The sequence below is a fragment of the Lactuca saligna genome, chromosome 4 (genome assembly GCF_052625555.1).
Source record: "Lactuca saligna cultivar CGN05327 chromosome 4, ASM5262555v1, whole genome shotgun sequence".
Classification (NCBI taxonomy): domain Eukaryota; kingdom Viridiplantae; phylum Streptophyta; class Magnoliopsida; order Asterales; family Asteraceae; genus Lactuca; species Lactuca saligna.
Genome location: NC_136420.1, coordinates 99,577,934 through 99,722,112, shown reverse-complemented (window position 1 = coordinate 99,722,112; position 144,179 = coordinate 99,577,934). Strand labels below are relative to the sequence as shown.

The 144,179-nt window shown below is 34.2% G+C and overlaps 5 protein-coding genes, 1 long non-coding RNA gene and 2 pseudogenes across 7 annotated transcripts; 5 read left to right on the top strand and 3 right to left on the bottom strand.

Moving 5' to 3' along the window:
• The first annotated feature begins 68,330 nt into the window (after positions 1–68,330).
• Positions 68,331–71,526, top strand: LOC145042468 (serine/threonine-protein kinase 52-like). The gene is made up of 6 exons (XM_078990898.1): positions 68,331–68,805; positions 69,452–69,573; positions 69,667–69,863; positions 70,026–70,200; positions 70,332–70,466; positions 71,122–71,526. The coding sequence occupies exons 1-6, from the start codon at positions 68,481–68,483 to the stop codon at positions 71,326–71,328; spliced, it is 1,161 nt and encodes a 386-aa protein (XP_078847024.1). The 5' UTR covers positions 68,331–68,480; the 3' UTR covers positions 71,329–71,526.
• Positions 71,527–71,884: 358 nt separating this feature from the next.
• Positions 71,885–73,696, top strand: LOC145039975 (putative protein phosphatase 2C 23 pseudogene; annotated as a pseudogene).
• An 18,211-nt stretch (positions 73,697–91,907) lies between these two features.
• On the bottom strand, positions 91,908–93,948 carry LOC145038717 (bidirectional sugar transporter SWEET5-like). The gene is made up of 6 exons (XM_078986987.1): positions 93,717–93,948; positions 93,323–93,359; positions 92,908–93,124; positions 92,642–92,803; positions 92,415–92,534; positions 91,908–92,300 (listed from the first exon to the last, which is right to left on the bottom strand). The coding sequence occupies exons 1-6, from the start codon at positions 93,754–93,756 to the stop codon at positions 92,178–92,180; spliced, it is 699 nt and encodes a 232-aa protein (XP_078843113.1). The 5' UTR covers positions 93,757–93,948; the 3' UTR covers positions 91,908–92,177.
• An 8,056-nt stretch (positions 93,949–102,004) lies between these two features.
• On the top strand, positions 102,005–102,693 carry LOC145039974 (uncharacterized; annotated as a pseudogene).
• A 4,662-nt stretch (positions 102,694–107,355) lies between these two features.
• Positions 107,356–109,330, bottom strand: TAFII21 (TATA binding protein associated factor 21kDa subunit). The gene is made up of 3 exons (XM_078990897.1): positions 109,193–109,330; positions 108,206–108,482; positions 107,356–107,783 (listed from the first exon to the last, which is right to left on the bottom strand). Exons 2-3 carry the CDS (start codon positions 108,461–108,463, stop codon positions 107,505–107,507), a joined length of 537 nt encoding a protein of 178 aa, XP_078847023.1. The 5' UTR covers positions 108,464–108,482; positions 109,193–109,330; the 3' UTR covers positions 107,356–107,504.
• Positions 109,331–110,995: 1,665 nt separating this feature from the next.
• On the top strand, positions 110,996–113,061 carry LOC145042466 (uncharacterized). Of its 2 annotated transcripts, XR_013680664.1 has the most exons (4): positions 110,996–111,272; positions 111,902–112,047; positions 112,140–112,258; positions 112,988–113,061. It is a non-coding gene; the product is annotated as an uncharacterized LOC145042466 (long non-coding RNA). The 2 variants fall into 2 exon arrangements; XR_013680663.1 differs by lacking the exon at positions 112,988–113,061 and having other exon boundaries at positions 110,997–111,272; positions 112,140–112,575.
• An 11,458-nt stretch (positions 113,062–124,519) lies between these two features.
• LOC145039973 (RING-H2 finger protein ATL14-like) lies at positions 124,520–124,948 on the top strand. The gene has a single exon (XM_078987967.1). The coding sequence runs from the start codon at positions 124,520–124,522 to the stop codon at positions 124,946–124,948; it is 429 nt and encodes a 142-aa protein (XP_078844093.1).
• An 8,375-nt stretch (positions 124,949–133,323) lies between these two features.
• LOC145042465 (protein DSS1 HOMOLOG ON CHROMOSOME V-like) lies at positions 133,324–134,385 on the bottom strand. Its single transcript, XM_078990896.1, has 3 exons — positions 134,284–134,385; positions 134,009–134,126; positions 133,324–133,674 (listed from the first exon to the last, which is right to left on the bottom strand). The coding sequence occupies exons 2-3, from the start codon at positions 134,103–134,105 to the stop codon at positions 133,544–133,546; spliced, it is 228 nt and encodes a 75-aa protein (XP_078847022.1). The 5' UTR covers positions 134,106–134,126; positions 134,284–134,385; the 3' UTR covers positions 133,324–133,543.
• Positions 134,386–144,179: the final 9,794 nt, after the last annotated feature.

The window sequence follows — 144,179 nt, the reverse complement described above, 5'->3', positions numbered from 1 at the left end:
CATTGGACCTACTCGATGAGTTGGAGGACCCAAACTCGACGAGTAGGAGCTGAAAGATGAAACCCTAATTTTTTACGGTTTGCACCCTATTTAAGGGGCCTTAAGCCCTCACCTTCAGTCCCTTACCACCTCTTTACAGCCAGAAGAAACCCTAATCATAATTTTACTCCATTTTGTGTGTTAAGGAGCTTCGAAATTGGTGTTTGAGAAGAAGGCTTGAAGTTTAAGGAACTTGGAGCAAAGAAAGGCTTGTGAATCTGACTCTACCTTATCTTGGCATCATTTTGAAGGTAACAAGTCGTTACCCTGACTTCTCTCTAGCTAGATCTACCCATGCTTAAGTTTAGGGCCATTTTTAGCATATATGTGAGCCATTTCGGGGTATTAGCCATGAACTGAAGTTGCAACTTCAGGTCTGGACTAATCTAGGTCTCAAACCCATAAAACTATCAACTTTATCTTGAATGAACCTCTCACCATGACCTAAACCTCATTCTAGACTTGGTTTTTAGTGTTCTATGCCTTTAAGACCTTGTATACACGTAAAGTTTGCAACTTTACGTGAAGTTTGTGCCTTAGGAAGCTGGATCTACAATTTGGAGCTTTAGGGTAGCTTAAAAACATCTTACTGGAAAATAGACTAAAGGGACTTGATGAGTTACATGGTCAACTTGGTGAGTGTGATGAAGATTAGTCGTTGTTGGTTTCTACATGAACTCAACGAGTCAGTTAGAGTTTTGCCGACTTTTGGACATGCATGGACTCAACGAGTTTCCTGTAAACCCGACGAGTCAACTAGGGTTTTCATGATTTATCGAGTTCTGGAAGAACTCGACGAATCAGTGACATGCACTCGATGTGTTGGGTCAACAAGGACCGTTGACCTTGAACGTTGACTTTGACTTTGACCAAGGGTTGAGCAGTTTGACTTATGGGTGTATTTTAGTAAATTGGAAATTTTTGGAAGTGGTTCTATGGTGAATATAGGTGGTGGAGTTCGCGACTATGATTTGAGAGTTTGATCTTATCATTATAGTTCGACATTTATGAGGTGAGTTTTCCTCACTATACTCAAGGGTCGATGGCACCAAGGCCGATCCTTTTGGATTGTTATCCTGATATGTTATGCTAGTATGATGTGTTAGATCAGTATACTAGTAGATAGATTGATGTAATACTGTTATGATCTGTTAGATCGATGTGCTAGTAGATAGGATGTTATTATGCTATTATGATCTTTAAGATCGGTTTGTCTGTCTATAGACTGTTATGTGATTATCTAATATATTTACACATGTTTAATTGGTGGTTGAGGCTTATCTGCTTTGTGCGAAAGTCAATAGACATGGGCATTCCAACCCGATGGTTGTGGGCTATGAGTATTCGATCCCGAGGATGGTTGGACTTGTAGTATGTGGGCATTCCAACCCGATGGTTGTCAGCCTAGGGTATTCCATCCTGAGGATGTATGTTGGTATTCCAACCCGATGGTTGAGGGCCTAGGGTATTCCAACCCGATGGTTGACTGGACCCATAATATGTTGTTCGTGATTATATGTATATTGTTGTGTGTATGGGTATTTTGGGGGAACTCACTAAGCTTTAGGGTTACATTTTCAGTTTTGGTTTCAGGTACTTCGGATGATCACAGAAAGGAAAAGACGTGATTGTACAGCTCCTCACATTTTTATGACTTTGTTTCTGGGATACTCTGATATGGAACAATTTTGAAAACAAGTTTTTAATAAATATGGGTTTTTGAAGGTTTTAAAAGTTTTAAATTGGCCTGATTTTTATGGATGTTACAGAATCGATCAGACTTTCTGGAAGTTTGGAAAGGTGTGGAACTTAGGGAAGTTTCACATCCTAGCCGGGAAGAGAGATGACCCTAGTGGCCATTTAGATTGAGTTTGTGTAAGTGGGAGATCGGGAAACTTCCAATTACTGTTTGAAGTCTTCTTTATTATGCCTAGCAGGCTTGTTGGTGAGTCTAGGTTGAGGGCTTCAAAATTCGAAGTATGACCCGAACATCTGATTTGATGCAGTTGGATGCATGTTTCGGCTCAGGATGAGTGGGGATGTGATGGTTTGGGTATGGTAAGGTGATGGATGGTAACCATGGTTGGGTTGAAGTGTTGTAAGATTGCAATGGGATCGTAGCATTCACAAGTTCGAGGTAGACTATCGTTGGAGATGGTTGTGAGCATAAAAAGGGGAATCAGTTCCTGCCTTGGGCACGCCAGTTAGGATTTTCGAGGAGTATTTCTTTGTTTTAGGTTGAGGACCATTGGGGTCCAAGGCGGAGTTGGGCCTGGATAGCTCTTGATGGGTGGGACCCATAAGCGAGGCCCCTCCATGGTATAGTTGGGTGGGACCTGTGGGCGAGGCCCGTATGAATATGACGATACCGGTAGGACCCAGTAAAAGCCATTGGGTTAAGGTTTTGGATCTTGAGTGGCAAGATTAAGTAGATGGTCAGTGTGTGATGCAAAGGGGTTTATAGGTTGGGTAGCATTCTTTTTTTGGACTCTTAGAAATCTGGTGGTTGGACCAGGTGTGAGACTGGTAGTCTCCGGGATGGTTTAAGGAGCTTTATATCTCGGTTTAGTGAGGGGTTGTCATGAATCAAAACGTTCCTGGTGAAATGAAAGTGCATATTTGTGGGTCTTGGGTTATGAGTTATCTATTGAGTTGGTTTTTGGTTGAGATCTCGAGTTGGGAATCGCAGGTGTTTATGTACAGGTTATCCTTTTTAGTAGGGTAAGAATCGGGGGTATCTATATGTTGAGGGCATCAAGCAAGGGGTTCAAGGGTAAGGAATGGATCTAGTTTTGATTATAGATCAAGCCTATATGATTGTGTCTTGGATTGGTTGTATTCATGAAGGGCATTAAGATAAGTCAAGGCGGTATTATTGAATTGGATATCGTGTGTGGAGTCGCTTGTAAATCGGAGAATATGTTAGGTCACTTGCAGGTCGGTTAAATAATCTTAGAGTAAAAGATTTGACACTGTTGTGCAGCTCTCGTTTGAGTCTAACCGTTGCAGGGGTGAGTCCTCTACTCAAATGATTATCTGAGCCTTCTGTCAAGTATGAGTCTTCCAGAACAATATTAGTCAGTGATTTTGTATACATTAGAAGCATCAAGTCATTCAAGGGTTGGAAGCATTATGTTTAAGTCTGGAATTCAATGAGGTTTTGGCCTGGTAGTGGTACAGTATGGGCGGACTGTCGCGGAGTCAGACGAATTCAATATTTCATATTTCAGGTAAAGTAGGGTTGCTTTTCTGCTTGGGATTTTGGACTCGTTTTCTTCGGGTTATAAAGTTCTATTTGGATTGGGTTTGATTGCCTTGGGAAGCCCTTTGTATAGTTAAGGTTGTTATTGTGTCCCTCGGGCTATCTGGGTTGCCAGGGATGGGAAGGAATGATTTCGAGGACGATATCAAATTTAAGTGGGGGAGAGTTGTAACACTCAGTTTCGAATCACTTCATCATTCGGGGACGTGACCCGATCATCAGTTATCATAAGGATTAGGTGTTGGATTAGGTGTCTAATCTCATTACTATAATTGTTGTGTATTTGAATTGATAGTAACATAGTCCTTTTAGGTTGCCTTCATACTAGCAATTAGACATGGTGACCTATTGAGAAAGAGGAAAATTTTATTATTTGCAATATTAAATTAATATATAAAATGATTTATTAATGTATTATGAAAATAATATATTAATTAGAAATCATATTATTTAATTAATATTTACTCATAAATTAATTTGGAATTAATTTTGAGATTAAAGGATTTAATTAAAGTACAGGGGCTATTTAGAAATTTATTGATAGGTTTGAAATTAGGCTCTTGGACCTACCTAAAGAGGCTTGGATGAAAACTTCTAGGGAGGCCCTATAATTTTCGCCCAAGGCCTAAGGGATAGAAGTCCTTGGGCTGCTTAGGTCTTAAGTTAAGGAATTAGGGTTTCCTTCTTAAAACCCTAGCTTTGGTTGTAAGCAACCAACAACTATATAAATGGCATAACCCACTTGATTTCGGCCATGCTCTCTAACCCTAAGTATAGCTGAAATTTTGAAGTATCTTCCTCCTTCTCATATCATCCTCATGATTAGTGTATTTTTGAGCCATTAGAGGTGTTACACTTGTGATACTTGCTCTCAAGTCCAAGATCTTCGAGGATTTCATTATTATTACAATATTACAATCAATGTATGTATCCTAACCGTAGTTTATTGTTAATTTTGAAAATTATAGATGCCTCCTAGGGTTTCTTCTTTTGTGTTTAATGCTTGCATGTCTAATAGTGAAAACATAGATCCTACAAATTAGGGTTGCATGCACACATATGGACTGTTTGTTATGCTCAAAACCCATCAGTGATATCAGAGCCTAGGATTGTTTTCTATTGAATTTGATGCAACTGGTTGAACTTGAAAATTAGGGTTTGTGGAAATTAAACCCTTAGGACTTGTATTTTCGCAAATTAGGGTTTCGTAACCCTTGTTTTCAAAAATTAGCAAATGGGTTTTAATGCTTTCCTTTGGCCTACAACTTTTCGAAATTTAGGGTTTCCTAACCGTAAGGGTTTTCGAATTTAGGCAAGGATTGAAATCCTTACCTTCCCACAAGAAAAGGATAATTTCAAGAATTAAGGGATTAGGTAGGCTGATATTTTTGGTAATTATCTTCTTAATTGGTTAACTAGATAATTATAGGATTTTATAATTATCCCTCCCATTTTTTTCCCGAAATTTAGGAGATTGGGATTAGGTTAAATTGTTTTGATTAATTTAATCGATAATCCCCAAATGATTTAATAAATTAATTGAAGGTTAATTGATAGATAATTAGTAAATCAAAGTTTTTGAATTTTAAAATTTAAATTAAAATTGTTTTTAATTCTTTCAATTTTAAAAAGATTTAAAAACTCTAGTATTTTTGAAATGTTTAAAATACACCCTTATACTATATGCAAAATTAAAAGTTTAATAGTTACTATATGTATAAGACAAGTCAGTCGAACCGCTAGTACGTCTCATTCACGAAGCCGATCTTTAAGGGGGTATAAGGAAACTGCCTATAAAATGGTAGTTGAATGGTTGTCCATTATCACCCACCACTTCCTTGATTGGTGGAGGGTCGTTAGCCGAACGAGTTTGATAGGACACTTAATTCTCATTAATAACTATAATGGAATAAATAAAGTAACTAAATGTTTTTATTAAATTCTCAATATTTGTTACTTTAGGAAAATGTGAATTTGATGCTAATCCTCATTGACCGTACCAAAGATCACAGGAGTTTGCTCAAGAATGCAACACATAATCTCAGATGAAATGAACTCCCTCGTCTGATCATCCAATTGCCCAGCTCCAGAACCTAAGCCCTCACTCTCCCCTGCACCAGAACTGCCAACCGGTTTGCCTCGCAGAGTCACCATATTAATATAGACCATAAAAACCATTAAAATACGCATCAAAATATATCGAGGGATCACAAACTCTACAAGCTTCCGGGTTTCATCGCAGATCTCCTTGCCTTGAGTACGGATCCTTTGCTTCCTTGCCTTGAGTATGGGCCACAACCACCTTCCACATCTATATGTACATTCCTCAATGATTGCCTTGAATTCGTAAATTTCCTCTAACTAGCTCACGAATACAATTACATATCACCAAACCAGATAATTCTTTGAATGAGAGGTCTCACACTACAACAGTAGGACTAAAAAAAGAGTTGTGCAATAGAGTTAAAACCTAACCTTCTAAAATTATTTAGTCTCTGCAATATGTAACTTAACATATTTGCTTACTAGTTAGTTGATGTTAGAAGCAATTCCTAAAAAGCATAAAGCAAGCAGCACTCGAGCATCGAGTAATCAGAACCAAGACAAACCTAATCAGGCCATCCTATCACTGATTAATCAGTACTAGCATGCAAGTCTACACGCTCATATAACAGGCATAAAAAGGCATATTTACTAGCATTCTATCATGCAATTATTGAGCATATCCTTAGCCGTAATTAGCATGCGATTCACATATTCACAAATCAAATCACATCAGATAACATGTGTGAGCATTTTAAGAAAACATACTTGAGCTTAGTGAATTGCATGAACCACACCCTTTCTTGTATTAGAAAACCATTTTTCTTTAAAAACATTTCTTTTTGAATTTTTTTTACCAAATCCTCAGTTTGAGGTCAAATACACCCAAGAGTATGTCTGAATCCCTCCAACCAAGGTCTGATACCAACTTGCAACGTTCCAAGAATAAGACCCACAAATTTCATTTTTAATTTAAATAAAACAGTGACTCAAAACATTTTCATACAACCAAGATAAACCAAAGTATGTCACTACATCATATCATATTAGAGTAAATCACAAAATGCAGAATAAGGTGGTGGCATCCCGAGCTCTTCCCCTTCGAACCAGAAGTGCCTGAAACATAAACTTAAAACCGTAAGCACAAAGTTTAGTGAGTTCCCCAAAATACCACATACCATACAAAATTAAACACATCTGTCCCATTCAGCCGACATCAAGTCCCACTCGGTCAGCATCAAGCTTAGTGAACTCTTCCCCTTCGCCCGACATCAAGTCCCACTCGGCCTCGGGGCCCACCCGACATCGAGCCCCGCTCAGGTTACAAATCTATCATTCATTAGGCCCCGCCTGACATTAGGCCGTGCCCGATACACATATACACATACAAACATATAATCATGCTAACACATACGATGAACAGAAATTCAATGCCATAAAATACAGTAATCATGCCTCACCCAACATCGAGCCCCACTCGATATACATAGCAACATATAATACATGCAAGAGTCACACAAACATATAGCATCCTAACATAATAGTTACAGGTCGACATGGGTTCCTTTGACCCGCTAAACTCAGTGAGGAAAGTCACCTCAGATTGCTGGATCTCACAGATAAACCTCTGGCTGCTAGCCCACTAAAATCCTCTTGCTATTAAACACAAAATAACTTCCGATTAAAAATTGGATCCCAAATCACACCAAGAGTTTAAACTAGGGTAAAAGTCCTTTTTACCCTTTACCTAACTTGGCCCAAGGCCAAGGCTCAAACCAACTGTCCAAAAGGACCAAATTCCAAAATAATCCCCCAAAGCCCAATATGGCCCAATTTTCCAAATTAGGACCAAATCCTTTCATGGGACTTCAAGCAAGATAGTCTAATAAAATATAATCAACCTAAAAATATAATTATAATGGCCCAATAAATCCCTAGATTCATATGGTCCAACATGGGCCCAATACCATAAAGCCCAAAAATCTGAAACCCACTGTTGAGTTGGTAGGGCGTACTCAGCTTGTACACTTAACGTACATGCTCTGGGGCTTGTACGTGCATTTTACCAGATTGTACACCCATCATACTCCCCAGTTGGCCAACTTCCATCATTAAGCTCTCATCCAGTTAAAACTTCAACCCAACTCTCAGATATGACTTCCTTAAGTTGGTTTATCACGCAAAGTTGGCAACTTTACGTGCATGCACGACTTAATGGGGTTCTATAGCCCAAAAGAACTTGGCAAAGGGTGAACACCTCAAACTTGCATTTTTATGGAAAAAGGGACCAAAAGAACCTAAGATCTACCATCAATCACTTCTGGAGTGAACCAAGAAGCTCAACAATCACTCCATGGACTCAAAAAGCACAAAAGGGAACATAACTAGATCTAACATCATGCATTCGCAAAATGGGATCTTTTTACCTCAAAAGGTTAGCAAATGATGAACTAATCTTGGATCCTCAAGCTCTAACACCCTTTATGGCTCAAAACTCTCAAGAACTCACTTAGGTTTTGATTTCTTGAAAATGAGGGGGGGGGGGGGGGGATGGAGGTTGTCTAAACATGACTAAATGAGGCTATCATAAGGATTAAAAAGGGTTAAATACCCTAGCAATTAGGGTTTTATTAACGACATGTATGCCGTGCGTACCCAATGTACGCCCAATGTATGTGAACCAAAGGCGCGATTAACTTTGGGATAGTACGGTAAGCGTACCATGCTGTACGCCCCATATAATAGCTTAAGGACCAAACTTGCAAAATTTTTAGAAAAAGAGGATAAATAAGAAACTTACCAAATTCAAGTGTTACAATAACTGTTAGATTAGGTATCTAATCCATTAACTATAATTGGTATAAACTTGAATTGATGGTGACACAGTCCTTTTGGGTTGCCCTCAAACCTAACAATTGGACAGGATGGTTTTGGAGAGAGAGTTAATTTATTATTTGAATAATTAATTGGAATACATAATTTGTTAACATATTATAAGAATAATATATTGATTATAAATAATAATATTTAATTAATAGTTAATCAAAATTTAATTGGATTAATAAAAAGTGCAGGGTTGTTTGGTTATTTATTGAAAGTAGAGGAAAAGAGTCAATGAACCTCATTGGATGAGGTGGATGAAAATCAACTGGGGAAACCGAAGGAATTCTCCTCCAAGCTCTTGAATAATTAAGGGAATAGGTTGCTTGGTCACGAAGTAAAGAGATTAGAGTTTCCTCCTTGAACCCTAGCTTTGGCACCAAGTTACCTCAACTATATAAAGGGCCATAACCCCTCATAATTTCAGCACACCTTCCTTTAGAAAGTCTTGGCTGAAATTTGCCTCACATCTCCATATTCCTTAGCTGCTAGTCTTGGGTGTGAACCATCAGAGGTACGATACTTATGCTTCTTGCTGCCAAAAGTTTTGAAGAAGGAATTCAAGGTTTTTTCTATAACAATCTTCAAGGTAAGTCTTCATTCTTATGAATTAATTTTTCCATAGGAAAACTATTGTAGATAGATAGTTCATAGTATGTTGCTATACATGAAAGACATATATCTTATTAGGTTGCATGTGCCCGAATCATTTAATTATTTAAATGTTTTTCTGCTTAGTGCATTGATTTCGTAACCTCCATATCCCATCAATGGTATCACAGCCTATGGATTTTTTTTTCATGTATTTGCACATTGGCGAAACGAAAAAGAAACTTGGTTTTGTTTTTTCATAGCTCACAACATGAGCAAAGAGGCTCACGACGTGAGCTCGGTCTAGATCCAAAAATCTGGAACTTATCTACATAATATTCTTTTATGTGATAATTACCTGCTATATTTTTCCTCCAAATTTGATTTTGTTGTATCTATGATGATAAAATAAAAGCCTATAAGTTCGAAGATAAGTCTTTGACTTGATTAATAATTTTGTTAATTAATATGACTGATTTTCAATTATATAAATAATTGCTTTGGATGTTAATTTAACTTAATGATTAATGTCAAATGTTAATTTGATTATTTAGTTTATCTTTATGGATCATGCTGTTAATTTAATTAAGTGATTAAATAAAATATAATTAATAAATCCATAAAATGGTTTAAATTTAATAAAATTAAAAGTTTAATTTATTAAAAGATTAAACCCTTGCTATGTTAAATGTTTTAAAATACACCTTATACTATGTATATATAATTAATACTTTAATTTATATTATATGTATAGGAAAAGTTAGTCAAATCGCTAGTACGCATCAAACGAAACCATGTTATAAAGAGGGTGTGCAATAAACAATTTTCCACAGCATGAAGCCCAACTAGAATACATCTTGATATATGAATCATAAAACTAGTTAGATGATTACCTCTTTATGTAGCTTGTGTTACTTGGCCTTTAAGAACTTAGAACCTCAAGTGTGATGTCTCAAATGGTTCACAACACACCACCAACAATTAGAGAACTTGAGAGAGAGGTTAGAGGCAATCAAGAATCGGTTATAGTATCTCTAAGATGACTAGTGTCACAGTCTAGGCCAAGGGGTTACATGTATATAGTGAAGAATTCCAAGGGTTATGTATAAACCCTAATTCTTACACTTGGGATTGTAATGGACTACCACTATATGGATACTTACATAAGCTTAGCCTATCACTAATCAATCATGGATTAGTAGCCCAACCTATATATATATATATATATATATATATATATATATATATATATATATATATATATATATATTATTGATTTACACAATCAACCCCTATAAATTTAATTAGTCTCTTTTGATCACTAAATTAATTCCAGATTAATTCTTGATCAATACTAATTAAATAATATGATTCCTCAATTAATATATTATACTTATAATATATTAATAAATCATAAATAACCTCTTTCTTAAACATCCATCCTATCAGATTGTTCTGGTGAATGCAACCCAAAATGGACCATGCTACTCTCGAGTCAAGTAGATACCAATTATAGTTATGGGCTTAGATACCAAATCCAATAATCTCCCACTTGGATAAGTCTAATAACTATAACTGCAAGTACGACTTAAAACCCGACTAGCAATTGTAGCTCTTAAAAGCCGCTGTCGAACTTTGACGTGCCATTTTAAATAAGGGATAATATAATCCTCTGTTCTTCAAGATATATTACAGACAAATACATGGACTTAGTCATAATTATTGTCCAACAGTTTGATTCCTTATTTCTCCAATTTATTTGACATAGAACTTAATTGAACACATCAATTGAGTCCTGACCAGGCCCATCACATAAGTCAAAACAAAATCATCGAGGGGCCCAAGATATCACTTTTAATCCTCTAAGGATTAAAAGGAACTAATAAAATTTCACTTATATGCTTGTACTAACTACTCGTTAAATCATACACAATAACATGTTTTATAACATCAAGTTACTAATGTGTTTTCGCACTATCAATGTACAACCAACTCATAGTCAACAACTCATACATCTCTGTTTTTAAGACTATATGTTATTATCGTCTCATAATCGCTCGTGATAAATTCCATAAAGTGATTCATGTGAGTGTGGGTTTAATCCAATACTCAGACCTTATGGGCACTCATCAATGTTGTTGCAAACTATTGATATGTCTAAACACTTTAGACAATCTATAATCCAAATTCATGATAGTCTTTCCTTAATACCTACTTCCAAAGTACGATCGACAGTGGATAGTTTGAATAATGTTATTATTCTGGAATTCAAAACATGAAAAAATGAAACAATAGTAAACAATTGACACAAGATAGTAATTTTACTCATAAATAAAACTCCTTTTATTTAATCATCAAATTTCAATTACATGTTATCTATTACAAGTTTCTAAACAACTATCTAATCATTAAAACTCGTATCATCCTTCAGCCCAATGCTCCACACATGCAGCAAGTGCTTAACCCTACTCAGTCCATGCGTAAGGGGATCTACTAGCTTCTCCTCTGATGATATCCTCTTTGCTATGAGGAGTCCTTCTTCTATCCGATGTCTTATGAAGTGATATTTTCTATCGATGTGTCTAGATTTGCCATGATCCATTGGTTCCTTGGCAAAGGCAATCATACTCCCGTTATCAAAAAAAAATCTCCATAGGCTCCTTTATAGCTGGTACAACTCCAAGGTCTCCGATGAAGTTCATCAGCCATATCGCCACCTTCGATGCTTCGCTTGCTGCTATGTAATATGATTCACACGTTGAATAAGCTACAGACTCCTGTTTGGAAGTTTTCCAAGTTATTGTTCCTCCATTTAGGGTAAATCCCCAGCCCGAATGAGAGTGGAAATTATCTCCGACGGTCTGAAAGTTGGTGTCGCTATACCCAGTCACTCTCAAGTCATCACTGCCACCGAGGGTAAGGACCCAATCCTTAGTCCTCTGCAGGTACTTAAGAATGTTCTTTACTGCAGTCCAGTGAGCTTTACCAGGATTCCCTTGATATCTACTGACCATGCTCAAAGCAAAGGCCACATCAGGGCGGGTACAAGTCAAAGCATACATGATCGAGTCAACTGCGGCAGCATATGGTACTTGACTCATCTTTGCTATCTCGGCCTCTGTACTCAGACTCTGGGTCTTAGTCAGCTTGGTATTGCTTTGGATAGGTAAGTTACCTTTCTTGGAATTCTCCATGTTGAACCATTTCAACACCTTATCCAAGTAGGTACTTTGACTAAGTCTAGTTAGTCTTTTACTCTTATTTCTAAATGTCCTTATCCCTAGAATATAGGCAGCTTCCCCAAGGTCCTTCATAGAGAAACACTTCCCAAGCCAGGAATTAACTTTCTACAAGGTTGGAATGTCATTTCCTATGAAAAGTATGTCATCGAAATACAACACCAGAAAGCTAACTATACTCCCACTAGCTTTGACATATACACAACATGTTGGATTAGGTGTCTAAGCCCATAACTATAATTAGTATGTACTTGACCCGATTTCGCATGGTCCATTTGGGTTGCATGGCATCAGAACAATTGGATATACAAAATGAGAAAAAGGATACTTATGGTTTGTATTAATATATTATAAGTTCTAATATATTAATATGAAATCATATTGTTTAATTAGTATTAATCAAGAATTAATTTAGAATTAATTTAGTGATCTAAAGGAACTAATTAAATATGGACTCTTATAATATAGGATGGGCCAAATTCATGTAGGTTGGGCTAAGCTTTCATGGATAGTCCAGGGTGTGTTTAACCCATGGATCCTATGGAAATGAAAGGTCATGGGTATTAGGGTTTACATGAATGTAACCCTAATCCTCCACACTATATAAAAAGGTTTTTGGTTCATGAAATGGGGGCTAAGTGCTAGGCACTAGTGTGAGTACATATTGATGGAAAAACCGGTTTCATAAGTGTGAACTTAATTATCCTTATTCTCAAGTTATTCCAAGTTGTTTTTTGGTGTTGTGTGATTCCATTTGAGGTGCAACACCTAGGGCACTAAGCTCTTAAAGGTTCAAGACTTCAAGCCTCATCAAAAGGTATGTCATCTAACTAGGCTTTGTAGTATAGTTGCTTCATATTATGCTAGTTAGGATTAAAACCTTGGAATATTAAATATTTGCATGTATAATAGAGAAAACATAGATCCAAGGTTTATAGGGTTGCATGTACGCCATATGAGTGTTAGAATGCTCAAAACCCTTCAGTGGTATCAGAGCCTAGGCTTGTTTTCATTTATACTTGATGCAAATTGCTGAAAATCGAAGTTTGTATGTTGTCTGGACAGCTGACTCGCCGATTCTATTAACGGACTCGACGAGTCCATGCCTAAATTCATCCAACCCGTCGAGTTGGTTCATGCACTCGATGAGTTGGACCCCCTGACAACATATCTTCGAGTTTTAAGGCTGGAATTGGTCTTGAATCATTACCTTAAACTATTTTGGACTTATAAAACCTGCTTTTTTATGTGGTAATGGTTATGGTAAACCAATTTCAAGGTTATTATCAAAATTTAAAGTTGTATGTGTGTTTATGAAATTCTTGAAATTGTTGATTTCATTTTTCATACACTTATGAGTTTTGGTAGATCATAGGAATTATTTGCAAATAGTGTGTTAGTTAATTCTTGATCTAAATGTTTTTAATGGAGTTCACAATTTGTCCTCAAGTTATGGATTACCAAAATTCATTTCTTTTAAAGATCCATTAAAATGCATAGGTTACACAATTGAAGAGTCTTTTGTCTTATGAACTCCATAACTTGTCCTCAAGTTATGGATGTTCAAGAGTCTCATAATTAAAAGTTTTTAAAACCTTAATCAAACTCATAAGTTATGAAAATCCAAAAGTTTTTTGAATAGTTCAAAACTTGCCCTCAAGTTTTGGAATTTGTAAAGTTTCCCCTCATGAATACTTTAATTCCAAGTTAAACCCTTAGAATTTTAAAAGTAAAAATTCAACCCTTGTACTTTATAGAATTATAAGTTAATAATATATATACATGTATAAGAGTAAGTCAGTTTTACCGTTAGTAGGCCTCATTCACGAAGTCGGTCTATAACGAGGGGGGGGGTATAAGGTTACTGCCTATAAAATGGTAGTTTAATGGGTATGCACTCTCATCCACCACTTCCTTGACTGGTGGAGAGTTTTTAGCTGAATGGGTAGGACAAGGACTATAATTCTCTCTTCATTATAAGTATAATGATAAATATAAAGTAACTAAACCTTTTATGAATTCCCAATCTTAGTTACCTTAGGAAAATTTGAATTTGGTGCTAACCCATGAAATTACACATTGCACTTTGCTTAAGTCGGTAGTGGAGCACGTGTGGTTAATCGACATACTAGCTTGGATATAACAAGGTAGGAAAATGGTAACTTAATGTTTATCATAGGATCGGTGGAGCGCGTGTGGTTAACCGACACATCTATTAAGGGTACCAAGTATATTTGCATGGTTATTCACACCTTGTTTGTGATCCTCGGCATCCCAGTCACAAACTTGAGAGGGCACAATCGAGATTTAAACATGCCATTGAAAAGTTCAATAAATCTCAAAATAATCTAGGAGTTTCAAAACGAATTAAAACCTAATTCCTATTTCATTTTTCATGGTGGAAATTGGTGAATCGTCATTCACCTACCTTCAAATATTTTGTAGCTTGGATTACAACATCCCTCTTTCAAGTTATAAAATATTGTGTTGGGTCCTAGCCTTAATATTTCAAATTGGGTGTTATATTATGGACTTGAATCAACTAACTTGAATTTCTCCTATTGTAGATGTTTGGTTCAAACAATTATGATCTTCCCAAATCTCTTGGAACAAGCTTCCCTAATGAAGATGATGGAAATCATACTTCTCTTCCTCCGCCTCCTCCATTTATTCTCCTTGACCCACAAGCTTGAAGACTTGAAAAGTTCAAGGTCACTCAAGCCCTACTTGCAATGAAACATAAAGATAGAATACTTGTATGTACTCAGGTCTTAGAAATGAAGTCACACATTGACATGTTGAGAATGTTGGGTGTCGTTGTTCCAAGGAAGTTGGCTATTAACTAGGTTCTTCAGTCACTTCTTGAGTCGTATAGTGAGTTCATTAAGAACTACTATGTGACGGATCATGGCATGACCCTTATTGATCTTACCTATTAGCTTGTTGTTGTTGAATCAGAAATGATTTGGCGGATTGGAAAAGTAAATTTGGGTGGAAGATCTATTTCTCAAACTTCCATGGGCACTAACAATAGTAACATTGGAAGTCCAGAAAAACTTTCTCTTCCCAATGGAAAGGGATCGACCTTAGTCAACTCGGTTGACCAAAAGGAAAAGGGAAATGATATGTATGTGATAGCCCCGTGTACCATTCCCAAAGAGTCTATATGTTTTCCTTGTCAAGAGAAGGGGCATTGGTTGCGAAGCTGCCCTAACTACCTGAAAGATCTGAGAGAAGGAAGAATCAAAAAGTTTGACTCTGAATCAGGTATCTAACTTTGTTAAGTTCCTAACTGATTATTCTTAATACATGATGTGACTAGGTTGCATTTTGTGTGGCGGGATCAAGCAAAGGGAAGGAAACTCAAAAGAAGAGTATGTTGAATTTGATCATGAAGATGGATTTCAATCACATGGTTCGAAGATCGGATTTTTGAGCTACTACTTAGGAGATATGATAGATTGATAGGAAATATGTAATAGCATAGTTTTCATTTAAAGTTGCATTATAAGGAAAAGTTTTTTCCACATTTTATAAATAAATAAAATTTTGTTTTATTTTATATCTCCTTGAAATGGCATTTATGAAAAATTGATGTTTGTATGTTTCTATCAATATTGGAAATATGAATTTGATTCTTTCATTTGTGGTAGTGTCTAAATTTACCAAATAAAGGAAATATTCTCATCATCCAAGTTTCAATTGGATCGAACCTTGGAATCATGCAAGTTATATTGTATGATGAATGAGAATTTTAATCTTTGGAAAATAAGGCTAATTCCTTGTTCACATGTATATGTGAGTCAAGTGAAGGACTAAGGGATCGAGTAAACTTTTTGTGCACTGATCAAAGTCCACCACAAAAGATCGATAAGACTATTCATCATGATTTACCAAATTTTAGTAAATATGGTTATACTTACAAGCTTAAGTATAATTCTGAAACATTGGAAAAGTTTAATCTATGGCTGAACGAATGAGAAGAATCAAATTTGGCAGAAAAATAAAAGTTTCTCAAATCTGAAAAGATGGGAGAGTACTTTAGTATCATGTTTTATGATCATCTTAATGATTATGAGACCATATCACAATTCTTCCTCTAAGGACATCTTAGTGCATTCTTATGACTACGAAGAGGAGTCATGAATTGTTGAAGTGGTTAAATCAAGAATATGAGTCATACTTCGTTCCAAAACAAGTCTTAGAACCCCAAGATTGTAATTTGAGTGACACATCTTAAATAAGGTTTATAACGCTTGTCAAATGTAAGAGTGACACATCTTAAAGAAGGTTTATAACACTTGTCAAATGTGTTCTACTCTTGTATATTTGAAATTAGTAAGTTGTGATGTTTTGGATAAAACAAAGAGCAACTAAGGCTAATTATGTGAAGTGTTTGTCTTGGTAAGAATCTGCACTATCTCTTGAATAGTTTTTGTCAATGCATGGTACTTGGAAAGAGAGTCTTATATGTCAAGAGGACAGTGGGAGTCTAAAAGATCCTGAAAAAGTTTCAAGAACTAATCAAGAATAAATCAGGTAGCTTATCACTGGCGCACGACTTGAGGTTTTTAACCTACCGTGTTGGCATATTCTTATTTCTGTGCCCATTTTTGTTAAAGTTGACTATGCATCTGAGTTCTACAAGTTCTCAATTGTTTACATAACATCCTGGAAGCAATGTTAGGACCTTGTGCTGCCTGGTGGCAAGAATTTAAGATTGAGCAAGTTCAGTCCATATGAGTTTCGATTTGTCACTAACCACTTCTTGTGGTTTTGACAAATTCACATGGATAGGAACACATACACCATAAAATCTAAGTGTCATAAGGTTTCTCTCCGATTCATGAAAATGATGGTGAGGAAACTCTTTCATTGAGTAGATTTGAAGTAGATAGCAATTGTGATATTTGCATTCTCAAAGTCGTTAGTGGAGCGAGTGTGGTTAACCGACACACTAACATGGACTTTTGAAAAATGGCGAAGTCTAAATATTTGAGACTATGATTACGACATCCCTATTCATAGTTCTAAAATTGTTTAGACACACATGCGAGCTATCTAAAGAAAGGTGTATAATTTCGATAAAGTCTTATCAAAGCATCTTGTATCAGAAATCTGAACTTTGGTAAGAAAGTCAATAAAGTATTGATTTCTAGAAGTCTAGCTAATTTCTGGATACATGTCAAAGCTAGTGGGAGCATAAGTGTTATGCTAATAATCATCATGTTAGTGGGAGCATGATAATTATGATAAGTGTTTCAAGTTAGCAATGTTAATTATAGAAAAAAAAAGTTTCAATTAGGAAAAGTTGTTTTGCTATAATTAATGGAGATGAAATTATACTTCATTTCAACTCTCAAAGCTTAGATTGAGATTTTAATCATCTTTATTCAAGGAAATTATACTTCATAGGGAGAGGAATTATACTTCATTTCCTTAAGTTGAGCCATTCCAACATAAAATTCATATATATATATATATATATATATATATATATATATATATATATATATATATGTGTGTGTGTGTGTGTGTGTGTGAATTTTATGTTGGAATGGCTCAGCTTAAGGAAATTCTATATATATTGTGTTCTCAAAATTCGATTATGATTACAACATCCTTCTTCATAGTCGAATTATGAAAACATGGTAAATAAAAAATATTGTAGCAAAAGACTGGTCTAGAATCATGTCTTTATGTGAGACATCATGAATCGTGTCCCATATGCTTTGGGTATATGATCAATTACAAGTGCTATAATATTTATCCTTTCTAAATTTTCCATATGCCTAGGGCATTAAGAGGGGAAAAAGTCTAGAATTGGATATGACTAAAATGATTAAGTAATTGTCGAGGATAATCTAAGGTTTACCAAAGATTGGTTGCCCATGGATAGTTGGAAGTATAGTCTAAATTTTTGAAGGACCATATTGACATATTATGAAAAGAGGCAACTCTTGTTCAGAAGTGGTTTTCAAAATGGGAATATGGAGATGTCTCCATATGTGGAAGTTATTCAATCTGTGTAAGATTAGAAAACTTAATGCAAGAAAGATGTTCAAAGTAATGTAATTTGAATATGAGACTTCGTTTCCATGGAGTTGATCTCCATTGGAATACTCTGTAATGTCTGTTGACAAGTCTTTGTGACTTTGTGCATAATCATTACAAGAGGATCAGTGCATATAAGTTTAAAATCTAACATATTTCGATATATGGCAGGAATTTGTATTCTTACATTCACGGTAAGGATTTGGGATTGTGAAATGAGAATCATTGGAATTATGTTCAATCGATCTATTCCACAAAGTAATGATCATAGACAAACATAGTGTGCATACTTGGTGTATGGCATGGCTATTGTTTGGATAAACATAGTGTGCATGCTTAGAGCATGGCATGACTGTTGTTTTGATTCAAGTATAAATTTGATTATTTGAAACATTATACAATAAATAATGTGTAATCAGTATGGTGATAAGTAAAAAATGTTTTATTTATATTCATAAGCTCTAAGACCATATTGGATTCGATTATTCTTGTGTTTAACTTTGCATGTTTTGACTTCCAGAATAACTAGGTCATTCTTCCCGAATGACTAAGTTATTCAAACCATCCACAGTCGATAATATGTTGGAAGTAGGTATTAAGGCAACACTGTCATGAAGTTGGCTTGTAGATGTCTAAGGTGTCGAACATAGTGAGAGTTGTTACAACATTCATGAGTGCTCATAAGTTCTGAGTATTGGATTAAACCCACGCTCATTTAAATCACTTCATGGATTTTATCATGAGTGATCATCAAACGATAATATCTTATATTCTTCAAACCTAGAGATATGAGTTGTTAACTATGAGTTGGTTATACATTGAATATACGAAAACTCATTGGTAACTCGATGCTATAAAATGTGTCATTATGTATGATTCAACAAGTAGTAGAACAAGCATATGAGTCAAAGTTTATCCATTCCTTTTACCCTTGGAGGGATAAAAGCAATATCTATGGGCCCCTCGATGATTTAGTGATGACACCACTATGTGCTTGGCCAAGCCTGGACTGATTTGATTTGTTCAATTAGTGGGTCGTCATAAATCGGAAATCGAGAAACAACAAATGGACAGAGAGAAGGATTATAATCCATGTCTCAGTCCATATGATATCTAGAATGGAGGAATATATGATCCCTTATCTAATGGATAAGTCGTTTGACTAGGTCAGAGTTTGGTAGCGGCTTTAAGAGCTACGATTGCTAGTCGGGATCTTGGAGTCATACACAATAATAGTTTTAGACTTATCCAAGTGGGGGACTGTTCGATTAGGTGTCTAAACCCATAACTATAACTGGTATGTACTTGACCCGATTTGGCATGGTCCATTTGGGTTGCATGGCATCGGAACAATTGGATAGACAAAATGAGAAAAAGGATACTTATGATTTGTATTAATATATTATAAGTTCTAATACATTAATATGAAATCATATTGTTTAATTAGTATTGATCAAGAATTAATTTATAATTAATTTAGTGATCTAAAGGAACAAATTAAATATGTACTCTTATATATATATATATATATATATATATATATATATATATATATATATATATATATATATATATATATATATATATATATATATATATAGGATGGGCCAAATTCATTTAGGTTGGGCTAAGCTTTCATGGATACTCCATGGAGTGTTTAACCCATGGATCTTATGGAAATGAAAGGTCATTGGTATTAGGGTTTACATGAATGTAACCCTAATCCTCCACACTATATAAAGAGTTCTATGGTTCATGAAATGGGGGCTAAGTGCTAGGCACTAGTGTGAGTACACATTGAGGGCAAAATCGATTTCATAAGTGTGAACCTAAGTATCCTTTATCTCAAGTTATTCCAAGTTGTTTTTGGTGTTGTGTGATTCCATTTGAGGTGTAACACTTGGGGCACTAAGCTCTTAAAGGTTCAACACTTCAAGCTTCATCAAAAGGTATGTCATCTAACTAGGCTTTGTAGTATAGTTGTTTCATATTATGCTAGTTAGGATTAAAACCTTGGAATATTAAATATTTTTCATGTATAATAGAGAAAACATAGATACAAGGTTTATAGGGTTACATGTACACCATAGGAGTGTTAGAATGCTCAAAACCTTTCACATGACTCATCCTCTCTTCTTGAAAATCCAAACTCTCTGACTTTCTCATTGAAACAAAGATTCCATCTGTGAGATGCTTGTTTCAATCCATAAATGGATTTCTCAAGCTTACACACTCTATTGGGGGTACTTTGCACTGACAAAACACTCTAGCTGACACATGTAAACATCTTCAACCAACTTCCAATCAAGGAAAGCGGTTTTGACATCCATTTTCCATATTTCATAATCATGAAATGCAGCTATGGCAAGAATAACCCTTACAGCTTTAATCTTCGCTACTGGAGAGAAGGTCTCATCATAGTCAACTCCATGAGTTTTAGAAAATCCCTTCGAAACCAATCACGCCTTATATGTGTGTACTTTCTCACAAATGTCAGTCTTTTTCTTGAAGATCCATTTGCACCCAACAGTCTTACGACCTGGTACATTGTCAACCAATTTCCAAACTTAATTGTCATACATGGACTGAATCTCGCTGTCCATGGCCTCTTTCCATTTTGCAGACTCTGGGACTACTATGTCTTCCTTGTAGTTGTTAGGTTCAGCAATGATACTCTACGCTTTGCCTGTGAATGTGGAAAACAATCCAAAGCAAGTCATCCTATGGTGATTGATTCTTCAATTTCTGAACCTCTAGAGCTCTTACATATTGATATATGCGGTCCATCTACCGTAGCCAGTCTCCACTACAAGAAATACATATTGGTTATAGTTGATGACTTCACTCGTTTCACATGGGTCTTTTTCTTCAGACTTAAGTCTGAGACACCGCAGATCCTGATCAATTTCATCAAGGAGATTAAACTGAAGATCAAATTACCAGTTTGACACATCCAAAGTGATAATGGAACCGAGTTCACTAATCATATCCTGAACAGTTACTTGGTTTCAAAGGGTATCAATCACAATTTCTCAGCTCCTTACACACCGCAAAAAAATGGAGTAGTAGAGCGAAGGAATCACACTCTAGTGGAAGCAGCCAGATCTATACTCAACTTTGCAAACCTTCCTCTCTACTTTTGGTCCAAGGCAGTGGCAACAACATAATTTGTCCAAAATCGAAGCATCGTTTGTAAGCATCTCAACAAAACTCCGTATGAGGGCCTTAACAAACGTAAACCAAATGTCAGATTCTTTCACATATTTGGGTGTAAATGTTTTGTGATCAAGAACAAGGATCATCTGAACAAGTTTGCACCAAAGTTAGATGAAGGCATTTTCCTTGGCTACTTAACAAAAAAGTAGCCTATAGGGTTCTTATAAGACGCACAAGACTAATAGTCGAAAGCTTCAACGTCAAATTCGATGACTATTACCACTACTAGAAAAACAGCCTTTTACGACGCTCATTGCTCGTCGTAAAAGGCTCAGACGACGCGCAAATGCGCGTCAAGGAAGGCCCTGTCATAAAGAGAGACGACGCGCTTTTACGACGCTCATTTACGACGCGCAATTACGACGCGCGTTTACGACACACAATGCGTATCAAGGAAGGCCCTGTCATAAAGGAAGACGACACGCATTCGCGTGTCGTAACCTTACGACGCGCGTGTTAATGACACGCAATGCGTATCAAGAAAGCCCCTGTCAAGAAAGGCCATGTCATAAATGAAGATGACACACATTTTTGCGTATCGTAAATTTAAATGTTTAAAAAAATAAATTTATATATTTATTAATTTTTAAATTAAATTTGCATTTAATTTCTCATAATAGAAATAAAACACCATATACAAAAAATACAATCCATTGCACAAAAATTAATGTCATACAAGATACAAAATAAAATACAATAAATAAGTAAGATAATTCATTGCATCAAATGTCAAATACAAGTAATCATCGGTAACTATATAACCTAATACTACATTGCTATTAAGGGAAATCATCATAACTCACTGAAGGTCTTGGAACAATGTTCTCATCATCAACTCTTACACCAACCTTGCTTTAGTAGATGACTTTCACACAGTCAATATTGAAATAGATGCTGCCCGGGCCACCATAGATGATGCCCGAACATTCCGAGTTCAAACTTCCACTGTTTGCTTCATCTCTGCTAACCTCTTTCTGCTTCAAGAACACAAAAGAAAATGAAACCATGAAAATATCACATGAAATTTAATACCCTCATAAAATGATATTAGGATTAAGGGAGTTGAAGGTACTTGTATTCTTTGAGGAAACAACTATCATCAAGATCATCTTCTAAATCTTTGAGTTCTTCTGTCTTTTTATCGATCTGAGATTTGGTTTTAGGTTTGGAATCTTCATCTTCTGTAGGAGTGAAGGGATCGGGTTTGAAGGCAGAGGGTTTAGGAGGTAAGTTCCTGAGTTTTCTTTGAATATCATCCCATTGAGTTGATACTCCTTCAACATCTTTGTAGACAAAGTGAAGATCAGCTTTATCACTTGGCTCCCAAGATCTCTACATGCATAAGGAATAATGGGTATTAAGACTTAAGAGATTACATGATAAAAGTTATAGAATCTGAATTACAATATAGATCATACCTTCATATATCTTTCCTGCCCATCAAAAGCCATTTGTAGTTTCAGCTGACTTTTGGTAGATGCTAGGATTTAAAAAAAAAAAAGCAATTAAGTTAGCTTTATCAAATTTAATACATGAATTTGGTAACTTTTTAAGGAAATTGATAAAATAGTAAGAACATGTATCTCCAAAGAGCCAAAACCTCCTTCAGAACCAAGAATGTTGATTAGCTCTTCAAATCCTCCCATGATTGACTCAACGAGCGACTCAACATATAAAACTGCATCTCGACCAATTCTAGTTAACTGCATCAACCAATCAATATTCAGTAAATTTCCCTTCAAAATATAAAATAAAATTTACATATAAAATTTAGAGTAAGTTACACTTTCGGCCCCTGTTCCAAGTAAAGTTGGGAACAAGAACCAAAAATGTTACAAGCCTTCATTTCCAGTAGACCATTCCCTTCAGATAACAAGCCTTCTTTTCCAGTAGACACTGTTGCTTTCTCCAAATGTCTTATGTTAATTGAAGATCGTGCAGAAGTAACAATCATTAAAATTGATAACCAATCTTTACATAATTCCTGTTTATGTAATTTTTTTATACATTATATACATGAGTATAAATATAAATAAATAAAACAAAACTATGTCACATATTTGAATGGATTAAAATTAAAGATTATACTTACTGATAAATCACATGTAATTGTAGAGATATTTCCACCCTGTGGTTTTGGAATATTTTCAAGATGGTCAATTTTTTTTTGGAAAAGCCCTATTAGAGTGGTGTCCAGGTCAAGAGCATGATATTAACTGCATTGTCAACTGTCATTCCAGGTATAACCTTCATCAACACTTGCACAACATATTCCCTCTTGTTGTAGTTGTCATTGTGTAGCATCACTCTATATGGTGGTGCCATTTTCCTTGATTTCCTAAAAAAACAAAAAAAAGGTAAATCGACCTAATCTTTTACTATATGCATTTCAAACTTCATTGAAAGTGATACAATACCTCAAGTCAAACTCAGACTCTCTTCCAGGAGTTGTTTTCTCTATTACTGGCTTATCTAACACCCCGGCACCGTTTTCCAGCCTTGGAGGCGCCATTGTCATAACTGTGATCCATTTTGTGCTTTGTTTATGAAGCAGGTATTTGTCCCCTGTGTATGGTAGAGTAATCCGTTTATGACAATTATTTCTTAGAGCAAAGTAACAATTCTGATAAACAATAAATAAAAAAACATCACAAAGTAAAACATCCAACCTTCTTATTTTGATACTTAGTAAGTTGCAATGATTAAATTTTCAAACTTACATGGTATCAAGGATATCATTCATAGGATTTAAACAATCATGGTTCCCAAGATTGGAATTCACACTGGTATCACACTTAGATTCTATAACCTCAGTTTGACCACTGTCAGAATTATTGACCAACAGATCAGAAGTAGGACAGGATTCTGCTGATATCTGCAAGAAAAAAAGTTAAAGTTATTGTTAGATTCTCAAAGCCACCAATCTATAATCATCAATATACAATCACAAAGTTGATTATGTGACAACCTTTTCCATAGAATCAGGAGAAGACTGCCCCTGCTTATCTACAATGAAAGATTTATAATTTGGCTACCCTTAAAATCCTTTCCCTTCTCCACTTTTTCCTCTTTTTTCCTAGAATCCACACTCTCTTTCCCATTATGCCCCTGCTTATCTACAATGAAAGATTTATTATTTGCAGCAACAAACTCGTGTTTCTTTTGATGATTCTAATGGCTAACACTCCCCCTATTCCAATTCCCCCTATGACTTCTGTTATTCCAACCTTTATTACCCTTATTAACACTATTATAGCTTCCTCTTTTGTTATTCCCTCCATTATAATTACTACCTTTGCTTCCAGAAACATTGGGATGAATATCACCTGTACCATACCCCCTTCACAGTAGCAGTCCCTGCATTTCCAGCTTTTTTTGTGACCATAGTGAACCCCTCACCATCTTTATCAATCACATCTTGAATATCACTCTTGACAACCTACCATTATTCCAGCAGTAACAACTATGGCTGGATAATTCTAAGCTTTTACCTATTCAAAATAGACACCCATCAGTAATTAACTTCAACATTTTCATTTGATGATCTGTCAGATGGATTTATGTCAGTTAAACTAAAACAAGATACATTGGCACTCACATTATCAACTGGTGAATATGATTTCATGTAAAAGTAGAACTCTTCTTTCCGAGGATCACCCCATTCCTACAATAGAGCAAGTCATTCACATTTAGAAAGAAACATACTAATATTATCATAGCATCCTGCTTTGAGTTTCCAAAACAAAAAAATATTATATATAAATCACCTCCCATTCTGCAGTTGTAAGAGGAATAGTTGGACCAAGCATTGTAGTCACAACATCTACAAATGGTACTCCAGCTATAGTAGCCTTAAATAAATCAGGTCTCATGTTCACAACAGCACCAATAAGCAACCCCCTGCACTTCTTCCATTAATGGATAACTTTTCTTTCGTACAATATTTCTTTTGGTCTGAGAAGTTTGAGTTCCACCTATGTCGTTGGGTGATTGAAGACGATGAGGCTGCGTTTTCTTCTTAGAGAGAGGGAGGGCAAGAAAGTAAACACAAACCTCACAGATTAGAGAGGTTATCGAAACCAGTAAGGGGAACACCAATGAAAAATCCAACGAATTATTGAGAGAAAAACTGATTTTTGTTTGTTTAAAAGCTAGCGAAGTATCAAGAAATTTCCAATCCAGGAGAATTCAGAAAGCAGATAGATAGGTACCTGATTTGACTAGAAGCGCAACTGGACTAGGGTTTGTAAATTTAAGGAGTCGTTGTAGATGGAGTAGGGTAGAGGTGAAGAGGAGTTCAAAACTTACTAAAAGCTGCTGATGGAGTCACTGGATTATCGAAAAGCACACCATCCACAGAGAATCGGCCATTATCCACAAAATACAGATACGCTTCTACAGGGACATAACTGTATTTATATGCAACTTGCACATCATTCATGAAATCTTAACCAAATACTTGTAAACCCTCTTTGTTGGCATCCAAGATCAATGACGTAGATGGTTGTAAATAGAAGTCATTGTCCACATGCCATATGTATGATTTAGGAACTAAAACACCAGAAACAAATGTATTGATAAATGTCAGATTTTTTAAAAGTGAACCATATGTTTAATTGGTTGAGGGCTTAGTCTTGTTCACTTCTAGAAATCTGAAAATTAGTTTTTCGAGTAACACACAAGTTGACAGCCTGGACAATGATCATTTTTAAAACAGTTTGAAAGCTGAGAACTAGAAAAGAAGGGTACTGGTGTTAATGTATCTCAAGAAAATAAGGTTAAAAGTGGAAGAGTTTTGGAAATATTTGGGTTCTTGTGTGCAGAAGGGTCTGTTTTGTGTGTTTTTCTTTTGTCTTGAATAACAAACAGATTTCTGGGGAAGTGAGTGTAGTTAGGAAAGCGCTTGAATTTCAATTGAAAAACTTTAAGTTTATTATATCAAGTATCAACTTACATTGAAGAAATGGATTGTAGGTCCCAGATGAGCAGATATGTGCTCCCCAAGATGCAGTTCTTCGTGTACAGACAAGGATATTTTGGGCTGCACCTGAGACCAAGCCAGTTACAGCAAAAGTCATTGTGACATCAAAAGTAATTAAGATGCAGCACTTGGAGCATTAACATCATTTTAGTACCTGCACATTGAAACCAAACAAGAAGACATTAAACAAGGAGAAAGAAAGAGAAAAGGGATCCCTTCAGAAATTTATCACTAAAACCTATTTGAAAAATTCTAGAGAAAGAGATAACCCACCTTAAGACACCATCAACAGGTTCAACAAGAGGCTCCCAAGCTTCAAGTTTATCATTATATGATCTGGCGGCCAATGAGAAGCAAACAGTGGCATTGAGGTAATCAAGCCTGCTATGGAGACTAAATCCAATATTGCTCAATGATATGTTAGATAATGGTTTCATCTGCAATTCCAAACATATAAAAAAATTCAGATCCTAGTTATCAATGCGGAGGATAACACTAAACCATTTATAAATATCCAGGGGGAGCCTGAGGCAGCCACAAAGATATACTTTCAACGCCTTTATGTTTCTTTATTTACCCGAAAAGTTGAAAACGAACAGGAGCTTTAAAAGGCTCATCATCTTCAAGAAGAGTATTATCCACACGTTAAAATGACAATCCAGGAGAACTTCTGCAAATTAAAGAAAAATTCAATAGAATACTCGAGACCTAGGTATGGTAGCATTTATTGAATTGGGAATTTCACATACATGTCACCAGAGTTACTTGTGATGCAGTCCCTTAGCGCACATGTAGATACCAAAGAAGCATGTATACAGAAGGCGGAGGATGGTGAAGGTTGTGTCATTCGTGATTGTAGCTGAACAGTCTCTAATCTTCTTCAAATAGATTTTGGTGCAAGACTGGATCAGCTGCTGATGCAATCGTACACGAATCGACAAAATCAAGCAATTGAATCAAAAAATGAAGTTGTTTATTCGACATTAGTTTTCATCCCCCAAACAGAGGAGGAAATTGAGATAATCAATGGGTTCGAGCCGCCGTTAGTGGTGGTGGAGTTTCTGTTTAGCCGCTGTCGCTATAGAGATGTAGCAAGGTACGAGGTGAGATCTAGGGTTCGAGCATGAGAAAAAACTGTTATAGGATCGTTGGTGATTGGATTTCATTGGAGGGTGGAGATGCAGAAGAGAGAACACGCAGTAGAGAAAGGGGGAAGTTCTTCACAAAAGCCCTAGCTCTGATTGGATTCTGGCATCGACGAGGCCTTTGACGCTGGTTTTTGTTTGGTCGAAAGCTTTGAGCTCCGATTGTCAATCGTAGCTTGAGCCCGCTCAAGAAATGGTGGCAGCCATTTTTGTGAAGATGATCGTGTTATATATGCGAAGGTATTCTCTAGAAAGGTGAGTGAGCATCCTTGCAATTGTGGCCCTATGAACGTAAAGTGTTTGATTTCTTGTGAGAAATGAAGCGATAGAGATCGATCTATGGAGGATGTGGGTCGTTCTTTGAGGGATGAAAAACCCTAGTTTCTTAGACTTTTTGAGTATGGGGTTTTCTAAATTTTAGATTCCCGCGAGGTATTAAGGATGGGACACGATGTTTGATGAGATCGATATGGAGGTCAGGAGTGGCGGGGAAGCGAATCAGAGAGGAGAGAGAATGAGGGAGAGGGGAGAAGACGAAAGATAGAAAGAAGGTAGAAGATGAATTTTCAAAATTTTGGGGATTTCGTTTCCCACCTCTACTAAGCGCGCGTTTTCATTAAAATTATAAAGTGACAAATATAGACGACACGCCTATAAAATAAAGCGCCCTCCGTGTTTTTAATTTCTTTTCGTGAGACACTAATTTAAGGGCACTCAGTAATACGCGACCTAAATTCTTAAATTTTTTGAAGATATGACTCTTTTTTAATGTCGCTCTCTAATGCGTAACATAAATCAAAGAGCGTCGTGTTTTGCGCGTCGTAAAAGGCTGTTTTTCTAGTAGTGTACGTCCACATCACTGCTCCATCAAATGAAACAAAAGCAATTCTGGAAAGTGATATCCCATCCTCTTCGGGTCCCCTTACCATAGTTGAAATAAACTATGATGATATTTTTGACCCAGTAGAGACAACTCAACTACCCGAAGTTCTCTTGTCTCCGGAAGCTCAACGGTAACATGTCGAAGTCTCTGGTCCTACTCTATCCGATGAAGTGTAACTCAATACTTCCACTTTACCAAATGAAGGTGAAAGTTCCACTCCAGATCAGGTGACAACCATCGAGGTTCTAGTACTTGAGGAAGTAGCTCCGGTCCTTCCCCGCAGAGGATCTCCCCCTTCGAACGTATCCTCAGACTCAGACGATGACAACATAGTGACCATTGACACAAAAACTGATCCAAGGGTTATCACTCTTTCAATAATCCAGGGGGAATCATCTCAGGTTCAAGGGGAACTCCCATCCGCAATCCAGGGGGAACCTCTCTCAATTGCTCAAGAAAATGCTTATCCAACTCACATAGTTCAAGACAATACTACGGGCTACTCTCAAGTCCAGGAGGAACTGCAATCTCCAACCGAAGAGCCCTATGATATAGAAGACATTCCCTCCATCGTAGCCACTGATCATCTGCAACCTCATTTTCATGTATGAACAAAAGATCACCCACCGGGTCAAATTATTGGAAACCTCTCTGTAGATATCCAAACTCGATCCTCAAAATATTTATCTGACCACTATCACTATGCAACGTTCATGTCCTCGGTTGAGCCACAAACCATCAAAGAAGCCTTAATGGAACCTGACTGGATATCCGCAGTGCAATAGGAACAAGTAGAAATTAAAAGAAACAAAGTCTGGCAACTCGTTCCAAAGCCAAAAGGTCACACTATTGTTGGTACAAGATGGGTGTACAATAATAAATTGGATGAATCCAGTGCCGTCGTTAGAAACAAAGCGAGACTAGTCGCTAAGGGGTATAGTCAACTTGAAGGTGTTGATTATGATGAAACATACGCCCTTGTAGCCAGGATAGAATCCATATGCATCTTCTTAGTGTATGTAGCTCACAAGAACATCAAATGGATGTAAAGAGTGGCTTCCTAAATGGTGAATTGAAAGAGGAGGTTTATCTTCAACAACCTTCGGGCTTCAAATGTCTTGAATTCCTAGATCACTGTTACAAGCTTGAGAAAGCAGTTTATGGTCTAAATCAAGCTCCAAGGGCTTGGTACGATACTCTCTTAGAAATTCTTGTCTCGTCCGAATACAAAAGAGGAGTAATTAATCCCACTTTATTTAGAAAAGCGAACGGTAATCACCTTATGCTTGTACAAATATATATGGATGATATCATCTTCGAATCAACATATCAGAAAATAGTGGATGATTTTGCAAAGCTCATGACCAACAAATTCCAAATGAGCATGAATAGAGAGATCAACTTCTTTCTAGGACTTCAAGTAAAACAAGTTCCGCAAGGAATATTCATCCTTCAGGACAAATACACCTCTGAACTACTAAAGAAATACTCAATGGACAACTGTTCCTCTGCCAAGGTTCCTATGGCCTTCTGTCACAACTGGCACTTTTGCTAAGAGTTTCTATTCTCATGAAACCATCAACTATAGTAAGGCTTGTAGTCTAAGTGAATGCTATACCCTCTCCTCGTTCAAATACCTCTTATAGGTTCAACTAGGGGTTGGAAACCATAGGAATTCCGGTTCAAGTTCTTGTGGGGGAGAATACAAGTAAAGGTGTAGATCCATCATTATGTGTATGTTTTGTGGGGGAGAATACAAGTAAAGGTGAGCTTCATACCCCTTTATTTTCGGTTTTTATAAGTTTTTGTGGGGGAGAATACAAGTAAAGGTGTAGATCCATCATTATGTGTATGTTTTGGTTGATTTCTATGCTTATATGTATGTTTTGTATGATTTTGATGCTAGATCTAGTTATGAATTGCTAAAAACCGAGATATATCTTATACTAGCATGAAATATACTACTACATACAAAGTATACCAAGAAAAATAGCTAAGTGGCTTAACAATACATACTTTGGGCTAAAAACTCATTTTCTTTGACATAAATGTTAAAAATACAAAGTTAAAGGGCCCAAAATGAAATATTTCGAAATATGATGGGTGAGATGAGTCAAAACAGATTCCATAATGTATTTTCTGAAAATATACTCTTTTGGAAGATCAAAAACATAAATTTCAAGCTTAATGGGCTAAAAATGACAATTTCGGCCCAATAGGGCCCATTATGCGAAATTTTCTGTTTTGGAGGGCCAAAACTGTGTTTTCCTGTAAAACAGTGGACTATTAGTGTTACATGTACTTTTCAAAGGTTTAAAACGCTTTTCAAATTTAAAAAGGACCAAAGTTGCAAAATTTTTCCAAATTGGGCCAAAAATGTAAAAATTGCGAAAAAGAGGGGTTATAACCGAGAAAACTGCAATTTCAGGGACTTAAACTGTTTTAAATGAAAAATATGCTGAAAAATATTAATTTCAATAATTTTTGGTGTTAAAATGTCAAGAAAAATGGTTTAAGGACTAAACCGGAAATTATTTTACCTAAAGGGGTGAAAAAGTAAATTTACAAAATTAAGAGGGGTTGTAAACAGAAAATTTTCAAGGGTAATTCAATACACTCGTTGTGAACAAAGATTGACACTACGACTCTCGATAAATTACAATACACAATATCACCAACAATCGTTATCAAACGAATTGATTCGGTCTCGAATCAATAACAAATCCAAAACTACTAACACTATAACGCTCAATACACATATGAAACTCTTGGAACTCTTTACTCTCGTGGAATTTCTCAATACGTCGACGTACACTCCTTAGGCCCAAAAGTTGCAAATCATGCTTGTCGAGCCTAGCTAGCCCGATGACATGATCTTTAGGCCCAAAGGACACTTGCTTACATGTAGTTGAGTCTAATGCGACTCGACCGCGTGTAAAAAGGACTTTCAATGGCAAACATGCTGTTGGTCCCCAAGGGTCCTTCAGTGCTGCTAGTAAAGTCGGTAACTCACGATTGCGGGTTGGGCTTCGGGCCCTTCGCAATTGCAATGGTCTTGAACGACGCAGGGAAATACCGAGGGTTTCGCACCTTCATTATCTTCCGTTTTTCTGAATGTATCATGAGGAAACTTGTCATGGTCCTAAACAGGCCAACCTACTACTGACTGATCATCAGCAAGTTCAGCCAGTTCAGGTGAGTTTCCCTTTGTGTGAATGGGTCTAAGGCCACAATGTCGGCCCATGTAGTTATGAGTAGAAGACCTGAGGGTTAGCCCTAGGCACAGTATGCTAGTATTGTTTGCAGTACGAGGTCCAGTAATAGCGAGCGGGTGCCCAAGGAATTGTTTATATATGATAGTTTATACTTGTTGTCTGTGTGATACATGTATGTACCTGGTAGGGAGGTGAGTGTGGGCGAGGTCCCGTATCTCACCAATAGCAGAGTGTGGATGGGGTTCCATATCTCACTAATAGCAGATTAGGGGCGAGGCCCGAATTAGAACAGGAGTGAGAGTGGGCTAGGCCCGTACCTCACTACTATTAGGAGCATGGATGGGGTTCCATGACTCCTCAGTAGCAGGACATGGGCGAGGCCTTAGGACAGAACCAGTTGCAGGTGTTAGTTATGTGTTATGAAATGTTTATGTGTTATTATTTGTTGACGGGCGAGGCCCTGTGACAGGTAAGGCCTAAGTAAAACAGATCTGTATTCGAGCGAGGCTCGAAGCCAGGCGGGGCCTGGAGCGGCGGGGCCGTTGTAGCGGGCGAGGCCCGAGGTAGGGGCGAGGCCCAAGATAGGGGGCGTAGCCCAGTATGTGCAGTATGTGGTTATGCATGGTATGTGGTAGGGTGGGGAACTCACTAAGCTTCGTGCTTACGGTTTTCAGTTTTGGTTTCAGGTACTTCCGGTAGCGGAGGAGAGAGCTCGGGGTGATCGCATGGCACACACCATAGATTAGACAGCCTGGGAATGTTTTGGAATGATGATGTTACTTTAAATACTGATTTATTAAAGAAATTTTTGGTCTTAAATTTTGGGTCGTTACACTATGGCTTATCTATTGCCCAATTTTCCAAATTGGGCCCAAACCCTCATATGGGCCTTACCCTAAAGCCCATATAAATATTCTAGTCCATATGATTATTCTTGGATGGCCCATTGATGGCCCAATCATCAAAGCCCAACTTAAGGCTCTAGTGAAATTAGGTTTTTCACATAAAATGACGATTAGGGTTAAGTGTTTCTCACTTAACCCATTAATGACTTAATCCATTAAGTCCATCACTCTACTAGATAAATCATATGGTGTCATTGGGTGTAATTTACAATTCCATTCCAATAGCCAAAATGTGGGTCCCAATAAGTCCAAGGCCCATATATCCAAAATTAGGGTTTCCAACCCAATTGGCCCAAAACTAAATCTTTAGATCAATTAGGGCTTCATTAGGCCTACTAAGGTCTCATAAGGCCCATTAGGATTTCATAAGGCGGACACCACCCACTACAACCTCGGGTAGTGGTAGACAACGACGGCTCACGGTGGTGGTTACGAGTTTCTTTTATTATTCTTGAATTGTTACAATATTACAAAGCAAAGCCCAAATAACACACATACACACACTAACATAATCACACATACAGCCACCCTAGTGTGGCCGGCGATGACACATGGTGGTAGCCACCACCTCATGGGGGTGGTGGTGGTTTTTCATAGATTTTTCGGCATATAATCGCTCCTACAGCCACTTACAAGCAAAACACACACATACAAACATTATATCATACTCACAGCCACCCATACACGGCGGCTAAGGGTGGCAGAAAAGAAACTAGTGGTGGCAGCCATCATGGTTGGCAGCCATGGTGGGTTTTCTCGGGTTTTCCGGCCAATTAGCAGACACACACGCAAATCCAAAGATCACCGCGACCCACCTCCATGTGAACGTACACCCACTGTTGGTCCCTCCCTATGGTGGTGAATCTCGACTGGAACAATTGAAAGTGAGTTGTACTAGCGGTGGCGGCGGCGGCTTGCTACTGTGGGACGAGCTCGGAAGCGAAGGTGGTCGGAACGGCACCGACAATGGTCGAGTATGATTGTGAGCGACGACAGAATAGAAGAACGAGGAGGAGGATGGTAGAAAAGATGGCGACGGACACACCCGATAGTCTCGTCGTTGACTGCCCTTCGTCGGAAGATGACGTTGCTACGCTCGGTGGCTCGACTGGTCGGAAAAACTAGCAAAACAGGTGGTGGCGCCTGAGATTTCAAAGGTGATGGCGGCTGCAATACTTAGGGTTAGGGTTTGCTACTTCATTAAAACGAGAGGGAGGGTAGCGGGTTCAGCTCTAGTATCCTCATTCAAACTTAATTCCATTTTTTCCAATTTTGGTCCCTCCCCACAATGTCTTTTTCAAAACAACTCCACAATTTACCCTTTTAACCCCCGCCTCTAAGAACTAAGAACGCTTTCATAATAAGTCTTAATAATTACCATGCAACCCTTGTCTTCAAAAATCCTTTCAAATAAAACCCATATTTTACTACACAACCCTCAACCTTTAAAATCCTTTACAAATAAATCTGGAAATTACATTTTAATCCCTAAACTCTCAATTATAACTTTTAATTCCCAAAACCAATGCCTAGCTAAAGTATTCCGCATTCAGGGCTACTATTCATATTAATTTTTATCTATTTATTTATTTAACAAACGGGATGTTACATAAAAGGGTTGTGAATAGCTTGTCTGGCTTCACTTTCCGATTTTTTTTTCTTTGAATAAAAATAACACAAGCTTCGACAGTGAGAAATTAAGCCTCCATTTTTGTAGATTTGCTAGGTTCCTTTGGTTGTTCCTTTTAACCAGAAAAATGGGGAAGAAGACATAGAAATCATGATTTTGCAGTTTTGATCCTTCGATTTTAGCCTTATGACAAATTGGATGCCAACTTACAATTTCTTTTACAATATAAAATTCCAGAATTAGCACAAAACCCCTTGAAAACCTTATTGTAACTTTTTTTTAATTACATATGAAATGTTTATGTTTTAAAAAATATAATTTATTTGACATTAATTGTTTGTGTTTTAAAACATTAATTTATTTAATATTAATTGTTTCTATTTAAAAAAAATATAATTTAATTAATTTTGAAAAAGATAAAAAAATGGAGTGTTATGAGTATCAACACTCCTTATAAAATATTAAAATTTAGATGCTAAGACAAAAATGATGACATGACAGACAAAAAAATGATATGACAATGTGTTAGGAGTATTATCACTCCCTCTAGCCTTATCATTTGTGTAGATCAGAACGAGACCGGAAAAAAAAAACTGTCAAAACTGGTGTTATACCATATCAGCGTCGACAAGATATAAAAAAATATTAGACGACCAATTTTGTGCACCTATAGTAAGCTTACTCACAAGATGAAACCTATCTATCAATGTCCAACAATGGGTCAACTCTTATTATTAGTATTGTTACTTTTTTTGGAATATTCTTAAAAATAGCAAATGAGTTTTAGGGATTAAAGATAATAAACAAGTTTTGTTCAATATAGCAAAATGACCAAGTTAGAAAGACTATTTTGAAGTCAATTTATTTATTTTGTATCTATTTGATATCATAGAAAAGTATATTTTCGGACAAAAATATACATTTCAAAGTAGATATTTAAGACGAAAATAATTGATATTTCAGAGTTATCCTTCAAATTTACAATTTGTTTGTGGAATTTTGTAATTATTAGTTTTCTTTATTCTGTATCTTAAATGCACAATGCACATGCTTAATCCATGGAGTGCAACGAAAATGTTTTGATGCATTCATTATCAATACCTTTTGGGTTGTTTGGAAATTTAGACATACTCTCATATTTGGAACAACTAGTGTTCTGTTTTTAATATATATATATATATATATATATATATATATATATATATATATATATATATATTTTTAAACAGTAAATCTAACCTACTCCTAAACTACACCTTAAATCCACCTATGTCCATGACGGGACTTGAACCCTCAACCTCAAGTAGGGAGGGCAACACCGGATACCGCTGGGCTACAAACTCTTTGGTTGTTTTTAATATATTAAAACAATATATTCAGCCATTTAACAAAAAAAAAGTGTTATCTTTGATGATTTCATGTCTCCTTCATTTTTTAGGTTAGTAATAAATCGTAAGAACCATAGTTTGAGCTAGGTCCGCTGACTACTAGTATGTACACCTTCCTAGCTATTTAATAAAATCTGTTAAAAATAATCGCGCTTCCTAGGGTTGTCAAATCGAGCAGTCGTGTCGTGTTTCTGTTTGACACGATAATGTTTTGTATAACACGAATACTACACGACATGATGTCGTGTTTTTTTTCATTAACACGAAAACGAACAAATTAAAACACGACATGACACAACAAAGATAATATTACATAACTATTAGTGTATTTCATTCATATTTAAAGATATATAACACGATAAAAGCGACAAATACGAAAAACCCGACAACCACATGCTTAACCGTGTCAATCATGTCGATTTTTAACACGAACACGACACAACATGGCATCGTGTTTTTTAATCTTGACACGAACACGACACGAACACAAATTCGAATTTTGATTTCGTCCAGATTTCGTTTCGTTTCGTATATTTTTGTCGTGTCGTGTCATAAATTGACACCCCTAACGCTTCCGATCCAAGGCTCAAATGATGTTGCTATTTTTGGTTTCTAAAATCCGATGAAATAAACATTTTGAAGTCTCTATGATAACGTTTTTGTTTGAAGTCTCCACGCAAATATTAGAAATTTGAAGGTATATAATAAAATGTTGAGTTCCAAATCCAAAATGAAACACGATTTGATCGTCTAAGTAATTTTTTTTGGGTGCTATCTGAAATTCTTAAAATTCATGCATCACTATTACTATTATTATTATTAACTTTTTTTCTTTATTAAAATAATTATATCTTCTATTTTCTAATTTGGCCTCTATCAATAACCATAAGAACCCAAGTCCCATGTTGACCCAAATTACACTATTAAGATAATGACATTTTAATGGTTATCCACCATAGATTAAATTACTAAAAGTGTTTTTAAACATCATTCTTTCCCCCAAAAAAAATACATTAATATTGCCTTTCTTAGTAATAAAAAAACCATTACTACTAATGAAATAGAGTACCTTTATTTACTTTAATGTTTTGTATTTTATTAACCGGGTTTGATACTCCGGATATTATTCATTATCCGGTTTAAATGATTCAAGTAGTTAGACTTTAGAAACACCACAATATTATCCTCTTTGTATTTTTGGTAAGTTATAATATTTTTGAATTATTAATATTCCAAAATCATTGAGTATAGAAAATAGAAAGAGTTAGCTTAATCAACTAGTAGCAATTCGAGAAAATGATTGGGAGCAAGTGTGGGTCACGGCACATGTTAGCGTATAGGCAAACCCATGTGCCCACATGAGTGTACGAAGTACTAAATTGAAAGGGGTTAAGATGAACAATGCTCTCTCTCTCTCTCTCTCTCTCTCTCTCTCTCTCTCTCTCTCTCTCTCTCTCTCTCTCTCTCTCTCTCTCTCTCTCTCTCTCTCTCTCTCTCTCTCTCTCTCTATATATATATATATATATATATATATATATATATATATATATATATATATATATATATATATATATATATATAATTTCAAAGGAATTCAATTTTGCAATCATTTTTAAAGCGGATTCGATTCAGTTGACTAGAGGTAAACGAAAGATTTTTGATGCGAAGATGTTAGGGGTGTGTATGGAACGGTTTGGTTTGATTATTGGTAAAAACAAACCATAACCATTACAATTGGTTAATTATTTCGATAATCATTGGGTAATGGTTAATACTGGTTTTGGTTAATGGTTTTATTTGGTTAATTGTTAGGGTAGATTATACCAATCGTCCATCGTGCATATGCCAGAAAGCATGTTTAGTCCCTATTTTCAAAAATTAACTTGGACAGTCCGTGGTTGTTATTCCGTTTAAGCTCCCCATACGCCTTGCATGCAGGGGCATTTTCGTCTTTTCAGGGTTGGTGTACCTTCTTAACACCATTGCACCTTAAAAGCATATACAACACTGCCTCCATCCCTTACTCTGCTCTTGTCTCCTCCGTCTCCCTTTACGAACAAGTTCTTCCGACTTGATAACAATGATCGATATTAAATGCAAATGTGGATCCACTACACTGATTCCCACATCTTATAGCAAAAGAAACCCTTAGAAACTCTATTATTCTTGTACAGTAAAAGTAAGGGTAATGATTTTAATCTTCTCTAATTTTGTTATTCATTTTCTCTAATTTTTCCCTAATTCTTGATCTTCTTTAATTGGTTTAGGGACCATTATGCAAGTTCATAGGATGGGTGAATGATTATGATCAAAACTATGATTGTATTGAGTTTAGGTTGAAACTTGAAGGCAAATTAAAGTTTTACCTAGATATTAGGTTTTGTTTTAATCCTTATATATAAAGTGTAGGTGTAGTAATGAAGTTCTTAGTCTTTTGTTACGTGTATTTTGTATTGCTATTTGTATTATGAAAAAAACTTCAATTCAAGTTACAATATGTTGTGTGATCATAATGTGGTGTTCAAATTTAATGAAAATGTGGTATTTATGATCCAAAATAGCAACATATGCAATATATCATTCAACACATGTAGTATCCAATATAGTAACAAAGTTTTAACATAAGGGTCAAAGTTTTAAGGTAAGAGACAGAACTTAAAATATCCAAGATGACCATTTACCATTAATACAAACATCCAAAATAGCAACATAGTGTTAAGGCATATAGATAGTTATCCTACATAGCAACAAAGTATCAAAATACAAAGCATAAAAACAAAATAATAAGACAATCAATGCCTAACAAAAACATAGTTATCCTTCATGATCATAATACCAAATTACAAATTCTCAAATCATGGGCCTTTTTCCCTTCTTCCCAACTCCTTTTTTGACACTACTACTGCTACCTGCTGTACCTTGACATGTACCTTCTCCTACACTCTTGTTAACTCCTCTACTGCCACCTTCTGCACCTTGTCTTATTATATTCCCTGTTGCACCTTGTCCTGTTCCATTCCCAGTCTGTGATTATCTATTACAAGTCCTTCCATTATGCCCCACATTTTCGTATTTTTTGCATGTTACTTATTTCCATTTTGTGGACACTCCATCATCTTCAGGTACAAATTTTTTTTTTGGTCTGTCAATAGGGACACGATACTTTAGTGGTATCAGCTTAGTAGGACATATGCTTTTTTCCTACAAAAACCTCCCATTAATAGGTTCAACTTTCAAGACATACATTTCTTCCAAGTCTTGAGCCAATATGTAAGGTGAACCCATGTCTCAGGTATTCCAACATTCTAATTATTAAGCCTCATATCCCATATAAATGTTGTACTATGTTTGCAGGGTATGCCTGTCAGTTCCTACTTGTTACATGAACAATTTTGTTGTTCCATATTAAACACGCACTAATTAGTACCTTGACATGTAACCTGGTACTTTCCATTACCACAGAACACTACCTTGCACTCTATTACCTTTTCATTAATTTTTTGAAGGTTCTTGGTGGCTGTAAGAGTTAATGGGCCATTAGCTTTGTCAAATTCTTTTTGGACCATGACAAGTTTCCTCATGATATATTCCCTAATAAACTCTAAGCAACTGATAATTAGCTTATCACGACCCTTCACTATCTTCTTATTCAAACTCTCACACATATTATTCAATAAAGAATCACAATGTGCCCTCCTTAAATAAACATGATTGTATTAGATTATATTTAAAAATTATAAACTTATCAACAAAATATTATATACCTGAGAAGTTGGATCTAGATTAGTGCTTAGATGGAATAGTCTTAAGCCAGTCATATGCTTTACTGTTAAGTTTCTTTAGTTCTTCCATAAAATTTTTGAATTGTGATATGGTGGTACATGTTGCACATTTCCAAAGACAATCCTTTAATCCTTTTCCCCGTTATTTATGTTTCATGTTCTTATGAAGATGCCTTAGACAATATCTATGCTCTGTTGTTGGGAAAAGTTTTTCAAGTGCAGGCAATAACCCCTAAATCATCATAAAAGTGAGGTTGCTTATTGAATTGTAAAACATTAAAGTGAAAGTGAATGGAGAACTGGATTTACCTTTTGTCTGTCTGATATGAAAGTGAAGTTAGAGTTTGCATACAAACCAAGATCATCTCCCAAGTTAGTTAAAAACCTGGTCCATGAATTAAAGTTCTTTGCTTTAACAATTGTGTATGCTAAAGGGTACGTGCAATTGTTCCAATCTAAACCCTAAAATAATCCTATCACACATAGTAATAAGCAAACAATTTACTATTGTCAAAATGAACTACGAAAATATGATTATGCACTTACCACTGCTGTTAGAATCATACCATGGTATGGACCCTTCATGAGTGCACCATCAAGCCCTAGTAAATCTCTTTTCCCTACTGCAAATCCACTTTTTAGTGGACCAAGACAAATGTATACCCGTTCAAACACCATGCTCTCAGATGCATAACATGGTTCACTTTGCACTTTAAGTTTGACTGTGGTGTTTGGATTTCTAGTATGCACCTCCTGTAAGTAGTCTCTTAGACACGAGTATTAAGAAACAAAATCTCCCTTAATTGATTCTTGTAACACTCATAAAATTTTGAGAAATTAAAATTTTTTACATAATCTGGAAACCATCATTTATTACATATTGTTTCCAAAATTGGTTTCACATCAGAGTTTTTTCCTAGAAATCATAACTTAAAACACGAGGAGGTGCACGATCAAGCTTTCGCCTTTTCGCGATCATTTGAAGTACCTGAAACATAACCAAAAACTGTAAGCCCAGAGCTTAGTGAGTCTTCCGCAAAATACCACCACATAAATATAACCAACAACAACATGCACATATGAGTCTTCAGCCTGATTGGATCGCCTCGTATGGCCTTCAGCTTATCTGGACCACTCCCGAGCCTTCAGCATGATTGGACCGCCTCGCAGGGCCTTCAACCTATCCAGACCACTCACCAGGACTTCAGCCTGACTGGACTGCCTCACAGGCCTGTAGTCTATCTGTGCCTCCCTGGGTTTGTTGGCCTTCAACACAAAGCAAGACCGCCTCAACCCAACCACTCACACACATGTCAACATATACATAACTCATAAGCATATAATCAATCAATATGCAAGCACATATCATACAGATCAATAAGCATAACATCATCCTATCTACCATGATACCAATATAACAGATCGTAATAGCATAATAACATCCTACGATAACCAAGATAACAATCCAAAAGGGGCGACATTGGTGCCTTCGACCCATAAGTACAGTGAGGAAAACTCACCTCACAGGCACCATTGACTTATAAGATCCAACTCTCAAATCTCAGCTCCTGACTCGAATTCTTGCAACCAACACCATCTCTATCAAAACCCCGAAATACCCAAAATGCCCTCAAAGCCAAACTTGGTCAACCATGGTCAAAGTCAATGGTCAAGGTCAACAGTCCATGTTGACCCAACTCATCGAGTGCACCTATCCACTCATCGAGTTCCTTTAGTACTCGGAAAGTTGGGAAAACCTTAGCCAACTTGTCGAGTTGGCTGGACAACTCGTCGAGTTTTCCCCCTACTATACATATTCGGATGATTCTTCGATTCCAGTGACTCTAAGGCTCAGATATGAACTACAAATGTGTCTTAAAAGATAACGCTTCCAACTTTATCCTTTGGGACTACCCCAAATTCTCAAAAGCTCTTATCCAAGGCTTGAAAACTCAAAGGCTTAACCATTAAGCCCCAAACCCTAGAGATCTAGAACCCATCCTTTCCAGAAGAGGTCATAAACTTAAAAATGTCCCAAAGATTGATTCTTTATATACATGCATGTCCAATGCATGTCTTGAAGCCAAATGGGCCAAAAAAGGGAAATATGCCCTGAAATCCATGCATGACATCAAAGCTTGACAAAAAGCCAGATCTAACCCACTATGCGACCATCTTGCCCTGGAGATTCATAAAGTTGCAAACTTTATGAAGTCCATGCATGCAACTGATGGGTTTTACACACAAGAAATTTCCTATGTGCTAATGCAAACCCTAATGCTTGGATCTAGATTTCTCTCTTATACATGCATTGTATCCAAGACTTACAAACCCTAATCTAGCATACATATTTCAAAAATATCAATATATACTAGATCTAGATGTTTACCTCTTTAAAAATCTTAGATCTTCTTCTTCTTGGAGCTTAGAGTCACAAGTGTAACTCCTCTAATGGATTACAAACACCACACAAGCAAGAAGGCAATATGAGAGAGGGGGAGATGCTAAAAATCAGCCCCTAGGGTTTCCTTGGAATCAAGTGGCTGAAAATTGCATGTAGGGGTCTCTATTTATACTGTAGGCTGCTAGGGTTTCTGTTAAAACCCTAATGGATAGCTTAATTACCAAGTAGCCCATGGAACCTTCTGGAATAAGGCCTATGGACAAAATTATGATGGACTTTCATCATAATTTTGTTCACCCTTTAATCCATTAGGTTTCCTAGCCCAAAAACCAACTATCACGCATTTGACAGTTTAAGCCTCTATATTTAATTAATCTCTTTTGGCCACCAAATTAATTCCTAATTAATTTATGACTAATATTAATTAAATAATATGATTTCACTTTTAATATATTAATCATATAACATATTAATAAATCATAATTTCCTCTCTCTCCATAAATTACCTTGTCAAGTTGCTTTGGTGAAGGCAACCCAAAATGACCACGCACAACCAGATCAAGTTTATACCAAATATAGTTTCAGGCTTAGACACTAATCCAACAATCTCCCACTTGGATAAGTCTGATAACTGTATCTCACATATGACTATAGGATCCAGTTAACAATCGTAGCTCTTATACGTTGTTGTCAAATCTAATCAAAATCATGTCCTTTAGATAAGGGATCGTATAATCCTCTGTTCTAGATATCATGCTGACAATCACATGGAACATAGTCAAACTTATTGTTTAACACATCAACTTCCTCCTGAACGGGCCCGATACATAAGTCAAACCAAATCATCAAGTGGCTAGATATCGCTTTTATCCTCTTAAATAAAAGAAACAGATAAACTTCGACTCATATACTCTTATTATTCACTAGCTAAATCATACACAACAATACGTTTTATAACATCAAGTTACTGATGCGTTTACGCATTATCAATGAACAACTAACCAACAAATAATAACCATATCTCTAGGTTTAAAGATTATGTGATATTATCATCTTGCGATCACTCGTGACAAATTCCATGAAGTGATACCAACAAGCGCGGGTTTATTCCAATGCTCAAATCACAATTCATAAGCACTCATGATCTTTGCAACAAACCTTTGTGATGCCTAAAACCTTTTAGACAATCTACAAACAAATTCATGACAGTCTTCTTTCATATCTACTTCCAACATATGAGCAATTGTGGACTGTTTGAATAATCTTATAATTCAGGAAGTCAAAACATGCAAAATTGAAACAATAGATAAATAATCAACACAAGATAGTAGCTTTACTCATAAACAATACACCTTTATTTATTCATCAAATGTCAAGTACAAATTATCTATTACACGTTTCTTATATATAATCTAAACTTATATCGTCCTCCAGTGTGACATCCCTAAAATCTCAGCCAGAAAAGACCGATTTTCATTTATGTTTTTAAAATAATTTCAGAGTAAATCCTTTTGATTTGAAAGAGTTGCGGAATTTGTTCCCAAAAACAAAACATGATAAAACAATGTTTACTAAAGCATTTCATAAAAGAAATGTATTTTCATTATATAATCAAAACTCGGGGTGTCATGTTCCGATACAGACCAATAAATATAAACGATAACATTACAAGTCAGTCAACAAATATGTACATATACAGACTTGTAAACAAAACAACTTGATGGTTCATCCATCTTACGCCCTTGCGCCACTTCCTGTAATACAAATAAAACTGAGTGGGTCAGGCTTGGGAGCCTGGTGAGCATATAGGGTTTTCAACCCACAATAAATAATTAAATTAATTATTATCAACCAACAATAACCCAATTACCCATTCCCGTTATTCTCACTTTATGTCCCTAAAATAACTAACACAAGGGACCTAGTCTACGAAATATTTCATCGGGGTGACAACACATGCTTCGGGGGTTCTTCAGCAATATAAGTCAAATAAGGCAACCATGAGGGGGATGGAATACAGGGAATGAACACCCAAGTTCATTAACACCTATAGGTTATGAGCCTGCTAGCATTCCATAGGACTGTCTAGAAAAGTCTGTGGTTATCATCTAAATTCCGCTAGATGACTGGATCAAAACAACATCGAGGCCTCTCATTTGTTTATTACACACCAACTATGTACCCATGTTCTACCCAACATATTAGTAGATAAAACATACATTTTTATACATAGTTTCAAAACCTGTATAGCATGCTCGATCAATACATTTTCCATATAACAGATGAGGCACACACATAACAACAATTTCATATAGAAATAATCAGATATGTAAGATAGAAGAAAGTGAATATACATTTACAAACATAACAACAAAATATACACATAACATGTATTTCGTATAAAATACTTCATAATTATGCGTTAGAAGAAAGTAACAACACACTCACACATATAAACAACAATATACTTAATACACTCAAACCGTACTTGTATTATTATCGTGTTTATGAAAGGTAGTATACACTCACTTGATCAGAAGATGATCGAACAGCACTATGGCACGTAGGAGTAGTATTTCTCAGCAGATCTGGAAGATCTCTACAAAAGTCGAACTTCTCGCGGGCAGAGTTTCGGCTCGGGAACCGCACTTCTCGGGATCTTCGGGATCTCGGGACTTGCTTCGGGACTCGGGAATATTATCAAGGATTCGGGGTACTTCTGTCATGCAAAACGATGCAAAACGGGAGAGAGAAGGGATAAAAAATGGCAAAAGATCCGGTTGCCCTCGCATCCTATTTATAGGAGGCTGGGAGCCTCATTTACGCGGGGTGTACAAGGGTACGCAGGGCGTACATGCATCCGAAATCGTCATTGCATGCGTCATCCGAAGTGTCGACACTCTTCGTTGTACGCGGGGTGTACATGCGTACGCGGGGCATACTCCGGATGAGTCCGGTGACTCGCCTCCGGATAATACCGATGTTTAATAATTAAATTAAATTATTAATTATTTAATAAACTTCGAAAATTCGTATCTTCTTCATACGAACTCCGTTTTCGACGTTCTTTATATCCACGCGAAGGTGAGACTACTCTCTACAACTTTCGTTTAGACTCCGCCGGCTAATTTTGACTTTATTTTTGTTATTTATTTTTAATAGGCCGGGACAGAAAATTTCGTTATAAATTCATAACTTCTTCGTTTGACATCCGTTCTCGCCTAACTTTTTAATCGCTTTGATACTAACAACGAGATCTTCAAATCTCATTTAGATCATTAAGGCTAAATATCGCTCTAACGTAAATTGCACTTTTTACGTCATTCAGCGTTCCCGGTTCTATCGCGAAACTTCGACAGGTCATAACTTCTTCGTTATAACTCGGATTTCGGTTCGTAAACCTTGTTTCAACTACTACAACATTATCTAAAGATATCAAGTTTATTTTACACTTACATTTTGATGCTTATTTTTATTCTTAATTAATCAAACCACATAATTAAGCAATTAAGCACAAAACACATAATACTCAAATAATACACTTCTATTATTGCAAAACGGGTTATAAAGGTTAACCTAGACTATTACATTGCTAAAAATGGAAAGCCCAAAAACACAGGCGTTACAATTCTCCCCACCTTAGGATGATTCCATCCCCGGAATCACACCTCAACAAACAAATGCGGATACCGACCCATCATGTCACTCTCCGTCTCCCAGGTGAGATTCGGCCCATTCGTGTGTTTCCATCGGACAAGCACTAACTCGACCATCTTGCGTTGCAACTTCTTAGTCTTTCGGACAACAATTGCCTCTGGTTCTTCAATCAACCTTTTGTTCACATCGATTCTCAACTCCGAAAGTGGAATCATGTCGGGAACTTCCCCCGTGAACTTCCGTAAATAACACACATGAAAAGTGTTATGAACTCCATTCAGTTCTTCTGGTAGTTCGAGCTTGTAAGCTTGGTTCCCAGTCCTCTGAAGAACTTTAAACGGTCCAATAAACCTTGGACTTAATTTTCCCCTTTTTCCAAATCTTATAAGTCCCTTCCACGGTGAGACTTTAAGCAAAACCAAATCCCCAACTTCAAAAGTCATCGGTCTTCGCTTTTTGTCAGCATAGCTCTTTTGACGATCCTGAGCTGCTAACATCCTTTCCCTAATTATTTTCAACTTTTCAGCAGTTTGATGAACCATCTCCGGTCCCATAAACTGCTTTTCCCCAGCCTCAAGCCAACAAGACGGCGTACGACACTTTTGTCCATACAAAGCTTGGTAAGGTGCCATCTTAATGCTCGAGTGAAAACTATTGTTATAGGAAAATTCTACCAATGGTAAATGTTCATCCCAATTACCTAGGAATTCCAATGTACATGCTCTCAGTATATCTTCAAGTGTTTGTATCGTTCTTTCACTCTGACCATCAGTCTGTGGATGCTAAGCCGTACTTAAACATAACTTGGTACCCATTTCCTCTTGTAGAATTTTCCAAAACCTTGAGGTGAAACGACTATCACGATCCGACACAATTGTTAGCGGAACACCGTGAAGTCTCACAATTTCCTTCACATAAGAATTCGCAAGCTTTTCCATAGACCATTTCTCCCTGGCTGCTATGAAATGTGCACTCTTAGTGAAGCGATCAACGACCACCCAAATCATGTCGTGACCATTTTTTGTTCTGGGCAGTTTAGTGACAAAATCCATAGCAATGTCTTCCCACTTACCCATAGGCACAGTCAATGGTTCTAAACTCCCATACGGTTTCTGATGTTGTGTCTTGACTCTCGCACAAGTCACATACTCGGCCACATACTTTGCAACATCAAGCTTCATCGTCGGCCACCAGTAGTAGGGTTTCAGGTCCCTATACATTTTAGTGCTACCGGGATGAATCGAGTACATGGTTTTGTGAGATTCTTCCATCAAAAGATCTCTGATTCCTCCTGTCTTAGGTATCCAAATCCAATCTTGGAACACCTTCAGTCCGTGACTGTTTACACCGAACACCAACGTTTTGCCCAAACGTTCCTCCTTTCCGTCATTCTTCTCAGAAGCTTCCTCTTGAGCTTTCTTTATACTTTCCACAATGGTTGAGACAACTTCAATTCTCAACGCTCTTGGTCTTTTCCTTTCAAGATTGACTTTCCGACTGAGAGCATCAACAACTACATTAGCTTTACCGGGATGGTAAAGTATCTCACAGTCGTAGTCCTTGACTAATTCCAGCCAGCGTCGTTGCCTCATATTCAATTCCTTCTGATTAAAGAGATATTGGAGACTCTTATGATCAGTGAAAAGTTTGCACTTCGTGCCATAGAGATAATGCCTCCATATCTTCAGAGCGAAAACTACCGCTGCCAACTCCAAATCATGAGTCGGGTAGTTCTTTTCATGCTCCTTCAGCTGTCGAGATGCATATGCTATCACCTTTTCTCTTTGAGTTAAAACACAACCCAATCCAACACCAGACGCATCGCTATAAACAGCGAAGTCTTCAACTCCATTGGGTAGAGAAAGTATCGGTGCCTCGCATAGCTTCTTCTTTAGCTTTTCGAATGCTTCTTTATGCTTATCATTCCAAGCATAAGTAGCTCCTTTGTGGGTCAAAGCTGTCAACGGAGTAGCGGTCGAAGAAAAGCCTTGGATAAACCTTCGGTAATATCCGGTTAATCCCAAAAAGCTTCGGATCTCCGTGGGACTTTTCGGTTGTTCCCACTTCATTACAACTTCAATCTTTGCTGGATCAACCATTATCCCTTCTTGGTTGACCACGTGACCCAAGAATTGGACTTGACGAATCCAAAAATCACATTTGGAGAACTTAGCATACAACTTCTCCTTCTTCAAGACTTCTAACACTTCTCGCAAGTGTCTGCCATGCTCCTCCTGGCTTTTTGAGTAAATCAGAATGTCATCTATGAACACTATCACAGATTTATCAAGGAACGGATTACAAACTCTGTTCATTAAATCCATGAATGCTGTCAGAGCATTGGTTAGTCTAAACGACATAACCAAGAACTCGTAGTGTCCATATCTAGTTCTGAATGCGGTCTTCTCGATATCTTGCTCTCTTACTTTTAGCTGATGATATCCTGACCTAAGATCGATCTTCGAGAAATAGCTCGAACCTTGCAATTGATCAAACAGGTCATCAATCCTTGGCAACGGATATATATTCTTTATTGTTGCCTTGTTCAGCTCTCTGCAATCAATGCACATTCTCATACTTCCATCTTTCTTCTTCACGAATAACACCGGAGCTCCCCAGGGTGATGAACTAGGTCTAATGAAACCTTTATCCAACACCTCCTGAAGTTGCATCATCAATTCCTTCATCTCCGTCGGTGCTAATCGATAAGGTGCTTTTGCAATTGGTGTTGTTCCTGGTAACAAGTCAATACAGAACTCCACTTGTCTATCAGGTGGTAATCCAGGAAGATCTTCGGGAAATACTTCCGGATAATCACACACCACAGGAATACTCTGCATCACCTTATTTTCCTTCTTAGCATCAATCACGAATGCTAAATATGATGTACATCCCTTGGTCAAACACTTTCTGGCTTTCATTAGGGAAATGATTCCAGAATTCACTCGGCGTTTGTCCCCATACACCATAAACGAATCTTTTCCAGGCGGGTTTACTTTAACTATCTTCTTCTTGCATAAAATTCCGGCATCATTGGCGCTAAGCCAATCCATTCCCAACACGATGTCGAAACCATTAAGTTCGATAGGTAATAATTCCTCGTGAAACTTATTCCCATTAAGGTCGATTAAGATGTTTTTCATACGGTGGCTAACAGGTACAAACTTGCAACTAGAAACTTCGACTAATAAAGCATTATCTAGTCTATCAACAGGCAAAGCTAGTTTTCTACCAAATTCATGCGATATAAAGGAGTAGTTGGCTCCAGAATCAAATAAAATTTGGGCAGGAAATGTGTTTATGAGAAAGGTACCTGAAGCGACATCAGCTTCATCTTTAGCAGCTTCCAGTGTCATCTGGAATGCTCTCGCCTTTGGCTTTGGTGGAATGTTGGGCTTAGCTGCCTCCTTCTTCTTCGGACAGTCTTTCAAAATGTGCCCCTCTTCATTACAACCAAAACACATCCTTTTGTTGTTCGGACATTCATTGGCAAAATCTCCAACCTTCCCACACTTGTAGCAGGTTACATCCTCGCTACATTTCCCAAAGTGCTTTTTCTTACACTTTTCACACCACTTCGCTTCGCCTCCTTTTCCCCCACCAAACTTTTTCAAATCAGATTTCGAAAATTTGCTTTTCTTACCGGAAACAGATGTTCCCTCAAACTTTCTATTCTCACCAACCTCAACCTTGTTGGTGGTTCTCCCCTTAATCATGTTCTCAACAGACTTGGCAGCCCAGATAGATGCCTCTAGAGTATGTGCCTGACGTACTCGCACCTCGTACTCCCATGGGAGTCCCTTCGCATACCGGTCCACCTTTGTCAGCTCGTCTAGAACGATATGCAAGGCAAACTCCATCTTATCGGTGAAGTTATTGGTGTATTCATCAACTGACATGCTGCCTTTCATCAATGCCAGAAACTTGTTCTCTAGTTATAATAGATTTTAAGCCGAGCAGAACTTGCGCTTGAACTGCACCAAGAACTCTGCCCATGTTAATTGCAGTGGCTCATTAGGGCTTAAAGTCTTCCCTAGAGTGTTCCACCAATGAACGGCTCCACCTCGGAACTGACGCACTGCATAGATAGTCTGCAACTTGCCTCTGCAGCCACAAGTCATGAAGGCCAATTCCATTTCTGAGATCCAATCCATAACTCCAATCGGATCCTCCTTTCCATTGAAGGTCGATGGTTTGCAAGTTAGAAAGTCCTTGTACTTGCATCCCATTCCATCATTCCTTCCATCATGGTTGTCTTGCCAAACAATCAGTGGGTTGGCTTGACCAACAGACCCACTGAAGTTTCCACCTTCCGAGTGCCCTTCATTTAATTCAGGCTCTTCCACACGAATTGACAGTTCTTCACGATTCTGTTGAAGCAACCGTCTAGTTTCATCCATCTGACGATCCAACATTGTTTGAATCATCATTTGCAAACCAGCCATGGTTATTGGCTCAGGTGCTGCTGCTACAACAGGTCTTTGCTTAATCACTGGTGTTTGATTTATGTTTTCATCAGCATTTCCAACTCCACTTCTTGTTCTCACCATTTTTGATCTACACACCGAATAAGGTGAAATTAGATCCTTATTCACGATAGATATTCAAATCATCCTTATCACTCCGAAATGTTTACATGCTAGTTCTAATATCGTAGACGTACGCTTAGAATCCTACACACATAAAGTTTCTAGATCCGGTCGGCAACAAACCATAGATCCGAACAAATAATATCATATATGGCAACATATAACATTTAGCACATAAAGCATTTTAGGCAACTTTCCTAAAATAAACTAGTGCTCGTATCTAAAATGTAACAGACACACATCTCAAAATTTCACTTAGCATTCTAAGTTTAAGTCTAGAAATCCTAAAAATTCCTAGTTCGCTTAAACTATTGCTCTGATACCAACTGTGACATCCCCAAAATCTTGGCCAGAAAAGACCGATTTTCATTTATGCTTTTAAAATAATTTCAGAGTAAATCCTTTTGATTTGAAAGAGTTGCGGAATTTGTTCCCGAAACAAAACATGATAAAACAATGTTTACCAAAGCATTTCATAAAAGAAATGTATTTTCATTATATAATCAAAACTCAGGGTGTCATGTTCCGATACAGACCAATAAGCATAAACGATAACATTACAAGTCATTCAACAAATATATACATATACAGACTTGTAAACAAAACAACTTGATGGTTCATCCATCTTACGCCCTTGCGCCACTTCCTGTAATACAAATAAAACTGAGTGGGTCAGGCTTGGGAGCCTGGTGAGCATATAGGGTTTTCAACCCACAATAAATAATTAAATTAATTATTATCAACCAACAATAACCCAATTACACATTCCCATTATTCTCACTTTATGTCCCTAAAATAACTAACACAAGGGACCTAGTCTAAGAATATTTCATCGGGGTGACAACACATGCTTCGGGGGTTCTTCAGCAATATAAGTCAAATAAGGCAACCATGAGGGGGATGGAATACAGGGAATGAACACCCAAGTTCATTAACACCTACAGGTTATGAGCCTACTAGCATTCCACTAAACTGTCTAGAAAAGTCCGTGGTCGTCATCTAAATTCCGCTAGATGACTGGATCAAAACATCGAGGCCTCTCATATGTTTATTACACACCAACTATCTACCCATGTTCTACCCAACATATTAGTAGATAAAAACATACATTTTTATACATAGTTTCAAAACCTGTATAGCATGCTCGATCAATACATTTTCCATATAACAAATGAGGCACACACACATAACAACAATTTCAAATAGAAATAATCAGATCTGTAAGATAGAAGAAAGTGAATATACATTTACACACATAACAACAAAATATACACATAGCACGTATTTCGTATAAAATACTTCATAATTATGCGTTAGAAGAAAGTAACAACACACTCACACATATAAACAACAATATACTTAATACACTCAAACCGTACTTGTATTAGTATCGTGTTTATGAAAGGTAGTATACACTCACTTGATCAGAAGATGATCGGACAACACTACGGCTCGTAGGAGTAGTATTTCTCAGCAGATCTGGAAGATCTCTACAAAAGTCGAACTTTTCGCGGGCAGAGTTTCGGCTCGGGAACCGCACTTCTCGGGATCTTCGGGATCTCGAGACTTGCTTCGGGACTCGGGAATATTATCGGGGATTCGGGGTACTTCTGTCATGCAAAACGGGAGAGAGAAGGGAGAAAAAATGGCAAAAGATCCGGTTGCCCTTGCATCCTATTTATAGGAGGCTGGGAGCCTCATTTACGCGGGGCGTACAAGGGTACGCAGGGCGTACATGCGTCCGAAATCGTCATTGCATGCGTCATCCGAAGTGTCGACACTCTTCGCTGTACGCGGGGCGTACTCCGGATGACTCCGATGACTCGGCTCCGGATAATACCGAGGTCTAATAATTAAATTTAATTATAAATTATTTAATAAACTTCGAAAATTCGTATCTTCTTCATACGAACTCTGTTTTCGACGTTCTTTATATCCACGCGAAGGTGAGACTACGCTCTACAACTTTCGTTTAGACTCCGTTGGCTAATTTTGATTTTATTTTTATTATTTATTTTTAATAGGCCGGGACAGAAAATTTCGTTATAAATTCATAACTTCTTCGTTTGACGTCCGTTCTCGCCTAACTTTTTTATCGCTTTGATACTAACAATGAGATCTTAGAACCTCATTTAGATCATTAAGGCTAAATATTGCTCTAACGTAAATTGCACTTTTTACGTCATTCAGTATTGCCGGTTCTGTCGCGAAACTTCGACAGGTCATAACTTCTTCGTTATAACTCGGATTTCGGCATTCTTTATATCTTCGGAAACCTTGTTTCAACTACTACAACATTATCTAAAGATATCAAGTTTATTTTATACTTAAATTTTGACGCTTATTTTTATTCTTAATTAATCAAACCACATAATTAAACAATTAAGCACACAAAACACATAATACTCAAATAATACACTTCTATTATTGCAAAACAGGTTACAAAGGTTAACCTAGACTATTACATTGCTAAAATGGAAAGCGCAGAAATAATAGGCATTACATCCAGCCCTATGCTCCTCGCATGCCGCAAGTGCTTAACTCTACTCAGTCCCTTTGTAAGGGGATCTGCTGGGTTATCTTCTGACGATACCCACTTCACCACGAGGAGTCCTTCTTATACTCGATGTCTAATGAAGTGATATTTTCTGTTGATATGTCTGGATCTGCCATGACCCTTGGTTCCTTGGTCAAGGCAACCACACCTTCATTACCACAAAAAATCTCCATAGGCTCCTTTATGGATGAAACAACTCCAAGGTCTCCAATGAAGTTCTTCAACCATATTGCCTCCTTTGATGCTTCACTTGCCGCAATGTATTCTGATTCACACGTTGAATCAACTACCATCTCTTGCTTGGAACTTTTCCAAGTCACTGCTACTCCGTTAAGGGTAAAGACCCAGCCATATTGCGATCGGTAATTATCTCGATCCGTCTGAAAACTAGCGTCGCTGTACCCTCGTACCCTTAAGTCATTACTCCCACCGAGGACTAGAAACCATTCCTTGGTCCTCCGAAGGTACTTAAGAATATTCTTAACTGCAGTCCAATGAGCTCTACCAGGGTTTCCCTGATATCTGCTGACCATGCTTAAGGCGAAGGACACATCAGGGCGAGTACAAGTCATAACGTACATGATCGAGCCAACTGCGGAAGCGTAAGTTACTCGACTCATCTCTGCTACCTCTGCTCTGTACTCGGGCTCGGAGTCTTACTCAGCTTGGTATTTCTTTGGATTGGTAACTCCCCTTTTTTGGAATTTTCCATACTAAAACGTTTTAGTACCTTATCCAAGTATGTATCATGACTGAGTCCTATCAGTCTCTTACTCTTATTTCTTACTATCCTTATTCCTAAAATATATGCAGCTTCTCTGAGGTCCTTCATAGCGAAGCACTTCCCAAGCCAGGACTTGATTCCTACAAGTTTGGGACGTTGTTTCCTATGAGTAGTATGTTATCGACATGCAATACGAGGAAGCTCACTATACTCCCACTGGCTTTGACAAATACACATGACTCATCTTCGCTTTGCAGATGACCAAACTCTTTGACCTTCTCATCGAAACAAAGATTCCATCTGCGAGACGCTTGTTTCAATCCATAAATAGATTTCTCAAGCTTGCACACTCTATTGGGGTGCTTCGAATCGAGAAAACCCTCTGTCTGATTCATGTAAACATCCTCAGCCAACTTCCCATTAAGGAAAACATTTTTATCGTCCATTTGCCATATTTAATAGTCATGAAACGCAGCTATTGCAAGCATCACCCTAACAGACTTTATTTCGGCAACTGGTGAAAAGGTCTCATCATAGTTAACTACTGGAGTTTAAGTAAATCCCTTAGTAACCAATCGGGCTTTATAAGTGTGTACTTTCCCATCCATGTCTGTCTTCTTCTTGAAGATCCATTTGCACCCAACCGACTTACGACCTGGTACATTATCAACCAAATTCCAAACTTGGTTTTCGTACATAGACCGAATCTCACTATCTGTCACACCCCCAAACCAGAACCCTGGAATCGTTCGAGGGCGGATGACATCATGTAGTATCGTAACAATTGAATACATAGCAAAGAAAGTAAAACAACAATCATATATATAATTTAAAAGTTACATTGTTGAATGATACTTGTTCAAAACAAATTACAATATGATGACAAAATGAGTTTTAAACTGATGACTTAGCGTCACTTCTCCAAAAGCTGAAGTCTACCTGTATTACTGAATCCCTGAGAAATACAAGTAGTTTGAAAGAGTGTCAACAATTAAGTTGGTGAGTTCATAAGAGTTTATGAATAAAATTTGTAAGTTTGGTATAAATCACCGAGTTTACTTTTGAAAAATCCAATATTTTTCCATGAGTGTGTGGTAGTTTAAAAGTTCGAAAACTATAATGCATTAGTAATTGTCATGCCTAAAATAATAGATTTATGTAAATATAAAATCACTAAGACATTTGATAACCCCGTAAATCATTGTGTTTTAATACTTCATGTGAGTTTTATAACCATGCTATTGACCTAGGCCTCCCGTAACAACGTTCTTTAGGCGTTGGAATGTTATGACGTTTGTCACCCCAGACCTGCCGGTCTAACTCTAGCTAACAGTTTAGGTGCAGGATTTTCAATCTCATATAGATCTATACACAAGTATCACACTTTCCCTACAAGAGATTATGGTATATAATACAAGACTTTAACGACATACTTGAAAGTACGTGAAGTTGAATGTCTCATAAAACTTAGTATCAAATAGATTCATGTATCAAAAGTCCATTTGTTCTTGTATATGAAAGTATTTCCTTGATATAGTACTTATAGTATGTAAAATCTCATTATTTCCCTGTAAACTATGCATATTATAGTTTTTCCAAAAGTGTGTTTCGCTTGTATGGTAAACCCTAGTGTAGTGTCGACTTTGTACGTAAAGTATAACATTTGTAATGACATCATCGAACATTTATACTCAAAATATAAATAAAGTGTTTGATATTTATATAACAACATGTTTCATTTCAAAATGGACAAAGTGTTATCGTGATTTGTTGCATGAGAATGTTTTCGTATGATAGTTATAAATCACATATGATTGATTATAACAAAAAGTATAGCAAAAGATTTATTTTATTCACACGAGGATAATTGTGCGTTTACTTATATCCCCCCCCCCCCCTAAAAGTGTATAAAAGCGTTTACAAAGCATTTGAAAACGTAGTTATAGGGGTATGAACTCACTTGATGGATTGAAGAAGGTGGGAGGAAACCGAGTAGAACTTCGATAGGAGAAAATGGATTTCTCAGGATTCTCGGGAATCTCAGGTGTGTAAAACCTTCCTTCAGGACTTGGGTGTAAAGAACGGGGCTTCGGGGGTTAAAACGCAGAGCTTTGGCACGAGAGAGAAGAGAATTGAGCACCTAAACCCTAAACCATCGGTTTCTATTTATAAGGGTGGAATCCAAGGGTTCACGTCGTAAGCTCGACCTGCCTCCTCTCGTAGACTTGACAACTCATTGATAGGCTCTGGAACCCATCAGTCACAGGTTCACGTCGTGAGTATGGGTGGCTCACGTCGTGAGCTGCCTACCAGCCTCGAGTTTTGTGTCCCAAACATGTAAAATCCGTAACTTCCGCGTACGAGCTCCATTTTTGACATTCTTTATATCCACGCGTATGTTAGATTATGCTCTCCAACTCTCGTTTAGACTCTGTCGGCTAATTTTGAGTTCATTTTTAATATTATATTTTTAACAGGCCGGGACAGGAAAATTCTGTTAAAAAGCCATAGCTTCTTCATCCAGTGTCCGTTTTCGTCAGACTCTTTACTGTTGCGCTACTATTGGTGAGATCTTCGATTCTTATTTAGGTTGTTTCGGCCGAAAATCCCTCGATCTCTATTTCGAGTTTTTAGCTATCTACTGATATCCCGAAACTTAGAAAAATCATAACTTCCTCATACGAAGTCGGATTTAGATACCTAAGGCTAAAAAGTATTTTATTGAAATTTCGTTCTTTACGTTTGTCAGTGTTTTACCGATTTTGACACGAATTTTCGATTGGTCATAACTTCTTCGTTATAACTCAGATTTTAGTGTTTTTTATATATCTGAAAACATTGACACGATAACTATCATTTTAGGCAACCTAATAGAGACTTTTTAACATTTTATTTTTGACACTAATTCCATTATATCAAAAGAGATTACAGTTCTTGACTTTTTAGGTCATTACATTGATTCGAAATATCGGGTTGTCACATCATCCCCCCGTTAGAGGGAATTTCGTCCTGAAATTTAATGTAAGATAAATATTTGTGGATTAGAGAAAGAGATGCAGATACTTTTGCTTCATCTGATCTTCGCGCTCCCAAGTGTATTCGGGTCCCCGTTTTGCATTCCAGCGAACCTTCACAATGGGTATACGACTTAGTTTTGTTCTTTTAATTTCCCTATCCATGACCTCAGTTGGTTCTTCTATAAAGTGGAGACTTTCGTTGATTTCTATTTCATCCATAGGGACGACGAGGGTCTCGTCTGACAAACATTTCTTCAAGTTTCATATATGAAAGGTAGGATGTATGTTATTGAGTTCCTGCGGTAGTCGAAGTTTGTATGCTACCGGGCCGATCCTTGCAAGGATCTCAAATGGTCCGATATACCTTGGGTTTAGTTTCCCCCATTTTCCAAAACGTATTAACCCTTTCCAGGGCGAGACCTTCAATAGCACTCGGTCCACGACCTGAAACTCCAAGGACTTTCATCTTTTGTCCACATAACTCTTTTGTCTGTCTCTTGAAGCCTTTAGTCATTATCGAATTTGTACAATCTTCTCAGTTGTTTCTCTTATAATTTTCAGGCCCGTGAGATCGCTGTTGGGTACTTGTCCCTTGGCTAGTTGTGTGTCACCCATTTCAGCCCAACACAGTGGTGATCTGCACTTATGGACATAGAGGGCTTCGAATGGAGCAACTTTAATGCTGGAGTGATAGCTATTGTTATACGAGAATTCGAGTAGTGGTAAATGGTTATCCCATGCTTTACCAAAATCGATTACATAAGCTCTTAGCATATCTTCCAAGGTTTGTATAGTCCTCTCACTTTGACTGTCGGTTTGTAGATGGTAAGTGGTACTCATGTCTAGTCTCGTTCCTATAGATTTTTGCAGCGACTGCCAAAATCGCGAGGAGAATCTACTATCTCTATCGTAGATAATGGATATTGGTACTCCATGTAGTCGTACAATCTCTCGGATGTATGTTTGAGCTAGCTTCTCCATCTTGTCGGTTTCCTTTATTGGTAGAAAGTGTGCGGATTTTATCAATCTATCGACGATCACCCAGATCGTATCAATCCCACCCGTTGTCTTCGGTAATTTGGTTATGAAATCCATCGTTATCCACTCAAACTTCCACTCGGGTATTTCAGGTTGTTGTAGTAATCCCGAGGGCTTTTGGTACTCTACCTTGACTTTGGCGCAAGTCAGACACTTGCCTACACAGGTAACGATCTCTGCTTTCATGTTCGGCCACCACTATAGTTTCTTAAGGTTCATATACATCTTGTCCGAACCTGGATGCACTGAGCATCGAGTTTTATGAGCTTCGTTCATGACAACGTCTCTAAATCCACCAAACTTCGGTGTACAAATTCGATCCACGAAGTAACGAACTCTGTCGCTCTTGACTTCAAGTTGTTTGTCCATTCCTCTTAAGGCTTCACCAGCCACATTCTTTGTTTTCAAGGCTTCCTTCTGAGATTCCTTGATTTGTGTGGATAGGTGTGAATGGATCGTCATGGTTAAGGATTTCACTCGGCGGTCCGGGTATTCCTTTCGACTAAGAGCATCAGCTACCACATTCTCTTTTCGTGGATGATAACGAATTTCGTATTCGTAGTCATTAACAGTTCAACCCATCGTCTTTGTCTCATGTTGAGTTCTTTTTTATTGAGAATGTGCTGAAGGCTCTTATGATCGTTGAAGATCGTGCATTTCGTGCCATAGAGATAGTGTCTCCAGATCTTTAGCACGAAAACTACTGCTCCTAGTTCAAGATCGTGTGTAGTGTAGTTGGCCTCGTGCGTCTTAAGTTGTCTCGAGGCGTAAGCGATGACCATTCCTCGTTGCATTAGCACACATCCAAGACCTTGATTTGATGCATCACAGTAGACCATGAAGTCTTCTGTTCTTTCTGGCAAGAACAATATAAGTGCGCTGCATAGTGCTTGCTTCAGTGTTTGGAATGCAACGTCTTGTTTTTTTTCCTCCCAATTGAAAGTTACACTCTTCTGGGTCGAGGTGGTAAGTAGTTTAGCAATCTTCGAGAAGTTTTGTATAAATCTTTGGTAATAGCCAGCAAGGCCCAAGAATTGTCAGATTTCCGTTGGGGTTCTTGGAGCTGACCAGTTCTTGTTTGCCTTGATTTTTTAAGGGTCCACATGTATCCCGTCTTTGCTAACCATGTGACCTAGAAAATCTACTTTCCGAATCCAAAATTCACACTTTGAGAACTTTGCGTATAACTTCTCTTTTCTTAATGTTTCCAAGATTTGTCAGAGGTGTTGACTATGTTCCTCTTTACTCTTCGAATAGATGAGTATATCATCTATGAACACGATCCCATATTTATCTAGGAATGAACGACACACTCGATTCATTAAATCCATGAACACCGCCGGTGCATTTGTTAATCCAAAGGGCATTACTACAAACTCGTAGTGACCATAACGAGTTCGAAAGGCTGTTTTGGGAACATCTCCTTCCAAGACTCGCAGCTGATGATACACGAATCTCAAATCGATCTTTGAAAAATAACTTGCTCCTTGAAGTTGGTCGAACAAGTCATCAATGCGTGGTAGGGGATATCGGTTCTTGATAGTGAGCTTGTTGAGTTCCCGGTAATCGATGTACATGCAGAAAGGTCCATCCTTCTTCTTTACGAACAGGACTGGTGCTCCCCAAGGTGAGAAGTTGGGTTTGATGAATCCTTTGTTGAGTAGTTCGTTTAATTGGCTAGATAATTCTTGCATCTCAGCTGGCGTTAGACGGTACGACGACTTAGCTACTGGGGTAGCTCCAAGAATTAAATCGATTCTGAACTCGACTTGTCGTTCAGGTGGGACTCCTGGAAGATCTTCAGGGAAGACATCGAGAAAATCACAGACTTCTGGAATGTCTTTGATGTCTTTCGTTTCTTTTTCTTTATTTACCACGTGGGCTAAGAAGGCATGGTACTCCTTACGTAGGTATCTATGGGCTTTGACGCAATAGATGATTTGTAAATTGGTACCGGGTTTGTCACCATAAATGACAAGAGTTTCGCCATTTGGCAAATTTAGGCGAACGACCCTTTCATGACAAAGTATATCAGCATGGTGTAGGCTTAACCAATCCATACCTATGATGACATCAAAGCTATTTATGGTGATCGACATTAGATCGATTTGAAATGAATGTTCGTTTAGAGTTAGTGTGCAGCCTATGTACATATTGTTTGTGCTTTCTGTTATACCATTCGCCATTTCTCTTGTGAATATCTTATTGAGTGATTGAGGGTTCTTTTTTAGTATGCGCTTGAATTTATAACTCACGAAACTCCTCTCCTCACCACAATCAAATAGTATGCATGCATAAGCGTTATTGAGGAGAAACGTACCCGTAACCACCGTGGGATCAGCTATTGCTTCGTTCTGCCCTATTTCCAGCACCCTTCCTATGCCGCCAACATTCCTTGCCTTAGGGCAGTCCCTCTTGTAGTGTCCAGCCGCACCGCACCCATAACACGCCTGACCCATGTCGTATCCAGGGACTTGGGTGATTGGTCGTGCCGGTGCCCTACAGAAATGGGCAGTGTGCCCTTTCCTGTTGTAGTTGTTGTAGTGCATCTCTTGATAATTTCTGTTGTGATGGCGATTGCATTTGCTGCATTTTGGTAGGTTCCCAACATATTGCCTTGCTGGTGTAGAGGTAATAGGAGCAACAGCGGGGGTAGTAGTGTCATGGACTGCCACTATTTGTTGTTTCTTGGAAGGTTCTTGTGAAAACTAACTCTTCCTATTGTTCCAAAATTTCTTCTTGATGTTGTTGTTGGTACTATTTTTGTTGTTGTTGCTTCCTAGGGTTTTCTTCGGGGTAGCAGTTACGAAGCCTTGGCAGACTCCATGGTCAACGAGAGCTTGTGCCAACTGTTTGGCACTATCGAAAGTGACTGGTTTGGATGCTAGTACACTTCCTTGAATTTGGGGTGAGAGTCCCCAGATGTACCTCTCGATCTTCTTGCTCTCTAGAGCAACCATTCCTGGGCAAAGGATTGCCAAATCACTAAACCTATTGGTATAGGTTGTGATGTTCGAGCCTACCATAGTAAGTTCCCAAAGTTCCTACTCCAGCTTTTGTACTTCGCCCCTTGGATAGTACTCTTGCATTAACATTTTCTTTAGATTCTCCCAGGCCATAGAATTTGCCACTACCATAGTTAATGGTTTGACATGGCCATTCCACCACGTCAGAGCTCTCTCGGAGAATGTACAAGCAGCAAACTTTACATTGCTCCCTTCCAGACATGCACAGATCTCGAAAACCGCTTCTGTTTTCTCTATCCATTGTGATAGAGCCATTATCCCTCCGGATCCATTAAAAGATATGGGCTTGCTATTAGTGAAGTCCTTGAAGGTGCAATCCCCTGAACGACCCTGGTGTTGGCTATTCGTAGAGCTATTTACTCCCCCTCCGGACCCATTATTACTCATCTGTTCCATTGTTGTTGTCACTACAGCTGTTACAATAGCTATCAAGACGGTATTATCCGTTGATGGAGGTGGTGGTGGTGGTGGTGTTACGTTGTTGCCGCGACGTGTAGATCTACGAGGCAACATTGTGCTGCTAAAGAAATAACAATGAGAGACCATAAGTCTTTGATGATCTAATTCCAAATGTAAAAGGGTTAGCTATTTTCAATTATTCATGATTTAGGCTGACTAACACAAGGGTTCAAGTTTGATTCATATTTAGAGTCTATATAATAGTAGATAAACTCATGAATTAGAGTACTATGCAAAGGATTAATACCCAAAGGAATATTTCATTATATATTAAACATATGCTTGGATTACATTCGAAGTTAGGAAAAATTGACCTTTCTAAAGGTCTCAGATTACAAGAAAGTTAAAGAAAAGTAAGACTTTTAGCCGATAACCTATTATATATCAAAATTTGGGAGTTCGGAAAGTACTACTTTCGACGCGGGTTACGCTTGGAGCTTGACTCCGCTTTCGATTACTTTGCTCCCATAAGACGCCTGTCAAAGGCAACTTGCTGCTCCCTCATCTCTCTTATCTCATAGAGAGCTGCAGTCAACTGCTCCTGGAGGGTGTTGGTGTGGAGATGAGTATTTTCCTGCAGCATGTCTAGGTGACGGATGTCAGCAGTGTTACCTTGAACCTCCACGTTGACTTCGTGAATGCGGTTCGCTTGAACTCCAGATTGGTAGGACTGGTTGGCTAGTGTGCCCACCATGACTGGGAGTGCTCGGTCGGCTGAACTTCCTCCACTGACGTCGTAGAAATCCCGACACATAGCATATGGAGGACGTAATCCTTGCTGTCGGTTCCAATAGTGAATGTGAATTCCCCATACAGGAGTTGGTCCTTGAAAGTTTCCCCTATATGCGGGAGGTTGGGTGACTGGTGGGTTGATTATTTCTGGCTTTGAGTCTGTCCCAGAGTCTTCACCTTCCTCCTCCTCCATGGGTTCCTCATCTTCTTCGGGGTCCTCCTCTACCCATCCTCCGTTGCCCTGGTTCGGGTAGTATGGATCCCTGGGTGGATGGAATCCAACCATTTCGATTATACGAGAATAGGGTTATAAGAATTGTAAAATTTTGAAACATGTGAGTCTAAATACGCAGGTTAAACTATTGCATTTACCAAATACTCCTATAGTATTTAAATTTGTATGTTTGATACTATGTCATTTTTTGTAAGTTTTGACTTGTTGCTCACTACTGTCACACCCCAAAACCAAGAACGGCGGAAACGTTCTGGGGCGGAGGACGTCATGTACAGTATCACAACAATGAAAAGTAGTAAACAAGCAACAACATCGTCCATTGCATTAATAATATAATTATTATACAAGTGTGTTCAGTCAAATTTTGATAAACACTAAAGCATAAATCAAAATGAAAGATGAGTCTTGAACGAGCTCCATCTTCCTTAATCCTTGCATCGGTACCTGTCTATGATGACCTGAGGATACAAGTAATTTTGAAAGCGAGTATCAACTTTAAAGCTGGTGAGATCATAAGTATTTTATTGTCTTAATTTGTATGTAAATACTTGTATGTATTTGAAATGTAAGTATTTGTATGTATACGAATTGTAAGTATTGAAAATGTAAATAAACTGTAAGTATGAAAATGTATATGAATTGTAAGTATGAACATGTTTGTAAAACAACTGTAAACGTTTGAAAAACCCTAGAAATCCCTATGATTCCTACTAGTAACAAAATGAGTCTTCTACCAAGACTTAACTGTTCTCATGTAGCCTTCTATCAAGACCTAACTGCTCTAAATGTAGTCTTCTACCAAGACCTAACTGTTCTGAATGTAGTCTTCTACCAAGACCTAACTGTTCTGAATGTAGTCTTCTACCAAGACCTAACTGTTCTGAATGTAGTCTTCTACCAAAACCTAACAGTAATAGTATTACCCTTTGGTACCCGGGCAAATAACAATGTTAACTGAAGATATCCGTAGATGTACATTTACCTCTGTTGCTAACAGCTGGGTATAGGAATAGTCAGTCCCCAAAAGTATACCTATAATGGTATCAACCGTTGACATCCGTGGATGTGCTTTTACCTCTGTAGCTAATAGAGATTCTAGGAATGGTCAGTCCCGCAACGTATCCTTGGGTACTAGGATATTAAATCCAATCTACCTCGTCGATTATGTGATTGAATCACAAGGTAAAGATAAGAATGAGGATTATATAACAGAATCTATACATATAAAATGTACTAGTAATTCCTGTAAGTGTACTCATGTACATGTGATCATGTGACCATATCTATGTAATAGTATGGTAAGGTACTGTAATGTTCTAGCTGTAGTGTACGTGCTCTCTATCTAGCAAGTATAGTAATGTACTGTAATGTTCTAGCTGTAGTGTACGTGCTCTCTATCTAGTAAGTATAGTAATGTACTTTAATGTTATAGCTGTAGTGTACGTGCTCTCTATATAACAAGTATAGTAATGTATTGTAATGTTCTAGCTATAATGTACGTGCTCTCTATCTAGCAAGTATAGTAATGTATTGTAATGTTCTAGAAAGTATGACTCATGAATGAACTGACTCATTGTATAGCATTGCGTTCTAGTAATAGTTCTAGTATCTTCCTAAACTACCCATATGGTAGCTTACTAGTAATATAATTGGTACGCATGAACATGGATGTATACCCTTACTACCCAAGGGCATTGGATGAACTGGAAGGGCCTTTATGACTATATATGTACATATGATATATAACTAATATTTAAATGACCTTCGTACGGATACCCGATATCCCACCAGACCACATCCAAATCGAGGAAAAGGAAATAGGGTGGATAGCCTTCCTAAGTCTTTTAAACATTTCTTATATATCTATACATATATAGGCATGCAATTGATAATATAAAAGCATAAAATAAGTTTTGTAAAACCTTTTAACATAATTATTATCTAATAAAAGATCGACTTGATGTCAGTCTATAAAACGGTTTGAAGGCATGGGTTTGATAAAACAACTTTAGTATAAGGAAACATTTGTTTGAATCACAATTGTAAATAAGGTTGAAGTAAAACATACAGAGTAAAATGTACAGTGTAACAAGGAGTTTTAAACACATAAAGTGTTTATGAAAAACATTTGAAGTAAACTGTTTGGTAAAACGGCTAATGAGTAGCCAACCATTTGAATGCTGCTTATTAATCACATGTGATTAATATAATAATTAGCATTATTCTACTTGTATCCCCCCTATAAAACATTTAAAAATAGTTAAAACATTGATTAAGGGGTATGAACTCACCTGTAGTAAGTGGATCGGAAGGAAGTGTCGGATAAGTGCTTGGTGTCAAGTGAAGACTTAGACACACACAAAGATCCTAATAACATATAAGGATATATGTATATACACAATTAGTCTTTAAACAACTAATAAACAAAGTTAAGACACTCTAGGACACGCTAAACACTTTATACAAGTGTTATAAGTCTCAAGGGTTGCATCTAACTGTTGTAGGGAAAGGCTAGTGTGTTTGGGGTTCAAGGGTAAACTCCCTTGGAGTTTACGGTTTACATGACCATTACCCAAGGAGTTTACGGCAGTAAACTCAAGGGTTTACGGTCGTAAACTCTACACTTTATGACCATTTGTTGGTTTGAAGTCTTCTAAGCTATTCCAAGCATTCCTACTTTATGATTTAGCCTTAGGAAGTGTTGTGTGGCTTCAAAACACGCCTAAATGGAGTTTACGGTCTAAGGAACATTTCTCCATGAGTTTACTACCTTAAACTCATGAGTTTACTACCTTAAACTCATGAGTTTACTAACTTAAACTCCTAAGTTTGGTATTTGGCGGTTTTCAAATCCTTAGCTCAAACATGGCACTAGTCTAGGTTAGATTCTAGCCATAAGGAACAACCATGGGCCATTTATGGGACATTTACACCACATTTGAGGTGTTTACGGTTTTGGGAGATCCCCAAACCGTAAACACATAAAAATATATGATTTTGGTGCTTTTGTGTGATACACTCATCAAGGATGGATCTAAACAAGTCCTTAAGGCATTGTGAAGCATCTAGACACCCTAAAGCACCCTAAGGCACTATATTGGGTGTTTACGGTTTTGGGAGCCTCCCAAAATCGTGAAAACCTTGTTCTTGGGACTTTTCTTTGGTATAAACATGTATAGCAAGCTTAAAATGACTCCAGGATAGAAGTACTTACATAGAGGAAACTTGAAATGAACTTTAAATCCAAGAACACTTAGTGTGTGTTCTTGGTGTTTTTGGAAACTAATAAAAACACAAAAATGGATGGATTAAAGGATGTACAATCACTAGATTAAGTGATATACTAACTTAAAAGGGCTAGAAACAGTTACTAGATTGAAGATTTTGAATAAAAACTTGGATGATACTTGAGAGGATATTTTGGAGTTTACTCTTTTGACATGTGGGGAGTAAACACAAATGACTAGCTTTTTGGGGAGTAAACTCATACATAGGTATGAGTTCACGGTTTTTGGGTGATTTTTCAACCCAAACATAAAAGTTTGGTCGGGAATTTCTAAGACGCGAGGTGTTTGCGGTTTTTAAAATTCACAACCCGAGACGACACTTTCTTTCGCCTGTTCATTTAAAAATAATATTAAAAAAATCAAATGAACTTTATATTTCTTAAAAATAAGAAATAATGACATTGACTTATGATACGAAGTGGTTGACTTTTAGGTTTGACCGAATGGAAATTTCGGGTTGTCACAACTACGACCATTCCCCGACATACATTAGTCCGATCTCGGATAAATATAGTTGATAAGACTATATTTGTCCCAAATCTGATTAAATATTCTGAGGACTAGTCGTAGTGTCCAACTTGTCTTAATACTTCTTGTATAGTTCTAACTATGAAAATGACTCGTTGTATGCATGCATTTGTGCTTTTACGACCCAAATATTTTAAGCTAAATGAAACGCAGTTTAGGTGTAAAAATGTTTTGTCAGAGAGTTTTAGTCCCATTGCATTTATAGTTTGTATATCTTATGTGGTTCGATATACTTAGTTCACTATAAACAATGCTCTGATACCAATCTGTCACACCCCCAAACCAGAACGGCGGAATCGTTTGAGGGCGGATGACTTCATGTAGTATCGTAACAATTGAATACATAACAAAGAAAGTAAAACAACCATCATATATATAATTTAAAAGTTACATTGTTGAATGATACTTGTTCAAAACAAATTACAATATGATGACAAAATGAGTTTTAAACTGATGACTTAGCGTCACTTCTCCAAAAGCCGAAGTCTACCTGTATTACTCAATCCTTGAGAAATACAAGTAGTTTTGAAAGAGTGTCAACAATTAAGTTGGTGAGTTCATAAGCGTTTATGAATAAAATTTGTAAGTTTGGTATAAATCACCGAGTTTACTTCTGAAAAATCCAATATTTTTCCATGAGTGTGTGGTAGTTTAAAAGTTCCAAAACTGTAATGCATTAGTAATTGTCATGCCTAAAATAATAGATTTATGTATGTATAAAATCACTAAGACATTTGATAACCCCGTAAATCATTGTGTTTTTAATACTTCATGTGAGTTTTATAACCATGCTATTGACCTAGGCCGCCCGTAACAACGTTCTTCAGGCGTTGGAATATTATGACGTTTGTCACCCCAGACCTGCCAGTCTAACTATAGCTAACAGTTTAGGTGCAGGATTGTCAATCCCATATAGATCTATACACAAGTATCACGCTTTCCCTACAAGAGATTATGGTATATAATACAAGACTTCAACGGCATACTTGAAAGTACGTGAAGTTGAATGTCTCACAAAACTTAGTATCAAATAGATTTACGTATGAAAAGTCCATTTGTTCTTGTATATGAAAGTATTTCCTTGATATAGTACTTATAGTATGTAAAATCTCATTATTTCCCTGTAAACTATACATCTTATAGTTTTTCCAAAAGTGTGTTTCGCTTGTATGGTAAACCCTAGTGTAGTGTCGACTTTGTACGTAAAGTATAACATTTGTAATGACATCATCGAACATTTATACTCAAAATATAAATAAAGTGTTTGATATTTATATAACAACATGTTTCATTTCAAAAAGTATAAATCACATATGATTGATTATAACAAAAAGTATAGCAAAAGATTTATTTTATTCACACGAGGATAATCGTGTGTTTACTTATATCCCCCCCCCCCCCCTAAAAGTGTATAAAAGCATTTACAAAGCATTTGAAAACGTAGTTATAGGGGTATGAACTCACTTGATGGATTGAAGAAGGTGGGAGGAAAACCGAGCAGAACTTCGACAGGAGAAAATGGATTTCTCGGGATTCTTGGGAATCTCAGGTGTGTAAAACCTTCCTTCAGGACTTGGATGTAAAGACCGGGGCTTCGGGGGTTAAAACGTAGAGCTTTGGCACGAGAGAGAAGAGAATTGAGCACCTAAACCCTAAACCATCGATTTTTATTTATAGGGGTGGAATCTGAGGGTTCACGTCGTGAGCATGGGTGGCTCACGTCGTGAGCTCGACCTGCCTCCTCTCGTAGACTTGACAACTCGTTGATAGGCTCTAGAACCCATTTGTCACAGGTTCATGTCGTGAGTATGGGTGACTCACGTCGTGAGTTGCCTAACAGCCTCGAGTTTTGTGTCCCGAACTTGTAAAATCCGTAACGTCCGCGTATGAGCTCCATTTTCGACGTTCTAGTTAAGTTCATTTCTAATTAATGTCAAACCTTTTAGAAATTTTATATCATACGGACAATAGTAGAGTACATTTTCTCCTGCGAATCTTTTGCTGAACGCGTAGCAGTAGTTATTGTCCATTCTTGCAAAATCAATGTTAACTAGCCTCTGATTAGTACAGTCAGTGTATCGTATGTGGTACCTTGTGAAGATTCCTTGGAAGTGCACATCAATAACGATGTACATAGCCATGGTAGAAACCAAGAAAATAGACGAAGGAGCTCCCTATAGTAGACGGGGAGAGGACGAAAATGTTGTTGGTATGTCATTAAAAACCCTAAATAGACACAGTCAACATGTACACATAGACATTTTAAATGAGGTTAGGGCATCCACAATGCATTGAACTCCATGGAGTTTAATGGATTACCACATTATCTTTCTACATTCCATACAAATTTATCAGGTTTTCTTACAGTATATCCATATCTATAAAGTTCAATAGAATGTTACAAAATGTAACTTATAGTAAATATTTAAGAATTAAAAACTTTCATTTTTCCCATTGAAGAGTTCAATGATCATTGAACTTCAAATTCATTGAATGTCAATGTTGCATCTTACAATGATAGAGTTTCATCCACATATACTTGTCCCCTCATTCAATTCTCAGATTCAACTAAGGTGATCCAGAAGTTACCGATTGACCCCTTCATTTCTTTGAAAAAAACTGAATGGACCCAATAAAAACAAGTTTCTTCTCTTAAAATACACGAAAATAACATAAAAGACTGAAATGACAAATGTAAAATAGATTGTAGGTTACAATGTTATTTTTCTCTTTATTTTTTAAGTAATAATAAAAAATAATAAACAAGACATGATTTGTATATAAAAAAAAGCTTTTGCGTTTATATTATATTGATCAATGTATATGTACATATCCGGAAAAGAATCATGGTGGATGGTGGCCTTCCTCTGTACCCTCAAGTATAAAAAAAAAAAAATCACAAAATCAATCCACCGAAAAAAACCCAATTTCACTGCTGCTTTTGGGGGATTTGTATGAACAGCGAATCGAAGAGATGAAGGAGAACAACAACAGCAACAACAATGATGGATTTGTAAGGGCCGATCAGATTGATCTCAAAAGCTTAGATGAACAGCTTGAACGGCATCTCAGTAAAGTATGGACTATGGAGAAGAACAAAAACAGGCAGCCGGACTTTGAAGACTCCGCCGCTGCCACCGCTGCTCCCGTCAGACCATTGTCTAAGTCCACCGCAACTAATAGGATTGAGAGGCAGGAGTGGGAGATCGATCCTTCTAAGCTCATCATCAAAAGTATTCTTGCTCGTGGTACATTTGGCACCGTTCATCGTGGGGTCTACGACGGCATGGATGTCGCTGGTCTGTCTTTTTCTCGATACCCAATTTAATTAATTCATTACTTTCACTCATTTCCCCTATTTCTCGGCATCTATACAGTAATTTATTCATTTCCTTTCCGGATTTTACTTCAAATTCTTAGCTTTATGATCCACATTTGCAAAATTTTGGGATTAAAATGTTCTAAAACAACATCGATTTGAATAATGAATTATTCCGACCTTTACTTGATATCATTAATGAATAACAATAGTTTCTATGGTTATGAGTTTGACAATAGACATACTAATGGGTTTTAATGTCAACGATGGCGATTGAGAGTAACAATGGTGGGAGGTTACGGATGCCGGTGGTGGCTAAATGGGTGTGTAATTGTAAAAAGTAAAAATGATCAACATGAAATCCGTGACCTACACGGAGAAGGTTTGACTTTTTGCAGGTGATTCCAGTAACCATGACTGACGATGCTGTTGCACCTCCAACTTTCATGTGATTCATGAAATTAGGGTTACAATTTAGGATGTCAATTTGGGTTTATGACTCCAATTCTTTACAACCAACACAAATTTAAGAATTTTAAATTCCGGGTTCCCTTTTTTTGATGGAATATAATCATTTACAGTCTACTATTTCACAAATTTATATGAATGATGTTTGATCTTTATAGTGAAACTGCTGGATTGGGGTGAAGAGGGCCATAGATCAGAAGCAGAAATACAATCTTTAAGGGCAGCTTTTACACAAGAAGTGGTGGTGTGGCATAAACTTGATCATCCAAATGTGACTAAGGTCTACAAACTTTCATCTTTAACATAATCATACAATAGGGACATTGATGTTCTTTATAAGATCATAATTTGTTTTTTTTTTTTTTTAATGCAGTTCATAGGGGCAACAATGGGTTCATCAGAGCTACAAGTACAAACCGAAAATGGTCAAATTGGAATGCCAAGCAACATCTGTTGTGTTGTGGTGGAGTATCTCCCTGGTGGTGCTTTAAAATCTTACCTCATCAAGAATCGAAGAAAGAAACTTGCTTTTAAAGTAGTTGTCCAAATGGCACTTGATCTTGCAAGAGGGTATGTATTATCTATTACGAAATCTAAATTTATAACAAATTTCAACACGAAAACATCCCATTTGTAGCGTATCAACACGGGTCCAAGTTCGCTTTGACCTAAAAAGGTTAAAATTTTATTTTATATACTTAAAAAGGCGCGTATTTGTCAAAATTGTAATAGGTTAAGTTACCTACACTCTCAAAAGATTGTACATAGAGATGTGAAGACTGAAAATATGCTTTTGGACAAATCAAGAACTGTTAAAATTGCTGATTTTGGGGTTGCACGCGTTGAAGCTTCAAATCCAAATGATATGACTGGTGAAACGGGGACACTTGGCTATATGGCCCCTGAGGTATATCTATATCTATATCTGTATCTATATATATATTCTTTTTTCTTTTTTCATGATGAAAAACAAAAACCCGTATTGTCATATAATCTTATGTTGTGTTTTTGTGATTTTTTTTTTTTTACAAATTGTAGGTACTTAATGGCAACCCGTATAATAGGAAATGCGACGTGTATAGTTTTGGTATTTGTTTGTGGGAAATATATTGCTGTGATATGCCATATCCTGACCTTAGTTTCTCTGAAGTAACTTCTGCTGTTGTTCGACAGGTAAAATATATAAAGATTGAGAAAATAACATATTTTAAAGATATTTTCCGTTTAGATTTTAGGTCAAATTACAAAAGCTAGTTATATTTTGGGCGATTTTCCTCAATAAAGCCATAAAAGTTTCAGATCTTCTTTTTTCAGTTTAACCATTTTGACCTGATATAACAGGTCAAAATGGTTAATTTGGAATATTGTCGGATATAACATTTTATGAGGTCAAAATGATTAATTTGGAAAAATGTTTAAAACTTTTATGGTTCGATTGGAAAAAAAAAAAATATGATAGTGGTTTACTTAAACCACGAAACTGCCCAAAATATAATAGTTTTTTTTTGGAAATTCACAAAAAACGACCACTATTTGATTTGACATTGAACACATTTAACCTCTTTTTTCACTACTCACAAAATAACTACAAGTTCGCAACCTGTTGTGAAATTGCTCTAACCTTAAAAAGCTTAATTAAAAAAAAAAAAAAAAAAAAATCATATTCGATAAGTGTAAGAACAATTTCAAATTATTTTTTGTGGTCGAGCAATTCCGAAATATTTGGAATCTCGAGTTCTTTTGATTGTAGATGTTTTTTTGGTGTGATAAAGAAAAGATATTGTTGGTCTAAATTTGGTAAAACATTTAAAAAAAAAAAAAAATGCAGAATCTAAGACCAGATATGCCAAGATGTTGTCCAAGTTCTTTAGCGAATGTGATGAAAAAATGTTGGGATGCAAACCCTGACAAGCGTCCTGAAATGGATGAAGTAGTTGCTTTATTGGAAGCCATCGATACATCAAAAGGTGGAGGCATGATCCCAGGCGATCAACCTCAGGGTTGTTTATGTTTCCGCAACTCCCGTGGCCCTTAACCCATCAACTCTCTCTATCATATGTACAACTCAACACATCAAATATTTGAATTCAATGTCTAAAGATCCGACCCGGTTTTTAAAAGTTGGAAAACTACATAACATAATATAACAGATTCCCTTCCCAAAAATGAACGGGGGAATATGCTAGATTGTGTTGTCGTTGAAATATTATGTAAAGCTTTATTTTTTTTTTTATTATTTTTTTTTTTTTTTATATATCGTGCTACTTTATGTTTATGTTATGGTTTTCTATGTAGAATTTATATTGGGTATATCGTGCTATTATTCTATTAAGAATAGATCAAATGCGTATGAAAAAGAAAAACATTATTTAAATGTGGACAAGACGAAAGTTCATCATCTTTTTAGGTCATTAACGCTTCCACATAATATCTCTTTAATGTCACGCAATTCATTTTTACTGCAAGCCTATGATTACGGGTGATATTATCTTACAATTTTATTGGTGGAATGCAAGAAAAATAACATGGTTAATTAAATGTGGATAAAAATCAAAGTTATCTTATCTTATTATGAAGACAAAATTGCAAAAATGATCCCTGTGGTATGCAATTTTTTAGGTTTTAGTTCAAATCCCGAGTTTTTTTGGATCTATGATCATTTTAAAGTGGTTTGTATGTGCTTTTGGTCCTTGGACTTAAACTCCCGTCAAATAGGATCTGTTAAGCCCTTTACGTGCTTCACACATGAGGGTAATTTCATCATTTCATATGTAAGGGATCATTTTTCCATAAACCGTTTTTTGGTTTAATTGACCTTAAATATCCTTACTGCCTGCGCTCTTCTTCCCCAACGTTCCCCAACGTCTCTTTTTTCTACCCTTCTTCTTCTTGAGCTCTGCAACAACGACAATGGTTTTATAAGCCAAAAATAGGCTTCCTTTCGGGGCCGATTGAGCGTGGGTTCTTATCGGGTCCTCTAAAAAAGGGTAGTCACGAGCAGTTGTAAAGAAGCTATTCTCAGGGAGGGTTTGCCTATAAACGTAGATCAAGAAAAAGGTCGATGATTTGTGTCATCCAGAGAGCGATTTCAAAGACGTTTGTAACCCGTGGGCAAAACTCGATTGTTGCCTCGATTAATAAAAATGTGGGTTCTCTAAAGGTTCCAGATTGGATTGTTGGGGCTTCGGAGAAAAACAATGAATTGATTATTAGTAGTGTTAATTTGAGCAGTGAAGGTAGTTTTCTTGACGATTACGAGTTCATAAATCAGAGCCAGAATCTTCAATGGACGCAACGGAAAGTTGGGGAAGATCGAGTACACGTCGTCGTTACGGAGGAACACGGGTGGGTTTTGTTGGGATTTATGATGCATTTAATTGTCCTGATGCACCTGATTATCTGTTATCAAATCTGTATCTAACTGTTCATAACGAATTGAAAGGTTTGTTGTGGGACGATGAACTTGATTCCACGAATGTAACTCCTTCAAGGCAACAACCATTAGATGATACCAAATCCCAGGTTGAAAATCAACCTCAACAAAATAACAATCAAAGATATGTCGATCAACAAGAGAGTTACCCTAATGCAACCGATGATTTTGAGAAAAAAAGAAACAAGAGTTCAAAAATAAGGAGCCAAGGGGCTTCAAAGAAATGGGAAGATAACCACCGAAGATGGAAGTGTGAATTCGACAGAGAGAGATTAGAATTGGATTGAAGATTAAAAAACCAATTGAATTCCAATGGGTCAGATTCAATTAACCATTTAGATGTTCTGAAAGCTCTATCTCGGGGATTAAAGAACACAAGAGACGCATATTTTCATATTGCAGACCAAATGCTCGCCGAAATTCCTGAACTAGCTCTAATGGTTTCATGTCTTCTGGTTATGTTAATGAAAGAAGAAGATGTTTACGTGATGAATGTAGGAAATAGCAGAGCAGTTTTAGCTCAAAAACCAGAGCCATATCTCTGGAGACAAGATCTAGAGAGAACTAAAGAGGAAACATTGTATGATCTTGAGGTCGATGCCGATTTAGCAACTACAAATCCAACCCTAAACGCCTGCCAGCTCACAATGGATCATAGTACCTCCATTGAAGAGGTAAATACTAAAACCATTTTTTCAAATCAATGGTTCTATAAACCGTTGTTGTTGTAGCAGAGCTCAAGAAGAAAAAATGTAGAAAAAAGAGACGTTGGGGAACGTTGGAAAAGAAGAGCGCAGGCAGTGGGGATATTTAAGGTCAAGTAAGCCAAAAAAACGGTTTAGGCAAAAATGGTCCCTTACATATGAAATGAAGAATTTACCCTCATTTGTGAGGCACATGAGGGGACTCAACAGATCCTATTTAACGGGAGTTAAGTCTAGGGACCAAAAACACATACAAACTACTCCAAAAGGACCATGGATCTATAAAACTCAGGGTTTGGACTAAAATCCAAAAAAATTTGCATACCACAGGGACCATTTTTGCAATTTTGTCTATTATGAATGAGTCAAAACAATTTTATTGGTGGAATGCATGAAAAAAAAAACATGGTTAATTAAATATGTGGATAAAAACCAAAGTTATCTGTTTAACGTCGTTAATGCATGTATAATGAGGCATTTAACTTCAATAACAATATTATAACTGTTAGGATTTCGTTTTTCAAAAGCAAGATATTAGGATTTTGATAAGACTTGTGTTTCAAAGGTCTACCAACACTTTTAGTACCTTTACCAGTTTGCTCCTTTATGCTTTTCCTAATAATAAGCGCATTTCCAAGGAAACGACATGTGGTATTAGTAATAGTGATGCTAGACACCACACATTTCCTACCAATCAACATCAATGTGAGATGTGATACTCTAAACAAATATAACCAGTTTCGTGTGGGAGTTTTCTAATTAACGTCACGATTGTTTTGTGCCAAATGTAAAGCAGACAATAATTAGAAAAAAAAAACTGTTAAACGAATCAACATGAAAACCTTGAACAAAAATGGCCTCTAATTTCGTTGTGGTTTAAGCAAGCGTCCCCACGGAGAAATAAAGCAAAAGTCTGAAAAAAGAAGTGACTCTAAATCACAGTACGCTTTCCTTCTTTTGTGGCCAAAATTTGATTTTGTTTTCTTTTTTGCCCTGTCGCTAGATTTGGTCCATGGACTTTGTATTTAGTCACATTTAACCAACAATCTCCACCTTACATAACCTTTATTTTTAGTACAAAATGCAATCATGAAAGCGTATAAAGTGTATAACTTCTAACCGAACTTCAAACCGATAGAGGTGAGCATTGATCAGTTTGAACCTAAGGACATCCACAATACATTAAATTTATTAAAGTTTAATGGATTGAAATATCATCATTTTACTTACTATACAACTTTATATTAATTTTCTTACTATACATTGAACTCAATAGAGTTCAATGGAATATATATTTAATAGTTAAAATGTTTCATTTTCCCATTAAATAATTCAATCAATATCTATTGAATGCCAACATGACATTCAATAATGGTAGAGTTTAAATCCATTGAATGACAATTAGACATGTCACCTCATTCAACTTTTCTATTAAACTATGCATTGTAGATGCTCTAAAACCCAACCAAAACCAATAATATTAGGTTTCAAATACTTAAAACGAAACCTAAATTTTTGAGAATTGAAACATAGTGTTGCCTTTATATAAGACATGAAGAGGCGGCATATATTTAAAACCAAACTTAACTTGGTGAGAATTGAGAACATGGTGTTGCCTTATTTAAAACATGTGGAGGCTGTATTTTTCATGTGAGATCCGATGTGGGACAAGTTGGAGAATTAAAAGAAACAATTTACCAAGATATGAGATAAGTGGTTGTTAAACCAAGATAAAACCCTCCACATCAAAGACATGTGATTTATGTGACCAATATCTTAAACATTTTTCTAACTTAGACAACACAGATAAAATAGGTATGCATTATATATATATTTTTTATATAATTTCATAATTCGGTTCGATTATGTTTTTTTTTTCATGTTCTGATATTTACAAAACCAAACCCAACTCGGGTTTTTGAAAAATCCAAACCCAAATCGTCGGTTTCTAATTTGGTTTCAGTTTTTAGGTTCCGATTTTGTCGTTTTTTTTGGTTTTCAGGTTCAGTTTTGTTCACACATTCTTTGGACAACCAACTCTTATCCACTATAAGTTTTTGAGTTGTTTAAGCCCTTTTTACCAAAGCCAAACACCTAGAAGTTTACCCTACTTATGTTTGACCTTTACCGAAAAATTCGCCAGACCAAACACGACTATCCTGACCTTGTACAAATCTGTGTACATAACATTAGTGAATGCTACAAACCATACACAAACCCACGATGCCGACTCATACGATCCTCAATTTGATAAACAAAATAGTCTCATTGGTTGATCCTTCACTACTACACAGGGCCGACTCTATGCGTAGATGAAAAAAGTTAGAGCTTAGGGCCCCCACTTCTAGAGGGCCCCACTTAACCCATATTAGTCGAATCGTTGTTTCGTTGTGCACATGCCTCAAAAGATCGAGTCATCAGTTTTTCTTCTACAAGCCACAATCACACTTCTCATATTCTTCTTCTCAGGAGCGGCAAAAATCAGACTGTGATTAACGATTCTGAACCCTGAAATACATATATTATCTTCTATTATTATTCTTTCTTCTCCATTCTTGGCTTTTCCTATTCTCCATAACTCATAACTCCACTCCATCAGTCCATTGTTCAAAGATTTATGATGATTAAAGGTTGTCACTCAAAACGGTATGTGCAATATTTTCACTTTTCACTTTTATTTTTCCATTATCTATTATCTGAATCTTATAATCTGATTATTTAATTAGGGTGTGTCAATGTGTTGCTGACATTGTTTCTGGAATTGGCATACTTATAATATGAGATATCACATATGATTATCTAATTAGGGTTAATAGTTATTAGTTAAAGATTATTAGGGTTAATACTTTTCGGTTTTTATTTTTTCTATTATCTGATTTTTGATTCTATTCTTCATTGGTTACAAAGATTACCAAATATATGAATTAGGTTGGAACAAATTAATTTTAGAATTTGAGCTTTCCATTATCTTGTATGGTTCTATTATCAAATATCAAGGCAACATGTATAATCCAAAATTCCTAATCGGTTAATCCATATCTTCTATAATTATAGTAGTTGTCTTGGTGATTGTTTATTGTTATTATTAATCAAAAAATTAATAATCATGTCAAAAAGAAAATATGAATCAAGGGATTTAAAAAAGGAAAAGAAAAATGCAACAAAAGCTTTTATAGAATCACACAAGTGTCGTTTTTAAAATGTTTAATGTTGATAACATTAAGTTTAGTAAATGTCAAAGAGCCCCAACTTTTTTGTTCCCTTAAAGTCTCCAAACTGACTGAGCCGATCCTGCTACTACAAAATAAAACTAAGACAAGTACACAACACTTAAAAAAATTTAAATCTGTTATTTTTTATTCTAAACCAAAGCTTTCAAAAATAAATGTTGCACTAAAATTAACATCTTATCCAACATTTTTGTAAAGTGCTGAGTTTTTTAATTTAAAACACCAACATTTCAAAAAAATTTACATTTATTAGAGTAAGGGGGTGTTTGGTTTGTCTTTTGAAAGGGCAAAAGTTCTTTTTGAAAAGATAAATGATAAAAGATGTTTGGTAAATATATTTTAAAAGTGACTTTTGGATTTGAGATAGAAGGAAAAATGATTTTTTGGAAAAGTTAGAAAAACCTGATTTTTTGTAACTTTTCCAAAAAGTTCTTTTGCCTCTCAAAAAGACAAGCCAAACACCCCTAAATAACAAACATTTATTTTAAAATGTGGTATTTTCAGTAAAAATTCCAACACTTAATTTAAAGTGTTGTTTTCAAACAAATTTTCCAACACTTATTTCGAATGTTGTTTTCAAACAAAATCAACTTTAATAGAACATATTTGAATTTTTCTTAATATTCATTGTAATTGACAAAATTTTCTTATTTAAATAACGACTACATATAATTTTTATACATACATATGATTTTTTATATAATTATACTTTTATATAAAAATTTATAATTCGAATTACTATATAAATTTTAATTTAAAATTACAAATAAACTACATGTTTATGTTATTTACTGTAAGTCTTAAACTAATTCATTTTATACATACATATGATTTTTTATATAATTATACTTTCATATAAAAATTAATAATTCGAATTACTATATAAATTTTAATTTTAAAATGACAAATAAACTACATGTTTATGTTGTTTAGTGTAATTCTTAAACTAATTCATATTATGATAATTAACAATAAAGTTATAATTTTAAGATAGAATAGTTATAATTTTGTTAAAAAACATTAATATGGTATAATTTAAATTTAATTTTAGTTAAATCTAATTAAAACTTTTCAGTGTCTCTGCACCACTTTAGTTTCCCATTAATTAAAAACTCTTTAACTTTCCTCCTAAATTTTCACCACATTAGTTGTCATTTATGAAATTGTTTCCACTATAATGAATTCAACTTTGCATTTTAGGATTTGGGTTCATTAGAAATTCACTAGAAAAACAACATACTACTAGAAAAGAAATCCAAAAAACCCTTTAATGAAAGTCGAATTCCACAACAAATATATATATATATATATATATATATATATATATATATATATATATATATATAGAGAGAGAGAGAGAGAGAGAGAGCGAGAGAGAGAGAGAGAGAGAAGTATGTTCAATTGAGAATAAATTTTGGATTTGAGAACATTTGAGAACAAAATTAAAACACGTGTAGGTTTTAATTAAAAGAGGGGCCTAGTCCATCTGCTTTACTTATTCATGCAAAAAACCAATGACACCTACCTCCGATCTTGCCTTTCACCCAACACCGCATCCTCCCGTATATCGCATCGGCACCATCAATCACTACCAGAGATAACCACTATTGGGAAGACATTTTCTACAGGTGGTTGTATCATGGAGTACTGGAACCATGTTGCTTCATTTCACCCTTGCAAGTGTTGTATGTGTTGCAGTTCATCATAAGACGTAATTAGATAGGTAATAATCTGAATTCGATGCCTGCTCAATCTAGTTTGAAATTCACATGAATATTCATTAAGATGTCATAATTTCATATATATTTCCATTTCATCTCACTGTATAAAATGATGACAGAAAATCAATTGTTAGGGCATCTATAACATTTTAAAATTTTCACAAAATTTTCTTTAGTCTTTAATTATTAGTGGAACAAAATGAGAATTGGCGGTGACGAAGTTGGTGCAATGGTAGAATTAAATGATATAGTGACACAAGTACTCATTTTTGAAAGTTGATTTACATTGCCTATCATGTGTTCGATGAAAGTCCTCTAAGAATATATAGATATTTCAAGGTAGTTAGGTGTTATTATGTCTATGTATAATTTAATCCTAAAAGTCTGTTTATGTATTTCATCTTTGTAGCCATTTTTATGAACCACCAAACTATCCTTTATATTAAAAAAATGTTTTTGTGTTCATAATACTAATAAATGGATGGAATATAAGTATCTACATATGTTTTTGTCTTTAGTTTTTGTCTTTAAGTTGGAGTTTGAATTAGAAGTTGAACATTTATTAGAAGTTGTAGAATTTTATTATGAACTTGCTTGTTCTATTTGAAAAAGTCCATTATGTTTTCCTGCTGTTGATGTATTATGAACTTGCTTGTTCATTTGCTTGTTTTTGGGATGAATTATGCATACAGTTGGATTGGATTGTTTTTATTGAAAATATTAAGCTCTAGGGGTTGGATTGGAGTCTATTAGAGAATTGATGATCACTGTAGGATTTCATGCACACAAGGTGTTTGTCGTATTTTCTGAAAGAACCTAATAAGTATGAACGTGACATTCTATTTGAAAATCATTAATTTTAAACCCTCATTAAGCCAAGCATTAAGGCCCTGAGGTTAAATTGAATTTTAAATCTTTATAACATAATAAGTAACCAAGAATCATGTTAAAAGTGATAAACTTAAGGCTTAACCATTAATTCCTTAATAGAATACCAAAAGTGATTTAGAAGCTATTATGATCAATTTTCCCAAATCTGTCCTCCAACTTCTAAAATCTGTGAAAGTCAATACGAACATCTAAAAATCACGAGACTTAGTTTTTTGGAAATCTTAGTGTGTCTACTTTCTTCGAAATTTGAATCACATTTCGAAATTCCAACTCCTTGAGGGGTAAATTTGGCAATCTTCTCAGGCTAGTCCATGATGTCACATATTTCATGAATCGTTTTCAAAAAAATCATAATAAATTCATCAGAACTCCAAATGCCAAAATTTCAAATCTTATAGTTTGATATGTATGTATAGTTTCAAATAGATAAAGGGACTGATGTAATTCTTAGTAGACTGATACAGTTTATTCCAAAAGTGTTGAGTGGTCCAAAAAGTGACAACTAAAAGTTACCAACTTGTAAATTTAATAAAAAATAAACCAAAAATCATTAGAACAAGATATTTATATTTATGAAAAGATAAAAGGGGAAACTATACCAATATAATTTTATCAAAATTTAATAATGGGTTGAAAGGTAAGAAAACATATCCAAAACAGAGGACTACAATCAAAGAGAAAATAAGGAAATATGTACATATGTTTTATAAGATTAATACAACAAACACAAGCTAAATAATGTTATAGTTTTTGTGTAGGTTCTCGAAAAGGAAATGATCCATCTTGCTCATGCTAGCTAATTTTCAAGCTCAAGGAGGTGAGTTATACTAACTCTCTTATTATATAGGCATTACTTGTTTTATGTTATTGTTCACGGATGCCCTAATACCATGTGATTATGTGTATCTAATCACATATGATTTATTTGGCTAAGATTCATTTTCACATTCTCGATTCAATAATTGTTTTTTTTTCCTTTAATCATATGTGATTAAATACATTTAATCAGATGTGAGTATATGTTTTTAATCACATATGATTTTATTTAGAAAAAACAAATCTTGTCTATTTAAATTATATGTGATTAGATACATACAATCACATGTAATTATATACATGATAACAAATATTGAACCAAGAACACAAAAACAAATCTTTATCTAAGTTAATCATATGTAATTAAATACATATAATCACATGTGGTTATATGAATCTAATCACATATGATTTATGTGGACATAATTCATTTTTGCTTTGTCAATTCAATAGTTGTTTTCATGTATTTTATCACATGTGATTATATGTATAATCGTATATGATTAAGTACATGAGCACAACTATTGAATCGATAAGGCAAAAATGAATCTTGTCCATATCAAATCATAAGTGATTACATACATATAATCACATGTGATTAATTACAAAAAAGAAATTATTCAGTCAAAACTGCAAACATAAATATTGTCTACATAAACCATATATGATTAAATACATATAATCACATGTGATTATATGTGTCCAATCATATATGATTTATGTGGATGAGATTCATTGTCACATTCTCGATTCAATAATTGTTCTTTTTCCATTGTACTCATATGTAACTAAATACATATAATCATATGTGATTATATGTATCTAATCATATAAGATTGATATAGACAAAAAATAATTATGTCTATATAAATCATATGTATTTAGATACATATAATCACATATGATTATATACACAAGAACAACTATTGAATCGAGAACACACAGATAAATATTATCCATATATATCATATGTGATTAAATGTATATAATCACATGTGATTATATGTACCTAATCAGATAGAATTTATGTGGAAAATATTCGTTTTCGCGTTCTTGATTCAGTTGTTAATCTTGTGTGTTTAATTACATGAGATTATATGTATCTAATCAGATATGATTTATATGGACAACATTCATTTTCACATTATCATTCAATAGTTGTTCTTATACATTTAGTCACATATGATTTCTGTACATAAGATTCATTTTTGCGTTTTTGATTAAATAAATTTTCTTTTTCCACATTAATCATATGTGATTAATACATACAATCACATATGATTAAATACATAAGAAAAATATTGAATCAAAAATTTGAAAATAAATATTATCAATATAAATCATATGTGATATGATACATATAATCACATGCGATTAAGTACATGAGTACAACTATTGAATTGAGAAAGAAATAATGAATCTTGTCTACATAAATCATATGTGATTAAGTACATATAATCACATGTGATTATATGTATTTAATCACATATGATTTATGTAGACAATATTTGTTTTTGTGTTTTTAATTCAATAGTTGGTCTTATGTATTTAATCACATACGATTAATGAGAAAAAGATTTGTTTTCACGTTCTTGATTTAATAAATCATATGTGATATATATATATATATATATATATATATATATATATATATATATATATATATATATATATATATATATAATCACTTGTAATTATATATACGAGAACAACTATTTAATCAAGAACATTAATACAAATTTATGTCCACATTAATCATATGTGATTAAATACTTATAATCACATATGATTAAAGTTGACAAAAAATAATTATTAAATTAAGAATGCAGTAATGACATATATGATTAAATATATCTAATCGCATTTGATTAAATATATCTAATCACATGTGATTATATGTATCTAATCAATGATTTATATGGACAAAAAAAGAATATTATCCATATAAACCATATGTGATTAAATACAAATAATCACATATGATTATGTACACTTAATCACAAGTGGTGGAGATGGGTTGTACTGGTGTGTAGTGATGTTTGGTGGTGGTAGCTGGTAGGTGGTGGTGATCGTGAAGGATGATAGGGGGGACATATGGGGTTGTGATTATAGTGGGTGGCAAGTGGCGGTGGCTAGTGATGGTGATGGGTGGTGGAGACAGGTGTAGGTGATAAGTAGTGGTGGTGGGTGGATGGGCGGTGGTTGGTGGTGAGGGTGGTGATGGTGTATGGCAGTTTTAGTGGGTGATAGGTAGGGTGGTGGTGGTGGGTGGTTGTGATGGGTGGTAAAGGTGGGTGGTGGTGATGGGTTGTGGTCAGTGATTTTGGTGGGTGGTAGGTGGTGGGTGCATGTGATGGTGGCGGGTGGTGGTGGTCCATGGTGATGGGTGGTGGTGGTGGGGGTGATGGAGGTGGGTGGTGAAGATAGGTGGTGGAGACGGGTGGTGGTAATGGTGAGTGATGGTGGTCGGTGGTGATGGGTGGTAGTGGTGGGGGTGGTGGAGGTGAGTGGTGATGATGGGTAGTGGAGGCGGGTAGTGGTGATGTGTGATGGGTGGTGATTTTGGTTGGTGGTGGGTGGGGGTGAATGGGGGTGGGTGGCAGTGGTCGGTGGTGATGGATGGTTATGGTGCATGGTGGATGGTGGTAATGGGTGGTGGTAGCGAGTTGTGGTGATGGGTGGTGGTGGTGGTTGGTGGTAGTGGCTGGAGGTGGTTATAATGGTGGGTAATGGCTAGGTGGTAGTGATGGGTGGTATAGATGGGTGGGTGGTGGTGATGATGGTGGGTAAGGGTGATGGTGGTCGGTGGTGGTGGTGATGTGTAACACATAGTTCCAAGTATGCATTTAATTAAGTTAATTTTATAATTTTACCCTTGGACTCGACGAGCTGAAGGCCCAACTCGTCGAGTAAGATCGAATCCAGGTTGGGAACTAAGTAGTTTACTCGACGAGTCGGAAGACCGACTCGGCAAGTAGGAGCTGTCTGATGAAAACCCTAATTTCAAGGGTTTGTCTCCCTATTTAAAGAACATAACGCCCCTATGACCTCCCTTATCACTCCTTCAACGTCCAGAAAACCCTAAACCGCCACCTTTGAGCCTTGTGAGTATTTGTGTGTCATTTCTTGAGCTACCTTGTGTGTTTGAAGTTTAGGTGAAGAAGAGGAAGAAGGAGGAATTCAAGAGGAGATTTCAGATCCAGAATCAGCACTATCTTCTCCTCATTTCCTGGTAATAAAGCTTCACACTTGACTTATGATTTCCTAGATCTTCTTATGGTTATTTTGGGCTTTGAAGCTTGAGTCTTGGGATTTGGACGTCCCAAGTTGATACACTTTCAGATATGGACCTTGAAGGGTCCTCATGGCATAAAGGTGCCATCTTTATGGCCACAAGAACCCACATGCATGCTATTAACCGCCATTTTGACACTTTAAGCTTGAAAGCTTCATGCAAGCACGTAAAATGTATGACTTTACGTGATATATCGGCCTTAGGAGCCCACATATACCTTTTGGTTAAGTTTTGCACATCAAAAATCGACTTTTGGACTTGTTCATTAGTAGACTCACCGAGTCCGTTTTGGGACTCGACGAGTCATGTGTTGATTCCCCAAATCAGTTCTGGGTTCAAGAGAACCGAGTTGAGTTTAGAAGAGATTGGATGAGTCAAGAGGGGTGACTCAACGTATTAGGACATAGCCATGGCCTGGAAACCATGGGGCTCGGCGAGTCCAAGGCAATCTCCCAACCCATGAAGTTAGACTCGACGAGTTGTTCATACAACTCGGCGAGTCACAGACTAGACATGTTCATATGAGGAAGATAGACTCGACGAGTTGTTTATACAACTCGGCGAGCCGGTTAAAGGTTGTCCCGATATCATGAATAAAGGAGTACTCATCGAGTTCTTGCTAAACTCGATGAGCAGAATCGGGTTATGGACAAATGAAGGACTAGGGGACTCGATAAGTTGGAGGGCTAACTCAGCGAGTCAGGTCAACTGGAAGTTGACTTTGACCAAGATGTTGACTCTAGCCAAGGGTAAAATGGTCATTTTACCCTGACAATAGTTATTAGTGTTTTGACTAAGTCTCATTGTGGCAGTTATAGTTAGAGAGTCGCTGGAGCAGCAGTCAGACATTTCCCGCGCAATATTTCAGCAGTCAGCTACGCGAGGTGACTTTCCTTCCAGTAGGAGTAGGTCTACGACCACAATGCCAGCCCGTTTAGATGATAGTAGTTCCGAACCGTGGTCTGACGTCGGGGTAGTCCCGAGAAGTAGTTTTGTATGCTTTGATGTCTTTGTGATTCATCCATGTATATGTGATTATGTTATATGTTTACGATCATGTTTATGTAATGTTTAGTTTATTCCGGACTTCGGTCCGATGCAGCGGGCAAGGCCCTAGTTATTCCGGACTTTGGTCCGATGCAGTGGGCGAGGCCGTAATTAGTCCTGACTTTAGTCCGACACAACGGGCAAGGCCCTATTTATTTTGGACTTCGGTCTGATGCAGTGGGCGAGGCCTTAGTTAGTCCGGACTTCGGTCCGATGCAGTGGGCGAGGCCCTAGTATTTACTTTATATATTATTGTATGGTATGTGGTAGTTTGGGGGAGCTCACTAAGTTTCGTGCTTATAGTTTTCAGTTTTGGTTTAAGGTACTTCTACTAGCAAAGGGAAGGACTCGGGATGATCGCATGACACACACCACAATCTTCAGCCTGGGAGTTTTACTCTGATATTTTGATATGACATTTGATATGTGATAGATATTGTGAGATTTTGAAACACTTGGTTGTTGATTTTATACTTTGGTGATGAAATGATGGTTTTAATGATGTTTAAAAAAAAACGAAATTTTTGAGTTGCATTTTTGGGATGTTTCATGATGGGTGGTGGTGGTTGGTGGTGAGTTGTGGTAGTGGCAGGTAGTGGTCACAGTGGTGGGTAGGTGGTAGTGATAGGTGGTGGAGGTGGATAGTTATGGTGGGTGGGTGGTGGTGATGGTGGTGGGTGAGGTTGGTGGTGGCGGGTGGTGGTGATGGGAGGTGGTGGATGATGGTCGTGGTTGGCAATGGTGAATGGTGGTGATGATGTTGGGTGGTGGGTGGTGGTGGATGGTATTGTTTGGGTGGTGAGTGATGTTGGTTAGTGAAATTTTTAAAAATTTTTTATTACTTATTTATTGGTTTATATTAATATTAGATGATGATTTTTATTTTAAAAAAAATATAGGGATGAGATCGGTTGAGAACTCATAGTTTCCCGAGAACCTGAGAAGTAAAGGTGGAACGTTAGATCAAAATGAACTCATTAAGGGCATGATCGTCATCTTACCAATCTCATTTAATGTTTAATTTTTTTGTTATTGGAAATATTAATAAAATGTTCTAAAAATTAACATAATAAATCGTTATTCATTTTTTTAAATAATTTTCGATTTTTTTATTAAAAAAATGGAGATTTTTTACTTTTTTTAGAAAACTTGAATTTAAAAAAACAAAAAATTTAAAAGTTGCAATTCTTTTTTTCAAAAAACATCATTTAAAAAAAACTGCATTTAAAAAAAAACTGCAACTTTAAAAAAAAACTACATTTTTTATTAAAAAAACTGCAATTTTTTAAAAAAGTAGATATTTAAAAATCAGTAAATTAAAAAAACTAGAATATTTAAAAAAAAACTCTAATTTTTTAACAAAAAAGAAAAATCAAAGTTTTAGGTGCATATATGCATATTTTTTCAAATGCATATATGCATTCTTATACTATAATATTCGTAAATAAATTATAAAAAATCTAATTTTTATTAATCAATCTATAAACATAATAATACAAGAATTTTATTTGATACAAAATAAAATATAAAAAATATAAAATGCTACAAAGATTTACAATGTTGTCATTTCTTCATATCAAAATTTCCATATAATAAAAAATGCTACAAAGATTCACAATGTTGTCATTTCATCATATCAAAATTTTCATATTTTCTTCAATGTATCACTTTTCACTTCTTCAATATTTTCCACAAATTCTTCAAAATCTACAATGAAATAAAAAAATTAATTAATGCAAGAACACTCAAAAAATGCACATGTATATATATCATGTAAGATTCACATGTGATTATATCATGTAAGATTCACATATTGATTATATAATGTGATATTTACATGTGATTGTATATTTTAAGATTTAAATATGAAATTGACAAGAAAATTTTAAAAAAATAATTAACGAAAAACACACACACAAAATACATGTGTAGATATAGACGTAAATCATATGTGATTTACATATGAATCACATGTAATTTATATGTTATTCACTTGTGATTTAAATGTGAATCACATGTAACTAATATGTCATTCACTTGTGATTTACATATGAGTTACATATGATTCTTATGTGAATTCATATGTGATTTACATGTGATTCATATATGAATTACATGTGAATCACAATAATTCATATGTGAATTACATGTAAATTACATGTGATTCATATATGAATTATATGTGATTTACATATGAATCACGTGTAATTCACAGTGTTGCAGAAATCGGCCTAACCGGACGATTAATCGCTAATCGAACCTCAACCGATGAGATTTACTGTTAATCGGTCACTATAATTGGATTTGGTCAATACAGGTCAAAGTCGGACCTAATCGGCCCTAATCGGACCTAATCGCCGATTAATCACTTTTTTGTAGGATTAAAATTAGATACCAATTTTTGAATAATTTTATTGATAATTAATGTCCCCGGTTAATCTCCCGATTAATCCCCACCTAGCTGATTAATCCATAATCGCTAGTCCACCAATTAGCGGCCGATTAACGATTTCTGTAACAATGGTAATTCATATGTGATTCACTTGTGATTTCCATGTGAATAACATGTAATTCATATGTGAATTACATGTAATTCATATGTGAATTACATGTGATTCACTTGTGATTTACATGTGAATTACATGTGATTCATATGTGAATTATATGTGATTTACATGTGAATCACATGTAATTCATATGTGATTCACTTGTAATTATTAGGAGTCATGCAATGAGAACTTATACACAATGCAATAGCAATTGTACATTTCATGGAACATAAAGTTTCAAGCATTTTAATTGAAAGTTATTTATTTAAATTATGAGATTTTACCTGAGGGTGTTTCGTTAGGAAAGGTGCAAGTCAAAACCTCCAACAAAGTCGACATTTTCAGCCGGAATTCACGGCCTGAAAAAATTACTCATCTAATTCTTTAATAATCTCCAAAAGGTCCTATTAGAAAAGAAGATAAAATAAACATAAACAAAAATCATCTTGCATCAGCCAATCAAATCAATAATAATTAAACTATCTCACGATTAATAGATCCACCAATGTCTCATGTCAATTTTCACTCAAAACTTCCAAAAAAATCTCAAATTTTGTTATATGGATGAAATATATGATTTTTATATATTTTCAGATTGCACGACAATAATAAAATACCAAATTGCTCATAATCTCTTTCAGAAATGTACTTCTGTAATGAAAATAAAAAAGATTAATGGATCATGAGATATTTTTCTATAACAAAACAACACAAAAAGGTTATAGTTCCTTACCAACATAATGTTTCCTAATTTTTATGTAACAAAAGATTCAACTTTTTTACTTTCCAATACAACACCAACTTAGAATATATATATATATATATATATATATATATATATATATATATATATATATATATATATATATATATATATATATATATATATGTACACTAGTCGTTTACCCGCGCTAAGCGACGGGTGTGACAATGGTGGTTGAATGCTGAAAGATGAATTAAACCCTAGAAATGGAAACGTCAGCGATATATATATATATCCAAGATTTGTGAACAGAAATTGCGAGATTTGGGGAAATACGGAGATAAGGAATGAACCGGGTCAAAATAGACTAAGAATAGGGGATAAGAGATTTGACATTTTCAACTGTTGACCATATGTACTCTACTCTTTTTGTAATGCATAAATTGATTGTACAAATGCATTGTATGTTTGTACAACTTAAAATTCAGCATTTGACCAAAAATGCTTTATAAGGTAATTAAGATATATATATATATATATATATATATATATATATATATATATATATATATATAGAGAGAGAGAGAGAGAGAGAGTGAGTGAGAGAGAGAGAGGGAGGGAGAGAGAGAGAGAGAGAAAGAGAGAGAGAGAGAGAGAGAGAGAGAGAGAGAGAGCACCAAGATCAATTACAAGTCCCATAAACTGGAAAAGTATGTCTTTTTATTCCAATTTCAAAATGAAAAAAAAAAGATTGCAAAAGTTCTTACTATTGTTCCAGATGATGTCAAGAGCATAAATCCAGATATTGTTCCAGAATGATAAGAACTTGCTAAATATCCATGATCAATATTTTAATAATTGCTTGAATCTATTACATTAAAAAACCAAAGCAAAATCAGATTTTGTTGGACAACATAGTAGTTGAGTTTCTCCATTGGTGTAATACCTCAATATGTTGCAACCATAACCATTCCAAACATTTACATGATATCTCTTTTTTACAAAGTCTCATTGATTTATGATCCTTTTCTTTTTACTAAATTAATCCAGACAGCTATTATGATTTTCTTTTTTACTTAATCTTAATATGGACACAATGTATTAATAAGTTAAGTAAAAAAACTAGGATTAATGTATCAAGACACTAACTTTTAACATATTTGATGAATATAAAAAAATAATAACTCAAAGTGAAGTTAACATGTGATAGTTAGTACCTGTGTGATATTTAATGTATCCAGTCATACAACACTATAAAAAAACAATAACTCAAATTTCAACCACTTTAGGTAGGATGATATAGTTAGTACCTGTGTGATGACTTTATTGGCAACGAGTTCATCGATATTTACGATGTTGACTTGGACAAAATCCTAAATTGGAATTGGTTCATCATTCATGAAATCAAAGTGAAGTTAACATGTGATATTTCTCATTGAGGCATTTCATCAAATATGTTGAGTGCAAACAAATATCTATATTTTTCAATAACACATGTGATTATTTTTATACCTGCAATCAACACAAGGATTTAACTCTTTTTAAAAACATATAGACTAAATAGGTTCAAATTAATAATTAGGCAAAAACAATTCATAAAGGTCAAACAAAGATAAGGAATGAACAATAGAAACGGATGATACCTAAATTTTCATCAGCATGTACCAAATTTAGAGTGAGATTCAAGCTCATAAAAATCTGATCTTGGAGGTTAGGCAGATAGAGACCCTTGCCAGATCGAAGTGATCTACAAATGTGATTTGACGATTACTATTGCAATCGAAGATGTAAATGAACGACGTCGATCTCTTAGCTCGTGGATTCGTTGTCGATGAAATGAAAGATAAGGATAATGGATCAGTAAGTCGTTGTTCATCATCAGAAGAGGTAGAAGTGGTGGATGGAAGGTGGAGGAAAGTGGTGAGAGATTGTTTCCAATGGTGGGAGGAGTAAAGGCAGAGGTAGTAGACCTGGAGAGTGAAAAGGTGATTGTTTGAACAGAGAAAATCCGTTCAGATCTTCAATCAACAGAGGACACTGAGGTGAGGTCAACGATGACAATGAACTCCAGCGAACTGATGATGGAGATGTAGAAGGACGTGAGAGTTACAGTGAGGGAAAGAGAGAGAAATAGTGTGTGTTTGGTATATAAACTAAATTAATTATTAATTGTTAGGAAATGATATTTTTAATTCAAAATATGCCCCTACAATTCCTTATAAAATGTCTTTGATGCCATTAAAACAAGTGATAATTACAATTATGCCATTAAAACAAGTGATAATTACAATTATGCCATGATCAATCCAAGTCATTCAAAATTTTGATCTAACGCTCCACCTTTAGTTCTCAGGTTCTCGAGAAACTATGAGTTCTCAAATGATCTACCTTTATATATATATATATATATATATATATATATATATATATATATATATATATATATATATATATATATATATATATATATATACACATATGGATCTTGTTATCTTCTCTATCATCTTTACAATTCTGGTTACCACCGGTCATTTTTTTATAATATCAACTCAACCGTGGAAACTTTATGAGTTATTTTTTTTTTATCCTGTCATCTTGTAAGCACGAGCTAAATCATATTGGGAACTGACACCCACAATGCTCTTTTAAGGACTAATTAATCGTTAACATAACCCTTGTTGTCATAATCTATTCCGGATTATATTTATTGATTTAATAACAACTCGGTCAGGAAGAAATTCATATTTTATAACAAGATATTATGCACAATATGAATGCTGTTTTATATATAACACATAGTTTGAAAATTTAAAATTTCATAGGGAAAATCATTTTGTATGTGTTTTTTTGTTAGAAAAAACAGTTGGGAACTTATTATTAAGTTCTAAACTTACCACTTTGTCGAACATGATGAGTATTTTTGTATTTTTCTCAAGGTATCTCAATCCTACTCTATTTTGAAGTTTACCTTCAATCTATAGAGTGTAAAATAGAGATAATTCTCTAACCCAACTCTATTTTACAATCTATAAAATCTATAAAGAAAGAAATGAATAGTATCTCTTTAAATTTAAAGTGTTAATATTCAAATATAATCTTGTTTATTATGTTTTAACTGATTTAACTTGTTTTAATTGTGTGTTTATATACTTTGAATTTTTCTTTATTAATTTATTCTTGTGTTTATATAATCCGATACCATATTTAATTAATTGTCAAATTGACATACATAAATATTTTATAAAAATTCGAATAGACATGCACAGTATTTTACAAAAACTCAAATTGACATAATATAAATTTGTCATAACAAAAATATGTTAGAAAATATATAAAACATTGTAATTTGAAGGGTATTTAAAAAACTCTAATAAACTTGGAGAATATAAGAAATATTCTCGAAATATGCTTTTTTAAGGGGTGTCTTGGATGCTTGTTTGTTTATTAAAAGTTTTTATTAGCATATGCGGTATTAAAACGTAATAATAAAATGAGAAGTGCTATTAGTTTTTAATGTTTAGCAAATGATGCTTATATGTGTAATTATTAAATAACTTATAAAAAAACTCCTTCAATATCTAACAGGGGTATCTCCTCTAGTGGATTTTATAGGGGTATTTCTTCTCGTGGACCTGGTGGCTGGAAGTTTCACGGCGGGACATGCTATTTTAAAAGCAGCTACAGACAAAGTTACCAAACATGAGAAATCGTGCATGGAAAATTAAGATGTGTTCATATCATTTGCATTTGATACGTTTAGTTTCATCATACCGGATGCGGTAGAGCTTCTTAAAAGAGTACAACGAATCATGCATAGTAGTGTTATATCCCCTGGATCTTCGGATGTAGTCTTTAAAAAAATTAGTTTTACTATTCAAAAAGACTTAACCCGCACAGCTTGTTGTCTGTTTGCCATCCCAATCATTGTACGATGACAATTAACCCTTGTATCAAATTTATCCTCGGTAGCCGATTGATGCGTTAAAAAAAATATCTAAATTACTAATATCAAACCACAATAATTCAATAAACATTTCAAACAATTCCAAAACACCAGCTACGTGTAAAAAGCAGAATTGGAGTTCACTCAAAACTATATCTTAATTTATATAAATAAAGTGTAAAGATATGTATGGTTGAAGATGCTTGTGCGGTTATTCTCGTGAAATATAACCAAGTTGCAAACAAAAATATACACAATCATTATAGCTTTGGGTCCACAAAAGAAAAGTGAATGAATTCTTTTATTTCAAATCAATCGAATTGTTATCCTTTGGAACATGCATGAACTCTCACACTAAACCTTTAAGTTTCAAAAAATCCCCCCAATTATGTAGGGATACAAAAAAACCACTGCTGGTTACAATAACTCTCAGTGCCACCCCTTACATCTTATGTCGTAAGTAACATAAAACCGAAAACATGCATCCATGTTTAGCTTCCCTTGAATCCATATATATACCCCGATGCTTAATTATTACTTGGAATTCTATGCTTACGCTTTGGAAGATCCTGACATTTGAATCTCATCGTCATCATCCCAATTGGTGGTGCTGTAGTAGGTTGCATACAGTACGAGTTGAATTATAGACGAGATACTCCCTAGAGCATTTGGAACCTGTTGGTGTACGTAAAAAAATCCAAGACAAACGATTAACTAATATCATAAAAATGTCATAAGAACAAAAGAAATGTCGTTGGTGAGTTTGGAAAATAATATATTAAAGCTTACCAAGATGTAGGGATCAAATTTCAGCAGAGCATAACCACACCAAACAATTGAGTTAGCGAAGCTAGCAAGCGCCAATGGGAATGGCATGTACTTGACACTTTTTGTCTTAATCACCATTCTCTGTTTCCATTACATTGTATTTCATCAGTTACTTGTATATATGAACACTGAACAGTAATAACTTTAAGTAAAAACAGTGGTAAAATAGAAAAGGAAAGCTTAATTACCATAACAGTCAATGGAGACGCATACATAAGAATGTTGAAAACGATGCAAATTAATCCAACAACCATAGATCTTGATTCGTATGTGTGGAAGCACATCAATGTAACTACGACAACTCCAGCAACAAAAATGACCTCGAAAATGAGAACCATCAAGAGCTTTTTCTGCATATTTGTAACGTTTTTAAATGTTTAGTATACACACATACAAGAAAAAAAGAAAAAGAAAGAACGGAGTTAATTATGGGGGGGGATGATTGTGTGCATACTCGACCACCCCAAGTAGAATAGGTGAAGAAGATCGTGATGAAAACAGCTTCAATGATGAATCCAGCACCATTGATTGTAATGATCAAAAGACTATCAGGATGAACGATTGGGAGACCATAGAACATCCACACTGAACAATTGAGAAGAGTGGCAACATAGGGATCTGGCTTATAGGCTTGGACTGATTTTGCCTTGATAATCCTCAGAAATGTTGGGCTGTAGATTTTAAAATAAATTACAACAAAGTTTCGGCAACGAAAGATGTGTCTTGAGATACAAATTTTACAAATTTGGTTGAATAAATGAAAAACAAGACCAATTGTGTGACAATCAAAAGGATGGAGGTGCTTTGTCATTTCATGAAAAAAGTCACAACCTTTTAGAAAGTAATTATTAAAGAGAATGAGAAATTACATAGGGGAGAGAAAGAGAATGCCGGATATAATGTTCCCTGCGAGCACAAAATGCACAGAAGTTAGACAAAAAATAGTAAATTCGTATTCAAAACTGCAATTCTTTGTAAAATAATGTAAGATAAAAAAAAAAAAAAAAAAGGACAATGCCATGATCTGACACCTGTACTCAAGTTACGTCATAAAGCTATAACACTAAGTCACTAATTCAGTGGGTTACGTAGATCTGAGTTGGAAAGGCATAGTATTTGTATGAAAAACTGTAAATTTTCGTAAGCTCATTACCATGTTTGAAAAAATATTTGAAGTTTGTAATTATGAAAGATTTGTGTAGTGAAATAAGAAAGATATACATGCATCGAGCAAAATGAAACATCAGTATGAAAGATTTATACCGAGTACTCCTACGAGAGTTCTTAGATGATCGGTATCCATCTTATTGTGTTTCAAGCAGCAATCGAGAGAAAAAAACACAGAAAGGGTGGAAAGTGATGATCAAATTGCAGAGATATTAAATGGAAAACATCTGCAAATAAAAAGTGTAAGTGACAAAAGATTTATTGGAGAAGATGGAATGAAACTTATTTGAAAAACAAGTTGAATATTCTGGATGATGAACTTATGTGTAAGACTGTACTTATAATGGGATACTGCACCAGAAAATGAGTCTTTATTTAGAAAGTCAAAAGACACACCCTATGCTTTCGTCATAATTCTTTGATCTGACGTGTTTTTCGTGTACTGTAATTTTCGATCTCTGTGTGTTTCTGCATGAATTTTTTTTTCACAGATTATTATTTGCAGTTATTCATGCACTACCATTCACGTGTTTAGTCACGTAGTTGTGGTCAACACTGCATAAATACGTTCCAATTATATTTCTTGCATGTTTTTTTTTTCCAGGTATTGTGATGTACTTTTTTTACGTTTATATGTACTTTTCTATGTTTTTAATCAAGTAATATTTATGACCACAGGTATGACACAAATATATTTTCCAAACCAACGTCAATATATATTCTTGTGGTATATTTCACTTAAAACCCGTATTGTGTTGATCTTCATTTATAAAAAAATAAAGGTCGAGAGAATTGGGAAAGACCAAAGCGCAATATATATATGCTGCCAATAACAGTAGCATAAACATACATTTAGACTTTGAAAGCCTTCGACTTAGATGATCAGTAGGGACTTAGGCTTTAAATTCTTTTGGTTAGTTACTAGATAAAAGCGGGGAATCAGTTTATCCTTTTCAGAGCATCTGTGTTCACTTTCCCAATGAAAATTTTGTTTCCGTTGTTATTATTGCACATTATGGGTTCTTTTTGATCGACACTTTTTCTTTCTAGCTAGAAAAGCAATTTAGGCTCACGTGGAGATTGTTTTGCCCTTTGTATTTGACACATCATGCTAAAATCCGTGTAGCAACATTTAAGTGATGTCTATTTCATGGTGAAATCTAATGTGTAGGATTGAGGTTTAAAGCAATACAACAGCATAAAATAACGACAAAAGGGAAACAAATAATAATTGACATAAAGCAAGGCTAGTCTAATCGTCAATTACAACAAATTATCTTTATCTCATACCAAAAGTAGCAAAATAATTTTAATTCCACATCGTCTCAGTGACACGCTATATATATATATATATATATATATATATATATATATATATATATATATATATATATATATATATATATATATATATATATATATATATATATATATATATATAGGGTTAGGTTCATGTGAGACGGCTTAATTTTGTGAGACCGTGAGACGAATTTTTTAATTTTTAATTTTTAATTTTTTTTAGTTAATTCAAGTTCCGAAAATAATATTTAAAAAAAGATTTTTTTTTTATTTTTCCATTTATTTTGCATTTTAAAATTATTTTTTAGAATATGTCAGTGTAATATTCTATTTAGAATATTTCACGTATTTTTTTTAAAAAAAAAAACGGGATTTTTTTTATTTATTTTTATTTTTTTAGTTAATTCAAGTTTTGAAAATAATATTTAAAAAAAAAAATTTGGATTTTTTCATTTAGTTTGCATTTTAAAATTATTTTTAGATTTGGTCTTACGGTCTCACAAAATTAGAATGGTCTGAAATGAACCTGAACCTATATATATATATATATATATATATATATATATATATATATATATATATATATATATATATTATTTTGTTTCTTACATTTATTGTGTGCCAGAATGCATAGATCCGGATCATCGGATTGAATATAATCAATGGTCATGATCTGAGAGTTTATGATATTACAATGGGATAACATGTATCATATAATCACACAAAATTCAGCATAAGGGTATTTTGAACAATTAACTATATTTAAAAAAAGGAAATTTTCGGATTTTTAGGGATAAGTAATTCTCCTAATTTTATAAATCCGGATTTTTTATATTAATTCAATTTTAATTCTAATGTAATTTGTAAACATAACCGATTTTATTCCGTCAGAATGTTTTTTTGCTAAATGATGTTCTTTCCGAATTTTATTCTATTAGAATATTATTGAAGAATACATAATTCTTGAATCCCCAGTTGAAAAATAACAACATTCTAATATATTTTTATACATTCAAACTTAAATTTAAATTCTTATACATTCTAACAGACTAATAGTCTTGTACATTTTAATATAATTATATATATATTCTAAAAGAGTATCAATAAAAATGAATTAAATTCTTAAAAAATAAAACATTCTTAAATTGTGAGTGTAACCAATCTTTTATTCATTCTTTAAGTTATTTCTATCATATCTTCAACCCATTATTCCATCCATTCCTATCACAAATACAAAAAAAACGAAGAATGGTTAAAAGCATGTTACTTGTTAATAAACATTCTTAAAGAATTCTGACAGAATGCATTTATACAAATAAATTCTGACAGAATATGTCACAGAATACACTTAAATCATATTATTTTCTTCTATATAACAAAAAAATACATCACAATTTTTTTTTTTTACCTTTCCTATCTTGACAAATAAGGAGATTGAAATCTAAATTTGTCAGAATAATAGACATCAAATTGACGAGTGTTACTAACCTGATTCTAAAAGAATATTGTGTTTTCCCATTCCATTGTTTATGTTTTGGTTTTTGGTTATATCCATCAAAGACCTATTGAATACATACAAGCATGTATATACACATCAGATCTTGTCAAGTGAAATACAAGTAGCAGAATACATTCTGCTATAATACACCTAGCGTGTAATAAGATAAAGCACAACCGAACACATTAACACACTAAACACACTAACACGCTAATCACATTCACCTAAAATCAATCATATACAAAATCAATCATGAGATAATGCACATCCAAACCCACCGATCTAACAAATTGTATATATTATATCAAGTTCTCTTTTAGACATTTTCACAAACACCTTACATGCAATAAGATAAAGTACAGCCAAGCACACTAACATACTAATCAAATTCATCTAAATTAATCACATACAAAAACAATCATGAAATAAACGATTAGATTTACAGAAAGGGGGAAAGGACAAAAAGGGAAAAGGGCTAATGCTTATAGAAGCAACAATATTGTACTCCTCAATTGTCTTGCACCTGAATAAGCCACCAATTCCTGTCAAATGAAACCAAATCTTGTTTACAACCCAAAAATCTAAAAACAAAGTCAATTAAATTTAAAACAACCATTACAAAGTCTTGATGTCCAGCTCTGTTGCCTCCCCGAGTCATTTAAAGGAAAATATTATGAAAGTGGAGAAAATTAATTGAACCAGTTTAATGAATGTTGAGTACCTTTTGGAGAAATTGTTGTATGATATGAAGGAGATCTTGTTCTTCTCACGAGAAATCGTAACCGAATCACCGAGATTACCAGGTTTACCACCGGCTTTGATTCTCTCTTGAAGAAACTTCTCGAGTGAGGCTATCTCTATAATCTTATCGTCGACAGGCTTCCCACAATCAATCACAAAAGTCGCTCACTTCTTTCCCCCCCTTTGCTCCGGTACCTCCTTCTTGACTCATCTTCACTTATTTTTCTAAATCTCCCTCTACAAACAACAACAATAAAATCAACAAATCGCAAGCTTGAATAACAATTTCCAGATGTCTGAAAAGGATCACATACAAAGAAGGATAGAAGATTGGTTGTGCGTGCTTCGAAGACGACGAGCTGCAACCTATGAATGTGAAGAAAAATCGGTCGTGTTCTTTTGTAGGAGGATTGGTAGACGTGATTTAGGATTTACGTTGAATAATTCTTGTCATTTTAAATAATGGATGTGAAGCAAGAGTAATTATTAGTTTCCTAATTTGATTTACTAATTTACTATACTACCCGTATTTATTTAATTAATGATGTAAAATTTTCTTGAATTCTTATTGGTGCATGCATGCTCACAATATTTGCTAGAAACATTTGAACCTAGCTCTCTCTCTTTCTCTTTCTCTCTCTCTCTCTCTCTCTATATATATATATATATATATATATATATATATATATATATATATATATATATATATATATATATAGAGAGAGAGAGAGAGAGAGAGAGATTAAAAAAAGATATTGAGATTCAACCACAACGATATATATCACATCTACCTCTCCAACCATCCAACGTACCAGCGCATCAAGCATGTTACAATCATGAATGATTATGTAGCACCACTCGTTCTTTTCTCCTCTGCCACCATCCCCACACGTAAAACCGCCACCACCACCACCACTATCACCACCTCTGACACTAGCTGACTCCGTCACTGCTATCTCCGTTACTTATATCACCGCCACCTCTGCCACCACTACCTCTTCTGCCAGTAATTATCATAATTATATATGATTACTCAATCTGTGAACACACACACACACACACACACATATATATATATATATATAATCATTTATGATTAGGCATACCTCGTTGTTGCCTGTACGCTAGAGCGTTAGAGCGACAAATAAAAAATATATGGTTGAAGTTGAATCTCAAAATCTCTATTTTTTTTTTAATCTCAAATGAACCGTCATATATATATATATATATATATATATATATATATATATATATATATATATATATATATATATATATATATATATATATATATATATTCCATAGGTACTTTAAAGCTTTAACTTTTATTTTTTTAAATAAGAGAAATGTTATTCAATCACTCACAAGGAGCTAGTAAAAAAAGAAATTAGAATTACAAAGTAAGAGATGTCTACAATAGTCTTACTTAGGATATCCATAATATGTTGAACTCTTTATAGTTTAATAGATTAATACATCATTTATCTAAAATACATACAACAATACTATTTCTTTTTTCTTATAATATATTGAACTCTATAATGTTTAATGAGAAATATTTTTAAAAATAGAAATCGTTTATTATAAACTTTTATTTTTTCCATTTAAGAGTTCAGTGATCATTAAAACCTATGTTCGTTGAATCGCTAGTATAATATATCTCACAATGATATAGTTTAATCTATTGATGTTAATTAGACGTGTCACATCATTCAACTCTCACATTAAAACATTCATTATATATGCTCTTAAAGCATCTCCAATGGAGGTTGTATGAGGGTGATGTGGAGTGTTATGAGTGTTGTATGGGTTGGATGATGGTTAGATGAAGTTGTATAGGTTTTTGAGTTATATGATCATAACATGATTGTATGGATTTTTATTTTTTTATTTTTCGATGATAAATATGAAAATAATATGATAAATATGTGGGGTGAGGTTGACAAACATGATGGTTGTATGGATTTGAGATGTTTAAAACAAAAGTTGTATAGAAGTGGAATGGTGACATGGAGTATTATGAGGGTTGTATGGATTAGATACGCCCTTAAAACATATCCAATGGAATTGTGTGAGGGGTTAGGGTGGTCAAAACTGAATATCCAAAATTTCAAATAACGTATATTGATATTTGAATTCGTATGCGAAATTCAGATATCTAAAATTTTGGATATAAATTCGGATATTAACTCATATATCAGAAAATACTATACTTTCATTTTTTTTTCACTTTATCGGTATACACTAGCTATAAACTAAGATTGTTTTATTTTTCATATGACTAATTAACCAATTAGGTGAAATATTAACTTTCCGTACCAGAAACTAAATGAAAAGGCCCTTTGACATAATCTTCGCACTAAAAACTAGTGAAAATGCATAAGTAAAGTCATCGACCTACATCCAACACTCACCTCTCCTAATCTATTATATTTTGATTTAAAAAAATAATAAAATAAATATTTCAGATATCAAATATCCAAAATATTCGAAATTTAGAGAATGGCTATCCGAATAAAAAATACAAAAAATTAGATATCCGATTATCAAATATATGAAACTTCAGATACTTTTGAATTAGTTTTTTAGGTTTTAGGAGCCAATTTTTGGATAAAGTTACTTTTAAACACCCCTAGAGAGAGTGATATGAGTGATCAGGTGGAATCAAATAAGGATGGTATTGAGTGAGAAATGATGATGTGTATATCTGACCCTCTTGGGTGTATGTCAGCACAAACCCATGTCATGAAAGGGGTTGGATCAACCACGAAAACATAAGGATATAAGGAGGTAGCATGCTTCCACATAGGATTTGTTTTAAGCCACATATGATAAGATGATGATAGCATGAAATTGTAAATTTGTAGGGAGTGGTAACAATTAAATATTATGTTATTTTATTTTGAGAAAAAAGAAAAAAAGGACCAGCCAATTAGAGCCCATTCTCCTTTCTTTATCTTACCTTTCATCTCGCTACCGGGGTATTGTACAAATCCTAACGAGCAGCCTAACATGTTTGTTGGGAGTGGGTTTGACATTCATAACGAGCTGGTGGCGAGTCCCACTCCCTCCAGCCTAAGAATAAAAAACAGAAGTCTTCGTCGGAAGTCATATGCTAAAAGAGAAATGAGTTGTATTATGATAGACCAATATCGTTGCATTTAAGTGGGCCTAACATTTATTTTTGGATTAACTTTTAAAGTAATTGAATGATATACGAAATATGGAAAATGTGTGTGTGTGTGTGTGTATATATATATATATATATAAAGTACTAAATTATAAAACATATTAGTTATATCTGGAATTTTAAAAGATATATGTAACAGTTGGATTTGTAAGTTTCATGTTAAGCCCTTCATATTAAAAAGCATGACATTTTGGTCCCTTTGGTTAGTACGCGGTGCGTACCATAGTGTACGCTTTGCGTACACACTGAGGTTTAGTCGCGGAGCTCATCCATGTACGTTGGGCGTACGTGAGCCGTTATGGAAACCTAATTTTAGGGTGTTGCACCCTATTTAAACCTTGTGATAGCCTCACTAGGTCATATTTAGACAACCTCCATCCCACCTGGTCCAAAAAAATCGAACCCTAAGTGCGATCTTGAGAGTTTGAGCCTTAAAGTGTGATTATTAGTGATTTGTGGAGGGAAGAAGAAGTGAACCATTTGGAGTGATGCTTGGAGCTTGACGATCTGAGATTTGTTCTTAATTTTCTATCCTTGTGAGGTAAAAAAACTTCCATCTTGCTAATCCATGATGCTAGATCTATTTTGGTGCCATTATTTGCTTTTTGAGTCCATGGTTTGGTTGTTGAGCCTCTTGATTCACTTTAGAAGTGATTGATGGCAGATCTAGGGTCCTTTAGGTCCCTTTGTCCATAAAAATGTAAGCTTTATAGTATTTGTGGTCTCATGCATGTGTTAAGTCATTTGTTAAGCTCCATTAAGCTCTAAGAGCCTAATTAAGTCATGCATGCACGTAAAGTTGGCAACTTTACGTGATAAACCACCTTAAGGAAGTCAGATCTAAGTGTTGGAGTGAAGTCTACCGTTTAAGAGTTGAATGAGAATGTTGGCCATGTTGGTGGAGTACATTGGGCGTACAAGCCCTAAATCGAGTACATTAAGCTTACGAACTGAGTACGCCCAACGTACTCAACGTGGGCTTCAAACATGTGGGATTCTAGGTATTGGACCATGTTGGACTTTTGTTGTCTTAGGCCTTGTAGGGCTATCACAATTCTCTTGTTGGGCTGTTGTTATTTTATTGGACTCTTTTGATTGAAGGCCCATGAAAGGGTTTGGGTCTAATTTGGAAAATTGGGCCATATTTGGGCTTTGGGTGATTATTTTGGAATTTGGGTATTTGGACATTTGGATTGGGCCTTGGCCTTGGGCTAAGTTAGGGAAAGGGTTGTCACACCCCCAAACCGAGATAGTGGAAACATTCGGGGGCGAATGACATCATGTTCAGTATTACAACAAATGTAGAATAATAAAACAAGCAACAACATCCATTACATTAATAATATAGTGTTTACATTGTATTCAAATCATATATGATTGATTCCAAAAGTAAGTAGCAAAACAAGACTCGAAACTATTATGCTCCATCTTCTAGAATCCTACGTGTGTACCTGTCTACTAGTTTCCTGAGAATACAAGTGATTTTGAAAAGAGAGTATCAACATTTAAGTTTGTGAGTTTATAACCCTAAAATTATACCATTAGGTCTTTACGATAGTAGAGGGTAGTTATTCTCTCACGATTTCTTCTTATAAATTCAATTTTTGTTCTCTGTTTGCTAGCTAAGACATTTAGGAATCATGTATTATTTCATATATGATTGTTCGTTTCTTGATTGATTGTTAAACGAAAGTTCTTGTGGTTTCTAATGAATCTGCTTTATTTGGTATGTTTAGGATAACCTAATTCAGACCTCCAATATATCAGATTATGATCTTTGGGGCTTAGGGGATCTTTTCAAAGCACCTGAACCTATAATTGAACAACCATTAATCATCCTTGATCCTATGACATCTATAATTGCAATGATCACTTGTGGAGAAGAAATCATTTCCCCCCAAGAACTCAAAGTTACAAATATCAAATCACTGCAGAACGAAGTGTTTCTGAATGATGTTTTCTATGAATGTAAAAACATCTTGGCTCAAGAAGCAGCAACAACAGCTAAATCATCACCGTTATATGAAGTCTTAAGTTTTAGTTTCCTGATGGTTACAACAGATGAAAACACAGTCGTAAAGGAGAACGTCCATCCATCATGTCAAATCCCAAAAAGCATGAGCGCTGATAGTTTAAACTAAATGGATTGGATTCAAGGGGCACAAATTAAGCCAAGTTTTCTGAATGTCAGTGAATTAGATTTTGGGAATGCTTATGGTATGCGAAGGGCTTTCAGTGATGGTGACATAAAGGTCATATTCAATTTATTTTCTACATTGATTGTATATGCATATGTGAATAGAGTTTGTATGATTTATTTTAACGTTCTTTATATTCATGCGTAGGTAGCGACGAGATCTACAACTTCCTTTTGACCCCATCGGCTAATTTTCGACCGATTTCAAATTTAATTGTATGAGAAAATTAAATTGTTAGCGACCGTGTAAAATTCATAACTTCTACACACGGACTCCGTTTTGTACTATCTTTTTATCGTTGAACTCCTATTAATGAGATATTCAATTCTCATTTAGGTTGTGTCGGCTAAAAATCGATCGATCTAAAATTCGATTTTCGGGTTGTGCACTGCTAGACTAAATCTTAAAAAAATCACAACTTCCTCATACGAAATCAGATTTGGACGTTCTTTTTATGTACGTTCTCAGTTTAACATATACTACGAATTTTGTTCAGACCCCTAAGGATAAAAAATATTTTATCGTAAACTCACTTTTTACGATTATTGGTATCGTACCGGTTTTGTCGTAATACTTCGATGAGTCATAACTTCTTCGTTATAACTTGGATTTCAGTGTTCTTTATATGTATGAAACCCTTGTAAAATATACTATAACTTGGTTAAGATTATTTACTCTAAATAATATGCTATTAAAAAGTTAGAGTAAATTACTGAAATCATCCCTCTGGTTTGGTCAAAATTGCACATTTGGTCCCTAACTTTTTTTCTACACTCGGATCATCCTTGTGGTTTTATTTTGTTGCGTTTTTGTCCCTATGGTTTGGTAAAAATTGCATGTTTGGTCCCTAACTTTATGTATGTAAGGGACGAAAAATGCAACAAAATCAAAACCACATGGACGAAAAACGCAATAAAATCAAACCACATGGACGATCCGAGTGCAAAAAAAAAGTTAGGGACTAAACGTACAATTTTGACCAAACCACAGGGACGATTTCAGTAATTTACTCAAAAAGTTATTTTTGACGCTTTATTGTCTCTAAATTGACTAACCCGAATCTACGGGTGTTACAATTCGATCCGAACATATTTTATGACGAGGGAGATGCGTGAGGGTGATGGTTTTTTTTTTTTGATAAGTAGGGGGGTGAGAGTGAGAGAGAGAGAGAGAGAGAGAGAGAGAGAGAGAGAGAGAGAGAGAATACGAGGTGGGTGGGTTGGTGGGAGACAAATGATGGTGGTTGGCGGTGTATAGTGGTCGCAGTTAGTGGTGATGATGACAAAAAATGATGGAAGTCAGTAGCAATAGTGGAAGGTAGGGGTGGCAAGGTCGAACACAAGCCTTTTAATTATGGGGGCCAAAACCAAATTTCAAAATAAAAATATGCAAGCAAATTTAATTTATTTAAAATTATAAGAATTGATATGGAATTCTCTAAGAAAATGCATGTGTTATTGTCACAAGTAACGAAGAGCTCATGCAAGATCAAACCTTTAGAAGGTGTAAATGTACTCAAACCCAAAAGTACATCAATATATTATAGATATATTTGGAACTTATTTCATTTGGCTCTGTGTTTAATTGCAAGACTAAATGGGTCAATAATTAAATATAACCAATATTGATATATAGAAATATATTAATAATTGATAATGATTAATAAAAGAACAATAAAATTAACCACTACTAAGGTTAATAAAAGGTTCGGTTATTTGGATCTTTTTTATTTTTTAAAGGACCCTTAATAATTACTTTAACTTTTTTCTTAAAACAAACTAATCATTACTAAATCTTTTTATTAATTATCATTGTATAATATTAGACCCTCGTGATTATTTTATATTTTACTTTAAATAAAACTAATCATTACATAATAAAATGACTCAATATAAAGATTTGTTTATAGAAAAAAATTATTATTTTTATAAAAAAGTATTAAAATAACCATATATTTATTTTTTTTCAAAAATATAAAATAAAATATTTTAAACAAAAAAATTTAATTTATTTTTGGTTTTTTAGTGCAATTTATTAAAATCATTTTTATATGTAAGCATAATAATAAGTGACTTCAAATACGATATAATAATAATACTTAGTTTTCATTTAAATATTTAATATCATTTTATTTTTATTTTTTGGTTTATATAAATATTAAAATATATAGAAAACATTGACATGTTTGTATTATTATTTGATTATAAAAAAGTAAAATATATAATAAATAAAAAGTTTATAGGAATTAAATGATAAGTACGAGTTTCAAAAAAAATTAACTTTTAGTAATCATAAAAGCTATTGATATTATAAATGCATGGAATTTTATGCCTGAAAAATCATTAATGAAGGGTCCTCTAAGAAAATTTAGGATCCAATTAGTAGGACCTGTTAATAAATAGGTAATTACACAGTAATTAACAAATAATACTAAATATTGAAAAATTATTTTGATATACTTTCATTATCACATTTAGAGAAAGTGGGAGCTAAATGAGAGATAAGGATAGTAAGACGGTGTACAAAATTGTGAGAGTAGATATATATGGCTATGTACATACCATGAAATCCAAGAGACTGAGACACTTTCAAGTTTTATCGTAGTGTGATCGATGACTTGGTCTGTGAAGGGCAATGAGGAGATCTTGAGACTGTAAGAGTTGAAAAGGTAAATTGGAAACGACACGAGAAGGCAACCATGTGGTTTTCGGCTAGGTTTTGTCAATTTGAGAGATTGAAATTGTTATCTTTTTGCGGGTTGTATATGATTTATTAGATCTTCCGATATTTATATTTTAAGATTTTATAAGATTTGATTTTCAAAGATTTAAATTATTATTGATTGTGGTTTTTATTAGATTAAGAAAATTAAATTTGTGATATGTGTTTGTTTCCCTCTCAATAAAATAGAGTTATCCGGTGTTTTATATTTGTTTTTTTATGATTATAAATAGAAGAAAGGGATATAAACACTTTCTTCCTCACTTCTTTTATTTTTAGATCTGCCATGAATGACATATCAGAAACTCTCAAAAAAAGACTCGTTAATGGCATAAATATCTATGGACATACATACATACAACTAGTATTAGTAGGCTAAAAAGTTGGGGGACCATGGCCCCCCTAGGCCCTAGGCCCCTTAAAGCCTCGTCACTGAGGGGTGGTATCTTCTTGAATGTGTGTTTTTGTGAGTATGTACATTTATTATTAATAAATGTGTGTGTTCTAGAGAAAAAAGTCACTTAGAGAGACAAAGAGTATGTGTTTGTTGGTGGGTAATTTTTTTTTAAATTTTGATTAATTAAAAGCATTATCATTAAAAAAACAAATCTAAGAGGTATAATAGCTTTTAATAGATATAGACCAAAACCAATAAAAAAAAAATTAAACCACTCATGCACCGTATAACTTTTTAGACCAAAGTCACCGCTTTCTATCCATAAGTACCATAACCCAAAACCTATTTCTTTCAAAATTCGTACACTAAATGCGTTTATGTGCCTAAAACATTTGTCGACAAGTTTCATATTGATTTTCATGATTCTGTGCCAAATTAATCTTTCATTTGAAAGAATTAATTAGTATAAATTATTATATCATTTTGTTATATGTTTCTTTTTTTTTTTTTTTTTTTTTTTTTGGGAAAATCATCATAGAAGGTTTGTTCCATTATGTTTTATTTAATAATCTTTCCATTTTTAACACAAACTCTAACATTTATTTTATATAAATATTTTGCAATGAAAATAGCTAATCAAAGTATACTGTGATCAAAATTTTCTTTTCCAAAACATAGTTGATAATAACACATCTTTTCAACATTAATTGTTCATAAATACTTAATAGATCATATGAATTATATAAATTATATAAAAGGCTCAATGATAGTCAAGTTTGAGCTGGAACCATATCATGAAATTACTTGGACCAAGCTCGAAATTGGTTAGACTAGGGGTAGCTCTTTCCGTTTGTACCTCTGCTCAAACTGCACAAAAACCGCTTAAACCATCCGCGCCAGATTGCACCGTATAGTGCGGTTTAGAGTGTTCGTGGTGCGGTTTATGGTTCCCGAAAATTCCAAATCGCATATGCGGTGCGGTTTTAACTGTAAACCGCAACGCGAACACCTCTAGTAGTAACGATACCCGGGATGTGAAGTGCTACAACTAAGAAACACACAAGGTATCGATCTAAAATCCATTTTTTGTTTGTTGTAAGAACAAAGACGTGGATTACAACTTGAACTAAAACCTGAAAGAATGAAAAATTATGGGTATCATTGAAGATCAAAATTGACTTCATTTTAATTAAAAAAAACACAATTTTATTTCATTGTTAGTTTCTTTCTATTGTTTTTTTTTTTAATCTAATATTATTTTTAATTTCGTTATTCATCTTCAACATCTATATATTTCGAATGTGTTTTATTATTAAACATAACTTCTCCAACACCTGCCTTACATATTTGCATTGTTTTTTTTATGGGTTATGGAAACATATTTTTAATAAACATTTTCAATTTTTCACTATAACATCTTTTTTAGTTACTCTAGATTATAAAATCTTCATTTAGTTAACAAATCAAAATATTTTGAAAAATATATACATCAACAAATGTGTTATATTTGCTTTTCATTTGATTGCACAATTGAACGAACCACTCCAGGCTAAGGAATGCAAAAATAACAAAATGAAAGGAATGGCTTTTCTTAAGGAATTGTCAATTTGTCCCATTCCATTCAATCGGGCAAATGAAACAGGTTTTGTTCATTCAGTAAGCATGAACCATTCAGTAAAGCAACACATTAATTGAGACTAAAAACAGAAACATAAGCCATATACGATATAAAAATACTTTGTAACTAACATGTCAAAGTTTCAAATTTCACTAACATTATCTCAATTATCAAACATACATAAACATTTAACAATTTATATCAATTTACGAAATTGACCTTTCACCTAGCCCGTTTTGGGCCAAGAGGAAAGGAAACCCGTTGAGGAGTATTTTGTGGCAAATCCGTCCTTTGTTCTTGTGACATGTTTGTTTTAGGGTCACTACCTTCTTCCTCTTCCTCTGTTTCTTCAATAGCTTCATTTGTTCGTTTCCTCGGAATCACAAGTTGATAATTTGGACTGATCAAAGTGTCGGAATCAGGGGGCAGTGCCATTCCTGGTCCGGCTATCGACTTCGGCAACGGAATCTTATTCCGGTTCCTTGCTAATTCCAATAGCACCTTTTAATGAAATCATCCCACAATCAGAACAAGAATACAATATAACAATATACATGAATGATACTGAATCAGGCTCGTTTGTTTTGCCTGATGTAATGGAATTAAGCATTCCGAAGGAATGTGATTATTTACACTTAGTTATTTTTTGCTGTTTAGTGCCCTGTTTGGTATGCAGGAATCACATCAGGAATGGAATAAGATATTCAGGTTAAGGAACAGAAAGACACGTTCAACAGGTAATCTGATTTTCTTAAAATTCTTCTCTTTGTATTTACATATCATATAAAAATTCATCCATTTCCTAAAGGCCAATTCCATTCCATCCAACTAAACAGAAGACCCTTATACTGCATTTGGCATATGCTAATGTGAACAATTCTAATTTCAAGAAATGGCAAAAATGGAATCGGAATCATGATTACCTCTCGTGGAGGAGGTTGGGAGAAGCTGAAGTTGACTTTAGACTGAATAGCAAGCTTGACATCATCGGAATCAATGGTTGACTTTCCAGCATGTTCTGAGTAAACTTGTGCATCGGTCAACACATCGACCACATATCGATACCATAATTCTAGAAACTGGTGAACAACACGGGGTTCATACTGGTCAACCCCCATTGACTTTAGCAAAGTTTTCACAATTTTGGCATCTCTTGGCAAGTCCTCTTCTCCATCAGCCATTTTTAGGGACTTCTTGAACCTTATATATGAAGTGGCGAAAGAAAACTTAGCCCAATTTATTAAAAAAAAATGATAACTTAAACAGTTTGGGTTTTTTTCAAGGGCAACAATACCTTTTGAAAGGATCTAATGGTCTACAATAAAAATGGTTAAAATCAAAATCAAAGTTATTAAATCGTGTTTTTATTAGCCTTTTTGGATGTTGAAAGCTAATGAAATACAGTTTTCAATAAAGGGTAAAATCAAGTATGTTTGAATTTGATCATCTAGGTTAACTACGGATTTATTTTGATACAATATCAAGAACTACTTATCTTTAAATCAATCTTTCTCCACACGTTTTATTTTGAGCTTGCTAGTTACTTATTTTGCTATGATATTATATTTGATTTTCCTAAAACTAAGGGCTTTACAATTCAGCAGTAAATGCAGAAATATAAATATTTAATTTATTAAACGGATTTATTAGAGACATACAAACTAATGAAACCCCAAACACATCAAATAAGGGGGAAAAAAAAGAGAGTATAGTCGATGTTAAAAAATACAAGGGTTTTTTTTTGTATTATCCAATCCAACTATAGAGTTGATAACTTCCTAAAATCACCAACAGATCTAATTTCAGCAAAATTATAAAATCTTTAACAATAAATCACGGACTATCAAAATTGAAAGAACAAAATGTTGAAACATTTTATATTCTAGAGAATTTAGGGTTTTTGTTATTACCTGAGAGGAAGCGGCGACAAGGAGGAAAGGCGGAGAGGTAGACGAGGCTGTTAGCAGCGTTGACAAGGATGAAAGGCGGAGAGGTAGACGAGGCTGTTAGCAGCGGTGACAAGGTTGAGAAGCAGCGGATTTGTTGTGTGCTCGATCAAGGAGTTGGAATACTTCCAAAATCTCACTGAGCATTAACGATTTGAACCCGGCCCAAAGTTTTATTTGGACAAAATTACATAAATAGTACCTATAGTTTACTGAAAATCATAAGCTCAATTCTCGTAAAAAAATTGTTGTGAATGGTTCTTGTTGTTTTTAAAAATTACACGGTCGGTCCTTGAGTCACATGAAATGACATTTATATATATTTTTAATTTTTTTCTTAATTAAATATAACTTGACAAAAAAATAGAAAAGAAAAGAAAAAAAGACACCTCTTTCATCTTGTCTTTGTAATGTTGTCGAAGTCTTCATCATGTTGTCGGACTACCAGATCTCACACCGTCATTTTCATCCTCACGTCGCCATCTTCATCGTGTCACCAGAGAACCTTAGATTTTCAACTTCAATTTCTACTCATACTCAAAATCCACATTAACATCTCGATAATTTATCACAAAATTGTATCGGGTTATCATGAATTTGTAAATGGACAACCAAACATCAAGACATTATTAACGATTGGTGATATCAAATGGGTCAAATTCCCGAAACCAGAAGTCGTCGAAGAACCATCATACCACAACATTGCATCCTATATTTCTATTTCTATTTCGATTTGGTGACATCACTAGGCCAATTTTGATTTTACGCCACGCCACATATAACATCAATTTGCAATCGTTCAAGTAAATGTGGGTGAATTTATTGAACTACCAAATTTGTTTCTTCTTTGGCCTGTTAGCAGGTTTGAGCTAACAATTGTTCAACATTAGCATGAAACTCATCAAAATTGTTCAAAATTCACCAACGGAATTATGAGCTAACAAAAGTAGAAAGTGTTATTGAAAGAGAAGACACACATCGGTTGTGAAAGAAGGAAATCAGAAGGAGAACATCGGCAGTGATACAAATGTGATAAGGGGTTGGTGGGTCTGTTTCAATGTGAGTCACAAATAACGAAGGGAATGGGGTTGATGGGGTTGGGTTTTCTTATGGTTTTCAAACAAACGGAGAGGAAGAAGATATGGGAGAGAAGGGTATCGCCACAAGGGAAGGAGATGACGGGGAGAATGGCAGTCTATCGTTAATGGAGGCTACATTGATGAAGTTAGTTGTAGAAGGGAAGCAATGTCATTTTATTGTTTCTTATGAAAAGATGAAGGTGTTGAAGATGATAGTAGGAAGAATAGAGGAAGGTGTCGGGTTGTTCGTTGGAGAATGGATAATACGTTAGGAAGGTTTGGTATTGGATGGTGTAACACCCGATTCAAGGTATCTTTCATTTTCACCACAAAAAAATCGTTGGGTGAAAATGACACATATTCAATGATCGTTTTATAGGTCGTTTCCTTATACCTCTCTTATAATATTGTTTCATGAATGAGACCTAGTCTTGGTTTAATTGACAAATTATTAATTTTTTACATATATATATATATATATATATATATATATATATATATATATATATATATATATATATATATATATAGAGAGAGAGAGAGATAGATAAAATTAGGTTAAGTATAAAACTATAAATACTATGTGAATGTATGATCAATTCTGGACCAATCATTTGATAAAGATATAATAGTAAGTTTAGTTATAGTTAATTATGGTAAAAACTTAAATCTTTTAATAACCATTTATATCAACACTACACTTTAACAAAAAAAAATCATCACCACGCATCGTCGTCTTCATCTCACAAACTCCACCACCGACCCTCATCACCAAGCTCATCCCCATCGTTGGCACCTCTCTTCTTCTTGTATCTGTGGTGTTCTTCTCTGGTAATTATCTTCATGAGTCGATGAACCCTTTTATTGCCCAGATTCAACCTCTCCAGCATCTGCAACTACAATCGTCGGACCACTTACTTGCTCTCTCTGGTTGCTCTGATTAACAGCTACATCTTTGGTAACTTGTAAGTCGAAGACTAAACATCTTCTTTTTACCGGCATCTTGTTTTATTTAATCTATTATTAGAGATTTAGAGTATTACCTTATGGTTTCTTTATTGCTTTTTATTTAGGATTTTAAAGTTTTGATTTTTTAAGAATGGGTGTTAAATCTAGTTAGAAAAAAATAATAATAGAACACCCATCAATCTTTTGCATTTGTAATCTTGTATTTAAAACTAAACTGAGTTGGCTTACACTCTACCCGTTTCGGAGTTCATTTTTTCTACTAGTAATTTCCTCAAACACCTTATTTGCATACAATAGTTCAAGTTTCTACCTTTCTAATATGCTTGAGTGGCATGATTGTTTATCATCATTGAATTTGGAGTTTTGAATTGCAAATCATGAAGCCCATAAACCCTTATTTTCACTCCATTGAATTAGTTTGGTTTTCACCTCTGCTTTCTATAAAAGTTCATTTCTTTTGACTGGAAACTTCACATAAATTGAGTTCTTGTCATTTTCTTTCATATTAGAGTAGTAAAGACACATTTTTTTTCATTTTAACCTATGTATGCTTAGGTATATGTAATTAGCTTACTTAATAATAAATATTTACCTTAAAAAAATAAGAATCTCATGGTGTATGTAGACTATAGAAAATCCGCCGGTTGTTCCTGATAAAAAGCTACCAGCAAGACTAGTTTTTGATTAGAGAAGAGGCTTGGTGTATAACGGGAGGTGGATTACTAGAAGAAAGAAACTAATTATGGTTTAAGTACATTACCTCGATCATAGGTCTATTTCTATATCTTTAAAAAATATATATTGAATATTCACAAGAAAATGTTGTTGAAATTTGTTGCATATTATATTGTATTTATGTGCAGGTCTTGACCAAACTTGTTGCTCAGAAACCTAGAAAAATAGTATACGAAATGATTATGGATGTAATGTTAGGCAAAGATGAAGATATTGGCAGTAGTTATGATGAAAAAAGTACAAGGGGGTATAAAAGTCTTTTTTCTTTTTCTTCATATTAAGTGATGTTTGAGTAAAAGTGTTGTGTGGAAAATGATGTTTATAAAGTATTCAAGAACATGGCGACATACTTTGGGAAATGGAAGGAAAAATAAATGATGATCCATTTGTAAAAAGTTTGCACATAAAATAGAATGTCTCAATTTCGTGACTTTTTTCTATTAAGTTGTTTTTTTTACAATAAGTAAAAAATAAACACTAATAGGAACTATGTAATAGTTAAGTCAATTTGAAGTTGAACCACGTGTGAATAAAAAATCTTGGATTCTTGTAGTTCCTAGATATTGATTTTTGTATTTCCTTTAGAATTTAATTTTGTTAGTCTATGGTTTTGTATTTTTACCCGCTGGAGTTTGGAATTCAATTTCACATTTTACTAGTGTATTTGTTTGTTTTTAGTTAGGATTGTTCATTTACACATATCTCCATTAGTTGTTCTTAATTTTTTAAACATGACTTATTATTTAAGAATTAATCAGATGGTAACTATTTCTTTGTTAAAACTATGAAAGAATCGGATGGAATCATATATTCTACAAGAATGTATATGTATCTTTTGTCTATATGTTCACCAAGAATGCTTTGTTTGTTTCGTCCATACGTATCATATTATTAATGCTTAAAGAATGTATCCATATTTGTTTCACATCATATAATAGAAAATTGTATGCTATTAATGATATTGTTGTAATTGTAGGCGTAGTACAAGCAACACCACAAAAACAACATGAACATGTACAAGCCCAACTTGTACAAGAAGATGCATGATCCTATATATATATATATATATATATATATATATATATATATATATATATATATATATATATATATATATATATATATATATATATATATATATATATATATATATATATATATATATATATATATATAAGATTTATGTAAATAGTTGTTTAGGGAATTCTTCAAGAATATTGGGTTATGTAGATAGTTGATTAGGTTATTGCTTAAGAATTTTAGTTTAACCTATTTACATTTTGTTGCATTTGAATAATAACTATTGTATAATAACACATTTTTTAAGAATTCAATAAATAATTTTACATTTGAATATTCTTTAATAATAGTATATTGTATTTGTAATAATAATTGATCAAAAATACTTCATTCCTTAAGAATTCAGTGCTAAATTTCGGTATTCTTTAAGAACTTATTATGTGAGTATTGCAGATAAATAAAAATATGGAAATCATTTGAAATTTTCAAACGTATATTACTTTAATATATATATATATATATATATATATATATATATATATATATATATATATATATATATATATATATATATATATATGTTAATTATCTTGCTTATAATCCGAAAATTCCATATATATTATTAACCATTTTTACAATTTTTCCCTTATAATTAATTAAATATAGTTATATAGTAAATCACATTCATTCATTCTTTTAATCTAATGGCTAGAATTTGGTTACACATTCACACAATACTTGTGATTCATATTTGATCCTAATATATATATATATATATATATATATATATATATATATATATATATATATATATATATATATATATATATGTGTGTGTGTGTGTGTGTGTGTGTGTGTGCGCGCGCGTGTGTGTAAGGGTGTATTATTAAGCTTTTAAGAATACAAGGTTTAAATCTTATTAATTTAATAAAATTTTAATTACTTAATATTTAAACCAATTAAGATTTAATAATTATCTTTAATTAAACTCTTAATTAATTACAATTAAATCTTTTAAGAATGAAATCATTATCTTAATTAGACTTTTAATTAAATAATATATTTTTTTCTTATTCTCTTCCTTAAAATTTGAAATTAGGGATTATATAAAATTACCTAATTTATTAACTGTTTAAATTTTAGAAATGTAAAATAACAATTACGGAAACTAGTAATTAACCCCTAGTAAATATTGAAAAAAAAAGGCAAGAGGGGTTGAGGAAAATCGAAGACCCTAGAGGGCTAGAGATTTTTGAAAATCAGGTTGTAACGCCCAAAAATGTGACACGAAATTTGTTTTAATTTAATAAAACAACATTCCCAAAGACATCATCAATACAATCCAAATTAAATAAGTGTATCAAACATCATTTCCATCAAAGTAAATAAAAAAAAGCGGAACTATGTGGTGGGTGCAATGCATTCATCCTGTGTTCTTCCCTTTGGAACCAGAAGTACTTGAAACATAAACTGAAAACTGTAAACACAATGATTAGTGAGTTCCCCAAACTACCCCATATCATACATAATAAATCACATATTGGGCCCCCGCCTTACATCGGGCCCCACCCGACATCAAGCCCTTCTCGGTATACAGATTTGTTATTCTTAGGCCCCACCTGACATCGGCCCCCTCCCGCTATACACATACAATATATATATATATATATATATATATATATATATATATATACATATATATATATATATATATATATATATATATATATATATCACATGATCATGCTAACACATACAATGATCATAAAACAATAGCATACGTTTCATTCATCGAGCCTCGCCCGCCATCGAGCCCCCACCCGATATACATAGCAGCACATAACACATGCAAGGGTCACGCAAACTCCTAGCATCCTAGCATAAACAATAAGGGACGACATTGGTGCCTTAGACCTGCTAAAACTAGTGAGGAAACTCACATTGATTGCTAAATCTCACTGAAAATCTTAGGCTGTTGTCCTGACGAATCCCCGAGCTATCAACACAAAATAACATCCAATTAACATTTGGGTTCCAATCCAAATCCAATGATCCATATTTGGGGTAAAAGTACCATTTTACCCCTCACCTAGTTTGGTCCAAGACTAAGGCCCAAACTCACGATCTAAAAGGCCCAAAAACCAAATAATCATCCAAAGCCCACTTGTGGCCTAATTTTCCAAATTGGGCACAAACCCTTACATGGGCCTTACCCTAAATCCCAATAAATTTTCCCTAGTCCAAAACACTTGTTCTCAGAAGGGCCATCAAGAACCCAAACACCTAAGCCCAAAAGAAGAGTCCAACTCGAAGCCCAAAGTGTATAAGCCCAACTGACTGAGTATGCGGGGCGTACTCAATTGTATGCTAAGCGTACACGCTAAAAGGCTTGTACGCCATGCATACAGACTTGTACACCCAACGTACTCACCCATTAATCCACAATCCATTTTAAGCACTTAATGCTTAAGTCAAGAAGTCCAAACCATATATCTAAGTCCCAATAAGAGTCTAGAACCATAAAGTCGTTGAACGGGTGACTTTGCATGCCCCATAAGGACCAAAATTCAAGATATATCACTCTACTTTCATTTAAAGATCATAATCTCATGCATTGGTGATTCTAAACCCTAAAGGTGCCAACTTTATGAACATTGAACCTCAGAAACACCAAGACTAGCAACTCATAGCTCCTTGAGTGGTAACAAACCACTAGATCTCATTCATGGGACCAAAAAGGGTCCAAAACTCATATAGACTATATCTAAGCTTCGAACAAACAATATCAAATCTTTTTACCTCAAACAAGCTATAAATTAAGCAGATAATCAAGATCCACAAGCTCTTCCTTGATCCACCATCTTGCACCAAGCTTCCACTTCTTGATTATGGACTAAAACACGCCAAAATAGACATAACGAGCTCAAAACACAAAGGAAAGTTTAGGGTTTCGTGCATGAGGCTATAAGGATAGTGGAGGCTGAGAAATAAGGGTTTCATGAGCCATATGTAACACTTGGTTTTGGATTTGCTTCTTTATTCGGGGCTGCAGCCCAAACTTTAGTGGTCATGAGGCTTAGGGACTTGGGAAAGAAATAATATGGCCCTTCTCGGGTGTGGGTGTTATGGTTTAAGTGATCATAAAAGTATCCGATTGTGTCTTCGGAGGCCAAGGGTGTAATCATGATTCGATAACTCGGTCTTTTATGGATTTTCAGTTTTGTTGGGGAAGTTTTAAGGCTTGGGTGTGTTGTCAGAAGCGTATGGCTTCTCGCTGCCTTTCTGTGGAATTTCAAAGATTTTGGTAGAAATGTCCCTTACTGGAAAAGGTTTGGGTCTCAATGCCATTTGTGCATGGCAGAAAGCACGTGCCTGGGTGAGTATGCTCATCGTAAGCTAGGGGTACGCCCAACGTAATGATCAGTGTGCCAAACCCTAATTTTTAGGGTTTGGGAACTATTTAAACATGTTTATGAGCTCAAGGATCTTTTATTCTCAGCCTCCATTACCTTCTAGCCTCATTTCGAAACCCTATCTCATTTTGACTGTTTGAGAGATCAAAGTGTGCTTTTTGGTGTGTTCTTGCTCATTTCAAAGAAAATGGTGCTTGGTGCTGGCTTGTGGTTCAAAGGATGACGTTTAGATCCAGACTTTTGGCTTTATTTCTAGCTCATTCAAGGTATAAAGTTCTCATTTTTACTTCTTATTGTGCTAGTTGAGTTTAGAGCAAGATTAAGGGTTTTATGGTGTATTAAGTTCTCCTTGTGAGTTTGAGGCACCCCATGAGCTTGGAATGATATATCTTGCCTCTTCTGATGTTTCTAGCTCATAAAAGGCTTGCTTGATGCTTAATAATGGTTTATGCATGTTCTAGTTGGATTATGTTGGGTCTTATTTGATTAAGTTGGGTGATGGGTCCCATTGAGTCATGTAAATGCATAAAGGTGCCGACTTTATGCATTAAGAGCTTAGTTTGAAGGTCTTATGAGGTTTTGATGCATGGACTTAAAGGATTAAGATGTGTTTTGAGTTTTGGAGAAGTTCCAGTTACGCCTCGCGTAACTGATAGTATGCCCAGCGTACGTTCCTTTGGTCGCGATCCAACATTCTTCGAGTACGTCTAACGTAGTTGAGCGTATGACCCGCATTCGTAGAGCAGATGGGTTTTGGGTTTGTTGTGTGTTGGGCTTCATATCCTTGGGCCACTTTGTTGCTTTAGACCTTTTGGGCCAACTGAGATTTATTATTGGGCTTTAGGATAAGGCCCACATGGGGTTCGACCCAATTTGGTAAATTGGGTTATTAGTGGGCTTTTATGGATCTTGTAGTTTGATCCTTTTTGGTTTTGGGCTTGGGGCTCAAATTTGGTTCATTTTGGGTCAGGGTTAAAATGGTTATTTCCCCCCATGTATGGATTATGGATCATAGTTTGGAACCCAATTGCTAATTGGGTGTTATTTTGGTATTGATAGTCGAAGGAGTCGTTAGGGCAGCAACTATGGATTTCTTTATGTGAGCTTCTTCATTTTAGGTGACTCTCCTCACTGTTCTATGGGTCGAAGGCACCAATACTGACCTATTTGGTTTATGTATTGTAGGAAGACTCGAGGGTAACCCTTGGCAGTTTGTATGAAAGACCAGGAGGCGGCTCCTACCAAATTGTATGCAAGACCAGAGACTGAACTCTAGCAGTTAATTAGTTAAGTAGCTTAGATTGTATGCTAGTTGTCTTTGTGATGCTTGCATGGAAGACTCGGAGGTTACTCTTGGCACTTGTCTATAAGACTCAGGGTTTTGGCCCCAGACCTGGCAAGGAAGACCACGAGGCAGCTGGTGGCATAATGGCAAGACTATGGTTAGCACATATCATTTTTATTGATTGATTGGATATATATATATATGATATGTATGACTTGTTTGATATGTTGGTAGGTGGTATTTGGGGAACTAACTAAGCTTTGTGCTTACATTTTGTGGTTTATGGTTTCAGGTACTTCCTGTTCAAAAGAGAAGTCTCACAGCTGGAAATTTCCAAGTCTAGAAACCAAGCCAAATAAGTCCCTTATTTGTAATATTTGTATCTATGTTAATATTATATGATGGTAATGTAATGTTTTTGAGAATTATAATACCCTAAAGCCTCCTAAGTTGATGAAAACAATAAGAAGTTTAAGTTACGTCAAATATGATCATATGAACAAACATATTAAGGGTTTTACACATCTAGGCCATAAACTGTAACATCCACGTTTCCAGGCTAGGCATTATTGTTGATGTAATAGTCTAGGTTAATCCTTGTAACTTTTTTTGAAGTATTAACGATGAAATATTTGAATATTATGTGAATTATGTGTTTATTTTCTTAATTATTATAATTTAATGAATTAAGAATAAAATAAGCATCAAAATTAAAGTGTGAGATAAGCCCGATATCTTTGCACAAAGATGTAGTGGTTGAGACGAGGTTTCCGAAAATATAAAGAATGCTGAAATCCAAGTTATAACGAAGAAGTTATGACCTGTCGAAGTTTCGCGACAAAACCGGTGTGGCACAGCGTGACGTAAATATAAAGGTGAGTCTCCTCACTGTTCTATGGGTCGAAGGCACCAATGCCAACCCATTTGGTTTATGTATTGTAGGAATACCCTGGGGTAACCCTTGACAGTTTGTATGAAAGACCAGGAGGCAGCTCCTGGAAAATTGTATGCAAGACCAAAGTTTGAACTCTGGCAGTTAATTAGTTAAGTACCCTAGATTGTATGCTAGTTGTCTTTGTGATGTTTGCATGGAAGATCTAGAGGTGACTCCTAGCACTTGTCTGTAAGACCTAGGGTTTTGGCCCCTGGCCTGGAAAGGAAGACCACGAGGCAACTTGTGGCATAATAGCAAGACTATGGTTGACACATAGCACTTTTATTGATGGATTGGATATGTATGATATGTATGGCTTGTTTGATATGTTTGGTATGTGGTATTTAGGGAACCGACTAATCTTTGTCCTTACATTTTGTGGTTTATGTTTCAGGTACTTCCAGTTCGAAAGGGAAGGGTCTAGCTTGATCGTAGCGCATGCACTAGTGTTTTCCGCAATATGTGATTTTGGGAATGAACTCTGATAAATGTTTTATTGTGAAATGCTTTTCAATGTTTGGATGAAGTTACATTAGTGTTTCGATTATAATACAAATGAAATTTTTACCCTTGATTTTCTCTTTCAAAAAGAAATTTTTACCCTTGATTTTTGGGTTGTTACACTATAAATATGTTTATATAGTGTCCAACCCCGAAATTAGGGTTTTCAATAAATCACACATACGCCCCACATACGTGTCCAAACTCCCGTCCAGTCCTCGCATGAGTACGCTAAGCGTACCATGTGGAACTCCCCACGTACTCGCTTCGTAGCTTGTACGACAAGCGTACCATGTGGTACGCCCCGCGTACTACATAAGGACCAAAATGCAACTTATCAATACACAAGGGGCAATAATGAAACATACTAGGATTCAAGTGTTACACAGGTATAACCTGGGTTTTCTAGTTTTTCACCAATGTGTATATTATACATAAAACCATAGGCTCTGATACCATTAATGAGTTTTCTTGGTTACATTAAAAGTTAAAACAACAAAATTTGCACAACGGAATCATAAAACTATTTTATGGGCATATGCGACCTAGAAATCTATGACTTTTCTCATAATAGGAACATATTATGAAAACTATGAAATAACATATGTAAATCGAAAATCACAAAGGGTTAGTATACATACCTTTGAGTATTATAGTAAATACTTAAGCTTTGATCCTCAAGAGTTCCTTGGAAAGCAAGCACCAAAAGTATGAAGCCTCTAATGGATCAAACTGAATACCAACAATTTAGAGGAGAGAGGATGGAAAACAAATTTTCTATTCTAGCTCTTGAAGGCTAGGGAAGAACATGCCTTGCAGAAGATCCTATTTATAGCTAGTGGAAACTCTAATTTGAATATTAAAATAATATTATTTTATACCTATTCAAGTCAGTTTCCTTATCAGCTAAAAGAGGTTTCTAGAACCCTTCTGGACCTCTCCTAAAACCATCCACTATAAAGAGGGTTCTAGAATGCCTTCCTTGTTTAACAACTAAACAATTACAACTCAACCATTGGATATTTAATTAATTCTACTTAATTCAAAATTAATTTTCAATTTTTTCTAACTAATTCTAAATTAATTATTAACCATTTCTAATTAATTTATTGATCAAATAATAAATTAACAAATTATTTCCTTATACTCCTAAGGTTGTTTCTAGTTATTTCTAGTTATTAGGGTAACCTAAAAGGACTTTGCTTTTATTCCATAAGATTATACCAATTTAGTTACGACCTTATACACCTAATCCAACACATTGAACCTCCAAATAACCCTTCTCCAACACACCAACCACTTATATACCCATCACATTCATCACCACCCAATGTCATCCTTATCCTTCCACCATATCATATACTAACACACACAACGGTGGCAAGAAACGAAGGGCTTTGATGAACATGGAAAATGTGATGTGGGTGTCCGACTCTGAATGGTGGCGGGGAAATGGTGGTAAACAACTATTCCTTACCGTTTCTCAACAACGACGACACCGATAAACATCTGAATAATATTGGCACTCACCCCTCAAGTAAGTTGTTACAAGTGTGTAAATTGTAGCATATCACATCCCCTCCTTTAAAATCGATTTCCAAAATTTTCAAGGAAATCGAGACCTACTTTTCATTTCTCCATATGTGTCTCAATGACAAAAAGATCAAACGAAGCTCCACCTAATTTCTAGGGTTTACTCGTGTTCTTCATTTGCATCATGTACTCATAATGATTATTAATATAAATAACATATGGCGAGTATGTTAAATCAATTGAATGATTATTGGATTTGAATCACTCTAATATTTTTGTTAAAATCATGTTGAGATGTTCTTTACTAATAATGATTTTACATTTGGGTTTTTTTTTTTTTTTTTTTGGTTTGAAATTTCTCACATGGGTCACTAAGAAGACGAATCATATGGATAGGGGAGGTTGGTTGTTGGTCAGAGACGATAGAAGAGGGGAAACAACATGGAAGATTTGGGTTGACCTAAATCTAGATACCCCGTGATTTGTGTTTGTTAAGTGCATCAAATTTATTGAGAAGTTGGATTAAAATATAAGCTTAAAGTAAGATTGAATGAAAAAAGGGGTGAAGAGTATGGAAGGGACTTGTAGGTCCGCTTATGTGCATGTTTATATATATATATATATATATATATATATATATATATATATATATATATATATATATATATATATATATATACACACACACACACACATACTAGACGAATTTTCACGTGTTGCGCAACGAAGATTAAAAATATATTGTTAAAATATTGAAAAATATATGTTTAAAATGGTTATGTTATTGACATTAACTTTGAGATAATATTTTTACACTAATATATATATATATATATATATATATATATATATATATATATATATATATATATATATATATATATATATATATATATAATCTCTATTATTTTGAACAATAATATTCATTGGCATCAACCCACATTCATCATTAATAGAATTAAATATAATTATCTATTTAGTATTATTTTTTAACAATTATTATTATTGATTGATTATATTTTTACTTATGCGATCATTTTCTAATTTCAATAATGATGTTTATTTAAAATACAATTTATTTATAGCTAAATGTAATTTATAATTCAATGTTATTGTCATTTAAAATTGTTATTCATTAGTTTTAAACCACTTATTATTAATAATAAATTAAAGTTGACTTTTAAGAAACAATTAATATTATTATTAAAATGTGAAACATGCACTAAATAATAAAGTGATAAGATAGATAATTTGCATTTCAAAAGAAACTTGCATGGATAATATGACATATCCATGTAATTTGATTTTATTAATAATAATTATTGTTTATCAATTTTAAAACTACTTGTTAGTATTAATAAGTGAAAGAAACTTTTAAAAAACACTTATTGTTATAATTAAAATGTTAAATATATACTAAAATATAAAGTGATAAGATAGATAATTTGCTTTTTAAAAAAGGCTTACATGGATAATATAGATAATATGACATATCTATGATTGTTAATTAATTATTGTTTTGAAGCAACATGAACATACAAACATGTATACAATAGTTAATCAAATAATATATACATATATATATATATATATATATATATATATATATATATATATATATATATATATATATATATATGATCTTCCATAACATATGATCGATAACATGAATCTAATCTAGTTTAGATTAAAATTTCAACCACAACATACATTGATATTTTTAAAAGAATACTTAAATCAAGAAAATACGAAAAAGAATTAGTATATAACAAACTTACAAATTATTAAAACGTGAAACATATACTAAATAATAAAGTGATAAGATAGACAATTTACATTTCAAAAGAAACTTGCATTGATAATATGACATCGATGTAATTTCATTTTATTAATAATAATTATTGTTTATCAATTTTAAAACCACTTGTTATTATTAATAAGTGAAAGAAACTTTTAAAATACACTTATTGTTATAATTAAAATGTTAAACATATACTAAAATATAAAGTGATAAGATAGATAATTTGCATTTTAAAAAAAAAGCTTACATGGATAATATGGATAATATGACATATCCATGATTTTTAATTAAGTATTGTTTTGAAGCAACATGAACATACAAATATGTATATAATAGTTAATTAAATATTATATATATATATATATATATATATATATATATATATATATATATATATATATATATATATATATGATCTTCCATAACATATAATCGATAACATGAATCTAATCTAATTTACATTAAAATTTCAACCACGACATACATTGATATTCTTAAAAGAATACTTAAATCAAGAAAATACGAAAAAGAATTAGTATATAACAAACTTACAAATTAAAATTTTAACATAATAACATGGCTCGGAAAATTGTTCAAAGCCCTCAAACGAACACAAAAAATTTCAAAAAAAAAAATTTTAAACTTGTTTTCTTTGTGAATTTTGTATGTGATTTGTATTTGTGTGTCTACTAAAAAAGATTGACCTTTTTATAGTAGAGTATCCATTAATTGTTTATTAAATATATTATATAAGTTATAAAACCGTTAAATTGTTAATCATTGTTTTTAGACTTTTAAGTGGTATTCATTAAAATAAGAGGTTTCAAATGCATGAGGTGTTTGCAAATTTTTATGGGGGTTTTAAATGCATGAGGTTCAAGGAAAAATGCTAACTTTATAAGTGTGTATGGTGTATGATATATATATATATATATATATATATATATATATATATATATATATATATATAGAGAGAGAGAGAGAGAGAGAGAGACTCATATTTATTATTTATAAAACTTTAAATTAAATAGAAAAAACATAAAAAAATAAATAAGAAAAGATTTTAATCTTTTTAGTTTTTCAAAGGACCAAAACAACAAAGCAAACCAACTAAAAAATGCCATAAATGTAAAATTGTTGTGATTTGGACCAAATTCAGAAAATTAAAAAAAAAAAAAAAAAAAAAAAAAAAAAAAAAAAAAAATAAGAATATTTTTGACAGTTTTGTCTAAAAGAATAAAATAAAATAAATAATATAAAAGGAATAGAGGTGAAGCTTGCCGTTTACGGGGAAATTTTGATTTAATATTATATTGTCATCACTAATCTCTTAGTAATGATGACAAAATAATATTCTTATATATTTGGAAAAATATCTATGAAATCAACAAAAATTAGTAAAAACAAACAAATTAAAGGCTATAACCACCATAAATTAATTTGAAGGAATCTACATTTGCTGCCAAAATACTGTTTATTTTTTTAATTAATTGATTGTTACGATAAGGTACAACATTGTATGCATATTATTTAACTAACTTTGCCTCAATCATCCAATCATTATCCAGCTTCGGCTCCAAGTTGCTTTATTTATTTCAAACTATACCTATATAGACAAAAAATAATTCAGAGAAATAAGTCTTATTTAACGACAAATTAAACTATTTTCTAAATATATCATCTTTTTCAATTTTAAAATAGCAACCCAGTTCTCAAAAAACTTCTGTATTTTATTTTTGAGTGTTGTATGAACGATTATTTCTCTTAATAATTGCTTTATATAAGCATAAAATGATTTGAAATTAAATATATTAATATAAAAAGAACATGGTGATAATACAACCCAAAGAAAATAATCATGCATATAACAAAATATTATTTTAATCATAAAAATAATATTTTTCCCTACCAAATTTGTGAAATACCATCTTTCATATTCTATATTTAAGAACACCTTTCTTGTTCAAACGAGGGTTTTACTCTTGAAGAACCTGCAAAAAAGTGGGGAAGAAGATCAAAACATGGTGATTGAAATTGTGATCTCAACTGTGTTATTAGTTGCGGGTATTGCTCTTTTTGTCCTAATTCATGTATGCATAGTTGGGAGGACATTTGGAAGCATTACTAGTGGTACTTTGGTGCAAAGAAGTGGTACGATGATGATAAGCAGAAGTGGGAGCATGTCACAAGAAGATATCAAGAAACTACCATCTTATGATTTTAATCTTGAAGCACAAAAATCAATGGGTGATCAGTGTGTGGTGTGTTTGGAAAGGTTTAAAATTGGTGAAAGTTGCAAGCTTTTGCCAAATTGTAATCATAGTTTTCATGGTGAGTGCATAGATTTATGGTTGATCAAGAATGGTGTTTGTCCAATTTGTAGAGCTTTTGTTGATATGGGAAGAGAGGAGACTAGTTTTTCATCTCAAGTTGCTTTTGAATTGAGATAGAGATTTGGATTTAAAAGATTTAGAGAGTTTGGTTTTTCATTTTGTAATTGTGCGATAATGAAATCTGTAAATTACTCAAAGTTATCGTATTGGATTCGATAGATAGTTATTTTGTGTTATATGAATTCATTTGTATGTTGATACCATCTAATTGCTTAGAAAATAACGACGACTGCATAAGATTTATAATTTTATACCGGTTGCAAAACGAATGCATCTGTTTGTGTTTTTTTTTCTCAATAAAGACCGAGTACAAATAGAAAAATATGTTCATATGTTAATTTGTTTATGCATTTATTTGGTTGGGTTAGTCAAACTTCATGTTGACATCTCTGGTGTTGATGGAGTAGGGTGTAAAGTGGGATCAATTTCGAATGGAAAAAAATATATATATATATTGTTCATAAGAGATTCTATGAAATTAATAAGATATATTTGTGGATATTATATATCAGTTTTGAATTTTGTTGTAATAAAATAAAGTGTGACTTTGGACAAAACCATGTTGTGCAACTTCTATGATTTGTAGTCCATTTTAAATATTAATTTTTTGGTGAATGGATAATGATTTCTTATATACAAAATAACTATTGTATGATAGGTATATCTAACTTGTTTAGGTTATTTATTGTGGGTTGTTATTATTATTTTTTAGTTAATCATTTTTTTAAACATGTCAATTTGTTTGGTTCTTTGATAACATTGATAAGAAACATAATAAAAGTTTTATGTAGATGTAAAAAATAGCAACAAACTGTGTCGTTGATTCTTTTTGAATGATGAAATTAATTCTTTTATAAGAACATTAATAGATTTTTGCATCATAAAATTATTATTTATTAAAGAGTTTACAACATATGTCAATAAGAAAACAAAAGTATCAATAAATAGTCAAAATAGGAGAGGTATTTTTTTTTTTATTATTTATGGAATCATACATTTTAGAACTCTATTACAAAATAAGTCTCATTTCACAAAAAGAAATTTGCAGAAAGAATTTGGCTTTACAAAATTATCTTATGAATGATCCCCACTAACAAAACAATTAATTTGCTATTTGTATCACAAAATAATTTAAATCCGTAAAATTGCTTGTGTGGTTTTGGTCCAAAAAGTTTTGGTGGTGTAACGGTGGTCTAATTTTAGATACTTTGTATGGTTTTGGTCCATATGGTTATCATTTTCTCTTAGTTTTGGTCCATATCCTACCTAAAATGATAATTATATCCTTAACTGGTGCTTTTTTAATTTCTTTTAATTAATTTCTTATTATTTTAATTAAAAGAAACCAAAAAAAAAGCCCACCCCACTCTTAAGTCAACAACCGACCACCACCTCCCCTTTCTCTCTCTCTCTCTTTCTCTCTCTCGTAAAGACCCACCACCGGACTTCAATCCACCACCTCCACCATCGTCAACCACTACCACCTCAAAATCTTCAATAAATTGTCGCCACCATATCTTCCTCCATCTCCACCGCAGAAGCTACCGAAGACTCCTCGCCTAAGCCAACTTTCACATTCTGATCACCACCACCACCACCATTGATCAACACCACTACCACCCGTCAACACCATCAATATTTGTTTAATTTCGTCTCATCGATGTGGACATCAAAGAACAATAACTAGAAAATTGCAGATCGGAGAAGTGAAAAAAAAATAGATTGAATATGGAATACGTCGAAGCACTTCAAGAACTTACAGGATTTCAGCAAATTAAGAATGTTCTCTATTGATGCTCGATTTCTTCATTGTTGTTTGAGAACGGGAGGACGCGGTAGGGATAATGTGTGTATGTGTCTGTTTCAACCTCTTCTTATCAGCAACCATCTTCGATCAACCTCTATCCACAAACACCATCTCATATCACTTTTCAAATTTCATCTCCGACAACCACAAAATTCTATCGTCAAATCAAACTAAAATTCAACACCAAACCATAACAAATCAAAATCAAGAACAATCCTGCAACCTGCAACCAATATCAATGCCTGCAAATCTTTTCAAATGTTTTCAGTTCCAAAAATTGCCCCCCTCAGATCCAAAAATTGAAAATGGTTCTAGAAATCAATTCCCCCATTATAAAGGTGTTGAAAGGTTAAAGGAGGGAAGGGAGGCGGTAGGGGAGATTATCAATGGTGGAAGACGAGTGTAGATGCACCATTGACAGTGGAGGTTCTTCGATCAAGGTTGTAGACGACAACCAATTTTTTTTGTAATATGGGAATGGGCTAGGGTTTGAACGGGAAGGGAAAATGAGTATGGTGGGGTTTTTTTTTATTATTTTGAATAAAAACTGATAATAAAAAATGGAAAAACAAATTATAAGGGCATAATGATCTTTTTAAGTAGATAGGGACCAAAAACAATAGAAAGATCCAATTTTGGACCAGTGGTGCACTAATATTTCGTTTTGAACCAAAAACACATAAATTTGTCAACCATAAAGACCATTTTTGCAATTTTGTCTAGATTTTTGCATCATAACATTATTATTTATAACTTGTTGTACTCTATTAAGGTATTCACAACATTTGTCAATAAAAAAACTAAAGTATCAATAAAATGGTCAAAATAGGAGAGGTTTTTTTTATGGAATAGTAAATTTTAGAACTCTATTACAAAATAAGTCTCATTTCACAAAAGAAATTTGCAAGGCTTTACAAAATTATCTTATGAATGATCCTCACTAACAAAACAATTCATTTGTTATTTGTATCGCAAAATAATTTAAATCCGTGAAATTGCTTTCTGCTGAAATTTAAATTCTTGTCTTGGTATACACAAATGTTAGTTATAGATTGGTTGGTTTTATGTAGGATTGAAAATGAAAAAAAGAAGAAGTTGTTATTGGATATGTTATGATAAGATAAAGTCCATGTCAGGTGAAAAGTGAAGAAGAAGTAAAGTCAGAGGAGGATAGCTGGTGGATGAAAGGCTTGAAGAGTAACGGAACAACTGATGATTCTAGGAGGATTATAAATATATTATAAATAAATAAATAAATAAATACAAAGCTGTAAATATATATGTAAAAAAAAAAATGAAAATTAGCTTCTTTTAGTAATTCTTTTACGATCAGTATAGTTTTTTTACTTCGTCGTTTTCAATTTTCATCACTTTCGTCGATGTACTGTCTCTTTTTTACAATAGCATCTATTGTGTAAAACTGTAAATTTCTTATTGTGTGAAATACGATGTCGTTTTACTAAAAGACAAGGTTTTCGTAATTCCAATAAAGATGGCCTTGATGAGAATCTTTATATTGTTGTCAATTCAGTGATTACTGATTAGCCTTTTTTTTTTGAGAATCTTGTGAAAGTTAATTATAGACCACGAACTCGATCCTAGTACTTTTAGGATTTATAAAGCTAGTTAGTTTTAAATAAAAAAAATTTCACAATAAAACAAAATTCATATTTTCTTTTTCTGTTTTCATGTTAAAAATGATAATGTTAAAATACCATTTTGTTACTCCTTCCGTCCCAAAATTATTATCTACGTTTGATTTTTGAAGTCTTTCTATGTCAATTTTGACTATAAATAATTTTATTTATGTTATATAATTTTTGATGAAACTTATAATAATGAAAATATATTTAAAAAATAATCTATATATATATATATATATATATATATATATATATATATATATATATATATTGCATAAAAAGATTATATAACAAAAAGTAAATTATTTGAGGTTAAAGTTGAAAAAAAAAAAAAAAAAAAACTTAAAAAATCAAACTTGAACAATAATTTTGGAAGGGGGGAAATATTAAATAATGAAGAGCATCCACGTTTGTTGATGATTAACTAATACTCAATGAATATGGAACAATAATAATATAAACAAACTTAGAACACACAATTCTCAAGAACAATCCTCGTTTGTTTCGAAATTTTTTTATCTATAATTCTCTGCAAATGGAGTTTTATTTATCAACTCATAATCAAAACATAAACCTAGCAACTCTATTAACAATAGGGATCATAATTTTAAAAGGAAACTAATAATTGGGAAATAACTCAAATAAACCCTAGGGAAAAAAAAAAAAAATCATAATTCGCATTAAAAAACGAAACCCACAAAAAGATCAAGTGTATCATCTACGAGTGTGCTTTCTTCCTCTTCGAAATTGGTTGAGGGTGATGAGATGAGTTTGAGTTTTTATGAAAATTGAAATGCTTCCCAATAACTTTTTCATGGGCCTTCTGTTGTTTCTCATATATCAAGGCAAATTTACACACCTAGTTATAACTCAAGTAGGTTTGAAATATAAGCGATTGGAAATTTCAAGTAAGAGACTATTCAACAAATGATTTATAAATTGTTCTTTTTCCTCTTTAATGGGAGGTATCCCTCCACTGAGAGGGAACATTGTGATATTGTTTATGTTCTTCGATATGCTATATATCGACAGGAATCTAACAAAAAACATTTGAACTTTGCCAAAATCAAAGTAGATTGCGATACAAATGCATAAAATTTACTTGACTAAAAAAAATGGAGATATTACACATTTCGGTGGTAGGTGGCAAGAGAGAGAGTGTTTAATGAAATTAGAGAAATATACACATTATATTGGGTTGCTTTCGAAAATGGTTATTTATGAAAATCACAAAAAATAGTCATTTTTTTAGTTATGTGGTCAATTTTTTTGTAGTATTGTTCGTATTCTTTCAGTTTGTGAAAAATAACCATTTTTTTCGGAATGCCTAATTCCGAAGTACTGTTCATCTTTTTTTTTTTTTTTCAGTTTAAAAAAAAATTTAATTTTTTATTTTCAAATAAATTATTTTTTTTTCTTTTTGGGATTCCGAATGCTACATTTCGTAATGTTTAATGACATTGTTTTTCAATTTTTTGTTAAATTAAGAAAAAAATGATTTTTTTATTGACCTATGTTCTTTGGATTTCGAACTTGTTCTTGAAAATTCCAGAAGCTTTTTTTTCGAAATTTGAAATTTTAGTCAAGAATATAAACAGTACTTCGGGATTAGGCATTTTGAAGTACTGTTCATATTCAGGAATTTTAGTCCGGAATCTGTAATGTCATTCTAGAGTTAGTCAATAAAATATTTTTCTTGGTCCAAAACAAAGTTGTTACTTTTGCAAATAAAATAAAATTGGGTATGTTATTCAAATACACAATAAAAAATGGTTAAATTACTTAATTTCTCTTTTTTATTTATCCCAAAAGATTAATCTTTTAATACTCCAATAACTTAAGAAATTATTAAACTATATATAAAAACTAAAATATTAATAAATGAATCTGAACTTGTTATTGAGTTTTTTTACTATCCACTTTTCATCTTAATATAACCAATTAACCATAATCAATCTAAAAACAAAAATAATCATTCAGAATTAGTCCAAACCAATCAAAATAATTCATACCATATACTCCGCTCCAAATTAATTAAAATTTTTGGTTTATCCAAACAACCTTAATTACATTAACTAACTTATCCTCATATATGTTCTAGAGAGCATATGGTATGGGTACAAGAAACAGCGTTATGGCTGATATGGAGGGGACTCAGCGGCAATATAACGAAATGACATCGTCCCCCTTCTTGTTGTATTTTGTTGTGTTGCTTCTTGTTATCGTTATGACTGCATGAAACGAAAGAATTGATTGGTTGCAAAAAATATCTCTCTATCTCTCTCCTCTTAATGGTTTTATAACACCATGAACATCATCCCTACTTCTTGTCATAAGGTGTAGTCGCTTCATCAGCTTATTTTTTGGAATTTAAAATGTAAGATTTTCTCCAAAGTAGATTACTAAACATTTATTTCAATGCGATCGCCTCAAAGTTGAAGCATGTAGTAATTGAATTTAAGGCCTTTCCATTCAATTTAAATAACAACCCAGTGTTGACCACAAGTTACAAAATTATTTTATCCTCTTATAAGCTAGTTTTTTGAAATCTACTTTAAGATAACTTATTAATAAACTAAGTTTTCAGAACTTAGCCTAACATTAAATAAAGAGTAAATTACTAAAATCATCCCTGTGATTTGGTTAAAATTACACGTTTGGTTCCTAACTTTTTTTTGCACTCGGATCATCCCTGTGGTTTGATTTTGTTGCGTTTTTCGTCCATGTAGTTTGATTTTGTTGCATTTTTCGGCTCTTACATACATAAAGTTAAGGACCAAACATGCAATTTTTACCAAACCATAAGGACGAAAAACGCAATATAATCAAACCACAGGGATGATCCGAGTGCAAAAAAAAAAGTTATGGACCAAACATGCAATTTTGACCAAACCATAGGGACGATTTCAGTAATTTACTCTTAATTAAATAAAATATAATTATTATATTTTGTATATTCAATGAAATAACTAGTCAAAATTTGATAAAAGATTTTCAAAACAGCTTATTAGTCATTTTATCCTTAAAAAGCTGATTTTCTAACCCAAACACTTTTTAAAAATTGTTTTTCCAAAAAACCATAAGCTAATAAGCACTTTTCCTAAAATCAATTTGGGAATATAACTTATCAAGGTAATTAATTTTTCGGTATGTTCACATCTGGGTAACTATTTTTTTTTTGTACATATGTAGGTAACAAACTTTTTGGAAGTGTTCACATATAACCATTATGACCTGCTATAACAGGTTAAATCCTAGATGTGAACGCTTTCAACAAGTTTGTTACCTAGATGTGTACAAAAAAAATAGTTACCCAAATATGAACAAAACGAAAAGTAAAAATTAAATTACATGAATGGTCCCTGTGGTTTGGGGGAATTTGTGGTTTTGGTCGCTAACATATATTTTTAACTTAAATGGTCCCTACTGTTTATTTTTGTTGCGCGTTTGGTCCCCGTCTTACCTAAAAATACTATTGTGCCCTTATTAATTTATTTTTTAGTTAATTTTCTTATCTATGTATTTATTTTTTTTACATATTTATAAAAATTAATAGACCACGCATATTTGTATCTCCTCGGATGATCCCTACTATTTATTTTTTAATTAATTTAATTTTTTAACTCGGATGATCCATACTATTTAATTTTGTTACGAACTTGATCTCTGTCTTACCTAAAAAGACTATTGTGTCCTTATTAATTTTTTTTAATTAGTTTTCTTGTTTATGTACTTATGCTTTATATGTTTAAGAAAAATTAGTAGACCTCACATATCTGTATCTCCTCACCATCCCATCTTTCATCATTCTCAACTTCTATTTATTTTTCATCTTTAGTGATATCACCGTCTTCATCATCGCTTCTTTTTTCGGTCCTTAACTCCGTCGAATCAACACCACAACCCACTAAAGATGAAGAGACAGTAAGTTATGGTGTTGGTTCGTCAGAGTTGAAGTACCAAAAAAAAAAGACAGTGAAGACGTCGATGTTACTAAAGATGGAGAAGAAATAGAGGATTGCGAGGATCAGAGATGAGATTGTGAATGGTAAGACTCAAATTAAAATTTTCAAATGTGGTTTCAGGTTTACGGTGATGAGATACATATATGCGGGGTATATTAATTTTTTTCATAAAAAATAAATACATAAATAAGAAAACTAATTAAAAAAATTAATAAGGGAAAAATAATATTTTTTGATAAGACTGAGACCAAACGCGTAACAAAAATAGCAGTAAGGATCATCCGAGTTAAAAAAAATAAATTAATTAAAAATAAATAGTAGAGATCATCCGAGGAGATACAAATATGTGTGGTTTATTAATTTTTTTAAATATGTAAAAAATAAATACATAGATAATAAAATCAATTAAAAAAAATAAATTAATAAGGGCACAATAGTATTTTTAGGTAAGACGGGGACCAAACGCGCAACAAAAATAAACAGTAGAGACCATTTAAGTTAAAAAAATAAATTAACGACCAAAACCACAAATTCCCCCAAACCACAGGGACCATTCATGTAATTTAATTTTTAATTTTCGTTTTGTTCATATTTGGGTAACTATTTTTTTTGTACAAATCTAGATAACAAACTTGTTGAAAGCGTTCACATCTAGGATTTAACCTGCTATAGCAGGTCATAATGGTCATATGTAAACACTTCCAAAAAGATTGTTACCTAGATATATATACAAAAAAAAGATAGTTACCCAGATGTGAACATACCGAAAAGTTAATTACCTTCATAAATCATATTCCCAATCAATTTTGTGATTAAGAAAAAGCTAAACCAAACACACCCTAAATATATAGAGTATAGAGAAATATAATAAATAGATAGAAGCAATAACCTGTCCTAAATTTCAAAGTGATTCTAGTAAAGTTAAATTTAAATAAATAACGACAGCCTTTCTGATGGTAAAAAGCTTTTCAAGGATTTTCTTAAGAATTGATCTCATCACAACTTAACAGCTGTTCCTCAAAACAATTGATTTTGATTATAAAGAAATCAAAATCAATACTTTCAATAATCATATAACTGACTTTCAAACACTCCTATGAACAAAATCAAAAGAACAACAATGTTTCCATCACCCACATATGCAAACACAATCAACATTTCAAAAGAATTTCAAACACAATCAAGATTTTATACCAGGAAAACAATCACACCTGAATCTGCAAATGGAATTACATATTCACTTCTTCTCGCTGTTGCTTTCCAGTTCCCTCCTCAGCTGTAGAGAGAAGTCATCATTCACATCATCATCATCCCAATCATCTTCCCATTGTTGAGTTACTTCATTTCCTTCTTCCTTTACATCCCACTCTGTAACAACATACATATGATTTTATGATTTAGATCAAAAGCAAAACTCACCATAACTCCTTCAACTTTCAGATAATTCGTTTTGTTTTCAATTCACTGTAGCTTACAAAATGATTAAAATCAAAGCTTGATAGACATATGGATGTTACGGATATCTAATTTTAGAGTTTGTTGTGGAATTGATCTCTGTTGTCAGAATATCTAATTCAAGAAATAAAAACATCCATAATCAAGCTACATGTATGTATCTTTTAACTACTTTTGCATAAAGAACAACAACGAAAATGTACAAAAAGTCGAAAACTTGTTGTCCAAGGTAGGAATGATAGTTTACCTTGATCGATTGCAAACTCTTCAAACTCATCGTCATCTTCAAACAGATCAATCTTAGCTTCTTCATCAGCAGCCTTGGGTTGTTCATTTGTTGCCATTCTTCCTCCACTTACGAAAACCTGTTGGTAGTGACAAAAGGCAGGGGGGACAAACACGAGTGAGATTCAAGAAAAAATCCCCACATTTCTGGCCCTAATTTATGTTAATACAGTGTATTTGATCGAAGAATCATCAAATGGACATTGAAGAACAAGAAAAACGAGCTAATTAACTTACGATGATCCAAACGATGTTCCGATTTGTGAAAGATTGATTAGATTAGCAGAGTCCTGAATTACGAAGCAAAGAACCTAGGGTTCCTTTATATGTAAATCTGACCAGCAAGTTTAAGCCTATTGTCTTACAAGACCCTTATCTTTTATTGGGTTACGTAAAAGGCCCTCAAGAAACATGAAATGTTGAAACGAACCCTATTCTTTTTACAAATTCATCATTGCCGTCAAAATATATATATATATATATATATATATATATATATATATATATATATATATATATATATATTAAAATTGTCCTCCCTTATCTACAGTAAACATCCTAAGGGATTCACACAAATGGTCCCTTCATTATATCTTATATTGCACTTTTGGATTGTTTTTGGTATAGGGGTATTTTATGGAAAGTATTGTATTCTCTGGCCACAGGTCATCGTGAGTCTTTTTTTACTGTATTCCATGTTTATATGCTTTGGTTCTGCTTTAACCTAGGTCGTTTTCTTGATCGTGCATTTGTATTCCGGATCCTTTCCACCGCCTCTCTTTCTGCTTTAAGCCACTCTGCTAAGGACACCACCCCGCATCGCCAATCTCCGCGTGCTTAAACCACCGTTATCCCGTCGTCGCTGTCTTCAGCGATGTATCGACCACCAACCACCACAGTTCGCCGTTTGCCGTCTGCTCCACCACCGTCTCAATAGAAGTCGCATGTTCTTCTCAACCTAGCGGCTTATGATTGGAAATCAACAAGGATTTCAGGTTGCCCCTGTCTACCCAGATGTTGTCGTTGAGATTCTGATACAGTCAATCCTCGATTTCATGTTTTCTGTCAGCTTTCATCATAAGGTCAACACGTATTACAACAAAGGTTGGTGGGGCAACGTTAACGCCGCTGTCATCCCCAGGAATCAGAAGTGAATTTTGGTGAAATCCCAGATTACACTTGAGTAACTCAAAACCTCTACATCTTAAAGTAAGTTTTCTCTAAATTACCACCCTAACTTGACAAATTCTACACGAAATCAGGCTTTTCTTATTTCGTTTTAGGTTGTTTACCCTTTTTAAGCATCGTTTCCTGAAGCATCAGTATACAACTTTCATCGCTTTTTCATTGCTTTATTGTCTTTCATTATATCTTATAAATGTCTCCTAATTGAGTGTTTGGTTACGCTATGTAAGAGTGCAGAGCATTTGCTTTTGAAGTTACGTAGGTGTGTTTTGACTAAATGGTTGGAATACATTCATGCACTGTATGTGTTTGATCAATTGTCAGATAGAAAATTTTGTTCTTCAAATTGGTTAATAGAGATGACACAGGGGATGTATTTTGGTCAACCAATCATTCATTCATGATACTTTCATTACATTAATTTTTTTTGCTATATGTGTTAAATTTTTCTTGTGATGTTTTCCCATTTGTACATGTTAGTGTTGCTATTATTTTCATATGTATCACCATTATTTCTGAGTCCTACTGTTTGTTATCTACTAGAACTTGGACAACGGATATAAGTCTGTGAATGGTAGGTCAACAACAATTCCCCGGTGAAGAACAACAACTACATTTGTAGAAAAAGATAAGTGCCACCAATTAAAAGGTAGCAGTGTTTTGTTCATTTAGTATTGAGTATATAAACTATAAAATATAAAAGATTCTATCTATTTATTATTAGTGCTAATATTTATTATAAAATTGTTGTAAGGTTCTCTGAAAAATGAGCTTCATCATCTTCATACACTTGAAAAGAGTTAATGTAACGCCCCGTTCTAAAAGTATTTATTTATGGATTACCGAGATCAAGAGTAAGGGCGTTTAGGTCTTTTATGGGAAATGGGTTTCATTCGAGAAGGTTTCGGACAGGGGTGTGTTGCTAGAAGCGTAGGGCTTCTCGCCACATTTACGTGGATATAAAGTTCATCGGGAATGGACTTAGGATAAAAGAGATATTGTAATTTGAAGTTATTGGCATCAATGGTCCCTAAGGGAAAAGTTTAGCAAAGAGGTCCATTGCATGCTAAGTATGCATGCACGTGATTGGCTGGGTACGCCCAACGTATGAAGGAAAGTGAACGCAGAGCCTCATAGCATACACCTAGCGTACAGGATGTACGACCAGCGTACGCCTATCATCCATAAACCCTAATTCTTTGAGTGTGAAGGCTATTTAAACAACTTTAAGAGCTCATAACCCTCCCTTACCTTAGCCCCCAATGTTTAGAGCCGTTTTCCCAAAACCCTAGCCAACTTCTTGAGTGTGTGAGCTATTGAAGTGAATTTGGAGTGTTTTGAGAAGAAGGTGTTGCATCTAGTGAGTAGAGGAAGAAGGCCAACGTGTAGATCTGAAGTTTTCTGGTGATTCAAGAGCTCCTAAAGGTATAAAGCTTCTTGCTTGACATCTATTTTGTGTAGATCTAAGTTTTGTGAAATTTTGACACCATTCTTGTCCTAAAAAACCCCCCAATATGATGCATGATGTGTTTTGGTTAAGATAAGTTGTCCTTTCAGACCATAAGAGAGGTCTTGAGTGAGATTAATGAGGTCCCAATGGCTTTGGTTGTCCTATGTATAAAGTAGGAAGGTCTTAATGGGTTAAGACCTTGAGTTAAGAGCTTTATAGATGTCAAACAGGATAAAGTTTGAGACTTTATGAGTCCTAGGCCCTTTTTGTCACTGGATCTGGCATATAGGCTTAAGTGCTTAAGCCATTAAGCACATGGAATGATTTTTGTATAGACGCGCGTACGCCCAACGTAAATTGTAGAACTCCCAACGTAGTGGGTTAGCGACCCGCTTTCCAGTCAATGAGCCGACATACGCCCCGCGTACCCGAGGAGTACGCCCAGCGTATGCCCTCTTTTGGGTTTTTGAATTTGGGATTTGAAGTATTGGACTGTTTATGGGCTAGCTGGGCTTTGGCCGTGACTTAACAGTATAGATGGAGTAATTTGGGCCCAATAATTATTATGGACCTTGGATCTAGGCCCGATTAGAAAGATGAATTTATTAAATTGGGCCAATATTAGGCTTTGCATAAGGACTTGGTTTTGGGACTTGGCCTAGAAAGTCATGTTGGATTCTAACTTGGTGATTATTATGTGATAGTTGGGATTTCCGGTGAGTCAGTGGTCAGAAATTTGCATGATTTCAGCACTACTCGCGAAGTGAGTTATCCTCACCAAGGGTCTAAGGCACCAAGGTCGGCCCTTTGAATTGTTATTTGAGTAATTGATGTTGTGATATGTTAGTTGGTATTCTGCTAGAATGGATGATTATATGATCGTATGGTTGGTTAGATCGGTAACCTGGTAGACTGGGTGTGACTATGCTTAGTGACTTGTAGTTGGTCGGATTATCTGTATGCTGGTAGGAGATTACCTGTGATATGTGCGCAAGTTTGAGCAGTTGTAGAGGGTATTCCATCCTGGTAGGATGATAGGGCCCTAGTATGTGTTTCTGTAGATTGTTATGTGATTTATCTGATAGGTGCACATGTTTATTAGCGTGTGGGCATTCCAACCCGATGGTTGTGGGCCAAGATTATTTCATCCCGTTAGGATGATTGGACTCATGGTAGGTAGGGCATTCCAACCCGATGGTTGTGGGCCAGGAGTATTCCATCCCGGTAGGATGATTGGACTCATAGTATGTTGGCATTCCAACCCGATAGTTGAGGGCCTGGGGTATTCCATCTTGAGGATGAATGGACCCATAGTAGTTGTTGTTGTAGGGTAGGTGTCCGGTCATTCCAACCCGATGGTTGTGGGCCGAGAGTATTTTATCCTGGTAGGATGATTTGACTCATAGTATGTTGGCATTCCAACCCGATGGTTGAGGGCCAAGGGTATTCCAACCGGATGGTTGATTGGACCCATAGTATGTTGTTTATTGATGTATGTGTATGGTTATGTGTGTATGAGTATTTTGGGGGAAACTCACTAAGCTTTCGAGTTTACGGTTTCAGTTTATTGTTCAGGTACATCAGGTGATAGTGGCGAGGCAAATGCGTGATCGTATTGCTCCTCATATTTCATGATTTTGTGATGTGGTTCCGGGGATCCTTTGATGTTTAAAACTGTTTTGAAACAAGTTTTATTAACTTAATGGTTTTTGAATGGATTAAAATATTTTAAATTGGCTTAAATTTTATGGATGTTATAGTTAAGTTCACAAGCTTCAGGACTTAAAACACGAGGCAAGTTAGATTTATGAATTTATATTAACATTTATATTAACCTCGAACCAGGATGATGGATATTTTATATATGAGACTTATCTAGCGGCAATGAGAAGAAATATAAGACGGCTACATTCACTTTTGTTGTTAAGAAGGTTAGTAAAAAACTAAAATTTCTACAAAAAGTAATGGGGCTAATATTATCTTTATGATTCAAAATCTTTAAACATAGATTTGGTGATGAAATGTTTACTATTTACATAATGGATTTTTCCATTTTCTTGACAGATGGGAGAAGCATGTCGTTAGTTTACTTGCCAACAAGCAACAGAAGAGGAAGATTGTAATTTTTTGAGTGTGAAATGCTTAAAGTCAATAAAAAGTTGACGGACATATTAGGTATTTCATGCACAAGTTACCTGAATCGGATGTTGTTGGATGATGTTGGTAAGAATATCTTCTAACTTAGTGGGAGTTGTGTGTTTTTTAGTTGTTAATGGACAACTTAAAAACATGCAGTTAATATTAGAAGATTTGTATCATAGGTTTGGACTTCAAAGTAGTAGTGGGAAAATCCTAGCATATTAGGTATTTCATGCACAAGTTACCTCTATTGTCACCTATCTACGAAAATCCTCTTTTTGGAGACGATCGGAAATCGTCTCTTACCACTGCCTCTACGTTCCAGTAAGTTTAATACATATATGTACCACTTGTCTCTATCTTATCCTTCATCGTAACCATCTGCAATTACTTCCACTATTCTTTTCTTTCTCTTTCTCTATTCCACATCATAGAAACTCCAACCGATTAACATTGTGGTTTCTTTTGGCTAATATCTACCTTATTTGTGTTTTTCCTGTGGAGGTTGGGTGAAATTATGTTCCATATTAGGGATTGCTAAAATTGAATTTTTCTTATTGCAGAGTTGTTGGTGTTGTCACTTGATGGAGGGGGAGCGGTTTCTTCTGGTAGCATAGCATGTTTGGTTTGTGGTTCTTTTTTTTTATTATTGATAATTAAGTTTTTCATCTGATTGAGGTTCATTACTGTGAAGCTTGAAGTTTGTTCATTTTTATATAGCAACATATATAATTCTAAATTAACAAGTCCAAAAGTTATATGCACACACCAATATGTTTGATAAAATGCTTGAGGGAAGGGAAGAACATGTTAAATGTTTAAATGTACCATTGTTCTGTTGTGTAAATTGTTCGTCTTATAAAACTATATTAAAATAGTACCTTTTGTGTGCCCTGTGAAAAATTTAAGTGGGTGAATTCTTGGATATGCGTACCCAGCTTTTGAATGCATTAAAACAATCAAGAAACATGGAGTTGAAAAAGAAGAATTAAGGTTTTGGTGTCAATGTTGGTTACCATTGCCATATTTATGTTGTTTCGAAGTTTTTCTTGATATGCAACTTTTGATTGATTGATTTTTTATGGTTTTGGTTTTTGTAATCAGGTTATTTATATTTATGTAGTCTCTATACAGTTATAGGTAGGTTGTACACAATTTGGTTCTTTGTGGTTCGGCCCTTTCTTTGTAAGAAAAGGTTTTTATAAAAATATTGTTTTTTGGTTAATAAGTTTACTATTAATAAATGAAGTTGTTATGAATTGATTCAACCCTGACATAAACTTGATATGCTTTGTAGTTTTGGGTCATGTGTGGATCCAAAGTCCATATTGTATGAATTATACCAGTTATTGTGTATAAGGCTTCAAAAGCAAATTTTATCAAGATCTGAATGTACAGGTGATCGGTAAGTTGATACATAAATTCAATTATAATTGTGATATTTCAAGTTCTATATTTGGAATATTCTTATATCTTAATGCAGATTATTGAGCTTGATTCTATGTATGATGAAATACAGTCTACGGAAAGGGAAATTTATAGCCAATGGCTAGATGGAGGTGGTAGCATTTTAACTTTTGAATCTCTGACAAAAATAACCTTGAAGTCATCTTACTGATTAAATGTTTGATCTTAAAGGTAAAGAATTGAATATAGAACCCTTGGTTATAGGTGGATGTCAAGGAGGTTTCTACATACATTGTTATTTAGGTAAAACGTGAATTTTTCCGAATTTTTTTTTTTTGATATTGAAGTTGTTATCTTGGAGTTGTATCATTTCTAAATATTGCATTTTTTTCCCTTTTGATGTTAAGGAAAAGAAGGAAAATGTGAATAATTTGTATGCATGAGATGAATAGAGGTTTTTATTTTTATACATTATTTGCCTTCTTTTTACAACTATTTTAGATAAAGGTTTGAGCTACAACTGTTTCGACATGTAAGAAGTATTTTTTAAGTAAATTGATGAAATTAGAAATGAACCTTCGTGGCAAAAAAAATTAATTATACGGTCGTGCAAGCTTTTTATTGACCATTATGCTCCTGGTCATTTAAAAGTTTTTTGACATCGTTCTAGCTGACTTTGTTTCTTAGGTTCATATTTTTGTCGCAATAAGAAGTTCATAGCTCATTAAGTATTTTTTTTTGTACTACAATTCTTTTTACCAAATACAACATTGCACTTTAGTTTTTTTTTTTTATAAAAAATGAGGTCTGTCTACTTTTTACTATTAATCAGGTTTTTTATGGATTATCTTAGTAATGAATCTAGCAAATTAGTTGGAATGGTTACCAGAAAAGGATGAGAAGAACTTTAAGTTTGTCAAAAGGCAGCAAAGGACACTTTTTGGTAAGCAGCACAATATATTTCTCTGCTTTTCAACCGATTTAATGACCACTATGCCCTTGGTCGTTTAAAAGTCTTTTGATGTCCTTTTGGCTTTTAAAAGATTGATGTGTAAACGTAGTGGATAGAAAATGTAAAATTTCTATTACAACATTTTAACTTAATTTTTTTTATTATTAGGCATTGTTCAATGGATAATCCACCTAATTATAACATTGTACTTTCAATTCGTTTTTATTAGGGAATTGTACTATGAAAAATCTACCCCACAATGACAACCACTACACTCTCTAACTACTTACATGTGTTGACCATTATACCCCCTATGTTGACCAAAACCAATGTCATATCAAATGAATCTATGATGATAATAAAAACAAATGTAAGTTACCCATTGTTACTCATGTCATTTTCCTTCATTTATACAAGTGTGCTTTCCAGGATACTTTTAAATATCACTTCTATCAGATGCACTAATTTATTGAAGACAACACATAAATAAAGAAACCCAGTTCTACCTTTTTTTAATGTTATCCATGTTTTTCACATCTTTTGCTTATGCACCAACATTATCGACATTTATTTTATACATTTTGACCCATGTCGCATGGATCTATTTACTAGTTTATATTAAATACAAAAGCCAAAAAAAACTACAAACCTTGCTAATTGACTAGCTTGTTAAGCTTGAGAATCCTACTAAACATTATCGAGGTTTAGACGTTATGGTAGTGTATGAAGCTTCGCGTCATCCTTACACAGTATAAGAATCCCATAAAAATCATTTAAAAACCCATTAAGTTTATTAAATTTATTATTTAAGGAAAATCATTTCATTAATCAAAATCACACTATTGAAACTAGGGGTGAGTATGGTGCAGATTTTGACCAAAACTGAACTAAAAATTGCAGGAACCGGTTGTTTGATTTTCAAAATCGAAACCGCAACAAACCAATTTGTTGTTGTATTTCGATTTTAAACAATGCGATTCATTTTTTTAAACCCAAATCGCAACTATAAAATTTTATAATAAAAAAGGATGTTTTGCTTTCCCAAATTGATATGAAATCCAAATCAAAATCTTAAGGTTTGTAGGCTATTATTGTTATTTTATAGATAAAGTAACTAAAGTCTTTTATATCCTGAATCAATATGGGATTAGATATGATATAGTATTAGAAGATTGAATATGGATCAATACATTATAACCAAAGAGTAAAAATGATTATGGGATGAGTAAACCAAATCAACTAAAGATCAAGTAAAATAAGCTAAAGGGATTTGCCCCCATACATCAAATTCATATGTTCATCACCTTACCCAACTCATCATGCTATTAATAGTTATAGAATTACACAATTAGTATATAATATTTGTAAATTAAATATATTTATAAGCAATTCATACAAATCAATTCGGTTTGTTTTTTTGTGATTTTCTAATTCTTAAAATCAAAATCGAACCGAATATTTCGGTTTTTGCAAAAATAGAAACCAAACCATTGGTTTATGTTCGTTTTCAGTTTTTTGGTCTTGATTTTTTGGTTTAAGGTTCGTGTTTTACTCACCTCTAATTGAAACCATTAAAATCTCAATAAACATCATAAATAAAAATAATGTAAATAATATAGTGCATATATAAAACTAAGCTCAAACGACAATTACATATTAATCATGATCATTAACATAACTAATACCTCAATTATAGAGATACATCATCATCATCTTCAATTATAACTTCCAAACTATGACATGATAGTTAAATTTGGTTTACGCTTGTGATTTGAATTTAGGATGGTAAAAAGTAACTCTAATGCACAGTTAAACTTTATTAACATGATGCATTTGAAGTCTAAGGAGTTCAAAAGAGATCTATTGAATTTGAACTAAAAAAAACTCCATTTATACTCTATACATCCTAAATTGGTGATTTCAACACTTCATTTGGACTTGGCATCACAAACTTACAACCAAAATATAACATTAAGGTATCTTAGTGACTCTAACATCCCACCTTTTTTTTTTTTTTCTTTTTTTTCATTTTTTAAGCTATGGGTATAAAATCTTTTCGGGTATTAACTCGTATATAATAAAAATACAGTTCCACAAAAAACATTTACAAATAAAACATTGAGTGTTACCATTAAACATCAATAAAATCATAGCAAGCAAATAAGAATTATAAATAAGGAACTTAACAGATCTCACTCTATTCTTTATCATTTGACTTCTAACTTCTATCTATCATCCTCTCTCCTTAACGGTAACCTAAGATATATGTCATTAAAAAGAGATACATAAAAATTGTATTGTAAGCTACACATGTTTGTGACCCAAAACATTTATCACATTTTACATGAAAAATCAATTCATTCATAACATAACATAGTTTTAAAACATAAAACCTTTCAAACATTTTCAAGAAAAACTCTTTTCACAAATTTCATAAATATCATTTCATATTTTATCATTTCATTTCTTTAGACATCTTTCCACATTTCAGTCTCTTTTATCAATAAGTGCTAATTCTGGTATTAAGCAGCTGTCATTTTTATACTTAGGGTACCCCAAAATCTAGAGCAAGATGGAAAGAACAAATCAATCCACCAAAACATCGTGATAATTAGAACATCTACTCCGCGAAGGGGAGGCGTCACCCCAGTAGATTCATCTAAATCCCGTTACCAGGAGATCAAGGCTTGAGTAATATATTATTTTCATTACTTTCCAATTCTTTTCATTACTATTAATTACTTTCCATTTCTTTTCATTACTTTCCAAGGTTTACATAAATTAGCATCAAAATACTCATTTCAAAAATAGAGCATCTATATTTCAAAACATTTCAAACATATTTTCAAAACATTCGATCTTCCAAAACGTTCTTTGTTTTCAAAAACATTTTTGCATTCTAGGCATTCTTTCAAAATACCATTTCCAAAAACATTTAACACTTATATTTTAAGACGTTTCATATATGAAAACATTGGTATTTTATTATCATAAAATCAC

What these genes read in the sequence shown, in the direction of transcription:
- LOC145042468 (XM_078990898.1), top strand. Translation starts at nt 68,481, where the DNA reads ATGAAGGAGAACAACAACAGCAACAACAATGATGGATTTGTAAGGGCC. An exon ending in CGACGGCATGGATGTCGCTG is followed by an intron (nt 68,806 to 69,451) that starts GTCTGTCTTTTT and finishes TGATCTTTATAG; the next exon opens with TGAAACTGCTGGATTGGGGT. An exon ending in CTTCTGCTGTTGTTCGACAG is followed by an intron (nt 70,467 to 71,121) that starts GTAAAATATATA and finishes AAAAAAATGCAG; the next exon opens with AATCTAAGACCAGATATGCC.
- TAFII21 (XM_078990897.1), bottom strand. Translation starts at nt 108,463, where the DNA reads ATGGCTGATGGAGAAGAGGACTTGCCAAGAGATGCCAAAATTGTGAAA. An exon ending in CCCAACCTCCTCCACGAGAG is followed by an intron (nt 107,784 to 108,205) that starts GTAATCATGATT and finishes TTTCATTAAAAG; the next exon opens with GTGCTATTGGAATTAGCAAG.
- LOC145038717 (XM_078986987.1), bottom strand. Translation starts at nt 93,756, where the DNA reads ATGGATACCGATCATCTAAGAACTCTCGTAGGAGTACTCG. An exon ending in ATTCTCTTTCTCTCCCCTAT is followed by an intron (nt 93,125 to 93,322) that starts GTAATTTCTCAT and finishes TAAAATCTACAG; the next exon opens with CCCAACATTTCTGAGGATTA. An exon ending in ATTCTACTTGGGGTGGTCGA is followed by an intron (nt 92,804 to 92,907) that starts GTATGCACACAA and finishes ACAAATATGCAG; the next exon opens with AAAAAGCTCTTGATGGTTCT.
- LOC145042465 (XM_078990896.1), bottom strand. Translation starts at nt 134,105, where the DNA reads ATGGCAACAAATGAACAACCCAAGGCTGCTGATGAAGAAGCTAAGATT. An exon ending in AGAGTTTGCAATCGATCAAG is followed by an intron (nt 133,675 to 134,008) that starts GTAAACTATCAT and finishes ATGTTGTTACAG; the next exon opens with AGTGGGATGTAAAGGAAGAA.
- LOC145039973 (XM_078987967.1), top strand. Translation starts at nt 124,520, where the DNA reads ATGGTGATTGAAATTGTGATCTCAACTGTGTTATTAGTTGCGGGTATT.